At 51.3% G+C, this 101,969-nt stretch overlaps 2 protein-coding genes across 5 annotated transcripts in view; one reads left to right on the top strand and one right to left on the bottom strand.

Annotated features, from left to right (window-relative positions):
• Window positions 1–6,571, bottom strand: part of MZT1 (mitotic spindle organizing protein 1) — an 8,596-nt gene extending 2,025 nt beyond the window's left edge. Inside the window, exons 1-2 of the mRNA XM_032956286.2 lie at window positions 6,424–6,571; window positions 2,432–2,577 (exon numbers count right to left, since the gene is read on the bottom strand). Of these exons, the coding sequence (XP_032812177.1) occupies window positions 2,432–2,577; window positions 6,424–6,475 (198 nt within the window). The 5' untranslated portion in view covers window positions 6,476–6,571. The remainder of the gene's footprint in view (window positions 1–2,431; window positions 2,578–6,423) is intronic.
• Window positions 6,572–13,081: 6,510 nt separating this feature from the next.
• On the top strand, window positions 13,082–101,763 carry LOC116943469 (TBC1 domain family member 1-like). 4 transcript variants are annotated; one of them, XM_076067842.1, is made up of 20 exons: window positions 13,082–14,575; window positions 22,026–22,244; window positions 55,704–56,840; window positions 58,837–58,926; window positions 60,574–60,678; window positions 63,101–63,233; window positions 64,834–65,039; window positions 66,005–66,118; window positions 67,793–67,882; window positions 68,586–68,971; window positions 70,972–71,079; window positions 76,851–77,050; window positions 77,444–77,731; window positions 84,448–84,612; window positions 84,819–84,977; window positions 85,261–85,505; window positions 85,833–85,992; window positions 87,300–87,469; window positions 88,264–88,461; window positions 89,327–101,763. In XM_076067842.1, the coding sequence occupies exons 1-20, from the start codon at window positions 14,375–14,377 to the stop codon at window positions 89,585–89,587; spliced, it is 4,635 nt and encodes a 1,544-aa protein (XP_075923957.1). In that variant the 5' UTR covers window positions 13,082–14,374; the 3' UTR covers window positions 89,588–101,763. The 4 variants fall into 4 exon arrangements, with proteins under 4 accessions (XP_075923957.1, XP_075923956.1, XP_032812150.2 ...); XM_076067841.1 differs by lacking the exon at window positions 70,972–71,079 and adding an exon at window positions 69,906–70,073; XM_032956259.2 differs by lacking the exon at window positions 70,972–71,079 and having other exon boundaries at window positions 13,085–14,575.
• Window positions 101,764–101,969: the final 206 nt, after the last annotated feature.

The following is a 101,969-nucleotide window of genomic DNA, read 5'->3' as shown; positions in this document are numbered from 1 at the left end:
ACCTTCTACGTGACTTTACCGGAAGAACCAAGAATAGGAATCAGCTCTGTTTCACCAATGACTACGACAGCTCCGAGAATTTAAAATCTAGGTTTTGACTCTCATGTGAAAAACATCGGTGGCTGGGGGGGTGGGTGAGATAGTGTTGCCCTCTACTGCGAGCCCCAGAGGTCACTTGAAGTAATCTCGGAGGTAGCTCTTCAATATCCACTTGCGTGGGCCGTTCTCCAATACAAAGGGTCACACTGCTTTGCGAGAGAACCCAATGAATTCTGCGTCCCATGACAACGCGACACCGATAGCACAATCTGGATTACATTGGGGGGGGGGGTGGAATTTATAAAATGAAGGGAAGGAAGGCTACTCAAAGCCTAAAGCTCCACCCTACATCCCCAGGGGCAATGGCCAATGCCAAGCTGCACCAAGTGAATGCTAATGTCCTTGTTTTTTTTCCCCTCTCCCCGCAGTTTTTATTTTTTCCCCGTAATCAGCAATTGATGCAATTTAGTGCTGTGTGGACTGCATGTACAGTAGGAATCAATGCACGGATAAACCAATTACAAGCGTCATAATTTATAATGAAGTGGTCATTCTCGCTGCAGTGGAAGTGACCCCTGGAGGTTAACGCAGACAGAGGGTGAGTGGGGGTTATTGTATTTTTATCGTTATTATTCGTAGAAGTGGTGGAGTGAGCTCCAATCTAAATTGACGCATGTTCGCACACCGAGGATTATTGGGCAGCGTTGATCTGAGAAGACGCCGAGGAGATGGAGCGATGAAATCAAGACGTCTGTGTGCCAGAGCTAGCTGGATTGTTACATCAAAAGATCATGAGAGGTGGCAGCAACTTGGGGATACCTTAGTCCAGCAGTGGATTGACCACGGCCGATGATCACAAGAATGATTTATCGTTCATTTACTGCGGTGAGGTGGGATATGGAGTGAGGACGGCGCAGCGTATAGTAAAGGGGAGTGGTGGGTGTTGTAGTGATCCATGTGCTGCCTAACAATTCAGGAAAACCCAGTTCGATTCCTGGACAAGCACATTGGCAGATGGTGTCAGCAATGATCAATATAAGTGGCCCTTAGGAGTGATACGAGATCGGAAATACATACATTGACAGAATAAGTGGGGGGGAAAGGAACAACATTTGGATGACAGCCTCCCCCATCCATCACCATTTCTTGCAAAGTAACAATAAGTCGTCTACCACTTGCATAACAGTGGATTTCATAGCTGCACCTCCACAATGGTCAATACAATGATCCAAACTTGCGTGTGCCCCCTAATGCATGAGTTACTCCATCTCTCAATGCGATTCCAAATGTGCACCCCCTCCGTACTCTATTTTCACACTTTTCAGCTTTTAAATGTTCTTTGTCGGGTGTCCATTCCGGATGATGTGGTCGAAGGCAATAATCAAATATTCACAGCCTAATAAGAGTCTCAAGACTCGTTTTCAGGAGGATCCTGCAAAGTTGCTTTGTAGTCGGGGACGATGTTGCTTTGTGTAATCCCAATTGAGTTAGGGTGTTTGTCCAACCTTAGTTGGAATAACATTTTTTTTTTATTCATTCGGATATGAATCAAGTTGAACATGTTATTTTAAGCAAGGCTGCGGAAAACCTGAAGTCTATATACGTACCCGTTACATTGTATGTCTTTTTTTAGCTACGGGAGGAAACCGGAAAACGCGGAGGAAACCCAATGAAGACCACGGGAGGAACATGCAAACTCAACGCAGAAAGGCACCCGAGTCGGAATCAAACGCAGGCCCTTCTTGCTGTCGAGTCACCAGTGTTACTTCTGCACCACGCTACCGCCCCCCTAAGAATCCGCTTTAAGGTGAAAAGTTCAGTTCACATGCCCTGCCCCGTTGCGTCTACACCGATAGTTCTCGACTTTTTTTTGGCTCCCGTACCCCTTGTTGAATTTAGTTTTAACCGAATACCCCCTTGCGTGACCCAACATGGTTTCTGATAAATAAATGTGTGAATAATGAACGTCAATATTTTAACCAATTGTCCATTTTGTGAGGTATCCTAACTAGCTCGTAACTGCAAGCGAATACGAAAAAAAATCCAAGGACGCTCAGCATGCGCGACGTAATTTGTTCGCGCTCGCTGGTTACTCCTGAAAACCACATTCTTTACGATCAATGAGTTTAGAAAGGTCTTTATTGCGTTCTCGGTTACAATATGGATTTAAATGTTACCGTAGTTATTTGAAATTGGCAGATTCATACGTGATTATTTACCAATGACTCGTACGATGTAATTTCACACATTTATAAATCGCCTCGCGTATCCCCCTGGGACATTGCCACGTAACCGCCAGGGGTTCCCCGCGTACCCCCGATCGAGAACCACTGCTCTACACCATCGCCCCCCCCCCCCCCACCGTCCCCATGTGGTGGAGCTGCACACGGACCCGCAGTGCCTCAGCTTCGCGCCGCAATTCCCGGATGACGCTGGCGAGAGCCTCGGGGTTCACTCCCTGCTCGCACAGCCTCACGCACACCGCCAGGCTCTCCGCGTCCAGCCCCGTGTTGAGCAGCCGCGACATCTCCATTAGCGCTGCAGGGGGGTCGAGAGAACATTGGCGCTCGCGCGTACACACACGCACGCATAGGCAGATGTATGTATGTTGAACTTCTTTCGCACCGTAAGTAGACAACCGTGCTAAATCGGAGGTGTGGGAAACACAAAGATGCACATGAAAAAGACAAATATATCCTGTATAGCAGTAACAGACTGTTGTTGGGATAAGTACTGTTGGCAAGCCTATGATGTTGGTCGTGAGTAGGAATCTAACTCGGGACGCCATGTTCGTAGCGCAGCGCGCTAACCGCTACACCACCGCTCCCCACATGCAGATACACACAGACGCGCACGCACGGACACACGCTTACATGTAGACATGTACACACACAGATACACGCATACCCATAGACATGAATGGACATATGCAGACGGAGACATTACGCATGCACGTAGGCATGCATGCACACATGCAGGACACATGCACACATGGGAGACATGAATACACAGATTCAGATATGCACAGCCATGCACACACATACGTTTAGACACACGCAGACACGAATAAATACGTAGACATGCACGTACACACAAGACACGCACACAGACAACGCACGCGGGGACAACAGCTGCATGTCCGATAAACAGCCGACCAAACGTCAACTACACGCTGACCTCGAATCTATCAACCGTACACTGACCACATCGATCATTAAGCGCATATCGATTCACAACCCCCCCCCCACCTTCCTCCTCCCACTTGCAGCGATTCCACAAATTGCCACGATTTGGCATGGTGACTCGATTCAAATACTGACTTGTTTGTCACGCTTTTACCGTATCATTTAAACAGTTACGTTTGTACCATTAGCCTTGTATATTAAAAAATCTAATCTTACACGTGTAGTTGCCGGTATACAACAGCTCTCCTGTTCAGAAAGACCCGGGGATGTGTAATGATCTGCGCTGTGTTCTTGTACCCTCCTTCTCGAAAATGATTTACACACACGACTCAAATGCTGGACCATGAACGCAAGCATCGACTTTAGTTGACAAATCAATGCATCGTTACAAGCCTATCTATAGGCGAAGCTGTGGCGAGAGCATTTCAATCACACGTTCGAAGGTCAACCTGCATAAAAGCCTTTTCACGGTTGATCAAATTTGTACCACTTTATATTAAGTCTAGCGTGGTTGCCAAGGGAATAGACTCACCCTAGTTTGAGGTCATGAGCCACTGGTTGAAATTCCACGTTTTTATAGCAGTGATGAGTCTATGCCTACAGATGTCATCATATACATTTCACGAAGACCTTTTAAGAGTTTTGCCAATGGGTTCATATAAAAAAAGTATTACCGTATTTTCAAAAACGTTATTCTGATTTTTGCCATCGGCATCATGCCACGAGACCAAGTATCCAGTTGCCTCTCTCACAGGTCGCTGTGACTCTTAGTGTCAAAGGACGGCCCACAGAAGCAGAGATTGCAGGATTGCTTCTGAAGTCCCATTCAAGTGACCTCTATTCCACAGTATGGAGGAGGACTTTCCCATCTAGCCTACGACAGAGTAACGACCGTCCGCTTCAGAAACAGGAGCAACAGTTACAGCAAATCCTCAGCAGAAACAAACAGAAGTGCCTCTTCACGATACCTTTTCTTCTGCAACAGCAGATAACCCTCCCATCGTAACCTACTCTCCTCCACGTACTCTCCTACCTTTCCACTCTCCTCTCAACGCACTCTCCTACTACTCTCATTTCACTCTACTCCCTTCCACGCACTATCCTACCTCTCCCCTCTCACCTCTCTCTCCTCCATGCTCTATCCTACCTCTCCCCTCTCACCTCACTCTCCTCCATGCTCTATCCTACCTCTCCCTTCTCACCTCACTCTCCTCCACGCTCTATCCTACCTCTCCCTTCTCACCTCACTCTCCTCCACACACTATCCTACCTCTCCCCTCTCACTCCTCCACACTATCCTACCTCTCCCCTCTCACCTCACTCTCCTCCATGCTCTATCCTACCTCTCCCCTCTCACTCCTCCACACTATCCTACCTCTCCCCTCTCACCTCACTCTCCTCCACACACTATCCTACCTCTCCCCTCTCATCTCACTCCTCTCCCCTCAACGCACTATCCTCTCCCATCACACTCTTCACCACCCACTGTCCCACCTCTCCCCGCTGTCCTCTCACTCCGCGCCACCTTTGCTTCGGCAACGGAGGCTTTCCGTCGAACCAGTCCACCGTCGCTCAGTGCGAGGTCACTCATTCTCCTCTGCTGGCCTCATGCTTTGGTGGAACTCCATTGGACCCCTACATTCAGTGCTGTCAACTCCCCATACCCTGTCAAGCCATACGCTTTACCCGTATTCTTGAACAGGGAAATTTGAGTTTTCAGGCCCATACGGCGTACAGCCGTTACAATGCGGGCAAAAAATATATATTATTTGTCCTTTTAACACATAGGCTTTTGCGAATACTACTAATAAAGGTTTTTGGGTTACATCGCTTAAGGATAAATGTAGATGTGGATTTACTCTCCAACACACCGGTGGACTGAAGTAGTAACTAAGTGGCGCATTGTTTACGTGACAAACCTCACTGGCTGTGTCGGGTGGTGGAGGGTTACAACACATTTATACTTACGCGATCTAACCCAAAAACCTTTATTATGAATATCTGTTTGTCTTCTTTGGTTCTTTCGGTAAAGTCACGTAGACGGGACTTTGTAGGACGAACGTTGGAGATTTAAAAGGACACGGGGTGACCCAATAAGGTCTGAATTGGGCTGTAATAAGCTAAGGCACTGCCAAGGGGCTGACAGGTATGAACTCCTTGGTCCCTGTTTAAGTCCAGACTCAATAACTTATTTTTGTTTCACTCTGCCTACGACTGCCTCTCCACAAAACAAACATCCCCCACCGTTTCTCAGCATAGCGACGGTACACACAGCGACACCCATATGCAGCCTTCAACATGTAGAGGACTTCTAGATTTGAAGCTTTCGTGACTGCAAGGATTCTTTACTCTTTGGTTTTATTCGGTAAAGTCGCGTAGGTAAAAATTAAACAAAATAAAACAATTAAATCACGACGTTTCGGAGGCAACACAAGTCTCCTTCTTAAGGTGGCATGTTCCACCTTAAGGAGACTTGTGTTGCCTCCGAAACGTCGTGATTTAATTGTTTCCTTTTATTGTTTTGTTTTATTTTTACCTACGTGACTTTACCGAATCAAACCAAAGAGTATGTAGAGGACTGTGCCTCGTTTCGGTCTATAAAATAAACACATCCATTACCAACACGCAGCGTTCTGACCTGCGATCGCATTTCAAAACCGCTACACAAATTGCACAATGTACTTGTACAATTACTCTTTGGTTCTTTCGGTAAAGTCACGTAGGTATAAAATTAACCAGTTCCACTGCTGGATTATATATTCTTTTCCGCCTGAGTTCGACCGCTTGTGTCGCGATGGAAACGTCGTGATTTATATAATTTAATTTTATACTTACGTGTTCTTTACCGAAAGAACCAACGAGTATGGATTTCTGCAGTCACGAAAGCTTCAAATCAAGATTGTACGTGTACAATTATTACAACAGCCGCCAGGGAGTCGGAGCCGCGAAGCCTCGGCCTCGCGTGCTTCCAGCTCCCAGGCCGCCCTGGGCGCCTCGCAACCCGGCCGCGCGCTAGTCGAGGACCGTGGTCTGAGGCCTACAACGATAGATCACGGGGGTGGTGGTCTCAGCGGGATGGGAGGGGGGTTAGGGGCAAAGGGGGTTGGTTCTTCAGGGGTCCCGGGTGACGAGGGGATACGAGGAAGGAAGATGCCCGAGGAGGGGACCCCCGGGGGAGGGGGAGGTGGGCGACTCCTACTGTCCAGCGTCTCCCGCGCCGAGTTGATCCGCTCGGCCGCCTGCTCCGCCATGGCCTCCTCCGGTGATCAAGGGGAGGAGGGAGGGGTGAGGGAGTGACGCGGAATCGACGATCGATGCCTCCTGCCTGCAACGTTGTAGGGTTGGGAGGTGGGAGGGGTGCTAATCGATTAATCGATTAAACCGATGAAATAATCGGCTGTATCGATTACTTACATCAAACAGATCGGCGATAGGAGATTGCCAACGGCGCCTGTTTGCTGGGTTACCTGCTATGGCATGGCTCAGCAATCTGGGCAGGAACGGAGGTGAAACGAAAAGTGGAAAAATTAAAAAATGAGAATAGTTTTGACCTGTTCTGGCAATAAAGCAGGTGTTAATATGTTCAAACGCCAAATAGAAACCTTTTTTGTGGTATTTTAACATCTTAACACCTTCCATTCTATATTTGAAGCTTTCGTGACTGCAAGGATCCATGCTCTTTGGTTCTATTCGGTAAAGTCACGTAGGTAAAAAAATAAAACAACAAAAATCACGACGTTTCGGCCACAACACAAGTGGCCTTCATCAGGTGAAGGGGGCCGTGCTGTCACGAAGACATTGTTGGAAGTTCCAACGCTGTCGTGATTTTGTTGTTTTATGTTTTACCTACGTGACTTTACCGAATAGAACCAAAGAGTATCTTAACACCTGTTTTATTGCCAGAAAGGGTAAATACCAATTATTATTTTTTCATACTTTGATACTGGCAAAAGGTCCCATTTCTAAAAGTGGAAAGTTGAATGAATCAAACTAGCGTTTGGAGTATTTGGCTGCTGTTATAGATTTCCACGTGATAAGCCATTTCGTTGAGCTTCTGAAAAGGAGCTACATAGCTCGGTTGACCTTACCTGGAAAAAAAAAGTTTTGTCGCTTTTAGAACGTGAAGAGGAGGTGGATGCTTGGAGTTACGAGAGAAAGGAAAATGAAAACCACGAATTTGAGAAGTTACGTCGTGGTGAGAACGGATAGGTGGATGATGGACGGTGGTCGAGACTAATGATGGAGTGAAAGTCAAAGGAGGAATAAACACACGCGAGAACACATCCATTGTGGAGACGGAGCAATGAAATGTGACTCAAGATTGTATTGCAGCTGGTAAGGGCTCCATTGAGCTAAGCAGCTCTGTTTACGTGGACGACCACAGCCCAAATACTGTCTCGACAGTGGCAGCAATTTACAGGACATTGAGCAAAAACAACCACAAATTATTTACACTAAAAATAACGCCTACATACAAATAAAAAACTGTCAACAAATCCAGTCACTGATGCGTGTAACTAGCCCGTACACACAGCCTCATAAATAACGGAGCTTAGTTACAGTGAGGGAAAAAGTATTTGACCCCCTGCTGATTTTGTACGTTTGCCCACTGACAAAGAAATAATCAGTCTATAATTTTAATGGTAGGTTTATTTGAACAGTGAGGGACAGAATAACAACAAAATCCAGAAAAACGCATGTCAAAAATGTTATAAATTGATTTGCATTTTAATGAGGGTAATAAGTATTTGACCCCTTCTCAATCAGACAGATTTCTGGCTCCCAGGTGTCTTTTATACAGGTAACGAGCTGAGATTAGGAGCACACTCTTAAAGGGAGTGCTCCTAATCTCAGCTTGTTACCTGTATAAAAGACACCTGTCCACAGAAGCAATCAATCAATCAGATTCCAAACTCTCCACCATGGCCAAGACCAAAGAGCTCTCCAAGGATGTCAGGGACAAGATTGTAGACCTACACAAGGCTGGAATGGGCTACAAGACCATTGCCAAGCAGCTTGGTGAGAAGGTGACAACAGTTGCTGCGATTATTCGCAAATGGAAGAAACACAAAAGAACTGTCAATCTCCCTCGGCCTGGGGCTCCATGCAAGATCTCACCTCGTGGAGTTGCAATGATCATGAGAACGGTGAGGAATCATCCCAGAACTACACGGGAGGATCTTGTCAATGATCTCAAGGGAGATGGGACCATAGTCACCAAGAAAACAATTGGTAATACACTACGCCGTGAAGGACTGAAATCCTGCAGCGCTCGCAAGGTCCCCCTGCTCAAGAAAGCACATATACATGCCCGTCTGACGTTTGCCAATGAACATCTGAATGATTCAGAGGACAACAAAAGTGTTGTGGTCAGATTTCGATTTAAAGCTTTCGTGACTGCAAGGATTCATCTTCTTTGGTTCTTTCAGTAAAGTCACGTAGAATGAGAATAAAATAATAAAATAAAACAATAAAATTCTCGCCATGAGAATTTTATTTTTTATTTTATTATTTTATTCTCATTTTACGTGACTTTACCGAAAGAACCAAAGAAGATGTTGTGGTCAGATGAGACCAAAATGGAGCTCTTTGGCACCAACTCAACTCGCCGTGTTTGTTGGAGGAGGAATGCTGCCTATGACCCCAAGAACACCATCCCCACCGTCAAACATGGAGCTGGAAATATTATGATTTGGGGGTGTTTTTCTGCTAAGGGGACAAGACAACTTCACCGCATCAAAGGGACGATGGACGGGGCCATGTACCGTCAAATCTTGGGTGACAACCTCCTTCCCTCAGCCAGGGCATTGAAAATGGGTCGTGAATGGGTTTTCCAGCATGACAATGACCAAAAACACACGGCCAAGGCAACAAAGGAGTGACTCAAGAAGAAGCACATTAAGGTCCTGGAGTGGCCTAGCCAGTCTCCAGACCTTAATCCCATAGAAAATCTGTGGAGGGAGCTGAAGGTTCGAGTTGCCAAACATCAGCCTCGAAACCTTAATGACTTGGAGAAGATCTGCAAAGAGGAGTGGGACAAAATCCCTCCTGAGATGTGTGCAAACCTGGTGGCCAACTACAAGAAACGTCTGACCTCTGTGATTGCCAACAAGAGTTTTGCCACCAAGTACTAAGTCATGTTTTGCAGAGGGGTCAAATACTTATTTCCCTCATTAAAATGCAAATCAATTCATAACATTTTTGACATGCGTTTTTCTGGATTTTTTTGTTGTTATTCTGTCTCTCACTGTTCAAATAAACCTACCATTAAAATTATAGACTGATCATTTCTTTGTCAGTGGGCAAACGTACAAAATCAGCAGGGGATCAAATACTTTTTTCCCTCACTGTATGGCATTCATAGTAGCTGTGGCAGAGATTGTTGTGTGTGTGTGACTTATATGGATTACAAGACGGTGAGAGATGGCCACGGCATGAAGAGCTTTCATCCAGCCGTGGATAGATCATGATTGACGATAATTGTACGTGAAGTGTATGTTTTTCCACAATTTAATCCCACACTTAACTCAAGCAAGTTCAAGTAGTTAGCTAACCCTGAGTTAGCTAACTACTTGAATGTTTCACTTAAAGAGTGTGTGTAAAGTGCACATTACCGCCACTTCGTGGCGAGTGTGCGACTGTTGTGAAATTGGAAAACAAAATTACGTTGTCTCCCTTGCGTGGCATGTGGTTAGAACCGTTGGGCCAATGTTGGCAATTGCCGAACACCGTTGCCTATTCTTTTCATTTAAGGCCACAGTGTTATTGAAGAATGTGGGTATTTTTGGTATTTGTGAATACATTTACATACACCAATGTCATAAGGTTAACTGTCCATTTTCGCTCAGCTGCTTAAATACGACACAATGCTTGTCAGTACCATTTAGAAACAAATTGACCAGTGTGCAGTTATACAAAACCATTTAATGGGTTCAATTGTGTCCACATATCTTCTTTGTTAAAAGGAAAATTATTGAAGATGGCCATAGTTCATCTAATCGCCGGGAGGCTTTGTTGAACACTTGAAATTTTCTAGACTAATCAGCAGGTGGCGACACAGACATTTCTAGAAATTGTAAAAACAAAGCAGCTCCAGTATATGAACATAACTCCGTTCTGTCTCAAAATATACAATTCCAGATTTACCCAGGAAAGCTAAACTGAGTCCGAAGACTCATTTTCATGAGGGTCCTGCTACATTCAGTTATTTGGACCACACCAATGACATTCTGTTTTGTTTACATATGGTAGGACACCAGAGAACACAAAGGAAACCGGTGAAGAACAGGGACAAAACGTGCAAACTACACAAAGAGGTGTCCAAATCGGGAGTCTAACCCAGGTGCTTCTTGGTGTGATGTACGCACGAGTGTTACCACTGTGCCAACTTAATATTGTACTGGCTTCCCATAGCATAATTGTTCAGCAGGTGTGTTTAAGTTAGCAAACCCTGCAACGTTATCAATATTCTGCGTCTCATCGACAGGGTCAGGCTTGTTAAACAATTACTGCTTGGGTTACCAGATGCTATTGGCAAGAGCACGCCATCTAAATTACGGGAGCCTGTTTAACACAAACAAAAAATTGCGTGCATAGTTTTCGTGTGTTCTTGTGTAAGTCCTGACAATGGCTGCGTGTGTATTGTTTAAATTCAAGTTTCGCTTTGAACGAAGGTAATATTATACTGATATGGAATATACTTTCTTAAAATCTCAAATGCAGTTTCATTGTGGGTGCGAGTACATTAGTAGTTTGGGTTTCATATTCACTAACACTCGTTTAAAATTATTCGTATACACGGTCATTTATCTAATAGTGAGTACAGGAATTGATTACTTTACAGTATTGTATTTTAACTTGATTAGGTGCTTTCGTGACTGCAGGAATTACTCTTTGGTTTTTTCGGTAAAGTCACGTAGAAATAAGAAATAATAAGTCACGTAGAAATAAGAAATAATAATGAAATAAAATTACAAATTTTATTTGTAATTTTATTTCATTATTCTACGTGACTTTACCGAAAAAAACCAAAGAGTATATTGTATTCTGATACAGAATACGTACACTTACATACATTTGTGCGTGTACTCACGGTTTCAATTACCACGTGCTGCCACTAGAGGATGCTACATTCACCAAATAGGAAAAACAAATAAACATTGATTCTCCTCGAATCCAAAGCTCGACCAAAGCCCGTATTGCAACAATGTAGCCCAATTATCTCCATCAGCTGGATGAAGGTGAATGATAACGCTGGCGATTAGTTACGCCCCTGCCTAATGCAGTGAAAACTCTCCGTTATCGGCCACGTAGATTAGTACTTATCTCTTAAAATTAACGATAATGCGGGTAAATTGCATTGTTACATATTACTGATCGGTGTTATCGGTTTTGCCGATGAATTGTGTTTAGTTTTCAGAACGCGAGTTTGACAACGATCAATTGGTATAGATGCGCATCTGCGGCCGTCTGGAACGCTCTTCCTTCCGATATTAGGTTACTGCTGAGACCTTTACCCTTTTAAATCATCTTGACTGAAAACTAATTTGTTTCGGACTGCTTTTTTGTGTTGAGTTTGTTGTCCTTCCCCCGAAAAACTCAAAGATTGGCACGGTTGACCACGAACCGTGCGAAGTTCAACATAGCATCCATGAAGTTTAATAGCGTGGCCTCTTTTATGGCGCTGAGTGTCACCCACAGCAAAGCCCTCTGGGGCTCAGCAAATCGACCTAGTTTGTGGGGGGGGGGGGCGTGAATTAAACTATTAAACTACCGCAAAAGAGTGTTTTGTATTTGCCATAATAGAGAAGTTTATATATTTTTTTTTTGGGGGGGGGGGTGGAGGGGGGCGGTGGGGATGTTAGATCGCGTAAATATAAACGTGTCGCTAAACCCGCCACGGGCCACTCGGTAAGAAGATGTCACGTAAACAGAACATGCCCACCCCAATTCGTAATGTTTGTGGGTTTACTCTGCAGCACACCGGCATTGCTGCTGTACCAGTAGCTCAATTGACACGTTTTGTTGACGTGATAAACCTTACTAAATCGTGTGGTGGCTGGCTTAACGCCACACATGTATTTTTACGCGATCTAATACCCCACCAAATAACAAAACCCCACCTCTATTAAAGAAAGATAACATTTGGCCGCTAAAGCCCCACTGTGTTAAACTATTTTGCATTTATATTCTTGGTTCTTTCGGTATTTTATTGAAAATATAAAACAACATTTTTATTATTTTATTGTTTGCCTTCTACGTGGTGACTTTACCGAAAGAACCAAGAATATGAATCCCTGCAGTCACGAAAGCTTTAAATCAAAATTTATTTTGCATTTCCTCGCTCGTACAAGGCGAGGCTGCGGCGGCGGTCACGTGGGGGAGCGTGAGCCAATGGCGTTCGAGCTGGACGCGCCTCCCCCGGTGTGGCTGTGCGCGCCGCGGCCATCTTAGGTGGGGGGGGCGGAGGTTTAAACCCCCCCGGCGTGTGACGTCACGGGAGGGTTTAGAAACTTTATAACTCGAGGGCTCCGTCACGAGCACTCGGGGAACAAAAACGGACGACGTCTCGGGCAATGGACCTTATTCGTGGGATGTAAATAGACCGGCCAAAAATAAATAAAGTGGAGAATAAGTCGGAGGCTGGATTTTGTTTACACCGTGGAGTTGAACGAGAGTGATTTTTTTAATGTTTCCCGATGACCATTTTTTATTAGCATACGTATACGTTAAGGAAATTACCCTCATCATTGACGAACGTGTTAATGTAGTGATTTTTTGCAATATACAATTCACGCACGCCTCCCCTACGTAAGATGGCCGCCGTCCGCACCACGCCGCTTACCAGAGGCGCGTGGAAAGCATGCGGGGCGGAGTGGAGCGGTGGGGACCTGGGAACGTGAAGCGGTGGGGGACCTGGGTAACGCGGAGCGGAGTGGAGCAGTAGGGACCTGGGAAACGCGGAGCGGAGTGGAGCAGTAGGGACCTGGGAACACGGAGCGGCTGAGAGCAGTGGAGACCTGGGACCACGGAGCCGAGTGGAGCAGTGGGGACCTGGAAACACGGAGCGGAGTGTAGCGGTGGGGGACCTGGGAACGCGCAACGGAGTGAAGCAGTGGGGAACTGGGAGACACGGAGCGGAGTTGAGCGGTGGGAGACCTGGGAGACACGGAGCGGCGTTAAGACCTGGGACACACGGAGCGGAGTGGAGCAGTGGGGACCTGGGAGACACAGGGCGGAGTGAAGACCTTGGAAACACGGGGCGGAGTGAAGACCTGGGAAACACGGAGCGGAGTGGAGCAGTGGGGACCTGGGAGACACGGGGCGCAGTGGGGACCTGGGAGACACGGGGCGGAGTGAAGACCTGGGAAACACGGAGCGGAGTGGAGCAGTGGAGACCTGGGAGACACGGAGTGAAGCAGTGGGGGACCTGAGCACGGAGCAGAATCTGGCAGTGAGGGACCCGGGGAGACACGGAGCGGAGTGGAGCATTGGGGGATCTGGGAGACACGGGGCGGAGTGGAATCAGTGGAGAGGGGTGCCTGGGAACACGGGGCGGAGTGGAGCAGTGGTGGGGGGGGGGTAACTCGGTGCTGCAAGGAGGGGACTCAGTCAGAGGAGATAGCGAGGCGGACAGGCGGGACCGGTCGGCACGCAGCTCCTGTCCCCGGCGGAACGCGCGGACTCGTTCTGCCCGCCCGCGTGCCTGCCCCGTCTAACAGCCCGATGACCTACCGACCTACCTGCTTACCCAAACTACCCACCTACCTGACCCCCTGTACGAGTCCCTCTCTGCCCATTTACTGATCTGCTCCCCTGTTTGCCCTTTGTACTTAACTGCTCAACCTCCCCGACTCTCCTCTCTGCGCGTCTCGTCCGCCTGTCCCCCATACCTCACCGCCCTTCCCTGCGTTGCCGGTCTTCCCCCTCCTCCTGCCTTGCCTGGCACGGCGGGGAGAGAGACGTGTCACGCTCCGGACCCAGGCATGGGAGCTCGGTGACTGGGGCAGCCAGCCACTGCCGCTGTCATCCGGCAGCGGGGCCGAGGTGGAAGGGCAGCACACGGCGGGAGAGAGAGAAAGAGGGAGAGAATTGCGGGCAGCCACGCGTGTGGATTGCGGTACGGGGCTAATTGGCAGCGGCGAGGAAGTATGGCCGATGTGGTGGATACCGCTGTGGATGGAGAGAGTCACCCACCGAGCAGCAAGGCGGGCGGCTGCGTGGCCGAGCGCGCCTTCAGCCTTGCCTACCTGGGCAGCACTGCCCTCGACCAGCGAGCCACGCTCTCCATGCTGCCCTGGATAGTGGCGGAGCTGTTGAGACGCTCGGAGAAGGAGCAGATCGAGCGAGAGGTAACTTTGTGTGTGTGTGTGAGAGAGAGAGATTGTGTTTTGATACGGCGGGCCACAGCACTTGACGCACAAAGAGAGAGGACAGGTCCACGTTGGATTTCGAGCAAGAGGCACCGGCCACGTAGCAGGGCGCAGCGCTGAACACGAGTCCGGTCACCCCACCACTCCACTCGCTAGCTAAGCAAACGCAGGCACCTGCATCTCCAGTCATCAAGTATCGTTCGTCTGAAACTGCCTTTCCTCCAGCCACGTCTGCTGTCGACTCCTGCGCCCATTCGTGCCTTGCCTGCGACTTGACAGCCCCCTCGGTAACAGGACCGTCGTGGGATGTTTGATTGCGGCGTCTTTGAGATGCGGTCGCAGTCCTCGAGACTATCTTAAACACATTCTACTGCATACGATCATGCCATGCAAGTACGCAGGGTGTCTGTGTGATTCTTCTACGTCTCTGTGCGAGTCGTTGGATTACGGTACTTTGAACGTCCTTTGGTCTCTATATACGTGTGTGTGTTTTATGTCACTCTTTGTGTCTCGGTGTAGATACAGTGCATGGATCTATATTTGTAAGTGTGCGTTTCAGTGGCGGCCTCAATAAAATAAACATGCCCCCTGTTTTCAGCACAGCGACTTGAGATGCGGTCTCATTTTAGAGGCAACTTTTTCTCTACTGCATTGTAGGACTGTGTTAATTCGTGAGTTGTGGCAGGATTCCTTAAGGGACCCCCCTTAAGGGACCCCCCTTAAGGTATTGCAATATTGATGGGGGGGGGGGTTCTTTTGCCTTTGTATTGCTGCTGTGATCACGCAGCCACGGATCTCCCGTGTAAAATTTCCGGCTGAAACGGTGGGAACCCATCATCGTGAAGTTTTTTTTTTTTAAAACCTCAAATTCATCCCATCAACCAGACGGAGACCATCAAACCACCACTCTTGGGCCGTGTTAATATTGAGCGGAAATTTCACCGCAACTCGAACATAATCGACAACATTCCAGCCGTAACCCCCCCCCCCTACCTTATTACTCCACTGCGACCTTAAGCGTAACTCAAGTCCATGGTCACTGGAACCAGTTTGCGCCAACGAGAGATATTGACCTTTTCGAGTTTCAAGCTCACTGTGCCCCCCCACCTCCTTCCCCTTAACGTCGCATTAGCCGAACCGGCCACGGGTAGGTTGCTCGTCACCTTTTCCACAAATAGCAGCAACAACAACAAACAAAAACAATCCCGCCCCCAAATGTGAATGTGGCACATAGCAAGAAAACGTGGAAAAGCATCGCTGGCCAATATGAAGCTGTTGTGTGTGAATCTGAGGTTTCTACGTGAGAATGTGTCTCTGCCGTGAGCTTTTGGATCTGTCCGTGAGCCATAGAGTTTCAGTGTGAGTCTGGATCTCTGTTAGCCTATGGGTTTCTATAGGTCTTAGTAAGGCTATGTGGCCGAAACGTCGTGAGAATTTTATTGTGTTATTTTATTTTATCAATGTATTCTTGTATTCTCATTCTACGTGACTTTATCGAAAGAACCAAAGAAGGCTATGGGTCTCGGTGTGAGTCTTTACGTCACTGTGTGAGTCCATGTGTCTTCTGTGAGTCTACGGGTCTCTGTGTGGGTCGATGGGTCTCTGTGCAGTCTTATCATTGTCCATGTTAACGAGCTCATGTCAACTGCAACATTTCTCCCGAGTGCGCGGGTGGGATACAGCGGCTGGATTTAAAGACTTGGACAAATATATTTTTTAGCTGCTACTCAATTCATGTACAAAGTACAGTAAAACATCTCATCAGAATGGCCGGTTGAGCTAGGTTATAGGTGGGGTTATGTGAAAAGGTCCAATGTGTGAACATCTGTATAACATGACAGCTATACAAATCACAACAAATACATGCCTGTCCAAAGTAAAGCATAAACTTCTTTAAAGAAAGGAAAATGCTTCATTTTGTTTCAGAAGCAAGGTAATGTACGTGAGATTAAGAACATTGACCAGTGTGTATAGTCCATAATTGCGAATATCTATATATTTTAAAATGACATTTGCACAACCGTGCACAAGTACTACGCTGGGTGTGTGGGTGGATAATTGGTCCGGGCGGGATATTGGACGGTCGGATATGCGACGTTCTGCTTTACAGGAGGGACGAGGAGGAGGCTAAGCCCAAGGGCCAAATGCAACCCGCGACTTTATTTCACACGGCCAGCGGCCTCGCGCACATTTGACATACGTACATACGTCACTACCTCTGTGCAGAAGGGACATTGCCCGAATCGTTGCATGTTATATATATTTTTTATTTTTACGGCCATGGCGTTATTGACGAATGCCTTGAGGTTGTGTTGTTGTGTATACAGTATATCACTGCTATCATCTTAGTCGAACTATAATCAAGTGCTAGAGTGGTGGGGTGGGGGGGGTATTTTGGACGTGGAAAAGGACACAGTGTTTCTGGTTTCGTCACTCGGGCACTTCTGTGGTGTCATTCCACGGGCCTCTTGCGGTGACGCAACTGGTAAGGTGTGTGTGCGTGTGTTTATGTATTGCGCTGCACAAAGTACTTGGAAGTCCTGTTTTAAAAAAAATCAGTTACTGAGCACAGGCCCAAACAACAACACAGCCGGCGACAAACAGCACTGTTGAAGGTGTAATAGAGAGGAGTCGGTACGTAACTTGAAGTGAGCTCGGTTATTTTGAGGACTTTAGGAAAAGAGGTGGTGATGGGAGGGAATTCTAAAGTTGAACTGCAAGGGAAGAAGCAGAGAGAGAAGTGGAGTGAACGGATGGGTGAGTGAATGTGTTGTGACCTGCAGTGTGGTGAGTGAGTGGGTGAGTGTGTGTGTTGTTGCGACCTGTCTTATGGTGGTTGAACTCAGGGTGAGTGAGACGAAACCGTCAGTCTGGTGGTTCGAGTCCTCTTTAAAGGAAAGGTTCCCCACCCATGATTTTTAGCATCCTCCATTGCCAGGACAGGACTTTTAAAAGTATAAAATTTCACAGCATTTCAGTGCAACCGCATTTGGCCCGGAGAGACAAGCTAAGGCATGCGTGGCTTCACGTCAAAGCTCATTGAGCAATGGGACAAGAGGCTGCACTGAACCTCCAGTTCTACGTACTGCATGTGGTTCATCTACAGCCCCCTTGATTGATCCGCTACTGGATGAGGTGCCTCCTATCTAATCCACATCGTGCGTGCAGTGAGGGTTATTTGACAACTGTACTTTACCACTTAACACCATGTTATTGTGCAGGGTGGTCGCCAAGCCAAGCACTATCCAGGCCCCTACCCGGCTTAGCTTGCTCATGAGGTTTGACGGGATTTGGCGTGTTTCGCATGATTTGGTCAAAGGCTTTTAATCACGTGTACAGGCTATTGTTAAAATAAAAATACGACCGCGAACTTTTAACCGCCAGATCAGAGCGTGTCAGAAATCGAACCCAGTTCACTGGGTTCGAATAGCAAAGGGCGCTAACCACGCCACCCACCACCCACGTCCCTGAGTAATGAGATCATGTCCGAAAAAGTATCCTACTGCCAATTCCAACCGCTGTATCAGAGCGTGCGTCTGTGTTACCCTGCTTTGTCAGTGCCAGCCGTTGAAAACACGTGACCCTCAGCTGTTCTGGTGGGCGCACATTTCACCCCTGGGGAGCCTGAGCTTTGCCAATCATCACATGACCTATGACCTCGATCGCCGCAATATAGATTTTCGCCATTAAATTTTAATGTCCACGATTATCGGGATGTAAGTGTCTTGTAGCTTTATGTTTAGAATTATCGTATTATTTTTGGTGCATTACTGTACTTCCATTATCCATACAAATTATTAAGAGATCGTCAACTGCGATTCACTAAACATAAGCCTGAGTCTTATAATAATTGCAAACATATCGCAGCAACCCTAGCTTGGATGAAAGCGCCCCTAGCTCGCTCAATATAATTGGATCTCGGAAAGATAAGCCGGTTTGTGCCTGCACAGCTCTCGCGTGTGTACTCGGGGGTTGTGTACCGTGTTGTTGTCCAGCACGAGGTCCGACGTTTTATCTCCTGTAGAAGTGCCCAGCATGTGTAGCGAAAAGACAGACGCCGTGCTCGGAGCTTCTTGGGGAACTCAATTTCGGTTTTGCTTCACACGTGCTACGAGATTTTGTTTTACGAATCTTAATTCGATCGCTGCTCCATGCCGGTCGGCACGCAATGATGCGAGTTCAACCCCAGTGAAGCTTGGAGAGCTGGAGTTCAAAAGAACTCGCAAACAAACAGCTTGTGAAAGACCCAACGCAGAAATCCCTGGTTTTGATCTTACACAAAGCTCATGGTCCACCCTAAACAGCATCTTTACAAACCATGGCAGATGCGGATACCTGATACACAAATGGAAAAATTAAAAACTCTGCATTGTGCGACTGTGGTCATCCAGAACAGACCATACAACATACAGTGGCGCAATGCCCAATAACACAAATACGAAGGAGACATCACAGCGATACACTGCACTGCTCCTGACACGAATGTGAAATTGCAGTTGTTGTTCTGCATCTACATCAGTCGTACGAAAGAAGAAGTAGCCACTCGCTAACAGCACTTGACCCCAAACGGCCTGCTGAGGCAATAGGGCAGTGCTCTTCTCTAATTGTCAGAGGAGGGGACCACTTTCATTGATAAGACGTCGTCCGTGTGAGGGCCGCCTCGCACACGGCCAGAAAACACAGCGGAGAGGCTTGAAGAACGATGGCGAAAACATGTGCAGTGAGCGGGGGTAGAGCCTCGGCTTGTGCAGCGCTTGAATGGGAAGCTATGTCTGGGACTGTCAGATGTTGTCGGCTTGGGTTGCGGTATGGCAGTTCAGGTCAGCATCAGGCAGCACTATTGACAGTGTAGCTAATGCAAATGAATACGTTTATTGAATTGAGCAAGGTTGTAATAACGTGCAAAAAGAGACGATGGGAGGGAATTGCAGTCGAGCGGTGGTAGGGAAGAAGCAGAAAGAGATGTACTGTGAGCTGCAGTGTGGCGGTTGAGTGGGAGGGTGAGTGAGTGAATCAATCAATGAGTGGGCGAGTGGGAGAGTGGGAGGGTGAGTGGTGGTTGAACACACTTGATGAGCTGATACAATCAATCTGGTAGAGTCCTCAACATGGGTTGAGGAATCAAGGAGTGGAATTAACGGGGAAATATATTAATTCGCATATGGATACATGAGCATTCCCTGTATATGCCCAAATGTTCCTCCTGTTCACTGTGGGAGGTTGTAGATTCATTCACAGCTGTCATAATGGACCCATTACTTACCGAGTGTCCAACTCGGTCTGTTCATTAGCAAGTACGCCCATACACACACACGCTGGATTGCGCAAAGGCGTTGTCATACATTATGTCTCATGTAAGTCATGCCTGCCATACGTAGAATTCCATTGCTTCGGTTCATTAGAGATCTGGTTTAAAAAATATATTAGTCTCCTTTTTTTCACCCCAAATTATGTTCTAACTCCTATCTGCATCGTGTCGTGAAATGAAAACGTCCATTTGGAACTCAAGCAGAGTGGCGCATTACCCTTTGTGCATTCCAGAACAGCCCGTGAAAGTTTATCGCACAGAACTACTTCCAAGATCGATTCGAGTGACTTTAAATCCACACGATTGGCCCGGCAACTTTTGCACGCACTGAGCAATGTTGAGATGATCATCACGTAGCAGTTAAACTGGAGAGGATTTTCTCAGTGTAATTAAATGTTTCCGTATTTAAAACCCAACAATACGGTAGATATTGTTTCTGCAGTTATTCGTGATCGGACTGAGACCATCAACTCAAGACACTTGAGAACCTGGTTTTAATCACGAATGGGCCAAAAACAGAATTCGATCCCAGGATCTCAGCAGTGCTCAGCGATCCGACCTGCTGAGTAACCTGGACAACTCGGGTAATTAGAATTAGAATTTTAGACTGTTTTTGTTTTGGATCAGAAATATCTAGATATGGAACAAGGCAAGAGTGATGCTCATCTCAGACAAGCTGAGAGAAGGCGACTCAGGCGGGAAGCAGATAGGAAAAAACGCCTTTTGGTGAACGAAGGTGGTGAACGTGGAAGCACGAGGGTGGAGACCGAGAGGCAGGTCTAGGTAGAGGTGGATTGAAGAGGTGAACCGGGATGTGAAGGACGGTGAACCATGGAGGTTGTGAACCAGGACAGGTAGTGGAGAAGGACGAACAGGAAGGCACACTCTGCATTAGTGGGCAAAGTACTAGGAGGAGGAGGAAGAAGAAGACGGATTTTAGTCGGTGTGTGTTGGCTTTGTAAACCCATAAGACCCTCAACCACAGCATCTTATCACACACACTGCCACTGCTGTGCACAACCATTCTGCAAGCGGGCTCATCGCTACACTGCGAATGCCAACACAGACCAGAGCCCACACTACATGGCCACCTGGTAACATGGATCCATGTTGATGTTACAGTACGAGCAAGGGCAACAATATTTGTATGACCCCACCACTCCCTCCTTCTCTTTCCCTGCCACCTCCTGCCCTTCTCCAGCCTTATACATACAGAGGGAAAAAGTTCACTCTCGGCAAAGACTCCAGTTTGTGTGTGCGATGACTGGACGATGGCATTGCACTGGCAAAGGGGCATGCAAAACCTTGGAGGCACAGAGAGGGACAGTGGAGCTTGGGAGTGTAGAGGACAGAATGGGACATCGTAAGATATGAAAGAAGCAAGATAAGATTGGGTAAGACCATGGAGGTATTTATAGAGGAGAGTGAGGAATTTTAACACAGCGAAAGTAGACAGGGAGCCATTGTAGTTGGGAGAATAGAGAGGAAGTGTGGTGGAGGTTAAAAATGGTCCTGAGCTCATCGCACGTGTCTCACGTCTGCAGGATCTCACGCCTCCATCTCCACCAACCTGCCTACCTCTCCACTCTCATCTCACTCTACTCCCCTCCAAGCATTCTCCTACCCTCTCCCCTCTCACCACCATAGGCTCACTCACCTAGAGACTCACACCGAGACCCACATAATAAACACGCCCGCAGCTACCGTTCGTTTCTCTGTTTGGCGAGATGTTAGCTCCCTCGCCTGGTATACAGGAGGTTGTGGGTTTTATCCAGACCCTGACGCCTGTATATTAGGAGTTTGTATGTTCTTGTGGTGGCATGGATATTTCTCCCGGGTCCTCCGGTTTTCCCCTCCACATTTAGAATCGACATCACGCGTTCAGAGTATTTTGCTGCTTTACATTTCCACGCGATAATCCACTTCGTTGAGCTATCATTTGTGGCCAGGTCGTTTATGAAAAAATCTACATAGCTCAGTGGGCCTTCCCTGGTAAAATAAAAAATAGTAATCCTAGTTCTGCACCAGCGTACCGTTTACGCACTATGGGGGTGGTGGGGGGGTGGGGGGGGGGGATGCGTTGAAAACTCACAGTTCACGAACGTCGTTTCCTTCCCGCAGGTGGTGCTGTACGTGTGCCCGCCGCTGGTGCGGTGCGTGCCGGCCGGCAGCCAGAGCAACAGCTCCATCTTCATCTTCGAGCAGCGTGCGGCGCACATCTCCCGCTTCGTGCACTGCAGCCGGCAGCCGGGCAGCTTCGCGTACCTGGTGCGCACGCAGCCCGACAACCCCGACTCGCACACCTCCTGCCACGTGTTCCGCGCGCCCGCCGGCCAGCCCGTGAGTTTACACCTGCGCGCCCGCTCGCCACGCTTTTCCTTCACGTATGTATGTGTGTACGTACACTGAAGTTGTTTCACACCGTAACGTAGCCAACCGTGTCACGAACCAGTCCTAGAAAGAGCCGCATGCGGCTCCGGAACTGAAGGTTGCCAACCGCTGTTCTACGGAAGGCTTGGGGCCGGCTCAGATAATTGTCACTGGTGTTTTCCATTAGTGGGAATCGAACTTGGGTTGCCGGGTTCGTAGCGCAGTGTGCTAACTACTGCGTCACCGCTCCTGGCTACACACATGCAAAAGACAAAGATCCCGCCCCCTATAGCCTTAACAGACTTTTGGGGCAAGTGCTGTTTGCGAGCACCTTATGAAGGCCGATCACGGCATACGAGGAGGGTGGGTGGCCAGCATCACTCCCAGCCGCCTTTGTCTCCCTAGCGGTGATGTTTACGTACTGCACCAGGTGCTCATTTGAGGCTGAGTCGACCCACACATACACACGCGAGCACATGTGCACTTTATTACTCGCAACAAGACAACATACACACAAAAACATGGCATTTTCCAGTTCACAATGTGCCGTTAAAGTGAATACACTTAAAGCCAACATCGCAAATAGCAAGCCCACCCACTGCCTCGGAGGAGGTGGTAGTGGTGGTGATCAATGGTCATCTATTTTTAGGGCCCCAAGACAAACAACGCAATAAAAAAACTAGAAACTCCTTACAGACAGACACACATATGTATGTTGAACTTCTTTCGTACCATACGTAGCCAACCGTGCTAATCGGATGTGCGGGGGAAGGACAAAAAACTTAACACGCAAAGCAGTTCCAAAGCAACACACCACGACGGCAAGCTACATACAGCCTGTGCTCACACTCACACGTACGCATGCACACACAAACCACTGCCACGTACAACCTGCCCTTGAAATGCATAGCACTGATACACACACACACATGCACACAAATGCGCACACACCACTGTCACACAAGGTCAGTCTGTGAGTGTAACAGTACTGCAACGAACAAAGACAAAGACCACCCATAAAGCTCATGTAGACTGTTGGGGCAAGCACTGTTTGCGAGCATCTATTGAGGCAGGCACAGCACACCATGCGCTGGTGTGGTCAGGAACCATACCTGGCCAGTGCTGATGTTAACACAGGGCATCAACTACTCATTTAAGACTGAGTTGACCTAGGGGAGAACCAGGACCAATCAGATAAGCACCATTCTGGTTAGTCATGGCCTAGAAATCGAGTTGAGTACACCGGGTTCACAGTGTAGTGCACTAACCACTACATTACTGTTCCCATCTCTCTCCACAATGCTATACAAACACAAATAAAAGTCAAAGACCCCCCCCCCCATATAGCCTTTAACAGAAAAATTATGTTGGCAAGCACCATTGAAGACTGGCACTGGCATGCGAGGGGGGTGGGTGGCCAACACTATGCCCGGCCGTCTTTGTCTCCCCCCATGGTGGTGTGTTTTCCACCGCACCAGGTACTCCTTTAAGCCAAAGTGACTTAGGGGAGGCCCAGGACCGGTTCAAATATTCACCACTGTTTATTGGTCATGAGCGGGAATCAAACTCCAGTCGCAGGGTGTTGTAGCGCAGTGTGCTAACCGCTGAGCCACTGCTTCCCACACAGTGCTATGCACACACACATGCAGGCACATAAGCACGCTCACACGCAGTCAGCCTGCGAGTTTCACAGGACGCTACACACATACACACACGTGGCATACTCCCCGCGCGCTGGTGCATGGCTGATAGTTTGTCGCATGAGGCCCTTCCTTTACAAATGTCGCATATCCGACTCGCTGGTTGACTGCGTCCGCCACCGTGCATGCGCAGGTTACTGGGCAAGGAAAGCGCAAGCCGCTTCTGACATGGAGGGGGGAAATGCTTGCGCTGTGCTTCAGAAGTGAGCGAAAGCTTGCGATATTGAGAACACGGTGCCGTGTGTGCGTGAAGAGGTCACCCAGGGACGACGTGAATGAACGTCTTCGAGAAAATGACTGTTTACCCCCTATCGCGCACAAACACTGCACCCCGCTGGGTGAGAGGGGGCGGCTTATTGGTCAGGGTGGATATGTGACGGTCAGATATGCGACGTCGTACTGTCCTACGTTTGTTGTCAGTGGAACCAACCAACAGTGGCTTTCAAAGCAGGTCACAGGCTGTCTTGTCGCTTGATGGGTCACGTGGCTACAAACTTTGCTTAATAAACGACCGCACTACGGAACCGTGCTCTCGTTTTCCGTGAATTCAAGCGCAAACCTGTTTTGAGGACGGAACATTAGAAGGGCCAGCGCGCCCCGTCAGGATTAAGGCTGCAAGCATGCGGTGTAAAGTGACGGAACAGAACGCGGGGAGAAAGCAAGGTCTTCTCTTGGCTTTCCCGCGGTTTTTCTGGACTTGCTGTCTTGCTCGCTCATGGTAGTCCCGTAGCAATGGGCGCCGTTCGTATGACGTTGTTTAGGGGAAGCGCCAAACCATCACGTGGAATCTTACCTCTGCAGTAGGAAAATACCTTAGCACACAAAACAAAGATCCCCCGTATAGCCTTAGCAGACTGTTGGGGCAAGTGCTGTTAGCAAACACCTAATGAAGGCCAAAACGGCACACAAAGGGGGTGGGTGGCCAGCACCACGCCCGTCTGTTTACACCACGCACCATGTACTCATTTGGGACCGAGTCGACCTAGGGGAGGCCCAGGGCCAGTTCAGATAATCGTCACTGGTGTCGGCCGTGAACGGAAATCAAACTCGGGCTGCCGGGTTCGTAGCGCAGCACGCTAACCACTACACACACCCACCCATATGGGTGCCCATTCATGCATACAGCCTCTTCGTAGATTGCTGTGCACAAACAAACGCACTCGTGTTCACACGTGCATCTTAGCTCTCCATGCAAACAGCACCCGCCATTCGCCGCTAAGTGGCGATGACGTCACCATGGCGCTTGTGCCAGGCAAGGTGTACCTTGAGGTCTCGTTAATTGAAGAAAACTCGCTGGCAGGAGGTCACGGAATAGACCTAGGTGTTATGGAATGACTGACTTTGATTGGCAGCCTCATGTGCCTGTCCCCTTGGGATCTGTGGCAAAGGCATTTTTTGGATGTTTTCACCGTGATTATTCGATGTCATGGAAAATGTGGAGGGGTTACCAGCCCTTTGCGTATACTAATTTAATTACATACATACACTCGCACACGCTCATTCTTACACGCACACACACTCTCAAACTCTAAACGAAGGATACACGCATACACAACTGTACACACTAATGCAGAATACACAGTGCCGCACGCACACCCATGCAAAGACAAAGATCTCATATATATATATATCCCTTCACAGACGGTTGGGGCAAGTACTATTAGCGAACACCTATTTAAAGCCGGCATGATATAGGAGGTGGAGTAAGCACCATGCCTGGCCACCTTTGTCTCCCCACCACTGATGTTTACATGCAACACCAGGTACTTATTTAAGCCGGAGTTGACGTGGGGGAGTTGTGATGTAATTCGCCACCGATGTTGGCTATAGCGGTGAATTCAATTCAGGTCGCAGGGTTTCTAGCGCAGTGCGCTAACCACTGCATCACACACACACAAACACCATTGCATTCACGGCAGCACACACGCATGCGCGTGTGTGTGTGTACGTGCCTTCTCGTCATGCCAGCTGCTGTAAGAACAGACAGACTTTCCAGACTTTTAGGGCCAGTCCTGTTCGTGAGCACCTATAAAGGCTGGCACGGTGCACGAGGGGGTGGGTGGTGAGAACCACGCCCAGTCACCTTTGTCTTCCGAGTAGCAAAGTTCACACATCGCACCAGGTACTCATTCGAGGCTGAGTCGACCTAGGGGAGGCCCAGGGACCGGTTCAGATAATCGTCACTGGTGTTGGCCGTGAGCGGGGAATCGACCTCCGGTCGCCAGATTTGTAGCGCAGCGCGCTAACCGCTCTCACACGCACGCACACGTGTGTGTACACGTGTGCGTGCGTGTACACACACGTGTGTACACGCCTGGCTGCTGTCATGAGGACAAACGCGACCCTGGTGTTGCGTGTTTGCCGCCGAACAATGGCTGTGTTGATGAGAGCGTGTGTTCGCTGCTCAAGGCTTGTGCAATTGCCTCGCGTTGCAGGAAGAGAGCAAGAGGGCAGGGTTTGGGTCTGGCCGGCGGTCGGTCGCCAGCCAGGCGCGCGCCGTGTGTGTTTGTGTGTTTGACAGTGGGGAACGGTGGTGTAAAGGTTAGCGCGCCGCGCTACGAATCCGGCGACCCGAGTTTCATTCCCGCTCACGGCCAACACCAGTGACAATTATCTGAACCGGTCCCTGGGCCTCCCCTAGGTCGACTTAGCCTCAAATGAGTACGTGGTGCAGTGAGTAAACGTCGCCACTAGGGAGACAAAGGTGGTTGGGCGTGGTGCTCGCCACCCCACCTCCTCGTGTGCCGTTCCGGCCTTCATAGGTGCTCGCTAACAGAACTTGCCCCAACAATCTGTTAAGGCTATACATGGGATCTTTGTCTTGTTTCTATAGGTACGTGTATACCTGAGTGTGTGTGTATGCGGAGCAGTGACAGTGGTTTGCACACTGCACCACCAATACAGCAACCTGAGTATAATTCCCGGCCACGCCTAACACAGGTGGTTAGCATAGTCACCGCTGGGGCCCTGGACCTCCCTTAGGTCGGCTCAGCCTGAAACGAGTACCAGGTGCAGTGTGTAAACATCAGCACTGGGAAGACAAAGATGGGGTGGTTGGGGCGGTTGTGGTGGGGGATGGGTGCAACATAATTTTAATTCATCGGATTGGATTGTGTTGTTCAATGTTAGCGCGCTGTGGTAATTTCGATGAGTAACGTCCGTCGCTCTAATCAGCACAGTGAGCTTTCCCCGCCACCACCACCACAACCGCCACCACCGCGGTGTTTGTTCGTGGTGGTGCATCGGTCCCACGGGGGTCGTCGGTGGAGGTTGGCTTGAAATGGCGGAAATTGCGGTTGTGACAATGGGCAAACGCCTGGGGAACGCCACCAGCGCACTCTCCTACCTCTCCCCTCTCATCTCACTCTACTCCCCTCCACGCACTCTCCTACCTCTCCCCTCTCATCTCACTCTACTCCCCTCCACGCACTCTCCTGCCTCTCCCCTCTCATCTCACTCAACTCCCCTCCACGCACTCTCCTACCTCTCCCCTCTCATCGCACAATACTCCCCTTCACACACTCTCCTACCTCTCCCCTCTCATCGCACTCTACTCCCTTCCATGCATTGCCCTACCTCTCATCTCTCATCTCACTCTATCTCTTCCATTAACTCGCTGCTCTAGCAACCGAGGCTTTATGGCAGCCTCGAGTTAACTTTCGCTCAGTGGGAGATCGCTCATTCTCCTCGGCTGCCTCCACAGTTTGGAACGACATTCCCGTGGCCAATTGTGCTGACAATTCCCTGCCACAGGTTCAGGTTCAAGACCTTCCTCTGGCCATGACTAACTGCCCCCACCACCCACCACCACCCAACCCCGTGTCATTTTTCCCTCCTAGTGCACACACTGTGGAATGCAAATGCCAACGGGCGCTCAGGGGAGGTGGCGTGGGGTGGATGGGCACAGCTCTCTGACCCAAAACCCGTCCCATAACTTTTCTCCCATTCCTCATCGATCACCGCAGACGCAGCCGGTTGTTTTTGCAAGAGCTGCGCTGATTCGCTAGCCGCTTGGCCGAGCCAACCGACCAGCGAGCCAGCCAGTCAGCCAAACAGCGAGCTCGCTAGCCACTCAACCAGAAATGTAGCCAGCCAACGAGTCGGCTCGTCAGTCAGCCAGTGAGCCAGTAAGCCAGCCAGAAATCCAGCCAGACAGCTTGAGATAGACAATTTTTTGTAAATAAAACTTTTCAACAATTTTTATTTTACCAGGTAAGGCGCACTTAGCTATATAGCTCGTTTTCAGAAGTGGCTTAGCCACAAATGATAGCTCAACAAAGTGGCTTATCACGTGGAAATTTAAAGCAGCCAAATACTCTTAAAAGCATGTTTCTAAATGTGGAGGAAAAAACCGTAGGGCCCGGAGACAAATCCACGCCATCACGGGGAGAGAGACCTGCAAACTCCAAATATACAGGCATCGGCACGGCAGTTAACATCTCGCCAACAGCGGCGCCAAGCCATGCAGCCAACCAGCCGCTCAGAAATGCATCCAAAAATGTAGCCAGCCAGCCAGCCCTAAATCTGGCCGGCCAGCGAAAATCACGAGCGGGCAGCTCTTTATCTCGACAGCTGCCTGGGATGGGCTCTCGTGCACACCGAGACTGTTTACACTGCTCCTCCACGCACGCTGATAGCGACGGTTCAGATAGTGGCAGCGTTGGTGTTTGTGCGAGCGAATGAGTGAGCAAGCGCACTTCACTATAATACACCTTCTGCTTTTGTATTTCACTCCGGGGAGCTGAGGAACCCCCCTCCACCCCCACGGTGGGGGATATTGCCGAGTGTTTTAATTGTTAATCGTTCAAAACTGACCGTGGAACTGCCCTGTTTGGTCCGGTGATTTAATGCGTTGTAAAGAATGCTATACTCAGCTGCTATAAATTTCCACGTAAGCCATTTCGTTGATTTATCATTTGTAGCCAGGTCGCTTCTGAAAAAGTGCTATATAGCTCAGTGGACCTTACCTGGTAAAATAAAAAAAAATGTTTGTAGGTTATTTTAGCTCTCTGCTACCACTGCTCCTATCGTTGAGCCGTGCCTTTTCACAGACGTCAATCAGTCAAACACCGCCTACGGAGTAACAGCAATGCATGCGGAGTAACAATAATGACACATGCGCATGGTGATTTCTCGACGGTAAGAGGTGTGATTGAGACCATGGAATCGGTCCTCCCAGATTGCCTTGCAAGTCATGTGACATCACCATGCTGTGTGTATGATGAACACAGCTTTGTTTTTAGATTCCCAAGTTTCCAATTCAAAATTGCGGTCTTATTATTGTAGGCGGCAGCAGGACAATAATAATGGCTGCTCATGTGTGGGCATATTAGTGTGTGTGTGGGCATGATAGTGTGTGTGGGTATGTTTTCTGGGCAGCAGTAGCAACGCAGTTGGCGCACTGCTTCCAACCCGGCGGTCTGAGTTCTATTTCCACTCATGGCCAACACCAGTGACGATTATCTAAACCGGTCCTGGGCCTCCCCCAGGTCGGCTTTGCCTCAATTGAGTATCTTGTGCGGTGTGTAAACATCGCCACTGTGGAGGCAAATGTGGTCGGGTGTGGTGCTGGCCACCCTATGCCCTCGTGTACCGTGCCGGCCTTCATAGGTGCTACTCGCTAACAGCACTTTCCTCAAAGGTCTGTTAAGGTTATACAGGGGATCTTTGTGTGTGTGCGTGTGTGCACGTGCGTTGTGAACCAAGTGTGTTGCCTCTTAACATAAAGCCAAGTCTACACCTGCATGGTTTATACAGTTGCCACTCTCTGAAGCGAAATCGAATTTGAATGTGGGTGATAAGAAGCACTGATGTCTGAAGCTCCCCATAATGCCGTTTTGACATCGCCCCCCCCCCCCCCCCCCAGATGTTTGCAGTGATACCTATCGTTGTGGGATCCGTTTTGGAGTAGGAGGCCTCGTGTGGCTGCGGGGCCATATGAAGTGACATAGTGGTTTGTGTGTGGCCCATCGGCTGTGGGTTTCTCAACCCGTGCGTTAATGCAGTGGTTCTCAAAAGTTTTTTGGAATGGCGCCCACCCACCAATCAATACCAATGGCTTCCACGCCACCGCTAATTGATTGTGCTGCACAGCCGCTCTCAAAGCGCCGAGTAGACGGGCGCGTGTGGTGGCACTGTTTAACGCCCCGGGCCTCACTGTGCTGTGTGCCTTCTAGAAGAGGGCGCACGTCTCTGTCCTTCTGCGCCACGAGGACTCATGGACGTGGAGATGACAAAACCCTAACCAAGATGTCACGGGAACATACCGTCCCGGGTTGAACTTTGCCGGAATAAAACCTGCCGAAGCACGTGGTGTATTTGTTTACATTGGAGGTTACCGCAGCCACATGCCATTACTGCCACAGCCGCACCGCGCCATCGCTCCCCTTCCTTCTTCCAGATCCCACAACCGTCGCATGGTCAAACGGCTGACATTCAGGGCCTGTCTGTTGTAGTTGTAGTGGTCGTATTATTACACTTGTTTACTCAGGAAAGCTTCGCTGAGTCTCGAGAATCTATTTTCGTAGGGTCCTGGCTAGTTTTCACAGGAGGGGGAGCGGCGGGCGGGGGTGATTGCCATGTTTAATCTAGATTGAGTGATTTGCGGTGAACCTTTTCGAATTTGACAAATTTGAGCCGTGACGCCGGCACGCGTTGGCCTACTCTTTGCAAATGACGTCACGGCATCTTTAACGTCCACTGTAAAACATAATATAAGTAGTATTATGGTTATTTCACGCTGCAGTATTTATCACGGCGGCCTCTGGATTTGAACCGTGAGCCTCTGCAACAAGCCGCAAATGCGCTACTGATAGGCCCCAACCGTCGGGGAAGAGGTCTTCCCATTACGTCACTCAGCTGGTAACAACGCTTTGAATTGCGGGGCTCCACATGACATCACGCTTGTGATGTCATGTGGAGCCCTGTTGTCACTCCACTGCTGGATGACGGCCTTCCCACGGCCATGCAGAGCGTTAAGATTATATCAAGCGTACTACCCCCACGTCGGTCAGTGCGGGTTTGTGTGAAGGCGGGGAGCATTAGCGTGGGATCGTAGAGGTGCAGTACAACAATTAGTTTTGCCGCACCACCCGAAAAGTCCTAACCCTTGCAGCCTACAACAACAACACCTATTATGTGCAGCATGTGCGTGGTGATCACCCATCCAAGCACTGGTCTAGGCTCAAAGCCTGCTGAGCTTCCCAGGCCTGATGAAATGGGGCGAGCTCCGGGTGACTTGATCGTCGGCGTGATACACGATACGCGCGTTGGGTTATGCGTGCAAGAATATCATGTTTTTATTGTAATATACGATTCGTGCAGATAGTATAACATCACATGTAAACGTTACGTTTAGGTTATCGGAGCGAACAATACAGACGGTATATAAACAAGACGAGAGGGACTATGCAAACGAGACAGACACTACACACGAGAGAAGTGCAATTGAGATGAAAAAAGGTTCGATTCCTACGTGGGAATCTCCACATTAACATGGTTGGTGACACTACATGGGCCATGCTGGTGAATGGGTAGGGAGGAGGGGGGTGGGCTTGGTGAGGGTTTGGGTGGGGTGGAGGGAAGGGGTGGCGGTTAGTATGAATTTTACCTTACTTATTGGTTGCCAACCTCTGGGTGCCACTCCAATCCCTGTCAGGGGTAACCTGCCCCCCTCCACCACCCTGCACAAGTGTCCCACACGTCGCACCCCGACCCACGTGTAAACAAATGTGTGAGCTGCAATGACGGAAAGTGACGTAACTGTGGGATTGCGTGGACCACAGGGCCGTAAAGACGCTGGAAGTTGAGTCTTGTCGGACTGCAGGGCAGTGCTGCTGACTTGATATTAACATGTTTTTTTATGGTGACGTTGACTTTACGATAAGGTTATGATAATGGTGACTTTGTGATAAGTTTTTTTTATGACGATCACTCGATTGTGATGATTATCACGATTACTTTATGATGATGACGACGAGTGCAGACTTTATGCTCTTTCACAGTGTTCTGACTTGGTTTTATTAGCCTGAACAACATATCCTAATTTAGTATTTATTTGTATGTTGCTGCGGTTTGCACGGTGGTTAAAGATGGTACTGAGCATGGCAGGGCATGCACAGGAAGAGGCAGGAATGGACAAGCTCAGTCAGTGAGGCACGACCTGGCCAGCATTCTTCTCGCTCACTCTTTAGGGTTGGAACGGCTCAAGTTTGGCTCAAATTCACAGGGGCCTCTGGTTCAGAACCCACGCCCAAGACCAAACAGCCCAAGTGAATACACTCAGTCTCATCAGATCTAGGAAGTTAAGCAGGTTTGGGCCTTGTTAGTTAAATTATTTGGTGGTACTGTTGTACTTGCATGGATATCGGTGCGTAAAGAGCAAACTCCAAATATACAGGCGTCAGTGTCGGGATTGAACCCACGACCTCCTGCATACCAGGCGAGGCAATTAACATCTCTCCACTGCTGTGCCCCAAGTTTTCTTAACGGTCAACGTGATCGCTCTTGACCTCCTTGCGCACTCTCGATCCCGTGTTCCACCCTGCTGTCTCTCAGCGTAATTCCAGGCGCGCATCTTCTCCAGGCTACCTTGGCACTTGCTGGCCCTCATTTCAGTTTTGTCCATCAGTTTCCATGTTTATGATGAAAGCAAATGATTAGCGAATTTCACGTTCGCGCCATGCATTGTTGCACAAGGCCCATCGCAAAGTAAGGAAGGTATAGCCTGCAGGAGATTCATAGTGCTGGGCAATGTTGCTATGCGATTCCGCAAAATTCTCACAATATATAATAGCTGACGTTTTGGGCAATGGTCCTTTTTCCATAGCACATGAACGACATCTATTATATATATTTTTAGTTTAAGGCCATCCGGTGTTATCCACGGATTTGTTGAGTTTGTTTTGTTAATTGTGCTTGTGCACCAATGCCAACTCAGTCAGCAGCAGCATCACCAAAGAGTTCGCTCAACTGCATTATTTTGTGCTTAAATTACTTTTTCAAATCGGGATCTGCGGGTCATATAAGGCGACGGGCACCGGTTGAAAACCTTTCCTCTGTTTAGACACGACGGCGTGCCGTATTTCCACTTATTCTCTGCACACACTGCCCCGCATAATTTCCCCGGCCGTCAAGCGTCGGTGCTCGCCCTCGAGAGAAGTGGAGGCCCCCACCGCCTCCTGCTCCAGCAAACCACTCTCGTCCGGTGTCGCCCGGCGCCGCCAGCGGCCGCCTGCCACCTCGGCTCTCGGGCAAACCTATGTCGCCGGGTTTGAGTCCACGCACAAGTACAAGTTAAGCCCAGTACGGACAAATGCACCTCCCCGGCCTCCTCCGCCACCATCCACCCACCCCCCCCCACCCCCCCCCCTTGTGGCAGCCAGACTTGGTAACTTTACCAACAGGTGATGGGGACGTGACCGAGCGGTAGCGCGTTTGCCACTTGTTGTAGGGGTTCGTGGTTCGATCCCACAGGCCACCCTGGTGAATCCTGCGGTGGCGCGTATTTACAATGAACGCTGCGTGCCGTCTGCTTCATGGTGAATGTTACAGATCTTTTGATGTTACTTGAAAGAGAGCAGGGCCATGCGTGCCGGCGTCTCGTTACAAATTCGTCAAACGTAAACATTAATTCCAAATGGCCTGATTGGATAAAAACGGCAGCAACAACATTTCCCCCTCCACCCCACCCCCTCCCCTGCTGTGAAACCACTGCCGACTCTACCCGCATGTGAAATGCAGCGGCCCTCTTCCTTGTAGCCTCGCGCTTTACGAATGGCACGGGTAAAAAGTTCGCTCGTGATTTCGTACAATTAAGCGGGAAGGTCCACCGATTATACATCTTTTTTTTAAAACCACCTTGTACCGCGTGCCGAGCTTTCGAGGCTTGTCATCACACGTGTAACGCTTAATCTCCGCTTCCGCGGGGCTGCTCCCTGACACGAAGGGTCACACTTCTCTGCGAGAGTTCCGAATGGTTTAATTCTTTTGTCTCGTGATGCGTCGCCGACAGTACGGTCGGGATGAAACGCAGGAAATGGAAAAAATACATATATATCGTCAACATGGTGCTTAAAATCGGTAGGGTCGGAGGCAGGCGTGGAGAGGGCTGCCTCAATCGCCCTTGTTTATCGCTGCTCCTGCGGTGTGGTTTTTCGGGGCTGGCTGGGGGGGTAGCCTTGGTGGGGGTGGCGGCTTGGAGATTTGGATTGTGGTGGTTGTGGTAGCAGACAAGGTCAGGGTTGGATGGAGAGGCAGATGTATTTTTAGATTTACAATCTGCTGCAGAAGCTGTGTCTGTTGGCTTGTTTTGCCTGCCCACTTGGCTCCCCGTCTTCTTGGCCTCTCTCTTAAACAGGCATGACATATATAGGTACTGTATTATATATGCAGTATCGTAAGTGTCTATGCACTCGACCCTGTGTGCGGTGTGTGTGTATACACTTAATCAGGTGTTTGCTAACAGCACTTGCCCCAACAGTCTGTTACAGGCTATACGGGGGATCTTTGTGTTTTTTATATATATACACGTGATCATAAAAATATAAAGTTGTTCACGCACGCCACCCGATCACGGCCAACATCGGTGACGAATACCTGAACCACTCTTGGCCTCCTCTCGGTCGATGCAGCCTTAAATGACTACCTGGTGCAATTTGTATACATCAGCACTTGGAAGACAAAGGCGGCCAGGTGTGGGATTGGCCACACATTCCCCCTCGTGTGCCGGCCTTAATAGGTGCTTGCTAACAGCCCTTACCCCAACAGTCTGTTGATGGGTGTCCAGTGGATGTTTATCTTCATAGTAATAAATAACATCGCGTAAAAGCCTGTTATCAAGCCACTGCTGGATGAAGACTTCTTCGCACGATGTCGGCCGTAGGAGTTGTTTGACCATACTTCACCACACTGACCAGTGCGGTTTGGAGAAGGCGGTGCACAGCACTGCTTGAGTTATCGCTCGCCACTGATGTTAGTTGTGACCAGAGAATCAAACACTCAGGCCTTGAGATTTGTAAAAAAAAAAGTGTTCTGTCCACTGCACCACACCTTCCACTATGTAAGACAAAGATCCCCCGTATAGCTTTAACAGACTGTTGGGCCAAGTGCTGTTAGCGAGCAGCACCCTGTGAAGGCTGCCACGGCACAGGAGGGGGTAGGTGGTCAACATCTTTTACCTTCTTCTTTGGTTCTTTCGGTAAAGTCACGTAGAATGAGAATAAAATAATAAATTGATAAAATAAAATAACACAATAATATTCTCACGACGTTTCGGCCACAACACAAGCGGCCTTCATCAGGTGAAGGGGGCGAGACTGTCTGGTAGGACAGCGCTGGAGTGAGAGAGCCACGTTCAGATCACGGCTTTTAAGCTGTGTGAGAGGAACAAAGAGCCTTGACAAAGGGATTAGCATAAAATTTAGCATTGAAATGGCTGAATGATTAGCTTGTGACTGGTCACAGAAATAGCTATGTTAAAAGTTAAAGCATACACATCCGCAGAGGCACCCATTGTTAAAAGGAATTAGCATAGAATTTAGCATTGAAATAGCTAAGTTAAGGCATACACATCCGCAGAGGCACCCCTTGACAATGGGATTAGCATAGAATTTAGCATTGAAATGGCTGAGTGACTCGCTTGTAACTGCTACAGAAATAGTTACGTTGAAGTCAGAGCATACACATTCACCGAGGCACTTAGTACAAATCAAACAGGAGAATTTAGCATTGAAATAACTAGGCGAATTTAGCATTGAAATAACTGGGTGATTTGTCAAGGGGTGCCTCTGCGGATGTGTATGCCTTAACTTAGCTATTTCAATGCTAAATTCTATGCTAATTCCTTTTAACAATGGGTGCCTCTGCAGATGTGTATGCTTTAACTTTTAACATAGCTATTTCTGTGACCAGTCACAAGCTAATCATTCAGCCATTTCAATGCTAAATTTTATGCTAATCCCTTTGTCAAGGCTCTTTGTTCCTCTCACACAGCTTAAAAGCCGTGATCTGAACGTGGCTCTCTCACTCCAGCGCTGTCCTACCAGACAGTCTCGCCCCCTTCACCTGATGAAGGCCGCTTGTGTTGTGGCCGAAACGTCGTGAGAATATTATTGTGTTATTTTATTTTATCAATTTATTATTTTATTCTCATTCTACGTGACTTTACCGAAAGAACCAAAGAAGATGAATCATTGCAGTCACGAAAGCTTTAAATCGAAACATCTTTTACGTCCGCCTTTCTCTCCCCAGTCTTTGAATGAACCCACCAGTTACCCATATTTTGAGTGGGAATCGAACTCGGGTCGCCGGCTTCATAACACAGTGCACTTGCCACTGCGCCACCGCTCTCCCCTATAGGCACGCACACAATCTGAATGGACAGTGAGGGAAAAAAGTATTTCATCCCCTGCTGATTTTGTACGTTTGCCCACTGACAAAGAAATAATCAGTGTATAATTTTAATGGTAGGTTTATTTGAACAGTGAGAGACAGAATAACAACAACAAAATCCAGAAAAACGCATGTCAAAAATTTTATAAATTGATTTGCATTTTAATGAGGGAAATAAGTATTTGACCCCCTCTCAATCAGATTTCTGGCTCCCAGGTGTCTAGATTTGAAGCTTTCGTGACTGCAAGGATCCATACTCTTTGGTTCTATTCGGTAAAGTCACGTAGGTAAAAAATAAAACAACAAAAAATCACGATGTTTTGGCCACAACACAAGCGGCCTTCATCAGGTGAAGGGACCAGACTGTCTTGAAGACTGCGCTGGAGTGAATAGAGCCAAGCTCAGACCACGACCTTTAAGCTGTGTGAGAGGGATTAGAGTGCCTTGACAAAGGAAGTAGCATAAAAATTAGCATTTGATTGGCGGACTTAGCATGATGAAAGGTGCAGCTCAGTGATCAGCGACGGCAATGCACCCGCCTGTGCTGCAAAAGTTTGGGGTACCATTACTTGAAAAAATATACTGTACCAATGAAAATTAGTTTAATGTTTGGTTCGATTTAGAAACAGCTTGGCGGACCGTACCGCCAAGCTGTTTCTCCCTCCATACAGAAACAACCACTTGATACTCCGGTCAAAACCATCACACTACCATATATAGCAGGCGTTACTAAAAAGATTTCCAAAATTCTACACAAACACAAGATCCAGGTCCGGTTCAATACAGTGCACAAAATTCGTGATCTGATCCCATCCGTGAAGGATGTCATTCCTGACTTACAGTACCCCGGGGTTTACAAATTGAGTTGTACCTGCGGTGATTGCTATATCGGGGAGACGAAGCGACATGTCTCTGACCGAATTCGCGAGCACAAATCAGATTTGAAACACGGCAGAACGAATTATTCTGCCGTGGCTGATAACTGTTACAACGCTGTGGGTGATCACGATATAATTTTCTCCGATACCAAGGTTCTTTACAAACCCACAGGTTTTTATCAGAGATTTGTTAACGAGGCAATTCAGATCTACAGGCACAGACACAATTTCAACCGAGAAGATGGTTTCAAATTAAGCAACCATTGGAAAGATGTTCTAAATCGAATCAAACATTAAACTAATTTTCATTGGTACAGTATATTTTTTCAAGTAATGGTACCCCAAACTTTCGCAGCACAGGCGGGTGCATTGCCGTCGCCGATCACTGAGCTGCACCTTTCATCATGCTAAGTCCGCCAATCAAATGCTAATTTTTATGCTAATTCCTTTGTCAAGGCACCCTAATCCCTCTCACACAGCTTAAAGGTCGTGGTCTGAGCTTGGCTCTGTTTCACTCCAGCGCAGTCTTCGAGACAGTCTGGTCCCTTCACCTGATGAAGGCCGCTTGTGTTGTGGCTGAAACGTCGTGATTTTTTGTTGTTTTATTTTTTACCTATGTGACTTTACCGAATAGAACCAAAGCGTATGGATCCCAGGTGTCTTTTATACAGATAACGAGCTGAGATTAGGAGCACACTATTAAAGGGAGTGCTGCTATTCTCAGCTTGTTACCTGTATAAAAGACACCTGTCCACAGAATAAATCAATCAGATTGCAAACTTTCCACCATGGCCAAGACCAAAGAGCTCTCCAAGGATGTCAGGGACAAGATTATAGACCTACACAAGGCTGGAATGGGCTACAAGACCATTGCCAAGCAGCTTGTTGAGAAGGTGACAACATTTGGTGCGATTATTCGCAAATGGAAGAAACACAAAAGAACTGTCAATCTCCCTCGGTCTGGGGCTCCATGAAAGATCTTACCTCGTGGAGTTGCAATAATCATGAGAACGGTGAGTAATCATCCCAGAACTACACGGGAGGATCTTGTCAATGATCTCAAGGCAGCTGAGACAATAGTCACCAAGAAAACAATTGGGAACAGACTACGCCGTGAAGGACTGAAATCCTGCAGCGCCCGCAAGGTCCCCCTGCTCAAGAAAGCACATATACATGCCCGTCTGAAGTTTGCCAATGAACATCTGAATGATTCATAGGACAACTGAGTGAAAGTGTTGTGGTCAGATGAGACCAAAATGGAGCTCTTTGGCATCAACTTAACTCGCCGTGTTTGGAGGAGGAGGAATGCTGCCTATGACCCCAAGAACACCATCCCCACCGTCAAACATGGAGGAGGAAACATTATGCTTTGGGGGTGTTTTTCTGCTAATGGGACAGGACAACTTCACCGCATCAAAGGGACGATGGACGGGACCATCTACCGTCAAATCTTGGGTGAGAACCTCCTTCCCTCAGCCAGGGCACTGAAAATGGGTCGTAGATGGATATTCTAGCGTGACAATGACCCAAAACACACGGCCAAGGCAACATTGGAGTGGCACAAGAAGAAGCACATTAAGGTTCTGGAGTGGCCTAGCCAGTCTCCAGACCTTAATCCCATAGCAAATCTGTGGAGGGAGCTGAAGGTTCGAGTTGCCAAACGTCAGCCTCGAAACCTTAATGACTTGGAGAAGATCTGCAAAGAGGAGTGGGACAAAATCCCTCCTGAGATGTGTGCAAACCTGGTGGCCAACTACAAGAAACGTCTGACCTCCCTGATTGGCAACAAGGGTTTTTGCCACCAAGTACTAAGTCATGTTTTGCAGAGGGGTCAAATACTTATTTCCCTCATTAAAATGCAAATCAATTCATAACAATTTTTTAATGCGTTTTTCTGGCTTTTTTTGTTGTTATTCTGTCTCTCACCGTTAAAATAAACCTTCCATTAAAATTATAGACTGATCATTTCTTTGTCGGTGGGCAAACGTACAAAATCAGCAGGGGCATCAAATACTTTTTTTCCCTCGCTGTATTACATTTTAATTTGTTTCCACTTTCCGTGGTGGGACTGTGTCGCGTTTATGAGGTCGGGGCGGCTGTGTGGTGGCGGTTGGCTTGCTGGCGGCACCTTGAGCGAAAACTTAAGCTGCAGCGTGGGCGTGTTTGCATGTGCGCTTGAGCGTTGTGTGTTTGTTTACTGGTCTGTGTGAGTGGTGTTTGCGCATGCACGTTTGGGGGACCAGTGCGCGGTTGTTTGCGCACTTGTGAACCCGGAGACCCCAGAGTTCGATTCCCGCTTGCAACCAAATCAGTGGCGAAAATTTGAACCGGTCCTGGACCTCCCCTAGTTTTATTACCTCGGGGAGGAAGCCTATTATGAGGAAGCCACTGGAACTATGCACTTTTAAATCGAAATTGAAAACTAATTTATTTCGAACTGCTTTTTGTGCTTAGTTTGTTGTCCTTCCCCCGCACCTCCGATTAGCACGGTTGGCTACGTATAGTGCGAAAGAAGTTCACCGTACATACATACATACATAGGTCGACTCAGCCTTAAATGAGCACCTGACGTGGTGCGTTAACATCGGCACTGGGGAAAGGCGAGCGGCCAGGCGTGGTCCTGACCACGCCACTGCTTGAATGATGACGATGATTATACAAGCAATGCATTTGGCCACGACTCAATATGTCACGTGGTCCCTGCGATCAATCATGCTCGTGTGCCAAATGCTGAACTGCAGCTCCACGTAGGTTGGTTTGGTGGCTTGGTTAGTTGGTTGGGAGTCATAGGCCTAAGGCCTATGCCCTTTCAAAAAAATGTATAATCCTGATTCTTTAAATTCAGCAAAGCAGCTCGGCTCTAGGAACGGCTAATTAATTTGCAACCCACCCCCGCAGCCTCTGTGCCATGCGCAAATAAACACCCGCACCCATATGTATCAGGACCCAGGTGGGGTGTTAAATAATGTAATAATTTATCCAGTAGAGCTCGACTTTTTCAGGAGGGTCTTGCTGCATTGGGTTTTTATTTTATTTTAAAATGTGTTGGGAAACCAGAGCGCCCGGAAAAAAAAAACTCTCGCACGCGAGGAGTGGGGGCAACACTCTATCCCCGTACAGATGAAAATAGGTTGCGATTAGTCCACTTGCTGTACCACCTTCTCCTGGCCAGCCACGGTACGGCTCCTCCTCGACACCCACGGGAAGGGAGTTTTGCAAAATCCGTGTGGTGATCCAGCAAACCTCGTTACACAGTGCTGGAAACATGCAGCCATGAGCATCGTAGCCACCACCGCCCAGCTGTGTTGTCCTCCCAACCTAGGCAAAGACAATTTGCTTACTCGTGTTACTGTCGGTGGAGGGACCTCCACTAGAGGGAGCTCAACGGAGCCCCCTGTAGAGGGTATTTGGCCAACTCTTCCACGCCACCCAGACGTCAAGGAAGACAATACCAATAGAATACAATCTGGATGAATGTGATGCAGTTGAGCAGAGCAGCAGCACCGGTGGTTAGCACACCGCGCTGTAAAACCACCCCCGTGTCACCTGATTTTTATCCCTGGCCACGGCTAACATCGATGTGGCAAGTGGATATCAGCACCGGTGCTCGGGCCTCCCCGAAGTTGACTCCACCTTAAATGAGTACTGCTCATGGTGAGTTGCTGGTGCTGTCGTATTGGATCAGCGTTAGATCTGGAGTAGGTGAGAGATCCTACTATTACCTACGTGACTTTACCGAAAAAAACAAAGAGTATGAATCCTTGCAGTCACGAAAGCTTCAAATCTAGAAGAAGAAAAAAAGTGAGATCCTGTTGAGTCGGCGCCTTGTTGTTGTTTTTCTCACTTTCAAAGTGAGGCCCTTGGGTAATATTCGAGAATGCGATTACGACGTGTGTGGGATAAGTAGCAAATTGAGCCTCGTATGAGCATCCGCGCGTGTGAGTTGTGTGAAGCGGTAGCGTAGCGGTTAGCGCGCTGCGCTACGGACCTGGCCACCCGAGTTCGATTCCCGCTCGCGACTAACACCAGTGACAATTATCTGAACCGATTATAGGCCTCCCCTAGGTCGACTCAGCCTCAAATGAGTACCTGCTGCGGTTTGTAAACATCGCCACTGGGGAGACAAAGGTGGCCGACCGTGGTGTTGGCCACTCAACCTCTCGTGCCGTGCCGGCCTTCATAGGTGCTCGCTAACAGCACTTGCCCCAACAGTATGGTCAGGCTATACAGGGGATCTTTATCTTTGTTTGAGTGTGAGGAGAGCTGTGTCTGTGTAGCGGTTACCGCACCATCCTACAAACCCGGCGACCCGAGTTCGATTCCCTTTCACGGCCAACACCAGTAACGATTATCCAAACCTGTTCTGGGCCTCCCCTAGGTCGACTCGGCCTCACATTAGTACCTGGTGGCAGTGTGTAAACATCGCCACTGGGGAGACGAAGGCGGCCAGGCATGGTGCTGGCCACCTTACCCCTCCCGGCCTTGATAGTTGCTTGCTACCAGGCCTTACCCCAACAGTGTTAAGGCTAAAGTGGGGGTCTTTGTGCTGTGCCGGCCCTGGAGAGGCACGGCGTGCGATGTAACGCCATCGCGGACACCACAATGATATGGGTGTAGTACTGGCCCTAGAGGGGCTCTGCGAGCGCTGATGGCACTACGCTTGGCGTGCAGTGCCAGCCCCTACAGGACAGGGTGTGGGAGTGCCGGCCATGGGAATGGGGTTACTAAAGGCCGTGGCGCTCTGGTTGACCCGAGAGGACACGTGACCGGTTAAGTGTACAAAGGGGCCCCGAGTGGGGGCTAGGGGTGGTCACGTGGTCGGGGTCCAGATCCTGCTGGAGGATTCTGGAAGGTGGTCGTGGTCAAAGCCGGAGCCAGCCACGCCGCAGAGAATATAAGCTGGGTTCATCTTGAAGAAACGTTCGTCTACGTCCTACGTTCTACCAAGTCTCCAACACGTGGACCTGGACCCGAGCTGTGGTCTGGTCCGTAGTAGCTAGTTATGTTGTAATTAGTGTAGTTAGCCTGGTGGTCACCACCATAGGTTGTTATTATGGTAAGGGGCAGTTACCTCGTGTGTTGGTGTTTAATAAATGCGTTGCCTCCAAGAGTACGTCTGCGACTCAGTTGAACTCACTACATTTGTATGTGTGTGTCTTTCTATGTGTATATCTAATCGGGGGACTTGTGAAGCAGTGGTTTGTGCAATTAATTTACAAACACCGCAAGTGTCCATTTGTCTTTCTGTGTGTGGGTACTGCCTCATCGCACTCAATGCTTGACAATTTGTGTGCGTCTGTGTCTAAGTGAGAGTGTGTGTGTGTGGAGAGGCTATAGTGTGCCAACTTGGCACAGTGGGGAGCCACAGATGGTACATCTTGCCAGTCGTCTCAGTCAACTCATAACATCTGGGTCTGTCCCATGACCTGCCGCCTGCAGCGAGCCTTCCACACAGCATCATCTCTAATTCGCCAACACCCAGATAAAGTTGAAGCTGATTTTGTTTCACTCGGTGAGAAATTATGAGGCTAGGGTGAGTCTCTCGTACGCAAGAGTGCCGTGGAGCACTTGTCAGTAGGTGGGCAATGATTGCTGCTGTATATAATGCCAATCACTCAGAATTGCATCTCTAATCGTTGGTCTTCATTGGCCGCACGAAATTATCAATGACCAATGAGATAAACACTGGCGCACGGACTCGCGCTCAAATTGCACGCTTCTTTTTACCACCCACTCTCCATCCGCTCGCTCACTCGCAGACAGGACCATAAACTAAGTTGTGGTGCCAGGCTAGGTGCAGTCTGAGGCAGAAGGTCACTCACGGGCATTAAAATGCGGGGGCAACTGACCGGTGTAACCGGCCAGACACACAAACACATATAAGCCTTTTGCACTGTTCGCCTTTTGGCGTTCTCTGGTCTGACACTGGTGAGACTCGGCTATAAAGAAGAGGCTATCTCTGGTGTAGGCCAATCATTAACAACGCATTTATTATCAGAGCGTGTTTGTTTGCATGTTCACCACAATTACTGTGTGTGTGGTTAATGTAGACTCGATTACTTGCAAATGCGTCTATTTGGTGTTTGAACATATTCACACCTGTTTTTATTTTCATACATACAGCCTTTTGCGGGCTTTAGGGGCAAGTGCTGTTCACGAGCACCTATTAAGGTCAGCACATTCCTATCATAGGAGCCAAAATTTTAAAAATAAATTACCACCGTTGACTGTCCACAAAGTAGTACTGAATTTATTGTCCCAGAGTGATGATGGGCTGATCAACCCCCCCAACCAGCATTTGGCCAGGAATTGAACTTGCAACTTTCAGATTGCTAGTCAAACACTCTCACGAGTGGGTGGATAGCTAACACCATGGCCCGGCCGCGTTTGCCTTAAAACTTTGTATATTGAGCAGTGTGAAGCAACATGCCCCATAGTCTGGTGTTCGTAGCCGCAGTCAACAACAACCGCCATTTGGCACTAAGTGGCGGGGACGTCACCACTGCTTGTGCCAGGCTATGTGCACTTTAAGGCCACATAACGTGTCGCAGTCTCACGCACACACTGACACAGGAGAGTCTTGTATTCTCCACTTGTGCATCTTCCGTGGTACTTATCTGCCTTTAAAGTGCACATAGCCTGGCGCAAGCACCGTGGTAACGTCACCGCCGTTTAGTGGCGAATGGCGGTTGTTGTTGATCTGGCTAAGCGCTGCCTATTGTTTCCGTGGAATATGGAAGCTGGGCAGTGTGGTGGTGCTATTAGCGTTGGGCACGCTGATCCATTGACTGGCAGGCTCGTTGTGCTGGCTGTGGGCAGGTGACAGGGTTCGTAGGGTTTCACCTTTAGTCTTTTGGCCCGTGCTCCCGTGCGTGGGCTCGCTAGGTGGGGGGGGGGGGCGTGAGAGTCGACAACGTGTCACTTGACCGCCGCCGCCGTGATCAATACCGAGAAACTCGCATGCCCCAAAGTGTCGCGAGTGGCAGCAACTGTACAGCGCACACAGCACAAGCGAAAACTGTCACGCGTTGATGTCACCAAAGGTAAATGTATTGAATGACTGGACGTTGAACTTCTCTCGTAGCCAGCCGTCCTCGTTGGAGGTGCGGGGGAAGGACAACAGACTAAACGCAAAAAGTAGTTTTAAAGAAATGAGTTTTAAATCTAGATTTCAAAGTGCATAGCTCCAGTGGCTTCCTAATATCGGAAAGAAGAGCATTACAGACGACTGCAGAAGCGTGTTTCGAAAGGGTGCAATGCGGTGAGCATCTTTGTTCGATGGCTAGCCAAAAGCTGTTGCGACTATGACCGGAATTCGCGTTATTATTTGTTTCTTGACGAAATCATCGAGGTATCGTGGTTCATTCGTGACAAGCACTTTTTGTTATGAGTGTGACCTTACGTCGCTCAGCTGGCAGTGCTGAGAACCTGGGGTCAAATCCGGATTTTCAGCCTTCCGGAGTTTTGAAACCCTCTGTACTGTAGAGCGCCAGGGATGGGATGGATGTTGATTTGGCTGTGCGTGGGATTGATGTTGGTGTTTATAATTGTCATCATCATCATCATCTGACGAGTTCTACTAAAAGAGTAAGCGCAGTGGCCGGGTGGCTCTGAGGTCGGAGCGCTGAGCCAGCTCTGACTGAGAGGCTGGGTTCGGATCCAGGTTTTTACCTGCACGTTATTTAAACCAGCTTCTCAGGTGTAGTCAGTTGATGATCTAAGCACCGTCACCAATGCCTGCACACAACAAAACCATCACGTCTAAATACAAATTTTAGTCTGCACAATATTTAGAATTTCAGTGTTCCAGCTCTGAGAGTTAAAATGATCACTTCCACCGCCATGCGATGGACATTGCTCTCGGTGGCCAGGGCGGCTGGGAGACTGGCGCCCGCTGTCCCTTTGGTGGCTTCCCATTCCGTGCGTCTCGTCTCTCCTGCGCTCAACGCAATGAAGGTGCTGCACTTGGCGGGTCTCTAAATTCGCTCGTCCTTACTACCCTGCCTGGCTGCCTCTGTTTCTGTCTTACCTGCCCCTCTTGCTTTCCTGTCACCTGCCCCAAGCAACCCACCCACCAACCAACCAACCTACGTGGAGCTGCAATTCAGCATTTGGCACACGAGCATGTTTAGTCGCAGAGACCACGCGACATCTTGAGTTGTGGCCAAATTAATCGCTTTATCATCATCGTGATCATTTCGTCCGCGGTGCGACCGGAACCACTCGTGGCCGAAATCGTGCTTGGCCACTCGCCTTTCCCCAGTGCCGATATTTACACACGACGCCAAGTGCTGATTTAAGGCTGAGTTGACCTATGTATGTTGAATTTTTTTCCCACTTTACGTAGCCAGCCAAGCTTTTTCCCTCTTTCTTCACACGCACCCCCCTGCCTGCCGCCGTCTCTCAAGTGAGCGAGCGAGCGTGTGAGCGAGCAAGCCGCAGGCTTCCTGTGACTGTTATTACCCCCGGACAACATTACAATAACGGTTTATCATCATTATTATTATAATCGCGGCGGCTGCTTGTGATAACAAGTATGAATACATTAAGCGACAGAATCAAGAGTGAGGCGGTACGTGTGCGAGTACGGTTTGGCTTTGGGCTGTGGTTGCTGCTGCCAGCCCTGTGCCAGGGGGACTGTGAGCGAGGCCAAAGTAAATGCGTGCGGAGTCGATGGGGAGTCGTGGGGGGCTCAGTGTGGGTGTGATGGGAACTCGGGCCGCCAGTTCTCCCACCGTCCCCATACTTCCGCTCGTCAGGCGAATGCACTTCTCTCCAAAGACTTAAGGCAAAGATCCCCGGTGTAGCCTGCACAGACTGTAGGGGCAAGTGCTGTTAGCGAGTAGCAGCACCTATATGAAGGCCGGCACGGCGCACGAGGGGGTGGGTGGCCGGCACCACGCCCGGCCGCCTTTATCTCCATAGTGGTGATGTTCCAACGCCGCACCAGGTACTCCTTTGAGGCTTAGTCGACCTAGGGGAGGCCCGGGACCGATTGAGATAATCGTCACTGGTGTCGGCCGTGAGCGGGGATCAAACTCGGGTCGCCGGGTTCGTAGCGAAGTGCGCTCACCGCTACACCAACGCTCCCCATGCACACTAGCAGGAGGGAGTCCCCCATCATGTTCTGCATGCCCTGATGATGTCACTACATTCTAACACGCACGTTCTTGCGATGGCCGTCAGCAACGGCTCGAGTTCGAGGTTGTGGAGTCTTTAATTTAGTACGACACAAAGGCATCGAGGGAAACCACCATATGCCAGTTTCATCCTCATTAGAACTCATCAATGTGCTATAGCCCGTCGTTGGCTACTATTTCTATATGTGTTTGGTGGTTGCGAGGGGTGGGGGAGAGGGTCTTGTGATGAGCAGCCTTCAATCTGCAGGGGTGGCTCAGAGGTCAATAGCATTGAGAACCTGGAGTCGACTCCAGGAAAAGGCTGCCCGTGATTAAACCAGATTCCTGAGTGCAGTAAGATGATGGTCTCAGCCCGATCACCAACGACTGCACTCAAATAATACCCCATCGCATTAAACGTGCTTCTGCACTTAATTTGGTTGCAATTCCAGCTCTCCTTGAGAATTCAAAATGCATTGGATTAAGGTCTGGAGACTGGCTAGGCCACTCCAGGACCTTAATGTGCTTCTTCTTGAGCCACTCCTTTGTTGCCTTGGCCGTGTGTTTTGGGTCAGTCATGCTGGTATACCCATCCACGACCCATTTTCAATGCCCTGTCTGAGGGAAGGAGGTTCTCACCCAAGATTTGATGGTACATGGCCCCGTCCATCGTCCCTTTGATGCGGTGATGTTGTCCTGTCCCCTTAGCAGAAAAACACCCCCAAAGCATAATGTTTCCACCTCCATGTTTGACGGTGGGGATGGTGTTCTTGGGGTCATAGGCAGCATTCCTCCTCCTCCAAACACGGCGAGTTGAGTTGATGCCAAAGAGCTCCATTTTGGTCTCATCTGACCACAACACTTTCACCCAGTTGTCCTCTGAATCATTCAGATGTTCATTGGCAAACTTCAGACGGGTATGTATATGTGCTTTCTTGAGCAGGGGGACCTTGCGGGCGCTGCAGGATTTCAGTCCTTCACGGCGTAGTGTGTTCCCAATTGTTTTCTTGGTGACTATGGTGCCAGCTGCCTTGAGATCATTGACAAGCTCCTTCCGTGTAGTTCTGGGCTGATTCCTCACCGTTCTCATGATCATTGCAACTCCACGAGGTGAGATCTTGCATGGAGCCCCAGGCCGAGGGAGATTGCCAATTCTTTTGTGTTTCTTTCATTTGCGAATAATCGCACCAACTGTTGTCACTTTCTCACCAAGCTGCTTGGCAATGGTCTTGTAGCCCATTCCAGCCTTGTGTAGGTCTAGAATCTTGTCCCTGACATCCTTGGAGAGCTCTTTGGTCTTGGCCATGGTGGAGAGTTTGGAATCTGATTGATTGATGGCTTCTGTGGACAGGTGTCTTTTATAAAGGTAACAAGCTGAGATTAGGAGCACTCCCTTTAAGCGTGTGCTCCTAATCTCAGCTCGTTACCTGTATAAAAGACACCTGGGAGTCAGAAATCTTTATGATTGAGAGGGGGTCAAATACATATTTCCCTCATTAAAATGCAAATCAATTTATAACATTTTTGACATGCGTTTTTCTGGATTTTCTTGGTGTTATTCTGTCTCTCACTGTTCAAATAAACCTACCATTAAAATTATCGACTGATCATTTCTTTGTCAGTGGGCAAACGTACAAAATCAGCAGGGGATCAAATGCTTTTTTCCCCTCACTGTAGCTTTCACCGCTCATATTATTGCTTTGACCGCCTGTATATAGGTTTGACTGCCCCTAAATAGATTTGACTGCCCCTATTATAGGTTTGACCGTCAGGCGACGGGCGCTACTCTCCGCGGCACTACGCGGGAGGGTGGCACGGAGGCCGCTCTGTTGGTAGCGCAGGCGGGCCAGGACCTCCCTACACTGCCACCGCTCCCCTGTGTAGCTCGTAACGATGCCGGCGATTGTGCTCGGTGTCGCCGTGGTGTGAAGGTGAATGCCCGTGGGTGGAATCCGGTACTTGCCAGCGCTGTCTGGCCTCAAGGTTACCTACCGCTTTTGGGAATAGTGGGGGGTGGGCACAGGGTAGGGGGAGAGGGGGGGTGGAGACTGGGATGTGAATAGCACGTGAAAAGAGCACACTTGGCACGAGGATCGGAGATAATGGAAGGGTGATTCATTTAGAGATACTGCACTAAGACATCACAGGCAGCACTGATAGAAAAAACTAGATGTTGATTAAAAACTTTTGCACGTCTCGCGCTAATCTCAATGCACTTAACAAGTCCTTCAACACTTCCCGTCTGTTGCCTTCGCAGTATCCGATTGTCTCTTGAGAAAAAAGTAAGAGAGGATAATTAGAAATGAGTGGGGTATCTGTAAATGGATTGGCCTGTACATTGAAATGGCACGGAGCATGCTAGCCAATCGGATACAGTACTTTGCGCAAGCCCAAACACTAGCCGCACGAGCCAATCGGAGACTCGGGCTACCTAATCATATCCCGGGGAACACTTTCCATACCATAGCCTTGCATAACCCTAGCCAAAGAGACTCGCGTTCTATTTCTAACCCCCTACCCACACCGGCCAATGAGACCCCATCGCCAACCGAACCAGCCACGTCCACAATCACATGAGCCAATCAGAGACTTACACTCTCGCCCTTGCTGTAGCCACGCTAGCCAATCGGGCACCAGCTTTAGCAAAACCCTAACCTAAGCATTAGAAATAAGCAGACAGTATGCCTCCTCCATATATATCTGACCCTCTACTTGAAATGGAGAAATATTTGTACGCATCCATCATCCACAGGAGTGCATAATTTAACAACGTTAGCCAATGAGACCCAAGCTCGAACGTGCTGAACCAGACTAAAGAGACTAAACTAGACATACCTCTATCGATAAGCACATATAGCACAACGGACCCTATGCCATCTTTGGAAGCTGTGTCCGCCTTCAGTACTTGCCCACGGGATGCCCTCCCAACCACAGACGGTGTCCACGATTCGGACGTCTACAGGTGACCCCCGACTTACGGCGGCTCGAATTTGCGACCCCCTCCCGCTTTTACGACCTTATAGTAATTAGGACCCCCCACAGTAATGACCACATCGCGCATCTACGACCACCTAACGACTGCTACCGACGCCGAGTCGATTGACGGGTGTGCGCGTGTGACGGGAACACTCGTGGCATATGTGTATGTGTTGATAGTATAGCTCGGCCGTCTGCAGCTGCGCTGAGAGCGAACACAGCGGATTCCACCCACCAGTTTCGGAACGCTCTTCACTGATTTGTAGTTTTTCTTCAAATTATTTTTGGGCATTTTCGCCTTTCGCTATGTCCGGAAGAGGAAATGTGGTGCACGTGCAGAATGTAACTTTAAGGATTTCAAATGTAAGTGTCTGTTTTTATCTTATCTTATATTTATATAGGGCTTTTATCCAAAGCGCTTTCCAAGGTTAATGAGTGGTACAATTAGGGTTACTAAAAGTGATACGGTGAATAGGGATGGGGTATGGGGAGGGCGGTTAGTCGGTATCGGAATTACGGGGGTGCCTAGGGGGATGGAGATCAAGGATGGGCCAGGGAGAAGAGGTGGGTCTTGAGGGAGGAGTGGAAACTAGACAGGGAGGGTGCTCGCTTAATGTGGAGGGGAAGTTTGTAAAGGTTCTCTTAAGTTACAATAAATGTGTTGGCAGGGTTATTTTATTTATTTTCGCGGTGATTTTTTTTTCATTTTTATCGTATGTGATGGGTTTCCAGGAACAAAACCCCAATGCATAACATTGCGCCCTATGGGAAATCGGGATTCGGCTTGCGACGCCTCGACTCTCGACCGACGTCCAGGAAGCAATTCGGAGGTCACCTGTGGTCTCCTCTTGAATGCACGATCACGGGTTTTTTTTTTGCTATTTAATCACCCAATCACTGTCGTGGATACATCTTTGTGAACGAGTGGGGCGTTCTCAGCCAGCCACACGATGAAGCGACCGCGCGCGCGTGCTCGCGTTTGTGTGTGGCACGGCTCTCCAGCGTGTTTGACGGCTGTGCGCCACACGTTGTTTTGGGCACAATGTCCCGACGTTTCGCCGCACGCGCCGGGAGTTTCCTAGAGAGCCGAAAACCAGCTCCGCGAGAAGCTCCCAGCACGTACAGCGAAACGTCGGACATCGTGCCTAACTTCTTGTTGTTGTCATCGTTGTCTTTGGTGACCAGAGATGCCGCTAGTGCTGCTGACTGTAGGATACCCGAGTGTGCGACTGTGCCTGCAGACCAGCACGGATGTTGTTGCACTTGCTGTTTTATGTTTTGAGAGAAGCTGCTCCCCTATTTTGATTTAAAGCTTTCGTGACTGCAGGGATTCATATTCTTGGTTCTTTTGGTAAAGTCACGTAGAAGGGAAATAATAAAAATATAATAAAATAAAATTATCACGACGTTTCGACTGCAACACAAGCAATCATCATCAGGTGTGAAAACCACAGCAAGAAAATTTGAAAAAAGTTACGTTTTTTTTTACGTTAGCACCACGGAGAGCGGTTTGGCAGTTATTCAGATGGACGGAGTCCATCTATGTTCGGAAAAGAGGAGGGGGGAGACGAGCAATCATCATCAGGTGGTTTTCACACCTGATGACGATTGCTTGTGTTGCAGTCGAAACGTCGTGAGAATTTGATTGTTTTATATTTTTATTATTTTATTGTTTCCTTTCTACGTGACTTTACCGAAAGAACCAAGAATATGTTCCCCTATTGTTGAGTCTCGGGCAAAACAATTAACAGCACAACTCGAAATACAAATCTGACAGCCAAATAATCTATCGTGTGGCTCGCTCCCTCTCTCTCCCTTCCCCGTACGTACGCCTCTCCCCTGTTTACTTGAAGCGAGATATGCGACGCAGCGGGTTGGCTTGCCTTTATGTGTGTGCGTGGGGAGCAGTAGTGAGCGGTTAGCGCGCCTCGCTACGAACCCCGGCGACCCGAGTTCAATTCCCGCTCACGGCCAACACCAGTGACGATTATCTGAACCGGTCCTGGGCCTCCCCTAGGTCGACTCGGCCTCAAATTAGTACCTGGTGCGGTGTGTAAACATCGTCACTTGGGAGACAAACGCGGCCGGGCGTGGTGCTGGCCACCCACCCCATCGTGTTTCCATTCCGGCCTTCAGCTAACAGCACTTGCCCCAACAGTCTGTTCAGGCTTTACGGGGATCTTTGTCTTTGTGGGGGAGTAGCGGCTGCGGCTGCGGTAGTGGTGTTCGCGATGCTGGAATGCGTTCCGACCACAATGCGTTTGCTCGACTCCGTCCGTGCGTAAACCGGATCTGTGGTCGCGCCCGAGCGTTGCTATTCGTGAGAGAGAGAGAGATGGAGGCAGCGGCAAGTCGCGATTCGTCAAATCGTCTATTGACTCTGGCGGTACTGAACGGGAACGCTCTCCACCGTTTTCATGGGAGAATCTCTCCACTCGCGGCTGTCCTGGCAATGCGTTGCTGTGCGAGATGCTTGCCAATTGAAGAGCTGAAATAAACTGGGGGGGGGGGGGGGGGCAAGAGGCGGGTGGGGGGGAAACTCAGAGAAATTTTATCTTAAGCGGCGGTTAATTTATTTTTTTCCGCAGCGTCGATGTTGATGAACGTGCTGGTCCTCTCTTTATTTTTTGCACGTGGGCACGAGGGTTACAATCAAGTGCATGATGCTGTCGGCCACCTCCACGGCAGCATCCGGGGGTGGTAACCGAGTGGCGAGGTTCGCTCGTTCCTCCAGAATGCAGAGCGTGGTCGTGTTTGGGGCAGTCGTCGGTGACGCCTCATCGGTTTGCACCTCGCTGTGCATTTGCGGTTTGTTTCGGAGGAGTCCCCTGATAGTTCCGTTTATGGGTCGGGGGGGGGAATATCCCCACACCTGCTTCTTGTTGCTGTTGTCGCTGCTGCTGTTGCTGGTGGGACACGGTTGTTGAGAGCGCACCTCCCCAGTGTGTCGTCGGGTCAGCAGGGCCGTTCTTTCGTCGGGTCTTGAACGTGGCGGTGAGCTCGCAGCCCTGGGAATTTCCGCATGTGCGTATCCCCTGGTGAGGGTGCTGCCACGTTATGTAATTGCTCCCCACCCCCACCGCCAACTGCGATAGGTTCTTGGTGCGCAGGCCTCGTAGCGTCCCCACGCCAGCGCCCGTGTGAAATAAGACGCGTGTATGCACGCTGGTGCGAACGTACACACACACTTCCATGTGAGTGGACGCACGTGCGTGCCAGTTCTCGCATACTTCAAAGACAAAGATCCCCCGTGTAGCCTTGAGACGTGCTGTTGGGCCAAGTGCTGTTAGCGAGGAGGAGCACCTAGCGAAGGCCGACACGGCACGCGAAGGGGATACGTGGGTTGCCAGCGCCACGCCCGGCCGTCTTTGTCTCCCCACCGTTGATGTTTGCACACCGTACCAGGTACTCCTTTTAAGGCTTAGTCGACCTAGAGGTGGCACAGGACAGGTTCAAATATTCATCACTGGTGTTTGGCCGTGTGAGGAAATCGTACTCGGATCACACCCGTGCCTCGCACAGCAAAAATTCCTCGAGTTAGATTCCTGACTGTGGTGGAGTTTTAATGCTTCTCCCCCTGTTCTGCTTCTATATCCTCCAGTTTCTTCCCATAGCCAAAAATAACATTAAACATTTAACCAGTATTGGCCAAACGTCTCGGTGCTGGCAAACTTCCTACGGAGTTACTGAATTCGGGCAATACACGGCAACATCACCACCTGCTGTGGAAACTTGGCAGGGCCCTCCTAGAAGAGAGTCTTGAGACTCACCGATGCTTTCCTCGATCAACGAGTATTATAATTCATGATAATAGTCTTGGCTTAAGAGACTGTTGGGTGCACATGCACCAACTTCTTGGCATCTCTCCTCCTATCTGTGCGTGTGCGTTTGCAAACGTGGCTTGCTGTAGCTCCGGTCACACCACCACTCTGTGTGCAGTTCCGGCCTTAATCGGTGCCCTCGAACAGAACGTGCCCCAGCAGCCTGTTAAAGGCCACACGGGGATCATGGTTAAAATCCCAACACATGCTTTCGCGATACCACCCACACCCTCGCACCATAACGCATACCCCACCACAACACAACCTTGGCCCCTTTATCAAAGACAAAGAACCCCCACATAGCCTTAGCAGACTGTTGGGGCAAGTACTCTTAATGAGCGCCTATGCAGGCCGGCACGGCTCACGAGGGGGTGGTTGGCCAACACCACGCCCGGCCACCTTTGTCATGTTTATACATTGCACCAGGTACTCCGTTTGCGTCGACCTAGGGGAGGCCTAGGACTGGTTGAAATAATCGTCACTGGCATTAGCCGTGAGTGTGAATCCCCAACTCGGTCCCCCGGGTTCATAGCGCGGCATGCTCACCGCTACACTCCCGCTCCCCATACCCCTGTATCTCACACAACACACACCCCACCTTACTCCACGACAACGGCATTATCAGCACACACCCTTGTGAGACAGGCGCACACACTTGACACACACACACCTATGGCATGCACACAGCCGCGCACAACACACACTTCACACTATCAGCATGCCTGCCCACCCTTGAGCAACCCCCCCCCCCTCCTCGTGCCACATCATAACCCCCACTCATTATTAGCACATACCCGCATGCCACACATGCGCACCCTACACTCCCACTCATTATCAGCACCACCCCCCCCCTCCCGTGTGTCATACACACCCACATAGTCAAAACGAAGACTAAGATCACACCCACGTACACATGTGCACACACGCGCCATACAGCCACTCGGTGTGAGTGTGAGCGGAGTCGGGGCGGTGCGAGTGTGAGCAATGGAGCGGTGTAAGCATGAGTGTTGTGGTGGTGTCGGTGTGAACACTGGGCGAGTCTCAAGTCAAGTTCAGTTTTTCGTGGAAAACCTTCTGTGTATCTTTGTGTGTTTAGCCATTTCCTGAACGCAGCCTCAGCTTCCGAGCATTTTGTGTTTGAGTGCTCGTTGAGTTATGAGTGGAGTTGTGGGTGTGTGTGTGTGTGTGTTTTGTGTACGTGTGTGAGCTCGTGTGTATGCATGTGTTTGAAGTGTTTTATTCTCTTTTTATGTGTGTAGGTGAGTGATTGTGTGTGTGTGTGTGTTGGTTAGTTTCTGTGTGTGTGTATGGCTTTCATAGATGCTCGCTAACAGAACTTGCCGCAACAGTCTGTTAAGGCTATACGGGGGTGGGGGGGGGGTCTTTGTGTGTATGTGTCGGTGCGCATCTGTGTGTCTATGCATTTGAAGGGGGAGGGTAGAGAATATAACATTGCGCTATGAACCCTGAGTTCGCATCAGCGACGAATAACTAAACCAATCCTGAGCCTCCCCTAGGTCGACTTGGCATTAAATAAGTACCTGGTGCAGCCGTAATAGGTGCTCGCTTACAGCACTTGCTCTCAGTCGTCGTACTTATGCATTTGGCAGCAAAAGTGGGAATTGGTTTGTGGGGCTGCCCTAGGTCACCCCCAATGTGATACCAAGGTCACGAGTGGGGTGGCAAAGGCTGCCTCGGGGCACACCCAAAGTAATTAAAGTTGTGAGATTGTGGCAAATTAAGTTGTTGAAAGTATATTTACTGTCAGGATTAGTAGCACAGTTGCTAAGTGGATGCCCGGTGGCTTTAACAACAACAATAATGCATCTGTAAGAGTCAACGCTGATTTCCTGCTCAAATGAGCACTTAATGAGGCATTGATGGTCATCTGCAGTTTACAGCCCTGCAGGGCCAGTGGTGGAAATTCCAAATTTCTATGACGGGGGTGAGTCTCCCATAGGACAACCACTCTTGACGTCCCCCAGAGAGTGGTGCTACTTTTTATCGACCCCAGAGGGAAGGCTGATGGGCCGAGTCACACACTAACCCCCCTCTCCCCCAGCCAGGATTTGAACTCTTGACCTTCCAATTGCAAGCGGCTCTCTCTACCACAGATCCACCTGACCACGGCTGATTGACAAGAAACTCTAATTGAATCTGACCCTTGCCCCCCCCCTAACTTCTTCCTCCTGTGTCCCCTCAAGATTCTGCCGTGGCATAACGGTCAGCAACGCTGCACTCTCCCGGCACTGCAGTTGAAACGATGGTGCAATTTTTTCCAATCCCCCTCCGCCTTCGTCCACCCAGTCGTACGAATGGGTAACACTACAATCAGTCGATCGACAGGCCCGCACATGGTGAGGTGGAGTCTTAGTACTCCCACCTCTACCAGGATTTCTAGCCAGCGTGGAAGAGTCGGCCAAATTCCTTCTTGCGGGGCTCTCTAGAGCCGCCCTCTGGCGGAGGCCCTGTACGCCAACAGTTACAGGAGTAAGCAATTGCAGGGGCTGCGCCTTGACTCTTTTTCCCATTTTACCTCCTCCAGGTCCAAGAAGTGATCAGCTGCATCCGTCAAGTGGGCAAGGCGGCCATCAAAGAAGATGGCCGTGGCAAGCCGGGGCAGCCAGCAGGGGTAGCGGCAGCGCCGGTGGGCAGCTCCGAGGCTCCACCGGCGGCACCGGCGACGGCGGTGGTGCCATCATCCGGCGTGGGCGGTGTGGGGGGAGCCCAGGACGCCTTCTGCAACGCGCACAAGTTCGAGGTGCTGTACCGCGGCAGGGTGAGCGTCGCACACAAGAAGGCCCCGCCCACACTCGTGGACGACTGCATCGCCAAGTTCAGCCTCCTTGAGTCGACGCGCTCACGCCTGCGCTGCCTCGATGACGGCGAGAGCAACGGCAGCCCGGCGCCGGCTTCAGACGGCCCCAGTTTCATTGCCGGCGGCGGCGATTCGCGGCGCTCGTCGCAGGGCGCCGACTGCGCCGACGGCCCCGGGTCGCAGGATCTCATCGGTGACGTCGGAGAGCCGGCGCCGCCCGTGCCGCCGGCCGCTCCGACGGTCTCCGCCGCCGCCGCCGCCGCCGCCACTGCGCCGTCATCGGCGTTGCTGGCCGAGTCTCGCTCGTCCCTCAGCTCGTCCTCCTCCTCCCCGCCCGCTGCCTCCGCCGGCGCCGACGGTCGGTGCGCCAAGACGTCCGAGGAGGAGGAGGAGGAGGACGACGACCTCGTCCCGGATGAAGGCATCGTCATCTCGGCCAGGCGGTTGGCGTGCAACGACAGCGCCGGTGGTAATGGAGGCAAGGCGGCAAGCGGCTTGTCGGCCGTGGCCACCTGCGACTCGCTGGCGTTCGACTCGGACCCCCTCGGCGTCGGAGTGTTCGCCGCCGTGGCGGCGACGAGCGGGCGGAGCGGCAGCTTCTCCTGCGTCGGCGGTAACGGCGGCGGTAACACCGACGGCGGCGGCGGCGGCGGCAGCGGCGGCGATCTGGAAGGCGTGCCAGATTTCCGAGGGCGGTGCTACAGCGCGGCGGGCAGCCTGCAGCGGAAACCGGCACAGGCGAGCGGCGGCGCCGGCGTTGGCGCTGCGGCATGCCGCACCGGCGGGCAGAGGAGGCGGCACGCGAGCGCGCCGAGCCTGGTGCAACCGTCGGACGCGGAAAAGAACCGCACCATGCTCTTCCAGGCGAGTGGGGTTGGAGGGGTGCAGAGTGTGCTTGAGTGCGTGGGGAGCGGTAGTCCGGCGGTTAGTTGCGTGCTGCGCTATGAACCCGGCGATCCGCGTTCGATTGCCGCTGGCAGCCAACACCGAAAGATGATCTGAACCGGTCCTTTGCCCCTCCCCAAGATCTACGTAGTGTCCTGTGCAGCGTGTGAACATCGCCACTAGAGAGACAAAGGTAGCCGGGCGTGCTGCGGGCCACCCAGCAGTGGCATGGTCTTTTTTGAGCAAAATTTTTCCTCCTTTTGATTTCGATTTGTACTCTTGGCGTCGCATCATCACGAAACCTAGAATCCATTTGGATCGCTCGCAGAGAACGGCCCGTGGAAGTGGATGTCACAGAGCTACCTCCGAGATCCCTACACGTGACCTGTGGGCCACACAGTAAGAGAGCAGCGCTTTCACCACTCGCTCTGCCACATGAAAGTTAAGGTTTGACGCGTGATTGCCAAACCAGTATTTTATATCTCAGCGCTGGAATTTGGCCAAATTAAATGCGGAACCAAGTTTAATCTGATGGTGGAGGGGGGGGGGGGGAGTTTGTGCAGTCATTTGTAACCGGGCTGAGATCATCAATTCCACTGCTTCTTTCCAAGTTTATAGCTTGGTGGTTGTGATATTTGACTCACAAACACCCTAGTGCTCTGTACGGATCAGAAACATCAAAGCCTGCGGACATGAAACGAGAGTGGTGTGGCGGGTGGGTGGGGGAAGGGGGGCAGACAGTGAGCCCCTTCCTTCTAAAGCGTCTCTCTCACAGTAGCCTCTGCAAAACTTGACCTTGACACCTGACCCCAACTTCTACCCAACCTCTGCCTCCGGTTTCACACGAGGGCAGGTCCTCAGATTAGCTGAGCTCCAAAGTCAAAATGTTAGGCTTGTCCTCATACCTTAAACAATTATCTGGTGATGCTGTTGTGTTGCTGCAATGGCAGTGGTGCAAGAGCACAATGCACAACAAAAACCTCAGACATTCGTCAATAAAACTCAGGCAAAGGCCCTTCTTCATAGCGCATAAATAGAGAGGCCTTAGAGATGCTGACGTTCATACATTAGCGTAATCGGCTGTGGTCAATCCACTTCTCCCAAAGCCGCTGCCATCTCTCGATGAGATCCAGCGATGTAACAATCATCGCTTTTTCTCCCCGCCGGACGTTCTGTCGGATGCGTCCCATTCTGCAAAACACACGGGGGAGGAGCGTGGCATATTGGAAGGGTCTTGATGTAGTTTCAAGATTCAGGTTTGTTTTGCTTAATCAGTGGCAAACCAGGACAATCTGCGGGTCAGCGCAAGAACACAAGTACATCGATGAAGCAAATAGAAATCGGAGAAAGAATAACCGCAATGCAGAAGAGGTCGAAAACAGCGCCCTAACACAATATTACACGAAAAAATAATGGTTTGACACACGCACATACATGATTCTTAATGCACCATCGCCACCACCATCTCAGTGCTGGCTCAGTGCCTCCGACATCGCCATTACGACCCCGTGTCTCTGATCCACTCGTCCGTCTCCAAGACTCGGGTGGGGGTTTCGTTTTTACTTGATGGCAGCAAGCGGAAATTAGCGTTGCCTTTTCTGTATTTAATCAGGCGAGTCCAGAATGAGAACCAAAGTTACCCTTTGCAAGGTGCACCTGGTTGATACCAGTTGTGCAAAGACGTCTCGTAGTTACGTAACGATAACGACGGTAACGTTATGCAACACCTGGCGCGGTGTCAGTAACACGAGGGGTGTTGGTCTCGTGTACGCTCGTTGTGTTCACGGCTCATGGATTTTACTTTGAGCGGTTGCCCGTATCATGGAATTTATGGGCAAATTGGAACTGTGAATGATTATGCTGGGTAGTAATCTGATCATCATGATCATATTAATGTTAACTCCTGTTATTATTATTATTGACTGTTGCTGCGGTGGTGATGGTCGTGGTGCTGTGGGTGGATCGTCGCGCGTAGGTCGGGCGCTTTGAGATCAACCTCATCAGCCCGGACACCAAAACCGTAACGATTGAGAAGAACTTCAAGGACATCTCTTCCTGCTCCCAGGTTTCTGCCGCTACTCCTCCGCTCCTTCTCCGCTCGCCCCCCAATCTTCGCAAGCGCGCCATGCATCTGTTCCACGTGTGCTCGGCGTCCCCCCGACGCTGGCCCGATTTGCGCTCACGGCTGTCGCCTGTCTCGCTGCTGCCAGCTCTGTCCCTCGGGCCTTGGCGCTTGGCGCTCATCAACTGTGTTTTGAAAGCCTACGAAAAATGTCACGAGTTGTCTTGTGGGGTGTAGAGTGCTGATCAGAATCTTTATTCATACCGGAGAAATCCGATGGGCTACAAAGAACTTTTTCACAGATGTCCAGTATGGGCGTGTTAGAAGGTTACGACAACAAACGACACAATAGGAGCGCAGTGTATAGGAAAGGTAAGCAAATCACAAAAAATAAATACGTAAAATAAGTCAAGTATATCAGTTAAAATTGCATATGTACACCAAATCCCAAATTTGGCCAAGGCACCAAAGCAACACCTAAAACAGTCCCAGACCACACCAAGACAACACACAGAACCTTCCTTGGGTATGTGGAATTTCCACCGCGGCCTTAGGGTAGTTTCGCTTCAGCACAGGGGCGGGCCCTAAACTAGCTGCCAGTCCAACTGGCGCCCTAAGCCGAACCATGCAATCGGCGCCCCCAAACCCAAAGGACAGATCTAGGCTGACGTTTTTAGTAAACTTGGAAAAAAAAAATCTAAACAGAGGCATGATTATTCGGTTTGTCCGTCCGTCCGTCTGACCAACCGATGTTACTGATATTAGATAAAATAGAGACACGAAATGTAAAGAATAGATTTGTACACTGCAACTAAACGATGTGTCAGTTTGATTTCAAATAAAAATGCATAAAAAAATGTTAATACAAATTTGTATTATTACAAATCCAAAATCATCCACGACTCTGCCACGAATTTGGCGCTCCACTTAACTTGGCGCGCCCTAGGGACGACCGCCTAGTTCGCCTAAATGAACGGGCCGCCCCTGCTTCAGCGTCACCGTTGCGCGTTTCCGCGTGGAGACATTCCGACTCGGCCCGTGTGACAGCTGCTCGCAGGCTACCTCTGCCGCCCGTATGGCGCCGCGAAATCCCAAAAGCGCGAGCGGTGAGGTTAGTAATGGGGTGTGCGTTTTGTCACAGAATCCTGCGGATAGTTGCGGCGTGAATAATGAATGACTGAGGGGGTTGGTGACGATGCCGTGCGTGTGCACGCGTGTGCGCTGTGTGTGGGTTTGCACGTCTGGTGTGGTGTGTGTGTGTAAACGTCAGCACTGGGGAGACAAAGGCGACCAGGCGTGGTGTTGTCCACCCACTTTCTTTCGTGCTGTTCCGCCCTTTATAGTTGCTCGCTAACAGCACTTGCCCCAACAGTCTGTTAAGGCTATATGGGTGACATTTGTCTTTGCATTTGTACATCCGTGTGAATGCGTATTGGTGTGTATGCCACATTTGTTCATCTGTCTGTCCACGTGCATTTGTGTTTGTACATCTATCTCTGTGCATGAGCGTGTGCATCTGCTTGTTCGTATGTGTGTGCTTGTGCATGTGTTTGTATTTTTGTATATACGTGTGTCTCTGATGCGTGTCCTCCTTGCTGCGTTGTCCGCTGTGTGTGATGTGCCCCCCCCTCCTGCTCCCCCCCCCCACAGGGCATCAAACATGTGGATCACTTTGGCTTCATCTGTCGCGAGAGTGCTGAGCCTGGCGTCACGCACTACGTGTGCTATGTCTTCCAGTGCGCCAGCGAGGCCCTGGTCAGTGCTGCTCTCTCACCCTTGTGACTCTAGCACCTAGCCTCCAGCCTTTGTAGTCTTAGCCCCTAGCCCTCGTCGTCTCTTCATCTTAGCCCTGAGCCAATAGCCCGAGGCATTGAAGTCCCAGCCCATAACCCTAACTCCCAGCCCTGGTAGGCCTAGCCCAGAGCCCATAGATCCTGTCCCGAGTAACCCTAGCCCCAGCCCTTATAGTCCTAGCCTCTAACATCAACCCTAGTAGCCATAGCACCAGCCCCAATCGTGCCAGCCCCTAACCCTTGCCCTAGTAGCCCAACACCTATTTCTATTTCCAGTCACAAAACTTTTGGGCCACCTTGTGTTATCGCCTTGGCCTGCTGCCCTTACACTCTGCTGCCCTCTACAGCCCACGATTGTGTTCCACACTCTCTCCTGCCTCCCGAAAGCTGCCCGACAGTCACACAGTTCTGCCTGTGGTTTATGACGTACGTACTCATTACAGCCCGTTCGTCAATCCACTGCTGGATGACGGCCTCCGACCACACAGCTCGGGCTGTGAGAGTTATGTGACCATACACGCTGGCCAGTGCGGGTCTGTGAAGTCGTGGAGGAGTGTAGACCTGGTTTGCAGATGTATGCCACCGTGTCCAACAAGACGACAGTGATAATGATGGTGATGATTAAGATGACGATGGTGGTGGTGGTGAACGACGATAGAGATCGGGTGGAGTAGGTGGATTTGGGAGAGTACCAAACTATAGTTTATCCCGGCGGCAGGTGGTCGCTATCTACGTGGCCTGTAATCCAACACTGTAGAGGCGACGGTTTGTGGATCTTTTCGATTTAAAGCTTTCGTGACTGCAAGGATTCATCTTCTTTGGTTCTTTTGGTAAAATCACGTAGAATGAGAATAAAATAATCAAATAAAATAAGACAATAAAATTCTCACGACGTTTCGGCCACAACACAAGTAGCCTTCATCAGGTGAAAGAACAGAACTGTCGGGATGATAGTGCTCCAATGAGCATTGTTAAGATTCGTAGCGTCTTTTTAAGCTCGGTGAGAGGCGTGGAACCTCTTGACAAAGGAGTTTAAGTATCAAAGCAGGAGAATTTAGCATTGAAATAGCTGAGGGATTAGCTTGTGACAGAAATAGCTATGTTAAAGTCAGAGTTTACCTATCAACAGAGGCATTTAGTATATTTCTGTCACAAGCTAATCCCTCAGCTATTTCAATGCTAAATTCTCCTGCTTTGATACGTTAACTCCTTTGTCAAGACGTTTCATGCCTCTCACCGAGCTTAAAAGACACTCATTATATAGTGTAGTGTATAACCAGTTGCTTTCTGATTAATAGCCCAACTTATTGCAGAATATATTAAGTACATTCATGATATTGATGTAATATACACTTAGTTCTTTTCACATCGGTTTACTGTATGAAAGTTGGGTAGTTGGAGGCCTTTAGCGTCCATATACTAAATGCCTCTGTTGATAGGTAAACTCTGACTTTAACATAGCTATTTCTGTCACAAGCCAATCCCTCAGCTATGTCAATGCTAAATTCTCCTGCTTTGATACTTAAACTCCTTTGTCAAGAGGTTCCACGCCTCTCACCGAGCTTAAAAAGACGCTACGAATGTTAACAACACTCATTGGAGCACTGTCGTCCCAACAATTCTGTTCTTTCACCTGATGAGGCTACTTGTGTTGTGGCCGAAACGTCGTGAGAATTTTATTGTCTTATTTTATTTTATTATTTTATTCTCATTCTACGTGATTTTACCGAAAGAACCAAAGAAGGTTTGTGGATCGCACAAACCTCGTGAAACTCCCTTCCCGTGGGCGTCAAGGAGGTGTGCCTTATCCTGGCTCGCCAGGGGAAGGCGGTACAGAAAAACGTGGACTCCGTCTGTTTGTCTGAGATATAGTGTTGCCACATCGCACACGTGTGTTTTCTGCAGGTGCTCTAGTTTCCACGTGCATACACACAAAATCATTGGCCGTTAACATCTTAATATATTTTGAGGACTGCAGAGCTTGAGGGTGGCTTGATGTTAACTACCTTGCATGATATACAGGAGGTCTTGGGTTTGATCCCGAACCTTGACGCCTGTATATTTGGAGTTTGCATGTCTCTCTCCCCGTGGTCACATGGATCTTCTCCGGGTCCTCCTGTTTTTCCTCCGCATTTAGAAACATGCGTTTATATTATTTGGCTGCTATAAATTTCCACATGATAAGGAGCCACTTCGTTGAGCTCGCATTTGTGGCCAGGTCGCTTCTGTGGGCTTTACCTGGTGAAATAAAAAATGGTTTACTTTTTATTGTTTAGTGTTACACCGCGTGGTAGCAGCGGCGTAGCGTAACAAGTTTGGCTAATTATCGAAGCGGCTTTCCCCCCCCCCCTCACCTGACCACGGTTGTCCGCGTGGGTCTCCAGGTGGACGAGATCATGCTGACGCTGAAGCAGGCCTTCCACACGGCGGCGAGCCTGCAGAACGCCAAGACGCCCGTGCAGCTCTGCGAGGCCTGCCCCATGCACTACCTGCACAAGCTGTGCGAGAGGATCGAGGGTGAGCGTGCCCAGAGATCCGCGACACTCATTTCCGAGTGTTTTTTTTTGGTTCATTTTCTCCATCACGGTTTGCCGAGCGCAGAAGCAAAGCCCCCGAAAGGCCAAGCGGGCCAGCAAAAAACGGCGCTCTTGATCGGCGTCAGTGGACACGAGTGTAACGAGGTTCGTAAGATTCATGGCTAGTTCCGTTTGGATTATAGATGGCGGTGTAGGTGCTGTATAATGTATACCAAGCGAGGTAGTTAACATCTCGCCACAGTGGCGAGATGTTAACTACCCGCTATACATTTCGACATGATTATAAGCCACTTTCGTTGAGCTATCATTTGTCGCCAGGTCGTTTCCGAAAAGAGTTACAGTGGGGCCTTACCTGGTCAAATAAAAACATAGTAGTAAACCGGGCGGGGGGCCTCCATTGCAGCGAAGTTGACATGGGCTCTGACCGGTCGACAGTCACTTCACAAAGAACGAATCCGTTGCGATACATTTGAAAACAACATAGAAAACAAGCACTACCCACGCGTTTGTGCAGGATACTCCGGGAGGGAGGGTCAGGGGGAGGGTGGTAGAGTAACGTGAAGGACGCTACTCATCAGTTGGAAACAGTCCACCTCCAACAACAAGGGAGGGCAGAGGAGCGACGCTCACAAAAACGAGCGGAGTGCCGGGTGGCTAAAATACAGCAGTTTGGCACAGTAGGGGGCACAGCTTGTGCACCTGCCAGTCATCTCAGTCAGTCAACCCCATGGCACCGGGGTCTGTCCAATGACCTCCTGTCAGCGAACTTTTGACACTTCACATGGCCGCAAAGTGCACCATGTCCTGGCACAGGCACCGTGGTGACGTCACCGTCACTTCGTGGCAATTGGCGGGTGTTGCTCGATATTGGCGTGATGACGGCATCACGCCAAGCGAACTCGGCCCGTCACCGCCGTGCGATCCAGGTGGTGGCGTCATTGCTCGGTGACGTGCAATGTCTTCTGCGGTTTATTATTTTATCGCGATTGCTGAGCACAGGGCCAGAAGGCCCGAATACTCCCAAGCGGCTTGAAATGAAAACAGCCATCTTGAAGATGTTAATGGATGAGTGAAAAAAGCATTTCTTGAATTGAGCAAGGTTATTTTAAGAACTTGGGGGTAAAAGGGGCAATGGGAGGAGGGAATTCCCAAGTGAAGCAGGACAAGGGATGAAGCAGAAAGAGAAGTGAGATGGCCTGCAGTGTGGTGAGTGAGTGAGTGAGTGGGTGGATCGGTGGATTGGGTGAGTGTGCATGGATGGTTTGGCCGAACGTGATTTTGTGACCAGCGGCATGGGTGAGAATGCCTTCAGTCAGGTAGACCGAGTCGTCAACGTGGGTGGAGGAAACTCGGCTTCTGAAGAAACCTCCCGAGCACGCGGAGCAAGACGTCGGACGTTGTGCCGAACAACACTCCATCCGGCCCGCTCGCATCGCAACCACCTCTCTCTCCTCATCTGCCTTCTCTCACCCCCTTCTCGACCCCCACCCAACACCACCGCTCACCCCACTCCTCAACCCCCCCCCCCCCCAAACCCTCCACCCCTCCCCTCGACCTCCGACCCCTCTGGCTGCCGCTAGGGCTGTACCCGCCCAAGGCGAAGCTGGTCATCCAGAAGCACGTGGCGCTGCTGTCGGACAACGAGCAGGCCGACATCTTTGAGCGAGTGCAGCGCCAGCGTCCCACGGGCGACCAGGACGAGAACGAGGTGGTGATGTGCGTCCTGCGCCAGGTGTGCGAGGGCAAGCAGAAGACGCACACGCACCTGGGCGACATGCCCCAGCAGGTAAGGTGGCGGCCTGCGGGATCTGGTGGCGCTGTCGAGGCAGCGGCGAGGGGACGACGGATCGCCGTGCTAATGTTGCGCAGCCTAACCCATTAGCGTTGGGGGGGGGGCGTCGGGGAAGTTGCCGTACCCCTGGCTCGCCAGGAGAGAAGGCAGTAGAGAAAAAATGCAGGCTCCACTTATCCCATCTGTGTGGGATAGAGCGTTTCCCCCTTACACATGATGGTTTTTTCCGACTCCTCTGGTTTCCTCTCACATTATTATTTGGTCGATAACACCTTAATATATAGAGGATCGCAGAGCTCGGGGGGGGGGGGGGGGAAGGGGCAATTTGACAATGGCTCACCGCATAGCCGCTGCGTTCCCGCTCGTCTGTGGTTCCTCTTCGCGTTTCTCAGTCGCTGTCTTCGATGTCGAGCGACTATTGTGCAGTGCCTTTCAAGTTAAAGCTATTGTTGTTTAGCAACGAAGCAACTGCCACGTGCAAGGCTCGAGTAGCGTGTGACGCCTCTAATCCACGTTCTTCCTCTTCTAGTCTCTCAGTGGACATCCCCAGGATGCACCTCCATGCTTCTTTGCGCATGGAGGGTGCGCGCGTCGTCGCCCGTGTTTCCGATTCGCGCACCGCAAACGGGTCGCGTGCACCGATTTACAATCTTACACAGACTGTACTGCTCGTGTCAAAAACGATTCGATCGCGGTCGCACGCACAGCCCTCGTGTCAATCCGCTGCTGGATGGGGGGCCTCCCCACGGCTGCGAGGTCGCGGGGGGGTTATTTGACGACCACGCTTTGTCTGTGCGGTTTGGCGATGGACGGAGAGCGTAGAATCGCCATACAACCGTGGATTTTGCTGCGCTCCCTCTGCCACCAACGAGGAGTCATTCCTCGCGCCCTGATGGTCGTCTTTTTGCCCCCTCCGCTCTCGCTCGACCCCTGACCCCCATCTCTTCGCTCGGGGTCAGCCGACGCACGGGACAGGAGATCTGCGCTCCTCTCCCAGCCAGTCCAAGCTGGACATCCTCAAGAACAAGGCCAAGAAGTCATTCACCAACTCCCTGGAGAACATCTTCTCGAGGGTGAGTGCGGGGGCGGGGAGGGGGCGGTGGTGAACGTCGCTCGTCCATAGGAGGCGCGACCAAACGGGATTTTGCGGCCAGGGTAGCTGGCGTGGTGGCAAAGCTCGCAGCACGAAGCACCTGGGTTCGATTCCCGATTCTGACACCTTTCCTTGCGGGGTTTTTCCCCCTGTTCCGCCTCCATGGGGTTTTTTTTTCCCCCGAGTTCTCCAGTTTCCTCCCAGGAGGGGGGTGGGGGATTAGAGTGAGATGAGAGGGAGGAGAGCGCTAGTCAGGGGAGAGTGCCTTGGAAGACGTTAACGAGGGTGAGTGGCGACTTTGAAATTGATTTGGGATTGGATCATCATCGCAATTGTCATGATAATCCTCATTTTTATCGTTGTCAATATTATTATTGCAACCGCACGTTTCCACGACTACGCAGAGGGATCCATTTCGATCTACGTCGAGATTAACTCCCGCGTCGTCACTGTGTTCTGTTTGCGTAGCATATGACTGATAAGCCCCATGAATAGGAGGCGCGTAAACAAAAATATAACAACAAATATCTTTGGAATATACATCACAGAACGGGGTCGAGATACGCCCCGCGTTGTAACGCAACTGCTGGCATTCTCGCACGTGCGCACGCTTGCTAATGCGCACTTGAACTTGACCCCACCCCCGCCAGCCCCCAGGCCCCCTTAGTCTTATCTGGCTCCCCAGCGTGCGCCACCCTCGCGTATCTCCTGCGCCGCTGCGCCTGCCAGTTTCCCTGCGCATTTGATTGGGAAAACGAATGGTCCCATCACCGTGCAAAATAAGGACGCATTGATGATAAAGCAATAACTATAAAGCAGCAGTGAAATGGGGGGGGGGGCGGGAGGGGGGGGGGGGTTGTGGCACGGCCCCAGCGGAAGGAGAGCTTTGCGGTTCAGCTCTAGTAGACCACCCTGGTTAGTACTATCGTATTAATCATAAAATACTACGCGTTGTCTGCTTCACAGTGGACTTTAAAGATATCATGCAGTCCCACACCACTGCCCCTCTCGCCCCCACTTGCCCTGCCCCTCTTGGGTTTATTAATAGAAAGGATCGGCCAACCTTGCGAAATTTGAACTATAAGCGCTGTAACAAAGGACGCATACGACCCATACCTCGGGGCAGTTTGCTTATTTTTGGAAGTGTACCATGCGCCGATAAACATGAATAAAGAAAATAAATATAATAAATAAAGGCTAAATCTGGTGGCTTCTTTCAAATCGAGTTGGCCATCGTGTGTCAGCGTCACCATCAAAATTTACAAACATTAAAAAATTACATCGCAACGTGCATCGACGTTATTGATGATTCAAAATGATGATGACGATGATGGCAATGACGATGATCATAAGAATGTTGACCATGACGATGAATCTGATAATGATGATGACAATAGTAGCTGCAGTCACGATAACTGACGACATCAACGTTGATGACGGGCAATGATGATGACGATAATGACGAAGGTGATGATGAAAATGATGACGATGACAACATTGACCACAGCGATGATGAATTTGATGACGGCAGTGATGACGAGAATGATGAACATGAAAACTACAATGACGACGACAAAAATTCTAACGATGATGTCGGCGGTGATGTGTGTGTGCGCGTGTGCGTGCGTGCGTGCGTGCGTGCGCGCGTACGCAGGGAGGGGGGAGAATGCGCAGCCGCCTGGGCAGCGTTGACAACTACGACTCCCTGCGCGAGCGCAGCCTCAACGCGTGCGAGTCGACGAGGGTAAGGCAGGGGCAGAGGACAGGGGGGGGCAGGGACAGGCGTGGGGCAGGACGAGGGAAAAGGGCTAGGATTGGTGCAAAGGAAAGTGGCCAATCGGCCTCAGACAGGACCTTCTTGAAGAAAGAGCCGTGAGACATGGCGTGGCATTCCTGGACAAGTGACCGTGGTTTGCTTCTCGTACGATACTTCAATACGTTCATGTTCCTCGGAGAAGACGAACCTGTGTAGGACTTATTCGAGGGCTGCACAAGCTTGAAATACTATCGACCGAGTCGATCCACACGGCTTCAAACTCTACCTCCAGGTCGACACAGAGGCGAGGAGAACTACAGGCCACCACAATGGGGAAGTTCAACACCGAGGCCAAGGGGAAGTGATTGTGTTTTATATTCGCTGCGGGCGGCCGTGGCGGTAGTGGTGGCTGTGTGGAACTGGCTGGCCTCACAGCCACGCGTGGTGGTGGTGGTGGTGGAAGCTGATTCACATGCGATTACATAAGCGATCTGTCACTCACAACCCAACGAGCCGGTCGCCCTCCTCTCGTTTATAATCTTTCTTCTGTCCTTGTGGCCACCATGGGGGTAAATGACAACAACTTTAATAATAAAAAAAAAACTGCAAAAATAAAACACTCATTTGCCCGAAAAATTCCGTCATTAATTTTGTAAAAAAAAAAAAAATTGTCCCCTGCTGCCCCCTTCAGGACGGATCGCCTGGCGCGTCGCCTCCCCTCTCGCCGACGCTCAGCCCCCATTCGCCTCCCACGCCGGAATCTCCGCTGCAGATGCGACGCCGCGCTCACACCTTCAGCCACTCGCTGCCGCAGGGCAGCGGGGCGCAGCGGCACATCACCTTCGCCGACGAGCGGGCCGAGTCGACGGGCCAGGCCGGGGCGACGCCAACGCCGCCGCCGCCTTCCTCCTCCGTGTCCGCCTCCGCCTCGTCCTCCTCCTTCTCTGCCGCCTCCTTTTCCGCCTCCTCGTCGCTGTCTTCCTCCACGGCCGCCGCGGCCGCCGCGGCCGCCGCCGTGGGAAAGAGCAAGCTGCAGCGCTTCTACTCGTTCCACAGCGAGACGCACCATCGCAAAGGGTGGGTGCCACCCTTCGCTCACGACCTCCAATGACCCGAACGACTTGAATGACCCGAACGACCCAGGTCGAAAACATTGCTCTCTAGAGCCCGATTAGTGTGGCCACGGAGCTTGTTTATGGGCTAAATGTCGTTGGCAGGCCCATTCCTAGTAGTAGGCCGCGTGTGTGGTTGCGGGCCAGGTGAAACAAAGTCGCGGGTCTTCTCCGGCACGTTGGAGCCGTGGTAGATTCCCCCGCCCGTTGCCTGAATTGGCTGCCCCCTTGCTCGTGCTGTCCCCCACCCCTCTTTGCTTGCCCTCTTCCCCCTGCCTTGCATGTCCCACTCTCCCTGCCTCGCATGCGCCGGTCTGTGCTCTATAGAAAAGTAAGAGGTTGAGTGTTTTGGTTTTGTTTCTCCCGTCTCCCGAGCCCATGAACGCCCGAGTTCTCGAACGCCCCCACGGACCTTTCCTACCCCTCCCTCTTGGGCTCCATGTAGATCGCCGTGTGTCATTTTGCGTGCTCTGCTCTGCTCTTCTCTTCTGCTGCTGCCTTTGCGGTGTCCTTGTTAGAGGAATGATCGACCGAAATAACAAACGGCCCTTAAAATATACAACGTACGCTTTCGCAACCGATATTATTCTTTGTAATAGAATGTTTCATCCTTGGTCTGATCGCGCGAGTGAAAAAACGTGTGGGCCGGAGCTTGAGAGCCGTGTCAGGAATGCCCAGCGAGACGCACGGCCTCGGCGTGTAGCGACAAAATATGAGCCATTCATATTATTCGGTTGGGATCTTTCCTCATCAACGTCACCGCCTGTCGACATTCGCCTCTCGTCCTCCGTGTCCTTCCTCTGTGTGCATTTGTCCGTCCCCTCTCCGCGCTGTCTTCCTCCGTCCCTGCGTCTCTCCTCTCTCTCTCTCTCCTCCCGTCATCGTCGTCCTCCTCGCAGTCCCGGGGAAGGGGAGGGAGAGGGTAGTCTCTCCGGCTCCCCGGCCTCCCCAGGCCCTGCTACTCTTCATCCTTCCCCTTCTGCTCCCGGCCTGCTAAAATACCTTCTCAACAGCCAGCACCAGCAGCAGCAGCACCAGCAGCAGCAGCCTGCCTCTGCTACGAGAAGGTCAGTGAGGGGGAGGGGGAGGAGCTACGCGTGATTTGCGCTTTGAGTGGCGGCAGATTTGTGCCGGAAAGTCGACACTTGTTTAAGAAACAATTTGATTTACTTGACTTGACTTAACCGCGCGGTGTATATAAATGTATAGCGCGTTTGTTGCGGAGATTTGCGTTTCGTGCCCAAGTGGCTGTCCTGGTTAATACGGGATCATAATTGGTTTGTTTAGGCCACGTAACGGTCTGGCAACGGGGTTTTCTCGTTTTTCGCCGTGACACCTCCACCACCTTGATACAGCCAGACAAATCAGATCGTCGTGCGTGCAAGCGTTCACCGGTAAGATGGAGAACAACACTCGGCCAGATTTAGCAATGACCCATGAATATTCGACAAAAATTCCAGCCTTCTGGACAGTGGCTTCTGAGGGTTTTTCCGCAAAACACACACACACACACACAGCTAAAGTTGTCTGGGCGATGGTGCACATAACATGGCGGGGTTAGAGGCCTGCTGCGTTCGACCCGTGTGTTGTGACGATTTGTTGGTTGTGACGGTAAACACTATTCGGGTCGTGACGCGCGCGATTCCATTGCGGGGTCATTTTCCCCGACTCTCATGCACGTCGTTGGCTCCCGCCGCATGAACTCCTGATATTAAAGCAGGGCGGTCACCGGTTTTATTCGTGAACCTACGTAACGAGCGCTAGCCTCGCGTCGCTGCCTCCCACCCCCCCCCCCCACCCCCCCGCCGCCCTGATGTGTCGAGGGACAAGCGGTAATGCGGAAGCGCCGTTTCCAACACGGATTAAAACTGAACTGCACGTGCGCGTGTGTGACGCGCGCCCCCCATGTGTACGTGCGCGTGTGTGACGCGCGCCCCCCATGTGTACGTGCGTGTGTGCCGCTAGCGTTGTGCCGGCTCGCCCTGCCGACCCGCGCCACCGCCTCACAGCCTCGGCCTCCTCGCCGAGTCTCCTGCGGATGCTAAACCCTGTGGCCGAGCATGGGGGGTCTGGGTACGAACGCTGGTGTGGAGGGGGGAAGGGGTGAGGCGGGCACGCAAGGGGCTTACTGGGGGGGGCGGTACGGCGTATGTGATTATAGCGTCGCTGGTGGTGGGCGGTCAGGTTGATTATGGGCAAATTAATTAACAAATTAATCAACCCCCAGGTTTTCTCACCCCCCGCGTCCAGCGCGAAAGCCGAATCCGGGCATCTGCTGTAAATGATACAGCAGTGATTTCACCCTCCCTAACGAGGATAAAGGAAGACGCGTCTGAGCTGGCGGGCAACACCCCTTTACAAGCTCCAAGCCTCGTTGGGCAACGCAGCCGGGGCAGAGGGAGCAGGAGGGGAGGGTAGGATCTTGAGCTTGTATGAGTAACCGTGGCAGATAGTACACGGCACAGATGACAGGGGGTAATGGATGTTCTATATGATGTTGGCTGACATTTTAGGTATATATCCAGACAGCCGCCTATTGTTACAGCCCAGAAACACAATGGCCGCGCAACAAAACGCTTTGCGTTAAATGTGTCTCTGCACTCAATTTGGCAAAAAAATTGCATCCCTGAGAATACAAATATTTGTTTGACATGTCGTGCGACGAACATTCCTCTCTGGAGCAGGTTTGAGTGGGGAAAGTTGCTGCCCTCTATTGTCTAAACCAGAGGTCACTTTGAATGGATCTCAGAAGTAGTTTTGTGGCATCCGCTTCTGTGGATCGTTCTCTAACAAGTGGATTCTTCGGCTTAACCCATGACGCCGAAAGCCCAATCGGGACATCTCGCCGATCTAGAGTCGGCTTGTTCCTCGTGTTGTTCGGCACGACGTCTGACATTTCAACTCCTGAAAAAGCTCTCGGCACGGGAGCGAAACGTCGAACATCGTACCGAACAGCGCGCGACGCAACCCTAAAGGGCATTGTGAGAGAGCAGCATCGCCATGAAAACCTTCGCAGCGATGTAATCGTGATAGAGTTAGGGAGAATTGCAAAACGTAAATTAATGAAGGTTTGCTTTCGAGACTTGGTGTGCCAGCCTGCTATTGTTTGTGGCTGCGTCTTCCTTTAGCCACCGCTGCGGATTTGCCTTGACCCAACCATATCGGTGGCGCTGATCGGGAAGCTCGTGGCTATCGGGGTTAATCAAGGCAGGCCGTGGATGAATTCTGCCTTATAAATGTAAATAACTACATGATTATTTATTCTGATTTCGACCAAGTTTTGCCGACGACAAGCTGCACAGTTTTAGCCGAGTCTCCCGTTCGTGGATTCCGTTCGCTCATTCATTCATTCATTCTCACAGTCTCATCGACCTAAGCAATCGCACATTCACTCAAACGCTCTTAGTTATTAAATTCCCCCGCCGCCACCACCTCCGCCCGCCCGCTATCATCAGATCAGCCAATCATTAAACGCGATAAATATTCATCTTCTTGGTTCTTTCGATAAAGTCGCGTAGAAGGGAAACAATAAAATAATAAAAATATATTACAATAAAATTCTCGCAAAATAAATCAAAACGATAAATATTTTCACGAACCCGCTTCCGTTCCTCCCCGAAAACGACCCATCTCTGCTCCCTAGCTCATCCTGCTGCTGCGACCCAGTTACAACCAGGCCTACCCCGACCCCTCCTTAACCACTCTCACCTTGTCCTCCAAAACTGAACAACCACCACCACGTTTAATAACCGCACTCTCTATTTTATCCACTAGGATCTTTTGTACGATTTCAGAATTATTGTAAAAGCACCTTGAACTCAGGTGCTATATAAATCTATGTAAGATTGCCAATTGCTTTGTTTGATGTGCCATATTTGGCGCTCCTCAGTGCAACAGCGCAGTCTCTGATAACGGTACTAACTCACTTCCGTCTGCCTCTTCATTCAGACTCGTTCGTTTTGCCTCTTCACTGGCGGTCACGCTTTGCTCTTCGGTGGGCATCGGTGGTTGCATCAGAATCATCAGAATATTTATCCTGGATAAATCCGGTGAGCTGTGTAGCTCTTTTTCACGGATGTCCAGCAGCGCAGTGATCATCAGGCTCATTGATGTCCATCCACTCGTAGCCATCGTTGGCTTAAAATTTTAATCACTGGGTTTGCCATGAACTTCCTGAGCACAGTTAACGCCGATGGCCATGTGATTGTTACCTCTAAACCTTGGGTGCCGTGTGTCGGTGTTTGGCGGGGCAGTTCCACGATTTCAAACGTGTACGTTTAAGGTGACATTTTGTATGTATTTGTGAGTTGTAATATACTGGGCTGGGTGGGAAGGGGGGAGGTAGGGAGATTGGAATGTGTTTTTGACAGGATAACGGGATGGGAGCCGTGGGCACAGTGATTAGAGCTGCACTGTGAACCCAGCAGCCTGAGTTTGATTGCCAGGATTACTATTTTTATTTTATTTTACCAGGTAAGGCCCACTGAGCTATGTAGCTCTTTTTCAGAAGCGACCTGGCCACAAATGATAGCCCAAAGAAGTCGCTTATCACGTGGAAATTTATAGCAGCCAAATACTCTCAAATGCATGTTTATAAATGTGGAGGAGAAATAGCCACGTGACCACGGGGGAGAACATGCAAACTCCACATATGCAGGCGTCAGGGTCGGGATCGAACCCACGCTCTCCTGCACGCCAGGCAAGGTAGTTAACATCTCCTAGCCACTGTGGCGTCCACCGGTGGATTGAGAACGGCTGGAATTCATTTTTTTTTTACGGACGGCAAGAAACGCGGGCGGAACATCCTCGGCATGCTGTGCATGGGAAGATGACGGCCCCCCATTGCCGCGCGTGTCCCACCGCGCACGACCTGCGCGGTGGGACATTGCTCCGTGAGCCGCCAGGGGTTGCCTCGCCATCGGGGGCGAACGTTCGAGACGCTTTAAACACGCGGGTAGATCGCGTGGCGTATTAAAGCGCTGGACTCTGTCCGCTTTGGGAGTGATATCTCCGCCACCAATTAGGGCCGTGATTCACGTGGAAATGATGCGCGTCACGTTTCTTTTGCCGGGGGGCTGTGGTGGGGGACGGGGACAATGGGGAACGCTCGGAAAAATCCCGCGGTGGTGTCCGACGTACTCTAATGATACTTATTTGGATATGTATCATTAGGGTATGTATTGTTAGAGTATGCATTGTTAGGGTTTGTATTACTGGGGTATCTTTTACTGGGGTATCTATTACTAGGGTATGTATTGTTAGGGAATGTTTTACTAGAGTGTGTCTTATTAGGATATGTATTGCTAAGGTATGTCTTATTAGGGTATGCCTTACTAGGATGAGTTCACCAATGTTGACTGGTTGCCTGATGAGTGGAACTGCCCAGAGATGTAACAATGTATTGATTAATTAATTCACATCATTTCCTGAGCACGTGTGAGATTCAACTTTTTTGTTTTTACCGATTCGTTAAGTACAGTGCAGTCTATGTTGTTGGGTGCAGCAAATTCCCTGCGACCGATGCAGCTACTATAGGCCGTCACGTGATTCGGCGGCCCTGAATCGTCACCGGATCGCGCGGGGGCTTGATCGCTACGCTCCTTGCAGACGGTGTTGGACGGGGGGGAGGGATCTATCTGATTATTGTAGGGTTGCCACCTGTGTTTAGTTTGTTGTCCTTCCCCGCACCTCCGATTAGCAAGATTGGCTACGTATGGTGGTGCGAGAGAAGTTCAACGTGCATACTGTGAGGTCGAAAATAATTGGGATATATCATGGGAAGAAGAAGAATATCTTACAGTGGTGGATTAGGGGAGTACTACATTTGAATGCATCGTCTTGAGTAGCGTATTATTATTACTACGACAAGTCACAAGAACCAGAACTGTTAATGTCCTAGGGGGAACACTCAGGACTATGTTCTCAACAAGAGGGCAATCCTAGGACAGGTGGCAACCCTAGCTGATTGAGGCATCCCATTTACAGTAATTTTGTTCGTGAACAACATAGCCGGGGAGCCGCGTCCGAGCGAACCATTTGCGCAAACTTTGTGGCATGCATCCGATTCGTTTGCACGTCGGCGTCTCTGCAATCGGTTTGCGAGCAATTGCACGCAGCCGGTCGCTGCACGCATTGGAGACAACAAAGTCGACTTCCGAGCGTCGATCTGCTTTGCCACTTGTGTAGCGACGTAATTCATCACCACGTGACTCGTCCACGAGGTACGATTTGATCGATACAATCGCGGGTAAAAGTTCACCGTTTGACTGTTCCCTTCTTCTTTGGTTCTTTCGGTAAAGTCACGTAGAATGAGAATAAAATAATAAACTGATCAAATAAATTAACACAATAACATTCTCCACCTAGTACATGGTGCCTCTGTGGATGTGTAGGCTTTGACTTTAACATAGCTATTTCTGTGACCAGTCACAAGCTAATCACTCAGCTATTTCAATGCTAAATTCTATGCTAATTCCTTTGTCAAGGCGCTCTGTTTCTTCTCACACAGCTTAAAGGTCGCGGTCTGAGCTTGGCTGTGTTCACTCCAGCGCTGTCCTCCAGACAGTCTCGTCCCTTCACCTGATGAAGGCCGCTTGTGTTGTGGCCGAAACGTCGTGAGAATTTTATTGTGTTATTTTATTTGATCAATTTATTATTTTATTCTCATTCTACGTGACTTTACCGAAAGAACCAAAGAAGATGAATCCTTGCAGTCACGAAAGCTTTAAATCGAAATTTGACTGTTCCCTGTTGCGCGACCGTTCGCTCGGATGTGGGCAAAGCAGTGGCGGTCGATTTTCTTTTTTTAAGTTGCGACAACTTTTGGTTGCTCAAACGATCGCTCGGGTGTGGAGCCGCACAATAACCCGCCCCTCCCCCCTCACTCGTGCGTCACCGCCTGTGCGCGTTCTGCACGGGACTTGTTCACCCAATGAACCCCCAATCCGTGTTAATCAACCGTACTTAACCCCCCCCCCCCCCTCGAGGTGTCAGAGATTCCGCGTTGATTTTTGTTTTTACTCTGTGGTGGCGAGACGATGGCCACCTGTGTCAACGCAATGATTTCATTCCAAAGATAACCAACGATAACTTCCTCGTTTGTGTTCAGATGCTGCCCCACCTCATTGTGTCGTACCAGCGTGTGTGTCGTGGCGTTTGTGTTTTGCCCGATGTGTATTTGTCGTGCGTTTGGATTTACTAAGTGTGTAGCTGTGTGTGTGTGTGTTCATGCCAGTCAGTGTTTGTGTGTGTTTATGCGGTTAATTATGTGTGAATGTGTATGTGTGCACTACGATTCTGGCGACACGGGTTCGATTCCCGCTCACGGCCAACAGCAGTGGCGATTCTCTGAAACGGTCCTAGGCATCCCCTAGGTCGACTCAGCCTCAAATGAGTACCTAGTGCGGTGTGTAAACATCGCCACTGGGGAAGCAAAGGCGGCCGGGCCTGGTGGTGGCTACCCACTTCCTCGTGCGCCGTTCCAGCCTTCATAGGTGCTACTTGCTAACAGCACTTGCCCAAAAAGTATTGCTCAACGCTATACGGGGCATCTTTCTTCGTACACGTTTTGTCTGTGTAGAATTGTTTGTGTGTTTTTGTGTGCACCTGTCCCGGCACAAGGGCCCCGGTGACGTCTCCTTGTTGTCATGTTGTTTTTGTGCGTGCGTGTGTTTGTCATTATGAGTACGTCAGTACGTATGTACACGCACCCACCTCCCCCTGTACTCATTCACTCGCACGGTGCGCGCGCGCGCGCGTGTGCATTTGTGCGTGCGTCCGTTTGTCTCTCCGTGCGACCCCCCCCTCCCGCCTGCCCCCCTGCACCCAACCATCATCACCCACAGTGACCTCGACTGGGGCGGCTCCGGTTCCGGCGCCTCCCTGCGGGGGGTCTGGGCTGAATTGGGGGGCCACAACCCCCCCGGGCGGCCGAGCTGTCCCCCCGCGCGGCAGCGCCGCATCTCGTGGCGCCAGCACATCTTCCTGCGCGTCGTCGCTCCGGGGAAAAGCTGCGCCGCCTCCCGCGCCGCCGCAGCCGCTAGAGGTCAGAGGTCGCCGCCGCCAACCGCAGTCGACGATGAGCGACGAGGTGGTGGGAGGGGGGGGGGGGCGGTTTGAGGGAGGGCACGGGGTGTGCGGGTGCAAGCGCTGCTGCTTCGGAAGAAGAGGAAGGAAAATGTTGCAGCCACAATCAGAGTTGATTTTGGGGGCCCACAGGTGGTGTGTGCGATTTGGGTTTAAAGGGGGCAGGATAGAGGTCAGGTTAGTTAGAGGTCAGCATGAAATCGTGCGTGGCGAGTTTTGGCGCCCATTGTGGATTCTGAATACGTCTTATGTGCTCCGACGAGTGTTGCATAAATTAACGTAAACAAATATCCACGCACCGATTACTAAATTAATTGGACTCACGCCCATCTGATCCCCAACCCCCGTTCAGACGGCAGCGAGCTTCTCCCTCTCTCGCCGCTGACTCCGCCCCTCGAGGAGAGCCCAATCGGCTCGCTGCTCGACTCCGACTTCCAGCCAATGGGGGACGAGTCGCCCGTGATGCGGCCAACCGGGCCGCGGGCGCCGCCGGCGGACGAGCCAATCGTGATCGAGACGGGTGGCGGCGGCGGGGAGCGCCACGCGCTCTCCCGGGTGGAGCTGCGCCAGCTTTGGAGGAAGGCGATTGACCAGCAGCTGCTGCTCATCCGCGTGGAGCGGCAGAATCGCTTCCGCGAAGGTGTGATTGTGTGGTTGTTGTTGCGTGGTTTCCATGCGGGGGTGCCGTGGTGGTGAGATGTTATCTCCCTCGCCTGGTAAGTTGTGGGGTTCGACCCGGACACATGCATTTTTGGAGTTTGCGTGTTCTCCCTGTGGTCGCGTGGTTTTTCTCCGGGTCCTCCGGTTTTTCCCTTCACATTTAGAAAGATGCATTTAGAGCATTTGGCTGTTATAAATTTCCACACGATGATAAGCCACTTCTTTGAGCTATCATTGTTGGCGAGGCTGAGTCTGAAAAAGAACTATATACAGGGTGCTTCAAAAAAATGTGAACGCTTCCGAGAATTCGCAACAATACCACGAGGAATGTGCTGCCGCCTCCGGGCTCTGGAGACCACCTGGAGAAAATTCCAGGCCACGTGTTGACAACGATGGCGAACAAGCGTTACAGTGCATTATCCGTTCTTCCATTAAAAACGAGAGTCAGATATAAGTGTTTAAAAAAAAATGTAAGCACCCTATCGTTCAGTGGACCTTACCTGGTAAAATACAAATTTGTTTAGTTCACACAACAGAGAAAACAGCCAGCGGTGATCCGTTGGGTGGGGTGGTGGCGGGCGGGGGCGTGCACCGGGCCAATCACCCCTGTCCACCTCTCGCCGTGACCACACCGACGATCCACGCCATCTCGTCGGCCGCTCGGCACCCCCCCCCCCCATGTCCCAGATGCTCTCGGCTTATACACTGGTCCACAGCCAAAATGCTTCCGAAATAAATATAGTTCGACTTTACTCATTCTGGGTCACCGAGAATAGAGATGACGCTTAACCTTGTTGATTGGCTCTAGTCTTCAAGATATGCTACCGGGTCAGTATATATGACCCTTGACCTGGGAATGGCGGCGGATAAGTGAGTTATAAAAGAAAGGGATCTCAATTTAAGCAACAAATTATCAAAATACATCTTTGACTGCATCTATGAATACATCTTTGACTGGGTTTGGACAGTAGTTGCTTTTGAGCAAAACAATGAATGATGCAATCTGAACCTGGTATTGCGTCATACATGATATGAATTGCATCATGTTATTCCTGTAAGTCATGGATGATGCAACCATAAGTAGGCTTACATCTCTCTGCTGAACAAATTGCCCGAAATCAGCTCTAGAAATCATACAGTGTCGTGCTCTCTTATTTGTCAGTGTTTGATTTTGCAAAGGGACACATTTCTGTTCAGCCAAAGTGAGCAGAGATGCCTCGTACTTGTGTGAACAAAGCAGATAACTTCTGCTATGTTTGTGGTGAAGTGACTTTTGCATCACAAAAGCGCAGTATAACCACTATGGTTAAGAAAACCTATCGCCTTGATTTTGGCTGCAAAATTGGAGATCAGGACAAGATGTGGGCCCCACACATATGCTGCAACACGTGTGCAACAAATCAGGAAAAGTAAATCTATGCCTTTTGCAGTGCCAATGATTTGGAGAGAGCCAACAGATCAGATCAGCAATTGCTACTTCTGCATGGCGCCTCCAGTTGGGAAAGGTGTGTCCAAGAAGAAAAAGTGGACTGTGCATTATCCAAACATGCCATCAGCTATACGCCCAGTACCCCACGGAGAAGGACTGCCGGTTCCTGATGCACCAGAATCATTCTCACTTGAGTCAGACGAGGAAGAGGATGAAACTTCTGGTCCTGAACCACCAAGGTCACATGACTCAGATTTTCTCCCATCCTCCTCCTCTGAACCACACCTCATAACACAAGGTGAACTGAAAGACCTTGTCAGGGATTTGAAACTACCCAAGAGTACAGCAGAGCTGTTGGGCTCCAGACTGCAGCAGTGGAATCTCCTGGCAGGTTATGTTAGGATTGCCATGTTCCATGACCGTCAAAAGGATCTTGTCCAATTCTTCTTCATGGAAGGTGATCTTGTAGCCTGCAACAACATCGATGGTGTTATGGCAGCCCTCAACATCGTTCATGATCCAGATGAGTGGAGACTGTTCATTGATTCATCGAAGATGAGTCTCAAAGCTGTTTTGCTGCATCATGGCATCAATTCCAGTTGGTCATGCAGTCCATATGAAGGAAACCTATGACAACATGAAACAACTTTTGAGGTGCATACACTATTACCAACATCAGTGGCATCTTTGTGGCGATTTGAAGGTTGTTGCTCTCTTGCTTGGTCTGGACTGGATACACAAAGTACTGCTGTTTTCTCTGCGAATGGGAAAATCGTGCGAGAGATTCCCACTACATCAAGATAGATTGGCCACTCCGACAGCCATTGGAGCCTGGGAGGAAAAGTGTTCAGCATCCACCACTTGTTGAATCAAGGAAGATTTTGTTAAAACCATTCCACATCAAGCTGGGTCTGATGAAGAACGTTGTCAAAGCCATGGACGAAACACAAGCAGCTTTCAAGTACCTCCGTGGAAAATGTCCAAGGTTAAGTGAAGCTAAGATAAAGGAAGGTGCCTTTGTTGGTCCTCAGATTCGTGAACTTCTTCGAGATGATTCATTTGACAGTGCACTGCGTGGCAATGAAAAGACGGCATGGAGAGCCTTCCAGTTAGTGGCAACAAATTTTATCGGAAACAACAAGGCAGACAACTACAGGGAGTTGGTGGAAAACCTCCTGAAGGCATACAAACGCCTTGGTTGCAACATGTCACTAAAGATACATTTTTTGCACTCTCATCTAGATTTTTTTTCCCCACCGAACTGCGGAGCAGTGAGCTACGAGCGTGGCGAGCGACTCCACCAGGACATTGCCACAATGGAGAAACGCTCTCAGGGCAAATGGAGCCCATCAATGCTCGCAGACTATTGCTGGGCAGTGTCAAGAGATGCTCCTTTTCATGAATACAAGAGACAAGCCAAGAAGCGGCGAGTAGACACTGAATAAGGATTAAACTAAGTACTTATATATACATAATCGTTTATTGCCTTTTGTTTCATAATACATTTTCTGTATGTAACTCTTTTGCTGATTGTTTAAGTGTTACATGAACAGGACAGGTGACATGTTATCACGTAAAGCGACCATAAACACATGAAAAAAAACTAGGTTTATGAGTAAAACGTAAAATGTAAAAAAATATCTTGGGAACAGTAGCCAATCAGTTATTTTAATTGTCAAATTTGAATTCAGCACATCAAAATCCATAACAGACAGCACATTTCATCTCTGAAGCAGACGACCTTTTAAAAAATGGTAGACCAGTGTTATCGGTCAGCAGCAGTGGCTGCCCCCGAGCCCACGCGTTGTGACCTACTTTCACGATATGATGCAGACTTGAGCGCCGGACTTTAATGCGCTGTTGGCGTGACGTGCGCGTGGAGGGGAGCGGAGAGCACGCGATGATGCGATGATGCGATGCACTCGATGTGCTGGCGGGAGATCCGAGCCAGACGGTGTGACGCGGTCGAGTGGGAATGCTCGCAGGGGCTTGGCGATCCTTGACGTCACCAGACAGATTGTTCCCAATGTAATGTGCCCTGGGGCGGGGGACGGGGGGGGGGGCCTGGCGTGACGGGCGGGGGGGGGGGCGAGGTGGCAGAAGGGTCTGTGCTGGGACAGTTGGGGTGGGGGAAGATGCGGGTGGGTGGGGTGATGATATTTGTGTGGTGCTGCTACATGGTTGTGCCCTGTGCGGTGAGTGCGATTTGACGTTGCCTTGTGTGGAGTCATAATTTTTCTCATTAATCGGCTGCCAGGTTTTGCCGGGTAAATACCATTTTAGCCGGTGGTGGTGATGGTGGCACTGTCACTTTTCGAGTGATCGGCAGGGTCGGAGCAATGCTGGCGGTACTGTTCCGCACCGATCGGCAATGCCCAGCACATTGGAGTCATCTTTCTGAGTCACAATCCCCCCCGCCCCACACCCCACTGCCGTCCTCCTGTATCATTAATTTATTAATCTACACAGATGTTTCAGTTTAAATTATTTTATTTTATTTGGCGGTGTTAGATGGAGCTGACCGATAACACTGGTCTACCGGCAATTCAGTGCCCCCCGCCTGCCCCCCTCCCCACCATTTCTGTCCCCCCCCCCCCCCCCCGTGCCCGCCTCGCCCCCCCCCCCCAGCACGAAACTCAAACACGGGCGACCGCGCGTGCATTTCAATAACCTTTCTAGCATCGCATCGACGGCCGTGGGCTCACACTTTCTCCCGGGTGAATCACCGTCTCGGGTAATTGGATGTTTCTCCCCCACCCACCCAGAGGCAGCCCAGCTCGGCCCACAACTGCTGGCGTGGGCGTTCGTGCGTATGTACCGTTGTGCGCGCGCCGAAAGCACGCTCGCGCGTGCGTGTGCGTGGGGATGAGTCACCGAGTGCCAGCGATAGGCAGCGGCAACAACGGCGTCGTGCCCTCATTCGCTGCACCGCACGACCTGCAAAGGCATTCTCCTCCCTTTGTTGTTGTTGTTGTTGTTGCGATCTGGCATTGTGCTCTGGTCTCACCTGCAAGCGTCTAGTTATTCCCTTCACTCGGTGTCCAAAACAATTCGGAGCAGTTGGGTAGGCGCGGCTGCCTTCTTCTTTTGAAGCCCTCCGTCTCTCCTCCGAAGATGCTGCTTTTTTCCAAAGGTCAGATATCAGCATCATCTCTCGTCTGCGCGCGTGCCCGTCTCACTCTTGTTTTGTCTCGTCTTTGTCCATCCCCGGACAAATAAGTACCTCTTGTCTCCCTCCATCTTTCTCCAAGCATCCGTCTGACCGTCTGTCCGTTCATTATTCGTTTGTGCGGCTGGCCTTGCTTACTCGCACTTCGATTTGAAAACAATATCTGGGGGGGTGCGGGAAGGGGGGGGGGGGGAGGGGGTCCTGTGCTGTCATCTCTCCACTCCGCTGGTTATCACCCCAACCCCCCCGCCCGCCACCCCCCGATTCCTGTGGGAATTGCCGGCCGGGAGTTGCGCTGAAAGACAACGCCCCAGCGCGCGTCCGCTCTCCCAGCGGTGTGACAACGACGTCGTGGCTTCGTCGCCGCCGCAGCCCCCGGAGCGATCGTCAACCTCGGTTTGGAAGGAAATTTTTTTTTTTTTTTTTTTTACCGAGCATTGAATTGAAGCGATTCCATGCAGACATGGCCGAGGATTTGCACGCGCGGGAGGTGGCGACGGGATTCGCTGCGATGAGTCACGCGAGCAGTGGAGCTTCCCACGTTTCCCGGCTGCTCATAGCATCGGGGATTCCTTTCTCCAGCCAGTTCTGTCATCCGCAAAATACATCTCCGCACGCGGAACACCACATCCAGTGCGCCTTTCTCGTCTACCTATCTAGCTGTGACTGTGGTTACGATGTATTTTGTACGTATGTTGAACTTCTTTCGCACGGTACGTAGCCAGCCGTGCTTATCGGAGATACTACCTGAAACGGGTGACATCTACACCAGTCTGCCGGCGATCCAGACAAACGTTTTGCGATGAGAGATTCTTTCTGGGCGAGCGAACGAGCGAGCGCGGCTCTCGTTTGCGCGCGCAGGGATATCACATTGGCGGTGCCTTCCAACGTTCGTGCCATCTCCCTCTCTCTCTGTCGGCTTTCAACAAGCCATCCATCATCATCGTCGTCGTCACCAGACACGTTCTATCCACTCCTGGATGATGGCCTCCACCAAGCCGCCGCCACCTTCTCTCTCACCGTCTCGCGATGCGTCAAACCGTCTCTAAGCGGCGCTGGATTTCATCGCTCCGTCTCCCCGGTGGAAGTAGTCTCGGGAGCGTTTCCTCTCCTTTGGCTGCCGCTCCATCCTATGTCTCGACCGCTGTCCGTCATCTTTGATATCCACGACGTGCCCTGCCCGAGCCCATTTACTTCTCGTAGCAGTCAATGTGAATGATAAATTTAACAATGAATCCATACGATGGTCCATATTCGTTATGCGTTTGCGCTACATGGCAGTAGTTTTGTGCAAAAATTCCTGTAAAGTAACCCTCCGCCACCGGTCGAGATTGACGCGTTTATAAACGTGACAGTCTTCCCGAGCCCACTTGCGCACCAGGGAATGTATTATTTAATATTGATGTACGTCCGTGCGATACTTTAGGTTTCTCTTGCAATGACGCGTTTGGTTTTTTCACCGATTTTTATTTCGCTTCATCGCTGTGCTTTGTTTTCTGTTTATTTTTGCCTTTGTCGTTCTGGCGACCCGGGTCGGTCGCATTTTCATGCAAATGAGAAATTAATCTCGTGCTCTCCGGTTCTTCTTCTCACCCTGTTGAACAAACTGAACTTGGTAAGACGTAAGCTTCTGCGATTAACTGGCACAGCTGTTTCTCAGCGCCACGGTGGCGAGATGTTAACTCCCTCGCCTGGTATGCAGGCAGCTGTGGGTTCGATCCAGACCCTGACGCCTGTACATTTGGAGTTTGCGCGTCTCTCTCCCCGGTGGCCACGTGGGATTTTTGTCCGGGTCCTGCGGTTTTTCCCTCCATATTTAGAATCAACATGCGTTCAAGAGTATGTGGCTGCTGTACATTTCCACGTGATAAGCCACTTCGTTGAGCTACCATTTGAAAAAGAGCTCCATAGCTGTCTGCCGGCCGAGTCGGCCTCGAAAAAGAGCTTCTTAGCTCTCAACGGGCTTTACTCGGGAAGTAAACTTCTGGGCCACCTCGGACTGACGGTCGCGTTTGTTCCACCGCCACCGCGGTTCCCCTGTCGCGCCCCCCGCCCCCTCCCCACCCCCTCGCCGCCGTCTCCGCGGGGCGTGCTGCAGCGCGCAGGCAGCTGGAGCAGGAGAAGGCGCAGGCACGTCTGGACTACGCGGAGGTGACGCCGTGCCTTCGCGACGTCACCGTCGTGTGGGAGCGCCTGCTGGGCACGCCCAACCGCGCTCGCGTGCGCTGCGACATGGAGAAGGTGCACGCCGCCATCAGCCAGGGTGAGAGAGAGGGGAGACGGCGTCGCGGTGGCTCGGAGATGTTTACGAGCTTGCCTGGTGTACAGGAGCTCCTGGGCTCGATCCCGGCCCAGACCCCCTGTTGTTTATTCGCGGTGGCAAGATGTTAACTGCCTCGCCCGGTATACAGGAGGTCGCGCCGCGTCTCCCCCTCACCCGTTCCCCCTCCCCACTTCCCGCCGGCGCAGGCGTGCCACGGCAGCGCCGGGGAGAGATCTGGCAGTTCCTGGCGGAGCAGTACCGTCTGCGGCACCGCCTGCCGCCGAAGCAGGCGCCCCCGGACACGCCGTACCCCGAGCTGCTGAAGAGGCTCACCTCGCAGCAGCATGCCATCCTCATCGACCTGGGTACGCCGTGCAACGCCGGGGGGCGGGGGGGGGTGGTGCCGGGCATCGCCGAGCTCCCCCCCCCCCCTCCCCGTGGCCTCATCTCGTCACCCTGAATCCCTGGGTTGCGCCGCGTGAACATTACCCGCAGAGCTGCAATTTGCGCCAACACCTCGCCACCGCACATCCTCGCGGCCACCGATCCTCCCCCCCTCATCCTCCCCATCACTCCTTCTCACCTCCCAACCTCATTTCCCCTCCCTCTCTCCCTACGTGCCCCCCCCCCCCCACCCCTTCACTGCAGGCCGCACGTTCCCCACCCACCCGTACTTCTCAGCGCAGCTGGGCTCGGGCCAGCTGGCACTCTACAACCTGCTCAAGGCCTACTCGCTGCTGGACTCCGAGGTGGGCTACTGCCAGGGCCTGAGCTTCGTGGCCGGCGTCCTGCTGCTGCACCTGCCGGAGTGCGACGCCTTCCACGCACTCATCTACCTGCTCTACCACTTGGGGCTTCGGCGTCAGTACTGCCCCGACATGCTGTCCCTGCAGGTGAGTTGGGGGGGGGGGCGGGGGAAGGTGGTAGTGCGGAGAGGTATGATGCTGTCCCTGCAGATGAGAGGGGGGGTGGTGGTGGGGAGAGGCATGATGGTGTCATGTCACGAGACAGTCAATTTTGATCTCTGCTATAGAGCAGAGCAACCCTCCATGTTAAAGAATGGCCCACGTGCAAGTGGATGCCACTGTCCCCCTGTTCCCCCCGTGTCCCAGCCGTGTACCGGTCTGTGTACGTATGTATGTACGTGGAACATCGTTGACATCGCACGTAGCCAACCGTGCTAATCGGAGGGTGCGGGGTGTGTGTGTGTCTCCTCGCAGATTCAGATGTACCAGCTGTCTCGTCTGCTGCACGACTACCACCCCGATCTGTACGCGCACCTGGAGGAGTCGGAGATCGGGCCCAGCCTCTACGCGGCGCCCTGGTTCCTCACGCTCTTCGCATCCCAGTTCCCGCTCGGATTCGTGGCGCGAGTCTTCGGTACGGGCGCCCTCCTCGTGCCGCCCCTCCGGTCGTCTCAGTAGCCACTCGTGGAAGCTCATAGTCCACCCGAAACAGCATCCACCCATCCACTGCACAAGCCGTGGCAGATGCGGCGGATACCTTGATGCACAAATGGAAAATAAAAAAAACTTTCCAGATGTGCGCGACTGTGGTCATCCGGAACAGAGACCGTACAACGAATAACAACGCAATACCCCGATCCACAAATACGATGGAGACATCGCAGCGGTTACACCCCTCTACTGCTCCTGATGCAGTTATCTGGCTTGACCACCTGAATACGAAAGACGAAAAAGGTGCCACTGGCTGACGGCGCTTGCCCCCTAACAGTCTGCTGAGACTATAAGGCAGTGTTCTTCACTAATTTTCAGTTGCGGGGGGGATCCCAACAATGAAACCATTGTTGAGTCTTGACAGCTGCACGACGATGGGGGCGTTTTCACGCGTTGTGTCGTGTCAGCGGCCGCACTAAAGGCCACCAGGGGTCGCCAGTGGCCTGCGGGCCTTGCAATGAAGAACGCTGCTACAGGGGGATGTCTTTGTACGTGTGTGTATGGATATATCTGTGTGTTTGCGTGTCTCTATAAATGTAAACATATACCGTTGAGGCTAAAGGTGAGGGTCAGGCTTGTTTATGTGTGTCTCTGTATCTGTGTGTGTCTATGTCTTTGTCTCATTATCTCTGCGTGTGTCTCAATATCTCTGCGTGTCTGTATGTTTAGTGTCAGCGATTCGGCGACAAGGGTTTCTAGGAGGCACCTTTATTAGCACCTTCACACCTCACAGGTTCGCCCTTGCACTCTCCCGAGTCGTCTAGCCAAGCCTAAACACAACCCTGACCGTGTAACACCGATGGCGCTGACGAGACGGCCAACAACTATCCGGCCGCACAATATATAGCGAGGACGTCAGCGACGACGGGATGAGGTCGCTCCCAGAACTGGCAGCCCTGAGCTCCCGCTCTCTGCTCCTTTTATGCTCCTCGAACCCACTAGCGGGTTCCAGGGGCTTCCAGATGGGGTCTGCCATGAACCTTGCCCCAGTTCCTCCGCCCTGCCGACACACCCGTGTATATGCTCACGGGCGTGTGTGTAGTGACGTAAATGCTGTCATGATAGTGTTAGCACCAGCCACTGGCATAGGAGTGCTGCTGACCGCCTGGAACCTCGCTCGTGAAGGGAAGCCGAGAGCCTGCGGGCAAGATGCCAGGAGGGGGCGTGGCTGGTGGCGGATCAGGTGGCAGCTCTGGTTATTCCTTTGTGTGTGTTTGCATGCGTGCGCAGACATGCTGTTCCTGCAGGGCACGGAGGTGATCTTCAAGGTGGCGCTGTCCCTGCTGGGCTCTCATCAGGCACTCATCATGCAGTGCGACAGCTTCGAGGGCATCATGGACTTCCTCAAGACCACCCTGCCCAACCTGGGCCTTGTGCAAATGGAGAAGACAATCAACCAGGTGCGATGTCATCGCTGCCACCATCATCACCATCGCCACCACCGTCACTATCGCTATACGTACAGCACCGCCACTCGCCGTCGCTGTACGTACAGCACCACCACCATCACTGCCATCACTATATGTACAGCACCACCACTATCACCGCCACCATCACCATCGATATACATACAGTACCACCACCGCCACCATTGCTATACATATAACACCACCATCACCACCGCCATCATCGTGATCGTTAAACATACACGCGTGTGATTTCTCTGGTTTCCTCGCACTTGTAAAAACACTCACTCACTGGCCGATAACACCTTTATATTGTGGACAGCACCTCCGATTAACACGGTTTTCTACGTATGGTGCGAAAGGAGTTCAACATACGTACGGACCGCAGAGCAACTGTTGGCTGCTGCTGCCTTTCCGCTTGTCCGCGGCTCCTCCAAGTCGTTTCTCTCTCTCGCAAACACGTCGTCGCTTAATCAACACCGCCACCAGATTTGCGTCGCCGACAGCCCACGCTTACGTCGCCGACAGCATCGTCCGTCCTTTCTCGTGTCCGCCGCCTCTCGGCCTTCGCCTCCACCCTACCCTGTAAACCGCTCTGATGTACGTCGTTTGGATATTCGTCGTCACACATTGCAACAACGTACGTGCGTGTGTACGTTGAACTCCTTTCTCACCGTACGTAGCCAACTGTGCCAATCGGAGGTGCGGGGGAATGCATCCCCAACACAAACCGGGGTGTTACTGGTGTTATAAGTGTGATCATGTGCGATCGTGCGTGCGTTGGCCAGGTGTGCGAGATGGACCTGTCGCGCCAGCTTCACGCCTACGAAGTCGAATACCACGTGCTGCAGGATGAGATGGCGCTGCAGGAGCCAGGCGGGCCATCGTCCTCCACCGGCGCCGCCACCTCCGCCGACGCGGAGAGGCTGGAGAAAACCTGCCTCTCCCTCAAGCGGCACAACCAGGATCTGGTGGAAGAGCTGCAGGTACAGAACACATTGGGAGGGTGTGTGGGCACCTCCGATGAGTGCGGTTGGCTGCATGAATGCATACGAGGTGGCAGAGGTTATATAGGGGTCGGAGACTTATGTATGTATGTTCAACTTCTTTCGCATCGTAGGTAGCCAACCGTGCTAAGCAGGTGTGCCGTTGAGCCGGCACTGCTAGGATCCTGCGTTCGATTCTGGGTTGCAGCCGTCCAGCCGCGGTGGTTCAAGCGGATTTCCCCAGTGTGGCGAGTTGATGGTCTCCGCCCGGTCACTGATTACTGACGAAGAGACCCATAGACTTTGCGTAGAGGCCCACTGACTCGCAGCATCATCATCATCAACATAACCTTTATTTACGTAGCACCAGTTCTGCGATAGAGAATAAAATCGAGGGTTATTGACTCCCCTTGCTCCACGAAGAGTTGGATGGTGCTCTGTCTCCATTGGAGAAGTGCTGGAAAATCCACATTGCTATGGCAGGAAGCGGTCGATCGCACGACAATGACCAGAATGTGACGGTGCGTGTAACCGGCGCACCCTGTATTTGCGCTCACCACAAATTCTCAAAACACGTGCACACACATACGCACACACGTACACGCACATACATGCATTTCACACATTTGCGCACACACTTGCATGCGCGCGCACACACTCGCTCGCTCATACACCCACACGTGCATTCGCGCGTGCATGAACTTACAATCACATGCACTCACTCGTACATGCATACGTGCACAAGAACACACACACACACTCTCTACGTACACACTCACACGTACCCTCTCTCTCTCTCTCTCACACGTACGCACACTCACGCACCTACACACACACGCGCGTGCGTGTTCGCGTGCACACGCAGAGCGCGCGGGAGCGCATCCACTGCCTGGAGACGGCCATGGAGCGTCTGCGTGTGAGCGAGTCGCGGCTCAGGCAATCGGTGAACAACCGCGAGTCCGAGCGATCCGCTCTCCAAGCTGCCGCCCTCTCCTCCTCCTCCTCCGCCACCTCCTCACCCACCTCGTCCACCGCCGCCTCCGCCTCGTCCTCCAACACCTCCACCTCGTCGCGTCACGTCAAGCTGCCGGGCGGACGCCCCAACGCAACGGACTTGGGCTCCTGAACCTTGAACCACACCGTTGCTTGACCCCTGTCTCGACCCCTGCTTGACCTCTAAAGAATTTTAACCCCCCCCCTCCATAAACGGCGGCTGCACTAGGGGGGCTGTGTCATCGCGGGGTTAGAAACAGGGACGGGGTTTGCGTTAATGAATTGATTATTGTTGTTTTGTTGGGTTGGTTTTGTTTTGTTGGTTTCGGTCTGGGCGATGTTGCTGGGAGGTTCGGCGCCGGCTGTGGCGTTCGGCTCACGTGCGTCGCCGCAGCCGTTCGAGTCACAAACGCAGCCAATCGCCACCGCCTGCACACGCGCCCACGCCCCTAAAACAAAAACAAAAACTATTACGCCGGATGACAACAACGCACGACAATATAATTTCAAACTTTCAAAAATTTTACTCTTTAAAAAAATAAATTGTCATCTCCTGTACGGTAGCAGACTTTTTCTTACGGCAGAAGCAGGCGGTCGAGTGCTTGGCGGTGGTGTCCAGGCCCTGGGAGTCACGTGACCTCGGGAAAGACCTGGGCTGGCGAAGTGAGACACTCCATCGATGGATCCCCCCCACCCCCACCCCCCCCTCGGCTTCGCAGTCCTAAGTCCGCGTGGCAATTTCTAAGACGTGGGTTGTCGGTGGATGAGGTGGCGGCACAGCAGAAAGTAAAAGAGGTCGGGCGATAGAGAGAGAGAGAGAGCGCGATGGTTTTTAGAAACACTCCCGACGGATTCTGTTGCGTTATCACCGCTGCGTGCCGTTTCTTTTTTATCGCAATTGCCGCCCGCCGTTGCGGCTCTCTCCTCCGGCGTTGGCCAGCGAAACCGTCCGGCACGGCGCGCCGGGCGCTTTCGCTCGGCGTCGGTGCCGAAACGTCGGACGTTGCCCGTTCGGTTTGGCCCTGAACCCTCGCGGGAAGAGGGGTTTCCCCGGGGCGTCCCCCGGCTCGCGACAACGCAAGCCCAGAGCGGTCCCTCCGGCACTGCAGAAGGGTTGAGCTCGCACTTGCTTCGATTATGGGAATCGCTCGGAAAGGCCGCTCGCAAAAAGCAGAAACTAATCGATTTAAAACCTAAACGGTCGCCGTGCCGTAGATGCGGACATCTGGGCCGTGACCAAATTACAGAATTTCCTGGACTGAAGCCGACTGATCGTCAGTGTCGCCGTCCTCTGGACGTCCTCGGTAGTGTTGTTAACGGTAGCGAATTCCCCGATGGAAGAGCAGCGAGAGTCTTTTTTTGTTTTGCGTAACACGGCGGCTACGAGAGAAGAGCCGTTAATTATTTTCACTTCTCCTCCCCCACCCCCATTCGCGTCAAAATCATCGTTTTGTCAAATGTGGGGTAGGGGGGGGTGGCGGTGGCGGTGTCGAGCGTTAAGAGTCAAAGAAGTTCCGTCACCCTATTGTGTTAACTCGCGGTTGTCATCCGTGGGATAGAATTGTCCACCGCGGCGGCGGTGGCCGCCGCCGAAACCGGCGACTTGAAGAAGCAATAAAAAACCCTTGGGGGGGGGGGGGGCCCGAGGGGGCCGCACGAGGCCAGGCCTCGGTTGCGTTATCCCCGCTTTTTTTAACCCCGGGCCGCCTTAACCACCTCCCTATATACCCTCACCGTAAACCCGGATAACCGGGAGTCGGCGGTATGGTACGGCGTCGTTTATCCGACCGTCGCGTGTCCGCCCTGATCAATTAACCGCCCCGCGCCCAGTGCAGTATTGGTGCACGGTGGCGTAACTAATTCTCTCAAATCCAACCTCTTCACATATCCGCCCAGCGAGTCAGATACGCGACGTTGCACGGGGAATCGTTTCCGATGAATTCACCGCTAATTGGGATAATCCTCCGAGTCGCGACTCTGGCTCGAGAGAAACCTGGAGGTGTTCGTGTATCCGTTCTTCCCGTAATCCGCGAATGTGCATGTTTTCTCAACGGTTAAGCAGAGTCATTTTGCGTTTAAGGCATCGCGGATAACAGGATACACGATATTCGTGTGTCCCCCCCCCCCCCCCCTTACACCCACAACATGTGTAGTGGGTCTGGTTTATACTTTCTACCGCTCATCTTCTCCATTGCTATTGCAGTCATTGTCACTGTGTCGCGACAGCGAACACAGGGAGGCCTCTGTGGAGGCCTTTCGGCGGCGGCGATGGAAGCAGCAGCAGCAGTCGCTTTGCGAAGCGCCGTACACTCTGCGCGACCTCGCGGAGAGCGGACGCACATTGGGTAAAGGCGCAGCCCTGCAGCCATGCAGCCCTGCTCGCTCTCTCTCGCTACTGCTGGCCCGAAAACAGCGTCCACTGCTATTTGCGCCGTTCGGCCGACTAAGTTCGGCGCGCTGACCAGACGCCTTGGAAGGGGGTGGAACTTAATCCACACTTTACCCCATCGCACGCGACCTGCCAACGGACTTAACTCTCGCGTGAGCCATTTGTACTGCCGGGTGGGCCAGAGGGTGACCACGTTGGTTCCGCGGCCGTGCTAACCATCGCCCCCTCGTGCTCGTACGTTCGACTGGACCTGGTTTACGGCGGCTCCTGATGTAGGCCCGTCGACTGAAACGACGCCGCTGTGGCCTGAATTGTACTGCCCCGCGTGGGGTTCTCGAGGTGGTGCCGCGGCGCGGCTCCGCCCGGCTTGGTTTTTCTGGCGCTTCTGCGAGGAGCTGGAATGCGCGAAAGCTCGCCAGGCACGCGGACCGAAACGTCGGACGTCCGTGGCGAAACAGCGCACTGCTCGACCCGAAACGACGCAGCGGGGAGAGCCCGTCGCCTGAATTGCTTTGAAGGCCGTTTTTATTTTTGTGTCGATTGTAATGCACTGGCTACGTGTTAGCGTAGCGGAGCAGGGTCACCGTCTTCGTTACTGTCACCTTCACTGTCGCGCTTTCACCGACGTTTGCACCACGTGTCCTCTAAAAATGAGAATTCACCGCGCGCTTCTCATTGGTCATTCGAACGAACGAGTAAAAAGCGAACGGTCGTGCGTGGCTTTTTTTTATTTTTAAAGTGTACCCCAAAACAATTAAAATACAGACGGTGAATGTTCGGCGCGTGCACCGCGCCACCGCCCTTCCCCCCTGCACGCTCTCCTGTCAGGGCTCGAGCAAGCTACCACGGATGCGCCCACACGCGCCACACACACCACACGCGCCACACACACCACACGCACCACACACCACACACACCACACGCACCACACACGCACCACACGCACCACACACGCGCCACACGCACCACACACCACACACGCGCCACACGCACCACACACGCGCCACACGCACAACACGCGCCCCACGCACCACACGCCACACGCACCACACACGCGCCACACTCACAACACGCGCCCCACGCACCACACACCACACGCGCCACACGCACCACACACGCGCCACACGCACAACACGCACCGCACACCCCACACGCACCACACGCACCACACACCACACACACCACACACACCACACACGCGCACCACACGCACCACACACGCGCCACACGCACCACATGCGCCACACGCACCATTCGTATGCCTCGCCTGCCTTGCCTGCCTGCCTTCCCACACACAGCAGGCGCGACGCGAGTGTTCGTTATTTTGCTGTCGCCAAGAAGTGGTGGTCAGGGGTGATGTTTGAACCCGTGCGATGCTGATGTTACCATTCGGTGTGGAGGGGTTGCCTTGTGGGAGATGTGCGGAATCACGTGATGGAATTCGAGGTTACCGCGATCCTCCCCCGCTTCGTTTTGGGCCTTTTCCCACGAACGTCCTGCCGGTCGCGCGCTCAGCGGGGGTCACGTTATAAGACGGAACCCTCGCAAAGGTAGTACAAACTTTCGTAGGTTTGAGAACGGTCCACTGAAGCGGATATCACCAAACTACTCCTGAGATCGCTTCGAGAAGTGACATCGAGCCCACACAGTAGGGGACAGCACTGTGATGTTGAAGATTTAGAAGAGGGTTCCTCTAACTTCCAGCTGTCCGCTGCCGCTGGTTCGCCAGTCTTCCCTGGCCAAAGACGAACGAGATCCAAAACGACCACAGTAGAAATCCAGAGCAAAAACAACCAAATATAATTAACAACAACAACAAGCAAGCAGACATCGGGAGCAAAAAAAATACACGAAATAGAAATCGGGGCAAAAACAACGGAGTTGCGATCAAACATCTAACAGCAACAACACAAACTGTGCACAAACATGATCAGCAATAAAAACCAAACTCCATTTCCAGTCAAACTAAATTTGGCTCGGACAAATTACTTTTTAGGCGCCGAAAGACGTGGAGGTGGCTATTTAATAAGCGCGCTCCACGTTTTCTGGGGCACACACAAAGACAAACACACACGCACACAAACAAAGACAAACACGCACACAAACAAAGACAAACACGCTCACACGCACACACACGCACACACACAAAAACAAACACGCACACAAACACATGCACACACAAAAGCAAAGACGCACTAACACAAAGACAAACACGCACACACACAAAGACAAACACGTACACACACAAACACACACAAAGACAAACACGCTCACACACGCACACACACAAAGACACGCACACACACAAAGACACACACAAAGACAAACACGCTCACACGCACACAAACACACGCACACACACAAACACACGCACACACACAAACACACGCAACACAACAACAACAACAACCGCCATTCGCCACTAAGTGGCGGTGACGTCACCACGACGCTTGTGCCAGGCCATGTGCACCTTGAGGCCACGTGAAGTGTCGAACGCCCGCGGGCAGGAGGTCACGGGGCAGACCCAAGTTCCACGGGTCGACTGACTGAGATGACTGGCTGATGCACCACCTGTGCCCCCTACTGTGCCAACCTGCTGTGCTTTAGCCACCCGGCGCTCCGCTCGTTGTTGTGAGCGTCGCTCCTCCGCCCTCCGTTGTTGTTGGAGGGCGACTACCTCCAACTGCCCAGTAGCGTCCTTCACGAGCCTCCACAGAGGCCGATCTTGACACCGCTGGTACCAGTCATCGGCAAGTCCACTCAGCTCCACGTCCTCCTGTACCACATCACTCCATCTCTTCTCTAGCCCGTGCCGCGCCGCGCCCGTTTAGCCCCCTCGATCCGGCCGAACAAAAGCTGTTTCGGCATGCGATGGCTGGGCATGCGGGCTACATGATACAGCCAACGCAGTCTTGCCTGCCGGAGGAGCTCACCGATGGGACCTTGCCCAGATCTTTCAAAGATTTGTGAGCTCCTCGCACAATCCAGCCTGGTTAAACCCAGGATGGATCGTAGGCAGGCTAGCCTAAATGTTTCTAACCGGCGAAGATGTTCCATTAGGGGGTCCACGTTTCGCAAGCGTAGAGAAGTGAGGGAATGAGCGTGGCCGAGAAGACCTGAAGCTTAGTGCGGAGCGACAGACCAGGTAGCTTCCACACAGCATTACACAACCGATTAAAAGATATTGCCGCTCGACTGATTCGGAGTGACACCTCTGCTGTTAAACTGGAGCCGGTCATAAGCACACTGCCCAGGTATGGGAAACTCTCCACTCTCTCCACAACTGCCCCATCACCGATTGCGAGTTGTGGGGGTGGAGTGTCCGATGGTACAAAATACCCAGAAAGGTGCTTAGTTTTGGTGGGGCTGATGCTAAGGCCCCATCTCTTAGTGGCACGCTCCAGTCTCAGCAGCAGCGTCTCCAACTCCTCCTCTGAATGAGCAGCCATTACCAAATCATCGGCATACATAACGTGGTTGAGCAATAGGGAGCCATCCCTTGACCGCACCCGGGCATCGATCAGCCTCCCATTATATCTGTACCATATGGAGAATCCCCCTGTACAGCTATTGAAGACTTCACGAACTACGTGGTCAAAATAGATGTTAAATAATGTGGGAGCCAGAGGACATCCCTGTCGCACTCCAAGGTGTACAGGGAATGGCTCTGACTCCCGGCCACGTAGTTTTACCCTGGCCCGCTCACCATCATGAAGGTCCTTAATGATCGTGAGCAGAGGGTCAGGTACTCCAAAAGTACGAAGAACAACCCAGAGCCCAGGCCTACTGATGGTATCATAGGCCTTGACCAGGTCAATAAAGCAGAGATGTAGGTCTTGCTGGAATTCCCTACACCTCTGCTGTAGCAGACGGACAGAAAATATGGCATCTGTGCAGGACCGCCATTTCCTGAAACTGCATTGGGGCTCCGCAAGCCTCTCCTCAGCATACCTGGCAAGGCGATGTTGAATAATCCTTGCCAGGACCTTTCCCGGCACACTGAGGAGTGTTTGGAGTGAGATGCCCCTGTAGTTGTTACAGTCTGTGCGGTCCCCCTTCTTAAAGAGGGGGACCACCAGGGCATCCTTCCAATCCTGCGCAACCCGTCCAGTGGTCCAGACTTGTTATGATGTCATATAGGGCAGTCTGTGCACAAACACCACCCTCCCTCAGCATTTCGCTTGGGAGATCATCTCTGCCCGCTGCCTTTCCTGGTTTCTAACTCCGGATCGCCTTCAGTACTTCCTCAACAGATGGCACTTCAGCCAGCCACTCACAGGGGGTGACTTCCAATATTTGAGGCACCGCAGCCTACGATGTTTTCCTGGCTGAGGGATTTTCCCTCCCCCAGGACCTCACAGAAATGCTCAGCAAATCTGCAAACCTATTCCTGGGGGTCGGAGATTGGATCACCGTTTTTTGATGGAGTTAAATAGAGATTTGTGATCGCGGGCCACTGAGGCAGACTCCCATCTCCTCAGCAACCCGCGACCACCACCCATCCTTGCAGCGCCTCACGGCTCTCAGAACCTCTGAGCGAAGGCTGCGGTAAGTCTCCTCATTCTCTGACGTGGGATTCTGTAGCCGATGACAGTGGGCCTGTCGCTTTTTCTCAACCATCCTGAGCACCTCTGTCAGCCAGGGTCTCTGGGGAGGTCTGGACCGCGTCCCCAAAGCAGCCATTGCAGCTGCATGAGTCAGTCCTAAACCTCGCCCATTTTCCCTCGACATCAGGAGTGGGGGACGATGCCAATCCCAGCCGCAAGTGATGATGTAATTCTTGCTTGCAACTTTCATCAGATAACTGAGACCAGGCCACTTTAGGTTGGAATTGGGTCCTGGGTGTACACCCACCACCGGAGTGGAAGAATGGCAGGCGCATCTTACAGATGACTAGTCGATGGTCAGAGGGCAGATCAGCTCCACGGTAGGTCCTGGTGTCAAGGACATGGGCTCGCATCCGCCGGTCCGTCACTATGTAGTCCAGCAGATGTTCTTGCTTGGACCCGGCATACATCCATGATGTGTGGATGCGCCGATGCCGGAACAGCGTGTTGGTAATTACAAGCCATGGGCTGCACAAAAATCTAGCAGCCTCCTACAGTTGTTATTGAGCTGATCTGGCCCATGCCCTCCAATCTCTCCAGACCAGGTGCCAGCATCATGACCAACTCGGGCATTGAAGTCACCCATCAAGATGACTCTATCCCGAGGGGCCACTTTAGCCAGACCCTGTGACAGGAGGTCATAGAAGGCATCTGACTCATCGGCTTTGCCTGCATCCCTCCACGGATGTTCGTCTTCGGTGGGGGCATAAGTAACCACGACCCCCACTCCTCGCCTCCGGGTGATGGGAAGGCGAGCCCAAAGTAGTCTGGGGCTTACAGCTTCCCACACCTCACCGCTACGCTCCCACGCCCCCTTCATTCTTTTGTTCAAAAGAAGAGCCACACCCTGTTGTTTGGCAGTCTGCTGCCCCGAGTAGAGGACTGTCCACCCCTCATGGTGGCAGGAGCCAGAACCGGTCCACCGGACCTCCTGAATACCACAAAGATCCAGGCGGTACCGGTCCAGCTCCCGACAGAGGAGTGGCAGCCTCTCCTCCGCAGTGTGCGTTCGAACATTCCACGTGGCCATCCGTAGTGGCTTTTCGTTGTTTCTGGAGGAGCCCCGAGGGTAGAGATTCAATCTCCTGGCTCCGCCAATTGGGGTTTGACCAGGAGACGTCATAGACGCCTGTCCCCCCGGGGTCTCCGGCACAAGCTTATTGGTTACAAATTTCAGTCGTAGTTTAGTGGTAATTAATTGAAGGTGGAGGGGTTACCAGCCCCTTGCACCCGTCCAGAGCCCCCGTTTAGCCACTGTGGTGGACACAGACGCCATGAGGGGAGGAGCCAATCGGAATTGGCCCTCCCCCCACAGCAATGTCCACGACAGAGTTGCCCGTCCGGCACCGCGAGGAGGTAGGGGGTTGTTTTGCCGGACACACGCACACACACAAAGACAAAAACGCACACACACAAAGACACACGCACACGAGCGCACACGAGCTGTCTCTGAACACAAATCGGCCCTCTCTGCGTCGCGTGGAGCGCGTTTCACAATCATCAGGCTTGTGCGGCTTGTAACCACTTCATTGGTATTTGGATGGAGCTCAGTGAAAATTGCTTAACTTGTAAATACGTCCCCGCAGCAGGTCGCAAGCCCTGGAGTGTGGGGGGGGGGGGGCTTTGCTCTGGAACGCGCGAGCAGTTGAATGCAAATCCCACACACGCTACCACGTGCCGAGCGGGTCACAGTAAACGCGTGCGTGCGTGCGTGCATTCGTGATTAACTCAGGACCGAAACGCCTCTCTTTTTTGTTTCCACTCCACAACTGAGCCGTGCCAGGGCCGTGCTGAAGCATGTTGGCGCCCTGCTCAGAATCGGAATATAGATTTTTTTTTTGTACTGGAAGAATCCGATGCGCTATAAAGCTCTTTTTCACAGATGTGTAGTAGTGGCGGGTGATAACGTCACAACTCCAAACAAAAAAAAAACACGATAGGAGGGGGGTACCAAGTACAGGCAATGCAAACAAATTACACAAAAACATACAAATCAAACTAAACCATCCCCATCCTACCAGGCAAAGCCAAACTAAGGCGCTGTCGTTTTTTCTCCACTGCGGGCACCCGAGACGCGAGGCCACGGCGGCGCCACCGACGAACAAACGAGTCCAGACACGCGGTCGGCGAACGTGACGATCACGGCGGCCAGGAGATGTTAACTCCTGCGCCTGGTATGCAGGAGATTGTGGGTTCGATCCCGAACCTAACACCTGCTGCTGTATATTTGGAGTTTGCGTGTCTCTTATTTCTCTTCATAGTCGCGTGGATTTTTATCCAGGTCCTCCACATTTAGAATCAACATGCGTTTAGAGTATTATTGGCTGCTATAACTTTCCACGTGATAAGTGACTTCGTTGATTTATGATTTGTGGCCAGGTCGATAAAATAAATAAGATATATAGCTCAGTGAGCCTTACCTGGTTAAAAAAAAATAATCCGACCCACAGTCGGATGATTAGCCCTGCACCTAGCCCTGCACCTGGCCCTGCTTGGCCCCGACCCACAGTCGGATGATTTCTGATACCTGCGTAGCACGGTCCCGGTTTGACACGGCAAATAGCCGGTGGGAAACGACACGTCCCGAGAGGGGTTCCGCGCTAGCTCGGCTCAGATGTGGCAGTGGAAAAATGTGGTTAAAGTGGCGTGAGCTCGTGGAGTCTCAGAAGCAAGTGGACGTCCTCATTGCGAGTTTGACCGCATCTTGTACACAGCATCTTGTGAAGCTTTTGATGTATTTAGATGCTAAATGAATGTGTTATTATTTTGTTACGTTTGTTAGTATTTGCTGTTATCTCACTGTGTGCCATAACGACACCGCCGCGCCTCTCCACCGACCTCGGGAAATCGAGAATCGTTTTTTTTTTTTATGAAAGCAGAGGCGGCGAGATGACAATGATGATTATGATGGAGGTTGGGGTTAGGGGTAGAGGTTTAGTGTCAGATGGCCAGTTAGGGCATATACGTTCGTGTGGTTGGGGGTTGGGATCTGGTTGGCTTGTGTAGTTGGGGTTCAGGTCTAGACCATTCGTGCCATTGGGGTTTAGGTTCGGGTCTGGTTGGCTAGCATGGTTGGGTTCAGGGTTAGGGTCTGGTGATGGTGATGGTTAGGGTCTGGTGATGGTTAGGGCTACGACTGTGGTCTGATTAGCCAGTGTCAATCGAGTGAGGGCTATGGCTGGGGTCTGGTTGGTGAGTGTGGTTAGGACCATGGCTGGTGTCTGGTTGGACAGTGTGGTTAGGTTTATGGCTGGGGTCTGGTTGGTCAGTATGGTTAGGGCTTTGGCTCTGATTGGTCAGTGTGGTTAGGGCAATGGCTGGGGTCTGGTTGGTCAGTGTGGTTAGGGCTTTGTCTATGGTTGGCCATTGTGGTTAGGGCTATGGCTGGGGTCTGGTTGGTCAGTATGGTTAGGGCTTTGGCTCTGATTGGTCAGTGTGGTTAGGACAATGGCTGGGGTCTGGTTGGTCAGTGTGATTAGGGCTTTGGCTCTGATTGGTCAGTGTGGTTTGGACTATGGCTGGGGTCTGGTTGGTCAGTATGGTTAGGGCTTTGGCTCTGATTGGTCAGTGTGGTTAGGACTATGGCTGCGGTCTGGTTGGTCAGTATGGTTAGGGCTTTGGCTCTGATTGGTCAGTGTGGTTAGGACTATGGATGGGGTCTGGTTGGTTAGTATGTTTAGGGCTTTGGCTCTGATTGGTCAGTGTGGTTAGGACTATGGCTGGGGTCTGGTTGGTCAGTATGGTTAGGGCTTTGGCTCTGATTGGTCAGTGTGGTTAGGACTATGGCTGGGGTCTGGTTGGTCAGTATGGTTAGGGCTTTGGCTCTGATTGGTCAGTGTGATTAGGACTATGGCTGGGATCTGGTTGATGCCTGGGCTCGTGTTTGGATCTGGAGCACCGCGCACGGGCTCCCAATCAAATAGTTCGTCTCCGAGCACCAACTTCAGCGCTGTTCTCTACCAGTGTTGCCGCGTCCGATTTGGCCGGAGATCTCTCGCGACAAAAGTTCGACTCGGGTTTAGGTCTGTTTGTTTGACGAAGTTACCAAAAAAAGCGCCGTCGTCTGCCAGCGAGACAGATGTTAAAGACCCCGTGACGCAACGAAGCAGTGTTGTATTATAAGCCATCGTGTGCCATTTAAATCGAGCTTCGGTTTGTCGTTGTTGCTGGACCGCCGGTGGGTTCCCGGGCTGGGTGTTCATCGGTAAGTGGCGCTGTGAGGCCAAAACTGAAGAGGGAGTCCGAAAGTGGAACGGGGTGGGCTCTGGGCACGGCCCTGAGGAGGTGGCCGTGGTGTGAAGCGGGCGAGCCAATCAGATCCATCGCCCGAACTCGAGCCCCGAGCCTCGTTCGCCATGGTGAGCACAGCCCCAACTCGAGACGAACTTTACAACATCGCGACCATGACCCTAGCCGCACTTGTCAAGCAGACTCGATCCCTATAACCCCAGCCCTAAGTCGAGCAACATTGGTCGATCAGACCTAAACCCTAACCACACACTATCCAACATAACCCCAGCCCTCGATCTACCCCTTAACCGCACGAGCTAACCAGACCCTATCTCTACCCAAATCCTAACGCCACAATTTGTCTCTGAACGCGACCGCCACCATCGCAAACTTGATCAACTCCACGCCTCCCTTTCACTCTTGATTGCTTCTCACTTTGGGAGTCACAGCTCCAGCTCACAAGGTGTTAAAAGGGCAGCGATCCCCGCATAGCACTGCTGCTGATGATGATTATGCAGCTGCTGCTGCTGATGATGATACTGCCTTCGCGAATGCTGCTGCGGCAATAACCCACCGAGCAAAAGAACACGAGCGGCGATGTAAGCCGCCATTCTTTTGCTTGCCTCTCTTGAATGAAATGTTTGTAATGTACAAAAAAAAAGACGATTATTTTACCCGTGTAGCCTAACGTCCTTTTCAGGGACAAGTGCTATTGCCGAGCCCGTATTCGAGGGCCGGAGTTGCACACGCGAGAGGGCGGCGTATGATCGGCACCACGCGCGACCCTTTCGCCGATATGTACACGCGGCACCGGGTGGTCGGTTAAAGGCCTAGTCAACCTAGGGGAGGTCCAGGACAGGTGCCGATATCACTCGCCACTGATGCCAGCCGTGGCCTGGAATATAATTCAGTCCGCGGGGCTCGTAGTGGATTTGCACAAACGATAGGCGGCGGCGGCGGCGGCGGCTCGCGAACATCATTTTGCCCTTTCAACCTGCGTAGGCTACACGGGGGATATTTGTCTTTGTAATATACACGCGCGCGCGCGCGCACGTGCACATTAATAAATAAATAAAGACTCGGGACTGCGGTGGATTATTCGCTAAGTCGTGATGTGTTGTGTGACTGAGTGAACCTTCGTAACCTACCCGCATTTACCAGGGTGGTGAAGTATGGTCAAAACAACTCCGACGGCCGACAGCGTGGAGGTGGGCCTTCAACCAGCCGTGGATCGACGCATGGCTGTAAAATTATTACACAGGGTGGCCCAAAAGTCAGGATACACGGGT

The sequence above is a fragment of the Petromyzon marinus genome, chromosome 18 (genome assembly GCF_048934315.1).
Source record: "Petromyzon marinus isolate PM22_M1 ecotype Great Lakes invasive population chromosome 18, UKy_Petmar_22M1.pri1.0, whole genome shotgun sequence".
NCBI lineage: Eukaryota > Metazoa > Chordata > Hyperoartia > Petromyzontiformes > Petromyzontidae > Petromyzon > Petromyzon marinus.
Note: the sequence above shows the minus strand (reverse complement) of the source record. Positions and strands in the feature narration are given on the sequence as shown.

Excerpts from the sequence above, each read along its gene's own strand:
- LOC116943469 (XM_076067841.1), top strand. The coding sequence starts at position 14,375 with ATGGCCGATGTGGTGGATACCGCTGTGGATGGAGAGAGTCACCCACCG. Across the intron at positions 65,040-66,004 it reads TGGGCGACATGCCCCAGCAG|CCGACGCACGGGACAGGAGA; the intron begins GTAAGGTGGCGG and ends GCTCGGGGTCAG. Across the intron at positions 84,978-85,260 it reads TGCCATCCTCATCGACCTGG|GCCGCACGTTCCCCACCCAC; the intron begins GTACGCCGTGCA and ends CCTTCACTGCAG.